The sequence below is a fragment of the Cnephaeus nilssonii genome (assembly GCF_951640355.1).
Source record: "Cnephaeus nilssonii genome assembly, chromosome: 4".
In the NCBI taxonomy this organism is placed as follows: domain Eukaryota; kingdom Metazoa; phylum Chordata; class Mammalia; order Chiroptera; family Vespertilionidae; genus Cnephaeus; species Cnephaeus nilssonii.
In genome coordinates, this window is record NC_137075.1 from 107,690,528 (window position 1) to 107,832,651 (window position 142,124).

The 142,124-nt window shown below is 52.5% G+C and overlaps 2 protein-coding genes across 3 annotated transcripts in view; both read left to right on the plus strand.

Annotated features, from left to right (window-relative positions):
* Nucleotides 1–5,172: 5,172 nt before the first annotated feature.
* Nucleotides 5,173–110,548, plus strand: RCOR1 (REST corepressor 1). Its single transcript, XM_079767885.1, is given in 13 exon segments — nt 5,173–5,492; nt 5,494–5,681; nt 5,763–5,822; nt 62,279–62,362; nt 91,984–92,036; nt 93,496–93,657; nt 94,224–94,342; nt 97,072–97,150; nt 101,236–101,430; nt 104,905–104,982; nt 105,170–105,227; nt 105,684–105,913; nt 107,908–110,548. Coding segments are annotated over 13 exon segments (1,434 nt in total). The 5' UTR covers nt 5,173–5,406; the 3' UTR covers nt 107,950–110,548.
* Nucleotides 110,549–134,198: 23,650 nt separating this feature from the next.
* TRAF3 (TNF receptor associated factor 3) overlaps nt 134,199–142,124 on the plus strand; it is a 96,349-nt gene continuing 88,423 nt past the window's right edge. For both annotated transcript variants that reach the window (XM_079768849.1, XM_079768848.1), the window contains exon 1: nt 134,199–134,413. The gene's annotated coding sequence lies outside the window, so the exon portion shown is untranslated. The remainder of the gene's footprint in view (nt 134,414–142,124) is intronic.

Sequence of the window (142,124 nt, forward strand, 5' to 3'; positions counted from 1 at the left end):
TGAGCCAGGAGGTCATGGTTCGATTCCCGGTCAGGGCACCGGCCTGGGTTGCAGGCTTGATCCCCAGTGTGGGGGGCGTGCAGGAGGCAGCCGATCCATGATTCTCTCTCATCACTGATGTTTCTCTCTCTCTCTCTCCCTCTCCCTTCCTCTCTGAAATCAGTAAAAATATATTTTTTTAAAAAAGAACTGGGGTGGCAAAAATTCCTGCCCAAAGTCTCTATTTCTGAATTGGATCTTGGGGGTTTGAAACTTCCAAGACTGGCTTCAGGGCTGGGTTCCTGGTACCCCCAGCCCAGGCCACCACTTTTGGTGTGGCTCCAGCCGTGGGGAAGTTGTTCCTTGCTTAGAAGAATTTTCTAAGAAGCCATCTACCAATACTAATACTAAAACTAAAAAATTGGCCCTGACCAGTGTTTCTAAGTGGTTAGAGCACCAGCCCTCACACCAAAGGGTCAGGGGTTCCATTCCTGGTCAAGGGCACATACCTGGGTTTCAGGTTTGATCCCTGGCTCCAGTTGGGGCATGTGCGGGAGACAACCAGTTGATGTCTCTCTCTCACATCGATGTTTCTCTCTCTCTCCTCTTCCCCCTCTCTCCCTCGGCTTCCACCCTTCCACTCTCTAAAAAGCAATGGAAAAATATCCTCCGGTGAGGATTAACAACAAAAATTCCCTGGCCAGGTAGCTCAGTTGGTTAGAGCATCGTCCCAATACACCAAGGTTGTGGGCTTGATCCCTGGTCAGGGCACATACCAAAATCAACCAATGAATGCATACACAAGTGGAGCAACAAATCGATGTTCCTCTCTCTCTCCCCCCAAAAAGGAAAATATCAATAAATAAAATAAAAAATAACACTAAAAATAACTGGAAAAAAACTGCATAATTAATCGTTATGAACACTATGTGTACAATCAGGGCATTCTGGCACATTCTCCCCGCTTGCCCTCCCAGCCTCCGGGTGTGCGGGGAGGCGCAGGGCTGCAAACTCTGTGGCTGAGACCTCCCTCTTTCCACGCCAGCTGCTTGGAGCCTCAGTTTCCTTCACTCAAGGCATGGATGCGCCGTCATAACTGTTCATCTGGTGGGATTACCCGGCGGATTACAAGAGCTGAGAGCAGGCCCAGGCCCAGTCACACCCTGAAGACAGCTATTATCGTAAGCCTTTCCCGGGAGAGACAAGATGCTGTTTCTCTGCCTGCATGTTCCTTCCTTGTTCTGCACCGGGGGAATGTCTGGTTATTTGTATCATTCTAGATTCTGAGTTGTAACAGAAACTCAAGTTGCTCACTTTAAAGGCCAGGGTTTCAGGCCTGGTTACAGGGTGGGGGCATTGGGGAGAGTTCAAAGATCCTATCAGGACTCAACCCTCCTCGCCTCAGGCTGGGGAGGCAGGTTGGGCTCCCAGGAGCAGGGCCTGCTCTCCAGGGCCCTGCACTGGCCCGGGCCTGCGCGGCACCTCCTCAGCCTGGGCACCGGCTGCCTGCCTGCCCAGGCCCTGCCCTGGAGGCTCTCACTTTCCCAGTCCTCGGGCCCAGGTTCCAGAAAGAAGCACTTCCCTGAAAGCTCCAGAAAAAGTGCCTGATGGGGCTTTTATTGGTCTGGCATGGTCACGTGCCCACACTGAGCCAATCGCTGCCGCCAGAGGGCTGGGGCGCGCTGATTGGCCAGGCCTGGGGCACGTGCTGGGGTGGGGCAGGCCGGGCCAACCACCTGGTCTTGGAGGAGGCTGTGGAGGAGGGGCAGATGCTGGGCCGGGAGGCCCCAGGCCCTCGCCCCCCATTATTTGACTTCTTGGTCAGGCCCCCTTATTCCAGGAGCCCTCCCCTCTGTGCACCCACAGCGGCCTGACATTAATTTCCTATCATTCATTTCTCCACGAATATTTAGCAGGTGCTAGGCACAGAGCAGGGGGTCCAAGAGGAACCCCAACAATCACAGGCTGGAAGGAGGGGGTGGAGGCAGCAAAGGGAGCTGAGGGGGGTGCTCTGTGCGGTGGGAGAACGAGGCCTGAGAAGCGAGGGGGTTTCTGGGAGGAATGTGGGCTCAGGTGAGACCAAGAGGTGACCGCGGGCCTGGGCAGCAGGGAGGGTGCGGTGACCTCGCAAGAGGTGCGAGCGGGGACACAGCCCTGCGGGGCGGGGTGAGGAGAGGCTGGGAAGGTAGGGAGTGGAGAAGGCAGGTATAGACGCATTTTAAAAAAAATCATTATTGTTGAAAGTATTACATGTCCCCCTTCCCCCCCATCAACCCCCTCCAGCCCACCCTGCCCCCGCCCTCACCACTCTACTGTCTGTGCCCATGGGCCATGCATGTGTGCACACACGGTCTTTGGTTGATCACCTCCCACCCACCCTCCCCCGCCTTCCCTCCAAGATTCCGCGCTCTGTTCCATGCTTCCATGTCTCTGGGTCCACTCCGTTCATCAGTTTATTTAGTTCATAAGATTCCACATATGAGTGAGACCATGGGATACTGGTCTTTCTCTGACTGACTTATTTCACTTGGCATGATACTCCCCAGGTCCCTCCATGCTGTCCCAAAAGGTAAGAGATCCTTTTTCACTGCTGCATAGTATTCCACGGTTAGACACACCTTTGGCGTTTCCTGTGGGGGAGCAGAGAAATGGGAGGAGGCAGGAGGACATGTAGGAGCAAGGGAGAATTTCCCCACTCTTTTTGAAAATACTGCCCAGGGGGACGGAGGCTGGCGGCTCAGGAGAGCATAAAGGGGAGGGCAGCAGGGGGAGGGTGCCCGAGATCAAGCTCAGGGTAGGAGAGCCCGCGGGGCAGGTGGGTGCCAGGCTGGGAGATGTGTCCGTCTCTTGACCGGAAGGTGAGAGGGATACTATGTGTTGGCTTCCGTTTTTTTCACTGAAGAGGGAGGTGAGGGCTGGCGCTGGGTGTGAGGGAGGGCAGGAGGGGCTGTGAGGGGTGGAAGGCAGGGGAGAGGGTGTGAAATCTTAGTCTCAGAGTGGGAGTGTCACTGAAAAACATGGGGAGCTGCTGACTCTCTGCCAGTTTGCAGTTTATCACACATTCCCAATCAGAAGGGTTGTGTGTACCCCACCCCCACCCACCCGAGCTATAGGCGGGGCAGGAGGGGTTGGAGGGCTCCCCGTGGTGGGAGGAAGGAGGAGCTGGGAGGGCCAGGAAGTAGGTACTGATATCTGTTTCAACGACGGGGGAGCTGAGAGGTTCAAGGTCAGTGTTGTACCCAAGTGGCCTTGGGATCAGACAAACTAGTACAGGGTCTGTTAGGTGTTCCTACGTGTTTGTTGAGAAATGTGAATGGTGGGACCGCCCGGTGATGCACCCACAGTCCCATCCGGACGCCAGGCAGCCCCCAGCCTGGAGTTGGTGGGTGGGGCTGGTGACTTCCTACCCTAAGACATGACTCAGGGTTACCTGTGCCCGGGTAGGCCGGTCTTTTCAGAGTTCAGGGGCAGAACTTCGCAGACACCCACTGAGCATCATGCTTTTCGCCCCGTCTCTCAAGCAGTGCTCACTTCCAGAGAAGTCACAGCCCTGAGGCCGGCGGCCCAGCCCTGGGGAATGCCACCTCAGGACCTCTCCCCTGGCTTTGCTGTCTACGCCCTACCCAGGCCAGCTGGCAGGGGGCATGCCAGGGGCTCACCCCGCACTGCCTGGGGCTCTCCAAGGAGAGGCTCCCCTGGAAGGCCAGTCCAGGGCCATGGGCTCTGAACTCGGCGGGGCAGGGGTCACCTGGTGGAGGGCGGGCTCCCAGCCCTTTATCTCAAAAGCCGTTTAGGCAGAAGGGAACCCGGCCACTTCAATGAAGTTAATAATAATGGTTCATGCTGCAAAAAAAAACCACACAAACAACACACACCATCGAAGCGAACAGTAGTTATTTGGGCTATAAAACCATGAAACTCCAGATTTCTCCCTGTAGCTATTTATAACCCTGAGCTGGTGTAAACTGTCCCCATATTAAGCTCAGGTTTGAAGTAACTTAAAAGAAAAATAGCCGTCGCTGCATTTAAAAAATTCAATTACAGACCTCTCGCTGGCTAATTATGGACGAACAGCCTGGGGTGGGGAGGGGGTGGGGGTGGGGCAGACACCGACCATCAGCTCTCCAGTGGCCCCGGGCCGCCGGTGGGGTGGTCGGTCTCCGGGGCGGGGATGCCGAGGGCGGGGTCGTGCTCTCCCCCTCCGGGGCCCGGGGTGGAGGGGGAGGCCAGGCCGGCAGCAGATCCGGAAAAGTGGCTCCTGCCCGGGAGGAAGCTGACCCTCCTCCCCTGGCCCGGGCTGGGGATGAAAATAGCTTCTTCCTCTTTACCCATCCGGGCCCCCAACCCGTTCCTGCCAGTGCGCCCCTCCCCCCGGGACGGGTCGGGCCCTGCGCTGGTCTCTAAGCGGCGTCGGGACCGCGGGGACCCTCCCGTCCGGCCTCGGCGGGCGCGGCGCGCCCCGCAACTCGGGCAATTACGGTGACTTCCCGCCTCCCCCACCAATTAGCTGGACGAGCCCCGCGAGCTGCCGCACCGCCGCTTTCCCTCCGGACACTGTCACCGGGGAACCCCGCCCTCGGCACCAGGGCTCCCCAGGCCCTGCTGCACCCCCGAACCCCTTGGGGAAAGTGGGGGCGCAATTAGTTTCTTTCAATTAGTTTCCTCTTTGTATGGACCCATTCAAACTGTGAGATGTACTCCTCCGCGCGAGGGGGAAAGTAGTCCCGAGCTTCCATTCAATTTCTGCTCTCGTGTCGCCCCTATTTTACTTTTTGAAGCCGGTGGGCCCCTCGGTGGGGCCCCTCGGGGGATGTGGGGGCCGAGGCCGCCGGGGGTGCGCGCAGGGGAGGGGGTGGGCACCCCGGCAGCGGGAGGGGGCGGGGAGGCGGCGAACTCCTCGCGGTGCCGGGAGAGAGGGATCATGGGGCGTAGAGAGATTGCAAACCTCAAACCACGTACAGCGGGCGATACGCGTCAACCGAACGTGACCAACGGAAGCCCGAGCCCCGCCCCTCCTCCCGCCCCGTGCCTGGGACAGACGGGTGCGCCGAGCCAACCGGGAGGCAGCTCCCCGTCCAAATCCCACGAGAGCCAATGGGGAGCGCGCGGGGGCGGAGCCGCTCCGCATCGCGTTGGGCTGCACGCGGCTTCCCCCCGCGGCCAGGCCCCGCCCCTCCCCTGCCTCCCGCCCGCTGCTCCCGGAGTAGTTGGAGCAGTGAAGTGCGGGCGGTGATGAGAGCGAAAGTTGCGCTCGGCTCGGCGCTGGGGGCTTGAAGCGGCCCCGCGCTCCGCCCGCCTGGGCCGCCCCCAGCCCCTGCCGCGCCCGCCGGGGCCCGCGCCCGCCGCGCCCCCGTCCCGTCCCGTCCCGGCGCCCCCTCCTCAGGAGCCGGGGTCCCCGTCCCTCTCGCGCGGCCCCGGCCCCCGCTGATGCCGACCATGGTGGAGAAGGGCCCCGAGGTGTCAGGGAAGCGGAGAGGGAGGAACAACGCGGCCAGCGCCGCCGCCTCGGCCGCCCCCCGCCTCGGCCGCCTCGGCCGCCGCAGTCTCCGCCGCCGCCGCCGCCTCCTCCTCGGCCGCCTCGGCCGCCGCCGCCCCCAATAATGGGCAGAATAAAAGTTTGGCGGCGGCGGCGCCCAACGGCAACAGCAGCAGCAACTCCTGGGAGGAAGGCAGCTCGGGCTCGTCCAGCGACGAGGAGCACGGTAGGTGCAGCCGCCCCGCGCCCGGCCCGCGCCGCCCCGCGCCGCCCGCGCCCGCTCACCCGGTGCTCTGCTTCCCCGCAGGTGGCGGCGGCATGCGGGTGGGACCCCAGTACCAGGCGGCCGTGCCCGACTTCGACCCCGGTGAGTAGCGCCCCGGGCCGGCCGGGAGCCCGAGGGGGCGGGGAGCCCCCGGACAACTTTCTTTTTGTGTGTGCGCCCTGCCGTCCGCGGGGAGAACAGCAGGCGCGCCGGGGAGGGGAGCACGCCCGGCGCGGGGTGCCCGGCCGCCCCCCGCGTGTCCCCGGGACCCGAGGCCGCCCGGTCGGACGCCCCTGGCCTGGGGGCCCCGGCGGTGCCCGGGCCGGACGGGCTGCGCCTCGGCCCGCGGGAGGGTGGCCGTGCCGGAGAGTTAGCATCCCGCGAGCCGGGCCCGGGCGGCCTCGGACCCGGTGCCCCGGCGAGGGCTGCCCGGGGCCTCTCCCGCGGCGGTCGCCCCGCGCCTCCGGGAGGCCCCGTGCCGCAGTCCCGGGACCTGTCTGCCGTGTGTGTCCCCCGGCCCCCCTTCTTCAAAGGGAGGGGTTATGGGAGGCCAGGACCTGCCGGGACGGAGCCTCACCTGTGATCTCCACCCCAAGAACCCTGCACCCCCGGCCGGAGCGCCGCCTCCCCTCGCGGCTGCCCCGTGTGGAAGCCAGTTTCGAGCGGTACCGGGAAAACCCAACCAGACAAAGGAATCGGTCGGGTTAATGCACGCGGTTCTCGCCGTCTTCAGAGGTTGCCGGCGTCGAACCGGTTTCCGAGGACGCGGTGTGACCGCCCCTCCCGCGCCCGGAGGGGACGCGGAGGCTCCGGGAGCCCGGAGCGGGCAGACCCCCGGCGGGAGGGTCGCTGTGTCGGTCGCCCCGCTCGTTTCTTGGAGAACGGAAGAGCCAAATAAATGCTTTTCCTGGGAAGCGAGGCCGCAGGACACCGCGGACGTGGTCCCGGAGAACGGCCTCGGCGCCGAGGCTGCTAGTCAGGTGCCAAACTCGGGGTGTCCTTTGAAGTGAAAACGCGCGGGGACCCCCCGAGCGAGCTCTTGGGTGCCCTGGCAATGAGGGACCTTTCCCACTCGCGCTTCTGGACGCGGGTCCCCGGGCGTGAACCGCTGGAATGCGGGTAGTCCAGCGCCCGGCTGCCTTCCCTTCAAACTCCGGCCGGTTGGGTGCTTCCCGCCCCCGCACCTTCCTTTTGGGTCCCTTCTCCCGGACCGAGTGACAGGACCGGCCGGGCCCGCGCCTCCGTCCCCCGCGCGGCCGCCAGGGGAAGCGCTGCTGCTTGGCCCGCTCTGCATCTTGTAGGTCAAGCCCATCTTTGTGGTAGCGCACCGAACACAAGGCTCCACTGGGAGTTTTGGGTGCACTTTGGTGATGTTAGTCTGGAAAGCTTTTCCTAAAGACGCCCGCTGTGGCTAAGGGAGAGGGCCTGTGTGGGGCACCCCAGGGGTTAGATGCCTGACCTTCTGGTGTATGTCCAGCTCTGCGTGCATTGAGCCTAACCTTAGAGTTGTTCTCTTCTTGAAACGGCAAACGTAATAGGATTGGTGTGGAGTTGTCCTTGCATGTTCGCGGGGATAGCCACCAGCCGGAATTTGCCAGAGACCTGCCACTCAGGCGGTAAGACATTGGAAGGGTTCTGCCAGGTGTTTTACTGCCAAGCGACTGGGTCTCGGTAGTCACATTTCCAGATTGCCCGTTTTGTGTTTGTGTTCATCTCGAAAGGCATCTGACGGGTATGGAATACATTCGACCCTGTTGTGCCAGTCTGAGCAGCGGGACGCGGCCCTGCGTAGTGCCGGGCGTTGTGGGGCTTACTGTTTCCTAGTGTTTCAGGTGTGTTCGCATCCAACTTAAAGGCTAAGGGAGAGATGACTTCCATTTTGGAATAGACTTAAGACCTTAAGACTATCTCCCCCCACCCCCCCAGTACAAGTGAGGAGTAGTATGGATTGAGACTGTGATTGTTACTATTTCTCCGTGCCTGTTTTTTTTTTTTTTTTAAATACGTTTTTATTCATTTTTAGAGAGAGAGGAAGGGAGAGGGAGAGACAGAAACCTGGATGAGAAACATGGATGGGCTGCCTCCTCACGCCCACACTGGGGATGGAGCCTGTAACCCAGGCCTGTGCCCTGAAGGGGAATCCAACCATGACCTATTGGTGCACTCAACCACTGAGTCACACAGGCGGGGCCCTGCCTGAGTTTTGAATGCATATCTCTTTCTTTCTCTATATTAGAATTTGAACAGGTAGGTGAATGTGAAACTCATCAGAAAGCCTTTTTCCTCCCTGTGGTAAAGATGTGTGAGTGTAAAAAAAAAAAAGATGTGTGAGTGGAAGAAGTTGATTTCAATTTTTTTGAAGTCAGATTTTATTTTCCCCCAGTCTCCCAACTTGACCCTATTTAGCTTTAAAAGCAAATGGTTGAAACCAGGACCACCTGTTATTCCCTAGTATTCCAAGGAAAATTCATTCCTCTCATCCCTCGTAAGTAGTGAATGAAGTGGCCCTGATGTGCTGATTCAGCTCTTCTGATCTAATTAAGACCTAGACTAACTCAGTGGATTATGGCATAACTTGTAAGCATCTGTTTACAACGATAGAAAAAGTTTTATCAGTTCGATTTAAAAACAAAGCAGAATGCAGTCTTATACCTTCTTTTTTTGACATTGACTTTTTAAAAAAATTCTTTATTGTTTAAAGTATTACATATGTCTCCTTTCCCCCCATTGACCTCTCCCCGGCCACCCCTCACCCCCCAGCACATGCCCTCACCCCCCCTAGTGTCTGTGTCCATTGGTAATGCTTATATTCAGGCATGTAAGTCCTCTGGTTGATCTCTTCCCCCCCACCCCCCTCCCCTGCCTTCCCTCTGAGGTTTGACGGTCTGTTTGATGCTTCTCTGTCTCTGGATCTGTTTTTGCTGTTTATGTTGTTCATTATATTCCTTTAACTGAGGCTTTCTTCTCACTGGTCTAGGCCAGCTTTCCCTTCCCAATGCCACAGCCTGTGCTGATGTGTCCTTTCCGCTAGTTTAGTGACCATGGTCAGTAAGGGAGCCATGCTTCCTTACCCCATCCGTGGCGAGTTATCTGCTGGCAAAGCTGGGTTTGTTTGGACGTGAGTAGTGTTTTCTGAACAAAAAGGTGCATGTTCCCAGTGAGCGTGCAAAGGGGAAGGAGCCTGGAGCCCGTGCATTTGGTGGATCACGTCTGGACTACTCTTTCCGTCTGTTGTCTTCTCGCTGGAGGAGCGCAGGGACAGGTTTTCGGGTTGACTCACGCTCTGTTTGCTGAAGCGTGTGTTGCTGTCGCCTTCTACCTGAGTTGGTTTTCAGTATCACCGTTCACTGATAGTAAAATTAAGACTCTTACAGAAGAGGAATGTTAATGGTACATATTTTTGTGGTAATGGGCCTTTAAACATGCAACCCATATTTGGAACATTGAACCCAATAGATTGAATCAGATTTGAAATTGTGGTTGTATTGGTTCAACTATCACTTCAGAGTTGACTGGTATTAAAAGATGTATTACACTTTACTGTGGAATAATTTTACTGAACAGGGCATCTTGATCTGCTTTTCATTTCTTTTTATTGGTGGTTCTATGTACCTCTGTGAGCACATTATTTTCTATGCTTTAGTTTCATTGTAAAAGTCAGTTTTATAGATATCCTAAAATTCATAAGTTACGGTGAATGGTTTGTGAGTCAAACATACTTTGAAGCAGTCTTCACCAAAAGAGCAGTCAGGGTGATGATGAATCCTGCGAGCGGGCACGTCATTCAGCAGTGTGGCAGGGAGACCCCAGAGCTGGTCGTCAGGAGGTGGGATGCCCGGCCTCTGTGATTAAGAAGGTGACAGCAGGTAGAGTTGGTCATTTTATTCCCAGAAGCCTGTTTCCCGGGTCATGCATGAATCAGGTTCTTTTCATCACTGAGAGTCTGTGGTTATGCCAGGTACAGTCACCTTTAATTTCATGTTTACTTCGGGAGCAGGATAGAGCAGACGGCGAGCTCGGGCCGAGAGAGTTGTGAAACCCGCTCACCTCCTCGCAGTGCTTCTTGCCACCTGTGTGCTGACCCTTGGGCAAGACGCTTCATTTTTTGTTGTTGTTAATCCTCATCCGAGAATATTTTTTCCATTGATAATTAGGGAGAGTGGAAGGGAGGCAGGGATGGGTAGAGAGAGAGACAAACATTGATGCTAGAGATAGAGATATACATCCATTGGTTGCCTCCTGCACACACCCTGACTGGGGCTGGGGATCGAACCTGCAACCTAGGTCTGTGCCCTTGACCAGGAATTAGGAATCGAACCCATGAACCTTTGGTACTCTGCCAACACTCTAACCACTGAGCCCCACCAGACAGAGCCATTTGTTGATTCTTGTATGTGCCCTGACTGGGGATCAAACTGCAGCCTTGGCATATTGGGACAATGCTCTAACCAACTGCGCTATTGGGCCAGGGCTTCTTCCTTCCCATTTTTTTTTTTTTTTTTTTGTAATTTCAGATCAAGTTTCTAGATGTACACAAGAAACCTTTTTTTTTTTTTTTTTAATATATTTATTGATTTTTCACAGAGAGGAAGGGAGAGGGATAGAGAGCCAGAAACATCGATGAGAGAGAGACATCGACCAGCTGCCTCCTGCACATCCCCCACCGGGAGATGTGCCCGCAACCAATGCACATGCCCCTGACCGGAATCGAACCTGGGACCTTCCAGTCCGCAGACCGACGCTCTATCCACTGAGCCAAACCGGTCTCGGCACACAAGAAACCTTGAATCCATCCCTGGGTCAGGGGAAGTACACATTAGGTAGGTTGTGAGCTAGGGAGTTTTTTTGCTTTATTTTTATTTTTATTTTTAAAAAAATATATTTTATTGATTTTTTTATAGGGAGGAAGGGAGAGGGATAGAGAGTTAGAAACATCAATGATAGAGAAACATCGATCAGCTGCCTCCTGCACACTCCCTACTGGGGATGTGCCCGCAACCAAGGTACATGCCCTTGACCGGAATCGAACCTGGGACCCTTTTGAGTCCACAGGCCGACGCTCTATCCACTGAGCCAAACCGGTTAGGGCAAGGGAGATTTTTGCTTTAAACTTGTCTTTGAGAGTTAATGCTTTTGAGGCACGTTCTATGGCAATCTTCTCTTCCATGGGGATGACTGTGATTAAAAGGTTAGCTGGGCCCAGCCGGTGTGGTTGAGTGGTTGGTCATGGATCTAGGAACCAAGAGGTCACCGGTTCAGTTCCCGGTTAGGGCACATGCCTGGGTTGTGGGCTCAGTTCCCAGTGTGGGGCGCACAGGAGGCAGCCGATATGTGTCTCTCTCCCTCTCCCTTCCTCTCTGAAATCAATAGAAATATCCTATATAATAAAAGGCTAATATCCAAATTGTCCATTCCACCAGGGGGCAGGGCTGGCCAGCCAACGCCCTAGGCCCCTTCCCCGGCTGTGCATGAATTCGTGCACAGGGCTTCTAGTATCTATGAAATAAAAGCCTAAGCAACTATTGCAACCGAACGGATGACCGAACAGGCTGCGTGGGGCGACCAGGCCGGCAGGGGGGTTAGTGAAGGGTGACCAAACGACCAAACAACAGGCTGCATGGGGTGACCAGGCCCGCAGGGGGGGGCAGTTGGGGCGACCAGGTCGACAGGGTGGGGGGCAGTGAAGGTCGACCAGGCTGGTGGGGGGGGCAGTTGGGGGCGACTAGGCTGGCAGGGGGGGCAGTAAGGGGTGACCAGGCGGTGGGGGGTGCAGTTGGCAGCGACCAGGCTGGTGGGGGGGGCAGTAAGGGGCGACCAGGCTGGCAGGGGGAGCAGTTGGGGGTGACCAGGCTGGCGGGGGGGCAGTAAGGGGCAACCAGGGTGGCTGGTGGGGGGGCAGTTGGAGGGGACCAGGCCGGCAGGGGGGGCATTTGGGGGTGACCAGGCCAGCAGGGGGGGCAGTTAGGGGTGATCAGGCAGGCAGGCAGGCAGGTGAGCAGTTAGGAGCCAGTGGTCCCGGATACTGAGAGGGATCCTGGATTGGAGAAGGTACAGGCTGGGCTGAGGGGACACCACCCCCCCCCCCCCGCACGAATTTCATGCACTGGGCCTCTAGTTTAATAATAAATAAATAAAAGCAATGTTAAGGGTCATTTGTACTGAAGAAATTTAGACTTACTCTTATTCATTTTCCTTGGTATTATAAAGTTCTGTGGGGCAATTTAGTTTAAAACGGTTGTTGGAGATGAAACATCAAAGTTCTACCTAAGTTACTATATTCTTCCCCAGTTTACCAAACTTTTAATATTTTCCTCTCTGCTACAGAGATTGTTTTAATTGACTTAGTTTAACCTTCACTTCCTCTGAGCCTTTCTTCAGAGGTTCCATGCATAATTTAAAAGAAATAAGGCTTCTATTTTGTTCCCTTATTCTAATGGAAAACAATGTTTGCTATGGAGTAATACGTTAGTGTTTATATTCAAACAGAGAAATCATGTCTGTTTGTCTGTTTCTATAAGCATAACCAATGGACGCAAGATACTGGGTGTGTGTGTGTGTGTGTGTGTGTGTGTGTGAGAGAGGGCGTGTGCCAGGGTGTAGGGGAGGCTGGGGGAAGGTCAATGGGGAAAAAAAGGAGACATATGTAGTACTATTTATAATACTTTAAACAATAAAATAAAATTAAAAGAAATAAAATCAATTAAAAACAAACAAACCAAAAAAACAGAGACTTTGAAATCATGTTCTGGTGAGAGCTACTCTAGCAGCACAGTGAAAGTCTGAGGAAGGTAGGGATTGTGAATCGAATGCTGACTTCATGATTGGGGCTGCGTTAATAATTCTTGCAGAGCTAATTAGCAATTGTGGAAAATACTGTGATCCTAGAAATGATAGGGAGGGGCATAATTGCAATATAACAGTTTCATTTTGTGTTCCAGAAGCTAAATCTCTGGTTGATTTTTATTCTTTCTATAATATTTTAAAGTTGGTGTAAGGTAGCAAGTGTTTTGCTAAAATGTTTGAGAGAAATAAATATTTTAAAGTAACATAAAATAACATTTAAGTTATTAAAACCCTAAAACTACTTTTTCAAATTAGTCAAATTCTTTAAATGTGTGGATCTTAATAAAAATTGCACACCAGACCCAACTCTTTGAAATTTCTCGATTCCTTCCCTCAAAGTAATGAGAGAGAAAATTATAATGTCCATATAATCCACCCTTCTTGTGCTCTAGACATGGAAAAGGAGACCTAGAGGGGTAAAGTGACTTGTATGTCTGTCTTTGGAAAGCATCGAAGTATGAGATTAGAGGCATTTCAGGGAGACTTGAGGCCATGATGAGGGCGAACCTCAAGGTCTTTCATTGCCAGACGTTCCAGAGCCTTGTTCCTGGTGCAGGAATTGGGAACAGTAATATGTGTTCATCACTTTATTTATTTATTTATTTATTTATTTATTTATTTATTTATTGGTTCATTCTTACCCGAGGATATTTTTTCCATTGATTTTTAGAGCGAGTGGGAGGGAGGGAGGAAGGCGGGGGAGAGATAGAGAGTGAAACATCGATGTGAGAGAGGCACATTGATGCAGGCAGCAGCTGATCAATGATTCTCTCACATCTTTGATATTTCTATCTCTCCCTCTCCCTTCCTCTCTCAAATCCATAAAAAATATTTAAAAAATGTTCAAATAGAACAGAAAATAGCACACACAGTTATGTGGCCGCCATTGTGATGGACACTTACTGTTTGGCCATGTTTGCTTCAGTGCAGCTGAAGCTGATGCCTTCCCTCTCCCCTTCCTCCTGTGAAGGTGATGGATGTTATTTCTGTGATCGTTCGTTTGTACCCTCTGAGAAGCAGGTGACAAAATAGAATTACTGTATTTTCCGGCGTATAAGACAACTTTTTAACCCAGGAAAATCTTCTATATGCCCAGTCGTCTTACACGCCGGAAAATACGGTATATGTACAAGAGATGCACAAGTGTAAATGCCTGTGGAGGATAGAGAGTAGAGCAGTGGTTCTCAACCTTCCTAATGCTGCAACCCTTTAATACAGTTCCTCACGTTGTGGTGACCCCCAACCATAACATTATTTTCGTTGCTACTTCAGAACTGTAATTTTGCTACTGTTATGAATCGTGATGTAAATATCTGTGTTTTCCGATGGTCTTAGGCGACCCTGCTAGCGGTTCTCAACCTGTTGCGACCCACAGGTTGAGAACCACTGCTGTAGAGCCTAAGACCATCGGAAAACATCTACCCCACTCATTGAAATCTGATAATTTTAGCCTAGAATTTTAATTTTCCAAAGGAGGATAGTATTTAAAAAATGAACTATTCTTTAAAAAGTAAATTATTTAAAAATTATTACTTCTAATTAATGTACTCTGTGAAAAGTGTAATTTAATAGAAATGTCTCACTCTTGGACTGCCTTGGACCTCTGTCTTGCTGCAATGCAGTAAAATGAGTATTTGTGTGTTTGAGTGTGTATGTATTTCCTGTTGAAGTATTTCTTATAGAAATTTCTTTTATTTTCTATTCATTTTCAGCTAGATGCCTTTTTTATTTTTGAACATCTGGCACATTTTATATGCCATATATTGATGCTCTAAACTGAATTAGAGCTTTATATACCAACTGGTGAACTATGGTTTTGAGCCTTGCTTGATGTTCTGCTTGCTTAGCAACAGGTCAGTTTCCATGGCGTTGCTGTTTTTACACACCACTGTCAGCGGAGCTGAGAGGTTAGGGGTGGGGTGCAGGCCCCTTACCCTGCTAAAGCAGCTATAAACTAGAAGAGCTGAGCTTTTATTTAGTTTTGCCTATTTACGTTTCTAGATAATTTTTAAAGTAAGAGTCTTATTGATGTAAAAATTTTTAAAATGACACTTTCTGCCTTATTAAGAGCAAGTGGCAGTGGCAAAGTGCAAGTGTTGATACCAATGAACTGTGGGTTCTACAAACTTTAATGCAGTTGGGACAAAGCTAACAATAGTTAATTCAGCATTCTAAAAGCATGCTGTTTCTACCTCTGTTGGACACATTTGTTGGTTGACTTTAATTGTGAAGAAAAAAAATAGTAACTTAAGAACTTGTATGAAATTGGAACTATCCTCTGGAAAAGTAAGACAAGATATAATTGTTTTACAGTTTTTAGCTTTTCAGGAACATAATTACCGTTAAGACATGTCTATTGCCTTGCTTTTTTAAAAAAAATTATTGATTTCAGAGAGAGGAAGGGAGAGGGAGAGAGGAACAATAACATCAATGAGGAGAGAGAAGCATTGACTGGCTGCCTCCTGCAACCCCCTCTCCCCCCAGGCACGTGCCCTCACCTGGAATCGAACCTCAGCCTCCTGGTTCATAGGTAGCCGCTCAGCCCCTGAGCCATGCCGGCCAGGCATCACATTCCAGTTTTGTATGTGTTTTGTATGTGTTTGAGGAAATGGTGGACTGTGTGTGCTGCTTGTGATCTAAGAACACGAATTTTCCTGTTACAGGATATTACACTTACATAGTTCTCCTAAACATTTAGTAAATTTGCTTTTTTGCTTAAGGAAAATTTGAACGTATAGAAAAATAGAATGTTAATGAATCCTATATGTCCAGCAACCAGATTTAATAATTGTTTGGCTTTATTTGCTTAATAAAATGCTTGTTTGGCTGCAGTTGAGTACATTTCCTTTTGAGTGGCACGTGCACATGACAGAAAAGCAGTCGTATCTCTGCTAGACTCCTGCCGGGGGTACTTATTCTTCCACAGCGGAAAGCCCGCGCCGGGGATGCGGGGCGCCGGGGGTGCGGGGCGCGGGGGTGCGGGGCGCCGGGAGAGGGTGCCTGTGCTCGGAAAGCGGGGCCAGTGGGAGGAGGGGCTGAAACTGTGAAAAGCAGAGCTTGCGTGCCATAGGGCCCTTTAGGTGGGTCTTGAAGGACAGATGAACGAAAAATACTTCAGACTGAGGGAGCCACATGCTCATTTATTTACTTTATTTTTAAAATATGTTTTTATTGATTTTGGAGAGAGAGGAAGGGGGAGAGAGAGCGAAACATCAGTGTGAGAGAGAAACATTGTTGGCTGCCTCCTGTATCTACCCTGACCAGGAACTGAACCACAACCTGGGTGTGTGCCCTGACGGGAAGCGAACCTGTGACCTTGCAGTGACCGGGACGACACTCCAACCACCTGAGTAACATTGGCCATGCACAGTGTGACTTAATAACCCTAAAGACTCACGTCTCTGATGGGCATAAAATAACAGGCCTTCCTTAATGTTTGTGTAACATTTTCGTGAAATCATACATGTCATGTTGACCATGCATTTTATTTAAAAAAATTGATTTCAGAGAGGAAGGGAGAGGGAGAGGGAGATAGCAACATCAATGATGAGAGAGAATCATTGATCGGTTGCCTCCTGCACGTCCCACACTGGGGGTTGAGTCCGCAACCAGGGAATGTGCACTGACTGGGAATCGAACCATGACCCTCTGGTTCATAGGTCGACGCTCAGTCACTGAGCCACGCCCGCCGGGCTCCACTGTGGAGAATCATTGTTCTCTGGCCAGGGACCTGGAGAATGTTGAGCCCGAGGGCTCTGAGTGCGGAAAGATGATTGCTTGTGAGGAGGGCCTGTAAGAGTGGGTTTGCAGAAGGTGGGAAGACTCATTCATTTGGAAGCTTTCACTGAGCAGCTGTGAACAAACCAGACACCCCAAACTGAGTTCTGGCGAGGGGCTGCGGTGAGAGTTGTGGTTCCGGAGGGAAAGGAGGAAGGGTTGGAAAGCTTCAGTTGTTAGATGGACAGACTTGAATGACAGGTGGGATGTGGGCACAGGAGGCCCAGTGCTCCTGGATTGCTGCTGCAGGTGACTTGGTCACTGTCGCCGGGGAGAGAGGAGTTTTGGGATGGCGTTCCCCACACATAAGCCAGGCAGCACTTCCTGAGAATGGTCAGGGACTCCTCCTGTTTCCCCTCTAAGCTGGCTCACCTTGTCTGTGTTCTTACTGTACTTGTTGCTTACCGCTATCATAGTACTTCTCCAGTTTTAAAAGATCTTTATTGTTGAAAGTATTACAGATGCCCCCAAGTTCTCGCATTGACCCCTTCTAGTCCACACTTGCCCCCCGCCCCAGGCCTTCACCACACTGTTGTCTGTGTCCATGGGTTATGTATATAACAGGTTCTTGGGTTCATCTCTTCGCACCCACACACCCACCCCAGCACTTCCCTACTTTTAAGTAATTATTAGCTTTTATGTCTTCTCCCCTGCCTGTCCTACTGAGGGTGGGAACTGCCTATGAATGTTGCATCCAAAGACCATGCATACTAGCTTGGAGAAGATAATTCCTCTGTTGCCTCCACTGCTAACCTCCTCTGTGAGCCATCATCATCTGTAACTCAGATTACTGCAGTAGCTTTTATAAGTCTGCTTCTGTGTATTAAGATATAAGTTAGTATGTTTCTCTCAAAACCTCACTGGTGGCCGGATTTTTGCTCAGGTGTAAAAGCAGAAGCCCTCACAATGGCCTTGTAAGACCTGCTAGTTTTGGTCTTGCGTTACTTTTCGCACTTTTATCTCCTTCACTTCTTTCAAGTCTTTGCTCAGATGTTACCGCCTCGATGAGGCTTATCTTGATACCTACCTATCCATTTCTAAGTATATGACTTAACAATCTAGCTACATACTGTATGATTCCAGCTATATGACATTCTGGAAAAGGCAAAACTGTGTGGGCAGCGAAAAGATCAGTGGTTGCCAGGGTTTAGGGTAGGAGGGAGGGATGTATAGGCGGAGCACAGAGGAATTTCAGGGCAATGAAAAGACTCCGTCTGGTGGATGCTGTAGTGATGGACACATGGCATTATTTATTTGTCCAAACCCCTAGCATGGACAGCACCCAAAGTGAATTCTGTGGTATGCTGTGGGCTTTGTGTGGTTCTGATGTACCAATGTAGGTTCATCATTTGTTAGAAATGTCACATTCTGGTGAGGGGTGTTGGTAATGAGTGAAACTGTCCATGTCTGGGGGCAGGGGATTTATGGGAAATCTTTCTGCCTTCCTCGATTTTGCTGTAAACCTAAAATTGCTCTAAAAAAATAAAGTCTTCTATAAAAATGAACGTTAACAAAAAATCTAACCACAAACATCACAGTTAAATAAAGTTAATATTGTGCTCGCTTTGGCAGCACGTACATTAAAATTGGAATGGTGCAGAGAAGATTAGCATGGCCCCTGGGCAAGGATGACATGCATATTCGTGAAGCGCTCCATAACATAAATAAAATAAATATTTATCCTCTAGTGTAATTAAATCTCCAGTCAACTTTTTTTAATTAAAAAATGTTTTAAATATATTTTTATTGATGTCAGAGAGAGGAAGGGAGAGGGAGAGAGAAACATCAATGAGAGAGAAGTGGATTGGCTGCATCCTGTACACCCCCTACTCAGGATTGAGCCTGCAAACCTGACATGTGCCCCGACCGGAATCGACCGTGACCCTCCCGTTTCATAGGTCGATGCTTAACCACTGAGCTATGCCGGCTAGGCTCCAGTCTGCTATTTTTAAACAGTTGGTTTGTTTAGATCAGGATTCAAACATGATTCATATGTTGCATTTAAAAAAAGCTTTGTTGCCCTAGCCGGTTTGGCTCGGTGGATAGAGCATCAACCTGCGGACTGAAGGGTCCCAGGTTCGATTCTGGTCAAGGGCACATGCCCTGGTTGCGGGCTCAATCCCCAGTGGGAGGTGTGCAGGAGGCAGTCAGTCAATGATTCTCATCATTGATGTTTCTATCTCTCTCTTCCTCTTCTTCTTCTCTGAAATCAATAAGAATATATTTTTAAAAAGCTTTGTTGAGGTATAATTGGCATTCAATGAACTGTCATATATAAAGTTTATAGTTTGACTAGAGGCCCGATGCACAAAATTCGTGCAAGAGTAGACCTTCCTTCCCCTGGCTGCCGGCACTGGCTTCCCTCTGGCACCCGGGACCCAGGCTTCCCTCCAGCCCCGGCTTCGTCCAGAAGGTCATCAGGAAGGACGTCTGGTCTAATTAGCATATTACGCTTTTCTTATTATAGTTTTGACTTACGTATACACCTGTGAAGTTATCACGATAGGGTACTGAATATATCCATCACTCCCAAAAGTTTTCTTGTGTCCTTTTGTAACTCCTCCTCCATGCTTCTCCTCTCCCAAGCATCCACTGACCTATCTGTTCCCTCGCACGATGGATTAGTTCGCATTGTCTAGAGCTTTATATAAATGGAAGCTTAAATTATGTACTACTGGTCTGGCTTCTTCATTTAGCAGTTATTTTGAGACTCCCTTCACTGTACATGTATCAATTGATTTTCCCTTTTTGCTGCAGAGCTGAGTATGACAATGTATGGGTACACCAGAATTTTTTTTATTCATTTACCTCTTGATGGACATTAGGGTTGAATATCTCTGTACAATCTTAGTGTGACCATACATTTCCTTTTCTCTTGAGTAAATACTCAGGAATGGAATCATACAGTTAGTTGTGTGCTTAACTTTTTAAGAAGCTGCAAACTTCCAAATTGTACACTCCCACTGGCAGTGTATAAGGATCCCAGGCCACTCCGGGGGGTGGTGGGGAGGACAGCTGAGGAATTCATTCGTGGGCTCCTTCCCGCTCCTGTCTCTTCATGGTCAGAGGTGCCCGCAGAGTCTTAGCTAGCCTGTGCTCTGGGGTTTGTCGCGTGGCCTCTAGGCAGCTGCTGGAGAAGCAGCTGAATTGAGCATTGGCGCTGCTGTGGCTTCTGCCATGGCGGGCACAAGGGCGGCCACCACAGCCCAGCCTTCTCCGGGGAGGGGTGGGGAGGCAGACAGCTGGTGGCCTAGGAGAGGAGGCACAGGTGGTGGGCTGGGCTTCATGGTCATGTGGGCTTGCCAGCTTTTGCTAGACCTTGGGGGGCTGCTCCAGCGAGGGCGGGGGGCAGTAGAGCAGCAGGCAAGTTGAGTGGATTTGGGGGAGGTGCATGAACTGCATCTGTGACAGCCTGTTAATCCAGCCTTTGCTAGTCTTTGCCCCTGTTGGTACACTGACCGTGGCTGGAGCAACCTGCTGACTAGTCTCACTTTAAAGTGGTGATCACCAAGTCAGGCTTGCCCTCTGCCACATCTGTTTCACCGCTGCAGTTTTTTTAAATACCTCACTTCAGACCGTCAATCCTTCCCTCCGCATCCTTTATTTCACCGGGGGAAACTTCCGCAGGCTCACCTTCCCACCCTGCGCCCAGTCCTCTGCCTTTTCTCCTGTAACTGGTGGTGCTTCCAGCTGAGGCCGCTCTGCATGCGCATTAGACCCTGTTGCCTTGTCTCCTCAAAGATATCACTCTTTCACCCTTCATTTGCCTCATCGAGTTTTTCTTCTCCGTTGTATTCTCAACAGCATATAAATAGGCTGTAATTTCTCCCTTGTTTTAAAAATCCCTCTTGGCAATTGTCTGTATCCTGCTTTCTATTTCTTTTCTCTCTTGAGCACATTCCCGCAGGCTTTGCCCCTGCTTCTCCGGAATCTTTCATAGGTCACCAGTGACCTCCATATTGCTAAACCCATGGTCAGCTGGCGGTCCTCACCTTACTTGACCCATTTACCCCAAGAGACCCAGTGAGTCACTCCTCCTGAAAACTGGCTAGACACACTGCTCCAGAGAAACAGAACTGGTAGCATACACACATAGCACACACATACGTGTACACATATTGTAAGAGGTTTGAGCAGTCCCAAGATGTGCAGTCAGTAAGCTGGAGACGCCGGAGAGGCCCGCGAACCAGGAGGTCCCCTGCTCCCGCTGATTGGATGAGGGCCACCCGCATTCTGGAGGGCGATTTATTTCACTCAGCCTCCTAGTTCACATGCTAACCTCACCCAGAAACACCCTCACAGAGGCACTCGGAATATTTGACCGATATCTGGCACACTGGCATGCTGTGTGACTTGGTCATGTTGACTCATAAAACTAACCATCACAAAGCCCTTTCTTCCTGTGACATCGCCAACAAAGTGCGTTTAGCTCCAACAAGATCTGGTCCCTGTCGCCCCTGACGCAGCTCCAGCTACCCTCCCCGTTCCCCGCCAGTCACAGGGACCTGCTGGCCGGGTCTTGACCAGTGAGATGTGCTTCTGTCCTAGCTTCTCTCCTCCTCTTCTGCCTTTTCTGTCCTAGCTTCTCTCCTCCTCTTCTGCCTTTTCTGTCCTAGCTTCTCTCCTCCTCTTCCTGCTGCCTTTTCTGTCCTAGCTTCTCTCCTCCTCTTCCTGCTGCCTTTTCTGTCCTAGCTTCTCTCCTCCTCTTCTGCTGCCTTTTCTGTCCTAGCTTCTCTCCTCCTCTTCTGCCTTTTCTGTCCTAGCTTCTCTCCTCCTCTTCCTGCTGCCTTTTCTGTCCTAGCTTCTCTCCTCCTCTTCCTGCTGCCTTTTCTGTCCTAGCTTCTCTCCTCCTCTTCTGCCTTTTCTGTCCTAGCTTCTCTCCTCCTCTTCTGCCTTTTCTGTCCTAGCTTCTCTCCTCCTCTTCCTGCTGCCTTTTCTGTCCTAGCTTCTCTCCTCCTCTTCTGCTGCCTTTTCTGTCCTAGCTTCTCTCCTCCTCTTCTGCCTTTTCTGTCCTAGCTTCTCTCCTCCTCTTCCTGCTGCCTTTTCTGTCCTAGCTTCTCTCCTCCTCTTCCTGCTGCCTTTTCTGTCCTAGCTTCTCTCCTCCTCTTCCTGCTGCCTTTTCTGTCCTAGCTTCTCTCCTCCTCTTCCTGCCTTTTCTGTCCTAGCTTCTCTCCTCCTCTTCTGCTGCCTTTTCTGTCCTAGCTTCTCTCCTCCTCTTCTGCCTTTTCTGTCCTAGCTTCTCTCCTCCTCTTCCTGCTGCCTTTTCTGTCCTAGCTTCTCTCCTCCTCTTCTGCTGCCTTTTCTGTCCTAGCTTCTCTCCTCCTCTTCTGCCTTTTCTGTCCTAGCTTCTCTCCTCCTCTTCCTGCTGCCTTTTCTGTCCTAGCTTCTCTCCTCCTCTTCCTGCTGCCTTTTCTGTCCTAGCTTCTCTCCTCCTCTTCCTGCTGCCTTTTCTGTCCTAGCTTCTCTCCTCCTCTTCTGCCTTTTCTGTCCTAGCTTCTCTCCTCCTCTTCTGCCTTTTCTGTCCTAGCTTCTCTCCTCCTCTTCCTGCTGCCTTTTCTGTCCTAGCTTCTCTCCTCCTCTTCTGCTGCCTTTTCTGTCCTAGCTTCTCTCCTCCTCTTCCTGCCTTTTCTGTCCTAGCTTCTCTCCTCCTCTTCTGCTGCCTTTTCTGTCCTAGCTTCTCTCCTCCTCTTCTGCTGCCTTTTCTGTCCTAGCTTCTCTCCTCCTCTTCCTGCCTTTTCTGTCCTAGCTTCTCTCCTCCTCTTCTGCTGCCTTTTCTGTCCTAGCTTCTCTCCTCCTCTTCCAGCTGCCTTTTCTGTCCTAGCTTCTCTCCTCCTCTTCCAGCTGCCTTTTCTGTCCTAGCTTCTCTCCTCCTCTTCTGCTGCCTTTTCTGTCCTAGCTTCTCTCCTCTTCTGCTGCCTTTTCTGTCCTAGCTTCTCTCCTCCTCTTCTGCTGCCTTTTCTGTCCTAGCTTCTCTCCTCCTCTTCCAGCTGCCTTTTCTGTCCTAGCTTCTCTCCTCCTCTTCTGCTGCCTGCGGTGCCTTTGTGGGCTCCTCCTCTCACACGGCGGCTCGTGGTCTGGCTTCTCTCGCTCTGCGGGGAAGCGCGCGTGCGCAGTGAGGGTTTTGTGGTCCGTCTATCTAAAAGTTCCAGCTGCATCCCCGGTGTTTCCTGCCCCTTCCTCACTTCATTGTTCTCTCATCCCCTCTTATCATCCTCCAGCATGCTTCCTCACTTACCTTGTTAACTTCTCTGTGAGGGAGGGCTTTTAATTTTGTTGCCTTTTGTACCCCAGTTTCCAGAGTAGTGCCTGGTGACAATGTGTCTCTCAGTAACAACTTTCTGGTTGTTTAAGAACATGGACAGGAACTCTTCCCATGGAGTTTATAAAGTACAGGTTTCTAGTCTGCAACTCTCATCAATGAGTACCTTTATTGGCTTACAGATGCCGGTTACATGTTTTTTATAGATAGGCGTTTCATAGTTCTGAAGGCGCCTTGCCAGCCGCCTCACCTCCTTTCCTCCTGGCTCCGTGCACACGTGTGTGTGTGTGTGTGTGTGTGTGTGTGTGTGTGTGTACACCAGCTCTGTACTGCAGGCTTTACAAAGATGATCTTATTTAATCCTCATAACAATCCTACAACACAAGAGGCATCCTCCCCATTGTACAGACTCTGAGACTGAGATTCAGAGAGCTTAGACAACTTGCCTGGGGTCTCAGTTGGAAAGTGGCAGAACCGAACTTGGGGTAACTTGATCTAGATCCTATATTCTTGACTATTTTTACATGACATGCCACCTAGATCTAGGAGGTCATCCTGTTTTGTGTCATGCAGGAACTGAGGAATCGTGGGCAGGCTGTTTAACCCCATGTAAGGGTGTTAAATGTTTAAAGCACCTGCCTATCATATCCTCAATACAAAGCAACCGCTCCAAGTTCGGACTCCTGTCTCAAAGCAGTGCAGGAATAACTACGCCACGAGCCTTGGTCAGCTATAGCCCCCCCCCCCCCGTGTCTTCCAGGTCAGACCTGGTGGTGCCTGCATCGGAGGTCCGTTCTTTGTCCGGAAGGTAGAGAGTGGTGGCGAGGCCCTTACAGAGGACCTGCCCTTTGTCACTCAAGTTCTCCTCCAGCCCCACCGCCTCCGGCTCTCCAGGAGGTTCCAGGAGCTCTGGGAGCAAACCACTCGGGTTTCAGGGCTTAAAGTGACAACTGTCACCCCATGTTCCTGTTCAGCTGGCAGTGTCATTGGCTGTGGTCTGGAGGTGTCATCTGGAGGCTCACTGAGGTGCTGGGGCAGCTGGGCCTGTTTCCTTCCCCTGTCGTCTCAGGGCCTCGTCTTTCCTGGTGGCGCGGTGTCCGGGGGAGTGAGATTCCTCACGCAGTGCTCAGGGCTCCCAAAGCACGCCTTCCAGGAAGGAGGAAGCAGACTCGCTAGTGCCCTCACAGTGTAGGCCCAGACTGGCACATTATCACTCTGCCATTTCCTTGGTGAACGTGAGTCACCGCCCAGCCCAGATTTGTTGCGCGTTGACTGCAGGGCGTGGGAGTGAGTTCACGGGAGGAGGCCAGTCCAGACTGCTTTTAAGAGCGAGAGGGGCCTGTGAAAAGCTGTGCCGGGTGACGGGGGTAAGCTGGACCTCTCCAGGACTAAGCTAGACAGAGGGTCATGGCCACCGTTCTCACATTGTGCCCGGAGGAAGCGAGAGAGAGGTGTTGCCTTGAGTCTCCCAGGGTGAAAACATGACTGTGTGAAGCACTGTTCTCATGTTTTAAATGGAACATGACTTCTGTACACAACCCAACAACTCTGAGTGCTCGACAGCTCGGGAAGGCGTTATTGACAGGAGGAGAGCTGGCTGTGAGCCTCCCGAGATGCACGTGTGTGTGGGTCTCCAGTGGGCACTTTTCCTGAGGTATTTTTCCAGTTGATTTTGACTCTGCGCCATGTTCACCTTGCTCGATGGTCACTCGGAGCCGAATCTCCTAAGACGCAGCTCCACTCTGCGGTTCAGAGGTGTCCTCCAGCTCGCAAGTGCCCTCCCGCCTGGGGGCAGTGGGCACAGGCCCCGCAGCCAAGCGCAGAGCTGTAACGGCTGTCACAGCCGCATGGGGTCTGGACAGGTGGGATCCAGAACACTCGATGGGGTAAAGTGTTTCACTCTATACTTTGAAGGAAAGTTAGTTTGTCATCCAAAGTGGGATTTGTTCTCAGTAGAATATTAAATCTTGAAAAGTTGCCTGTAAAGGAAAACTGTGGGGGAGGGCTAGAAGAGGCCAGTCGGGGGCAAGAGGGGCATATGTAATACTTTCAACAGCAGAAAACTCTAAAGTCAGACTCGCTGCTTTTCTGTCGAGTGAAAGAGATTTCTGAGACACGAACCTGAAGGTCCCCTAGTGATGGGAGGTGCCTCCAGAGCATCTCACACCTCCGTGTACCGCCTGTGCTCGTGCTCCACTCACACCTCCGTGTACCGCCTGTGCTCGTGCTCCACTCACACCTCCGTGTACGCCTGTGCTCGTGCTCCACTCACACCTCTGTGTACCGCCTGTGCTTGTGCTCCACTCGCACCTCCGTGTACCGCACCTGCTTGTGCTCCACTCACACCTCTGTGTACCGCCTGTGCTCGTGCTCCACTCACACCTCCGTGTACGCCTGTGCTCGTGCTCCACTCACACCTCCGTGTACCGCCTGTGCTCGTGCTCCACTCACACCTCCGTGTACCGCACCTGCTTGTGCTCCACTCACACCTCCGTGTACACCACGTGCTCGTGCTCCACTCGCACCTCTGTGTACCCCACGTGCTTGTGCTCCACTCACACCTCCGTGTACCGCCTGTGCTTGTGCTCCACTCACACCTCCGTGTACCCCACGTGCTTGTGCTCCACTCGCACCTCCGTGTACCGCCTCTGCTTGTGCTCCACTCACACCTCCGTGTACCCCACGTGCTCGTGCTCCACTCACACCTCCGTGTACCGCCTGTGCTTGTGCTCCACTCACACCTCCGTGTACCCCACGTGCTTGTGCTCCACTCGCACCTCCGTGTACCCCACGTGCTTGTGCTCCACTCGCACCTCCGTGTACCGCCTGTGGTTGTGCTCCACTCACACCTCCGTGTACCGCCTGTGCTCGTGCTCCACTCACACCTCCGTGTACCGCCTGTGCTCGTGCTCCACTCACACCTCCGTGTACCGCCTGTGCTTGTGCTCCACTCACACCTCCGTGTACCCCACGTGCTTGTGCTCCACTCACACCTCCGTGTACCCCCTGTGCTTGTGCTCCACTCACACCTCCGTGTACCGCCTCTGCTTGTGCTCCACTCACACCTCCGTGTACCCCACGTGCTCGTGCTCCACGCACACCTCCGTGTACCGCCTGTGCTTGTGCTCCACTCACACCTCCGTGTACCCCACGTGCTTGTGCTCCACTCACACCTCCGTGTACCCCACGTGCTTGTGCTCCACTCGCACCTCCGTGTACCCCACGTGCTTGTGCTCCACTCACACCTCCGTGTACCGCCTGTGGTTGTGCTCCACTCACACCTCCGTGTACCGCCTGTGCTCGTGCTCCACTCACACCTCCGTGTACCGCCTGTGCTCGTGCTCCACTCACACCTCCGTGTACCGCCTGTGCTTGTGCTCCACTCACACCTCCGTGTACCCCACGTGCTTGTGCTCCACTCACACCTCCGTGTACCGCCTGTGCTTGTGCTCCACTCACACCTCCGTGTACCGCCTGTGGTTGTGCTCCACTCACACCTCCGTGTACCGCCTGTGCTTGTGCTCCACTCGCACCTCCGTGTACCCCACGTGCTTGTGCTCCACTCACACGTCCGTGTACCCCACGTGCTTGTGCTCCACTCACACCTCCGTGTACCGCCTGTGGTTGTGCTCCACTCACACCTCCGTGTACCGCCTGTGCTCCTGCTCCACTCGCACCTCCGTGTACCCCACGTGCTTGTGCTCCACTCACACCTCCGTGTACCGCCTGTGCTCGTGCTCCACTCACACCTCCGTGTACCGCCTGTGCTTGTGCTCCACTCACACCTCCGTGTACCCCACGTGCTCGTGCTCCACTCACACCTCCGTGTACCGCCTGTGCTTGTGCTCCACTCACACCTCCGTGTACCCCACGTGCTTGTGCTCCACTCGCACCTCCGTGTACCCCACGTGCTTGTGCTCCACTTGCACCTCCGTGTACCGCCTGTGGTTGTGCTCCACTCACACCTCCGTGTACCGCCTGTGCTTGTGCTCCACTCACACTTCCGTGTACCCCACGTGCTCGTGCTCCACTCACACCTCCGTGTACCGCCTGTGCTCGTGCTCCACTCACACCTCCGTGTACCGCCTGTGCTTGTGCTCCACTCACACCTCCGTGTACCCCACGTGCTTGTGTTCCACTCGCACCTCCGTGTACCCCACGTGCTTGTGCTCCACTCGCACCTCCGTGTACCGCCTGTGCTCGTGCTCCACTCACACCTCCGTGTACCCACTGTGCTTGTGCTCCACTCACACCTCCGTGTACCCCACGTGCTCGTGCTCCACTCACACCTCCGTGTACCGCCTGTGCTTGTGCTCCACTCACACCTCCGTGTACCCCACGTGCTCGTGCTCCACTCACACCTCCGTGTACCCCCTGTGCTTGTGCTCCACTCACACCTCCGTGTACCGCCTCTGCTTGTGCTCCACTCACACCTCCGTGTACCCCACGTGCTCGTGCTCCACTCACACCTCCGTGTACCGCCTGTGCTTGTGCTCCACTCACACCTCCGTGTACCCCACGTGCTTGTGCTCCACTCGCACCTCCGTGTACCCCACGTGCTTGTGCTCCACTCGCACCTCCGTGTACCGCCTGTGGTTGTGCTCCACTCACACCTCCGTGTACCCCACGTGCTTGTGCTCCACTCACACCTCCGTGTACCGCCTGTGGTTGTGCTCCACTCACACCTCCGTGTACCCCACGTGCTCGTGCTCCACTCACACCTCCGTGTACCGCCTGTGCTTGTGCTCCACTCACACCTCCGTGTACCCCACGTGCTCGTGCTCCACTCACACCTCCGTGTACCCCCTGTGCTTGTGCTCCACTCACACCTCCGTGTACCGCCTCTGCTTGTGCTCCACTCACACCTCCGTGTACCCCACGTGCTCGTGCTCCACTCACACCTCCGTGTACCGCCTGTGCTTGTGCTCCACTCACACCTCCGTGTACCCCACGTGCTTGTGCTCCACTCACACCTCCGTGTACCGCCTCTGCTTGTGCTCCACTCACACCTCCGTGTACCCCACGTGCTCGTGCTCCACTCACACCTCCGTGTACCGCCTGTGCTTGTGCTCCACTCACACCTCCGTGTACCCCACGTGCTTGTGCTCCACTCGCACCTCCGTGTACCCCACGTGCTTGTGCTCCACTCGCACCTCCGTGTACCGCCTGTGGTTGTGCTCCACTCACACCTCCGTGTACCCCACGTGCTTGTGCTCCACTCACACCTCCGTGTACCGCCTGTGGTTGTGCTCCACTCACACCTCCGTGTACCCCACGTGCTCGTGCTCCACTCACACCTCCGTTTACCGCCTGTTCTTGTGCTCCACTCACACCTCCGTGTACCGCCTGTGCTCGTGCTCCACTCACACCTCCGTGTACCCCCTGTGCTTGTGCTCCACTCACACCTCCGTGTACCCCACGTGCTCGTGCTCCACTCACACCTCCGTGTACCGCCTGTGCTTGTGCTCCACTCACACCTCCGTGTACCCCACGTGCTCGTGCTCCACTCACACCTCCGTGTACCCCCTGTGCTTGTGCTCCACTCACACCTCCGTGTACCGCACCTGCTTGTGCTCCACTCGCACCTCCGTGTACCGCCTGTGCTTGTGCTCCACTCACACCTCCGTGTACCGCCTGTGCTTGTGCTCCACTCACACCTCCGTGTACCCCACGTGCTTGTGCTCCACTCGCACCTCCGTGTACCCCACGTGCTTGTGCTCCACTCGCACCTCTGTGTACCGCCTGTGCTCGTGCTCCACTCACACCTCCGTGTACCGCCTGTGCTTGTGCTCCACTCACACCTCCGTGTACCCCACGTGCTCGTGCTCCACTCACACCTCCGTGTACCGCCTCTGCTTGTGCTCCACTCACACCTCCGTGTACCCCACGTGCTCGTGCTCCACTCACACCTCCGTGTACCGCCTGTGCTTGTGCTCCACTCACACCTCCGTGTACCCCACGTGCTTGTGCTCCACTCGCACCTCCGTGTACCCCACGTGCTTGTGCTCCACTCGCACCTCCGTGTACCGCCTGTGGTTGTGCTCCACTCACACCTCCGTGTACCCCACGTGCTTGTGCTCCACTCGCACCTCCGTGTACCGCCTGTGGTTGTGCTCCACTCACACCTCCGTGTACCCCACGTGCTCGTGCTCCACTCACACCTCCGTGTACCGCCTGTGCTTGTGCTCCACTCACACCTCCGTGTACCCCACGTGCTTGTGCTCCACTCGCACCTCCGTGTACCCCACGTGCTTGTGCTCCACTCGCACCTCCGTGTACCGCCTGTGGTTGTGCTCCACTCACACCTCCGTGTACCCCACGTGCTTGTGCTCCACTCACACCTCCGTGTACCGCCTGTGGTTGTGCTCCACTCACACCTCCGTGTACCCCACGTGCTTGTGCTCCACTCACACCTCCGTGTACCGCCTGTGCTTGTGCTCCACTCACACCTCCGTGTACCGCCTGTGCTCGTGCTCCACTCACACCTCCGTGTACCCCCTGTGCTTGTGCTCCACTCACACCTCCGTGTACCCCACGTGCTCGTGCTCCACTCACACCTCCGTGTACCGCCTGTGCTTGTGCTCCACTCACACCTCCGTGTACCCCACGTGCTCGTGCTCCACTCACACCTCCGTGTACCCCCTGTGCTTGTGCTCCACTCACACCTCCGTGTACCGCACCTGCTTGTGCTCCACTCGCACCTCCGTGTACCGCCTGTGCTTGTGCTCCACTCACACCTCCGTGTACCGCCTGTGCTTGTGCTCCACTCACACCTTCGTGTACCGCACCTGCTTGTGCTCCACTCACACCTCCGTGTACCGCACATGCTTGTGCTTCAGGCCCCAGGACGAAGGCCCATGGGTCGCCCACAAGCTTTTCAAGGGGGTGATGCAGTGCCGTGGAGGGTCGGCCCGTGCAGAGCTCTATCTTGCCCGGTTGGTGAGGGGAGGTGTCAGTGAAAATTCTTGGCTTGAATGCAGTGTAGTCGCCTCTTGATTAATCCTGACCAGAGTGAAAATAAAACAGCTCTCTACACCAAGTGTCTGCAGATTTGAATCGCTGCGAGATCTCTTGGGCTGAACAAGTTGCTGGTGTGAGTGTGGTCTGCTGAAGTCCATGCTCTGTCACCCAGGGGCAGTGATCTCAGGGCGTATAGACCAAACATTCCGCACAGGTCTGACACTGCCACAGGTGCTTTATATTACACTGGAGGCCTGGTGCACAAATTCGTGCACCAGTTGGGTCCCTCAGCCTGGCCTGCAGGATTGGGCCAAAACCAGCTCTCTGACATCCCCCAAGGGGTCCTGGATTGTGAGAGGGTGCAGGCCAGGGTGAGGGACCCCACCGGTGCACGATCGGGGCTGGGGAGGGATGGGGGAGGCTGGCCAGACGGGGAGGGACTGCGGGAGGGCTCCAGGGTGTGCCTGGCCCGACTTTCTCAGTCCCGATCTGCCAGACCCCAGCAGCAAGCTAACCTACTGGTCGACTGTCTGCCCCCTGGTGGTCAGTGCATGTCATAGCGAGCTGTTGAGCGACCTTATTATATCATTAGCATATTACGCTTTGATTGGTTGAGCGGACAATTGGCCACTTAACATATTAGCCTTTTATTATATAGGACTAGAGGCTCAGTGCATGAAATTCATGCACGGGGGTGGGGCGGGGTGGGGGTCCCTTAGCCTGGCATGCACCCTCTCCATTTGGACATCCCTCTCACAATCTGGGACCGCTGGCTCCTAACCACTCACCTGCCTGCCGGCCTGGCCTCCCCCTAACTGCCCCCCTGCTGGCCTAGCTGCCCCTTAACTACTGCCACCTGCTGTCCTGGCCGCCCCTTAATTGCCCCCCTGTTGGCCAGGCCGTCCCCTAACTGCCCCCCTGCCGGCTTGGTCACCTCTAACCACTCTACCTGCCTGCCTGCCTGATCGCCTCTAACTGCCTCTGCTTGTCAGCCTGATCACCCCTAACTGGTCCCCTGCCAACCTGGCTGCCCCCTAACTGCTCGCCTGCCAGCCTGATCACCCCCTAACTGTTCTCCCCTGCCGGCCTGATCACCCCCTAACTGTTCTCCCCTGCTGGCCTGATCACCCCTAACTGCCTCGGCCGCCGCCATCGTGGCTTTATCTGGAAGGATGTCCGGAAGAGGTCTGGTCTAATTAGCATCTTACCCTTTTATTAGGATAGATGGCAGTCTTGTGAAGAACATTGGCATTTTACACACGAGGGAACTAAGCCTGACTTGCCCAGTATTATATGTGGTGTAGACAGTAATTGTCAAAGCTTGGATTGGACCTCAGGCTTGCTGACTTAAAACTCTCCTGGTTCTCCTCCACCCCCATTTGGGAACTTGTACAAAGGTCCTTCCCAACTGCACCACGTATTCCTTATCGTCCACTAAGTGCAAAAGTTTAACCTCCCTGGAGAAAGGGTTCCATCTGGCTGCATTGCCTTCATGTTGTTTGTCCGCCTATTTCTTAACATACTGAATGTCGGGCTTTTCAACCTAGGACTTACGAACCTTCTGAAGTTGTGTGCAAAATGTGGTATGTGAATTTTTGTAGAAAATACCAGGATCCATAGCTTTCATAAAATTCTCAATCATTTCTGACTAAAAAAAACCAACAATCTCAAGAACCACTGCTTTATGCCGTTAATAGTTTTCTAACAGTATTATTAAATGAATTAATACACGTAAGGTACTCAGAGAACAGTGCCTGACATTGTTCGGATATTTGTTCTGCATGGTCTTCAGAATTTTTAAATTGGATGATTATCCATGGAATAGATTACAGACATATCAACTCCTTACCATTAGCAAAGTTGGTTAAATTTTGTTTTTTTTCCTGCCTGGCCAGCATGGCTCAGAGGTTGAGTGTCAACCTATGAACCCGGAGGTCACAGTTTGATTCCCACTCAGGGCACATGCCTGGGTTGTGGGCTTGATCCCCAGTAGGGGGTATGCAGGAGGCAGCCAATCAATGATTCTCTCTCATCATTGATGTTTCTATTTCTCCCTTCCTCTCTAAAATCAATAAAAATATAAAAAAGTAAAATAAAAAATCCCCCCCTCATAACTAATTTGAGATGAATCTCCCTGTTTATAATACTCTCCTATATTGGGGATTATTTCCAGAGTCTCCAAAGGGAAATTACTGGGTCTTATGTATGAACATTAAAAAAAATACATTTTTTATTGATTCCAGAGAGGAAGGGAGAGAGATAGAAACATCAATGATGAGAGAATCATTGATTGGCTGCCTCCTGCACGCCCCCTACTGGGGGGATCTAGCCCACAACCCGGGCATGTGCCCTTGGCCAGAATTGAACCTGGGACCCTTTAGTCCGCAGGCCAACACTATCCACTGAGCCAAACTGGGTAGGCCATGTATGAACATTTTGAAAGCCTTTAGAACTGTTGCCAGATTGTTTTCCAGAAGGCATGTCCAGGTTATACCAGCAATTTAGTGCTATAAACTGTTTTGCTGTATGCTCTTGCTTCCACTCGACAAATAGCTAAATTTAATAAGCAAAAGATTGCCTTATTTAATGAGTATTTTTCCAGTTTCCAGAGAGGTAGAAAATTTTGTGTGTTGTGTTATGAAATGTCTTTATGTCCTTTCCCCATTGAATAGGGTTTTTATGGTTTCTTATCAGTTTGAGGTATTAACACTTGGTCATGTTACACATATGTATTCTCAAGATCGCTTGCCTTTTATTTTTTACTTATTTATTTTAAAATATATTTTTATTGATTTCAGAGAGGAAGGAAGAGGAGGGAGAGAGATGGAAACATCAATGATGAGAGAATCATTGATTAGCTGCCTCCTGCATGCCCCCCACTGGGGATGGAGCCCATAACCCAGGCATGTGCCCTTGACTGGAATCGAACCTGGGACCCTTCAGTCCACAGGCCCTGCACTCTATTCACTGAGTCAAGCCAGCTAGGGCTAGATCGCTTGCTTGCCTTTTAAATTGTTCAGTTACTTTTTTTTTTTTTGTTAATCCTCAACCAAGGATATTTTCCCATTGATTTTTAAAGAGATCGGAAGGGAGGGAGAGAAGGAGGAAGGGAGGGAGGGAGGGAGGGAGGGGGAGAGAGAGAGAGAGAGAGAGAGAAACATTGACTGGTTGCCTCCTGCATGTGCCCCAACCTAGGACAGGGTTCAGACTTGCAACCCAGGCCCCCCAGCTGGTGTTGCTCAGTGGTTGAGCATCGACCTATGAACCAGGAGGTCACAGTGCAGTTCCCCGTCAGGTCACATGCCTGGGTTTTGGGCTTGATTCCTAGTGGGGCAGGGGTGGGGGGCTGGGGGTAGTGGAGTGCAGGAGGTAGCTGATCATGATTCATTCTCTCTCTCCCTCCTCTTCCTCTCTGAAATCAATAAAAACATTGAAAACAAACAAAAACAAAACAAAAGCCTGCAGCCCAGGTAACACAGGGCAACCCCAGCCAGGACTAGTTACAACTCTTTTTAGTCAAACCTCTGGTTTCTGCATGTGCTTCTATGTTTCTGATTTCTAAGTCCTCCTTCCCTGTCCCTTTTCTTTAAATTTTTTCTCATGCAAGTTTAAAAGTTTTCTCCCATATATTATTTCTAAAGTCTCCCGATAAAGCAAAATTTTGAAGCTATTTATATTTATTAGAATGTATTATACATATGTATATAGAAATGAGTTAAAGGCAGCTAGCTATATTTCTTCATAGTGATTTCATACAGTGTTTGTATGGGTTTAACCATAATTTGACCCTACTGATGGACATTTTCTTGTTTCTGATGTTCCGTATTACTACTAATCCTGCATAATGGTTTTTCTTCATATAATCTCTGCCCACTTGGGTTAATTTTTCTGTAGAGTGGATTCCTAGCAGTGGAGGAATTGGATAAAAATTTAGATTAAAATGACCAAATTACCTCTGTAGAAGTTATTTTGCATTCTGTGTGGATTTTGAAAGTATCCTTATTTTATGAGTAATTATCAGTCCTTTTAGCTAATGAACTTAAGCATCTATTCATATATTTATGAACCATTATTCTTTCTTTCTGTATACGGCCTATTTATGACCTTTGTTTATTTTACTTATTGATTTATAACAACTCTCTGGATATTAAAGTAACTAGCCCTTTAATGCAAATTTTGTAAATGTTTTTATTTTGATGATGTATGGATTATTTGGCTCTTCAAAAGTTTTAAATTTTAAATAGACAGATTTATCATTTTATTTATGGCTTCTGAGATTGTTACTCTTTAGTTTATGCCCTTATTTTGTGCTATTAGAAGTTTTACAATTTCGGAAAAAGTTGAATAAAGGAAGAATGCCCTTAACCTTTTGCACTCGGATGTCGAGATTAAAATTACTCTTTGAATGTATCAATAATTTGAAATATAAAAAAATCCAAATAAATAAGTTTGTATGAAAAGAAACTCCAGTTTTTTATTCTACTGCCGAGCTTTGTAAAATCTGGGGTATTTAAAAAATTAAATCCCGAGTAGAATAAAGGAATCGAGAAAAAAGCAAGCGAGTGCAAAGGGTTAAAGTGCAATGAGGGGGTGTTTCTTTATTTTCTTTTGTCACAGTGTATCAAAATTTAGTGTTTTAAAAATAGTTCTTAATGTAGAAATAAATATCCACATTAAAAATAATTGTCTTTCCCACACTTTGGGTTATGTACTTCTTTTACTTCAGATGTCCGTGTTTAAAAATGTTGGTTTAAAAAGCCAATAAAATTTTTTAACTCTATCTGGATTACAGATTTAAAGTATAAAATGGGTTTCTACCTTGTATTCAAGCCAATTTGACAAATTTTCTACATCAGAAAGAACAGTGTATCAGTTTTGGAATAGCACACATACAAATAGCCCACGGTCATTATCAACTCCGACTCAGAGTTGTTGCTGAAGCCTTATTAATAGTTGTTTTTAGAAACATTGAGTGGGGATAAGTTTAAAGGCAGAGATTCTTTTTTTCTTTCTTTTTTTTTTTTTTCTCAGAAATTTTATTTTATTTATTTATTTTTTTAATTTCTTTATTGATTAAGGTGTCACATATTTGTCCTCATCCCCCCATTCCCATCCCACACCCCTCCCCTTGGATGCCCCAACCCTCTGTTGAACTTAAGCATTGGTTAGGCTCATATGCATGCACACAAGACCTTTGGTTGATCTCTCCCCCCTCCCCCCACCCTCCCCTATCCTCCCTCTGAGGCCCGATAGTCCGATCGATGCCTCCTTGTTTCTGGTTCTGTTCTTGTTCATCAGTCTATGTTGTTCATCATTTCCCCTAGATGAGCGAAATCATGTGTCACTAGAGATATAAGAATTGAATGTGCGACGAGCAATAATAGTTATGCTGACAGGCAAATGAATCAGTCTGTAGTGAGTTTCTTTCTGGACCAACAGTTCTTTTGAGACCCAATATCAATGTCCATCTTTTTTTCTTTAATTTAAAAAATGTTATTTCTTGATATGAGAGAGAGAGGGAGAGGGAGAGAGAAAGAGAAAGAGAGAAACATCAAGTTGTTCCACTTGTTTATGCAGTAATTCTTGTATGCGCCCTGACCAGGGATCGAACTCACAATCTTGGTATATCAGGATGATGCTCTAACCAACTGAGCTACCCAGCTAGGGCTAAGGGGGGAGATTCTAATGGAAGGCTATTTGGGACTTGTAGGGAGAGGTGGATTTAATAGGAAGAGTTACTACACATTGTTCCTACCTTTACAGTATGGTTTTCTATCCAAGGTGTTTTTTTTAATTTTTTAAAAATTGATTTCAGAGAGGAAGAGAGAGGGAGAGAGATGGAAACATCAGTGATGAGAGAGGATCATCGATTGGCTGCCTCCTGGGGACTGAGTCTGCAACCCAGGCATGTGCCCTGACCTGGAATTGAGCCAGTGACCTCCTGGTTCCTGGGTCGATGCTCAACCACTGAGCCATGCCCGGCTGGGTTTTATCCAAGTTTTGAATGTGATTCTCGGGATTATTTTCTTGATTTTTACAGCTTGCCACTGTACTGTTCATGACTGTATCCATGGGAACATAAGTAGGATGGCATGACTTTATAACTTGTTGCTAAGGCAGATCTAGCTCAGAATGTAAATTTTCTCATTAAAAAGTGTTTGGATGTTTTACCTTTTGTGGGGGACGGTAACAAAATAGTAGTTTGGAATTATAACTGTGAAATTGTATAAACCCTTCATGTAGTGGGAAGGACTGGTCATGTTTTTAATTCACTGGATGTTTGACACAGGAGTTAGTTGACATGACTGATTGTGTGCAGTCAGCTTGGCCTCTTGGGCTTAGAAGGTCAGTATTCAAATGTGTGTGGACCAGACGGGAACACCTGGCCCGCCGAGAGTGCCTGTCAGATTCCGCAGGGGCAACAGCATTGCAGGCAGCCCTCATGCTTCTGCGGGCGGCTCAGCCAGGGAGGCATCGCGGAGATGGAGGGACTTGTCTCTTATTTGGATTGAAATTCTAACTTTCTTAATTAAAAATGTTTCATAGGTAATGTGTCATTGGTATAAAACAACTAAATTTCAAAAACGTAGAGTGGAATGTAATTGGTCTCTTACTGTGTCCTCCAAGACACACAGTTCCCCAGAGGCTACCTTGTCAGTTTATAATTCAAAGAATTATTTGAGTAGTTATTTAATAATAACAGGTAATATTCATGCATTTCCACGTGTTAGCCACTGTGGTCAGGGCATTATCGGGCAACCTCAGGAAGCAGTGTTTATTACCTCCATTTTACTGAGAAGGAAACCGAGACATAGAGAAGTTAAGGAACTTGCACAGGGTTTAATATTTCTTGCCAACTAGACTGTATGCTCCAAAAGAAAGCATGGGCCATGTGTTATTTCTGCTTTATCGCCTGTATCTAATGCAGTTCCTATGGGTTTTGGATAGTGTATCCAGTGTAGTATGAAGGCTGGTTTTGCAGAGATGCTGTGTCCTCATTTATTAGCTTTGAACGTGTGTAGCTGTGGCTCAGACTTTTCTTGGTAGAGAAGTTACAGTATTTGAGAACTGTTGAACCTGCATTTTTGTCAGGGGAACCTTATCTTTCTGAATATCATTCGAGAGAACCTCCCTTGTGATTTGATAAGGCCCCACATTTGGGACAGGTGGCTAATACAGAGATTGATATCGTTGTGACTCCATTCCTTTTGGGTGTGTTTAGTGTTTACCCATTTTCTTCCACTCCTGCCCCCACTGTATCTTGGCCCAGTGTCCTTTCAGTGTCTTGATCTAACAGAAGGAAGAAGTAGGAATACAGGAATCAAACGAAGGGATAAACTCCTTTGTTAAGTTAAATGCAATATTAACAAGTGTTTGTGATCTTGAAAACCTATGTTTAGTATAATTTTGTATGCAGTATAATTTTGTATGAATCGTAGAAAATAAGATTTTAGAGCTGGATAGGATTATTGGGGTTATTTGGCCAGAGGAAAATGAGAGATAGTTCAGTTCCACAGATAATTGTTGAATTATTTTCTTTGTTAAGTGGGGTAATATTTCTCTCACAAGGTTGATATGAGGATTAAGAGATAATCTTTATAAAAGTCGTGGTGTGATGACTTGATGGTAATACTGGTAGTTACATTTGCCGAGCACTTAGTGTGTGCTAGCACAGTATGGCAGAACAGGATTCTGTGACATTGTAGGAGGGGTTGGGGTATGGGAGAACGGAGTCAGGAAGGCCATTTTAAAGATTTCATAGTATTCTAAACTTGATCATGAAGGCCGAACTAAGCATTAACAATGGGAGATGAGATTTGAGAGGATGTAAACTAACCATACAGGCAGGGAAGTGAAAAGATGGGGTTTTGACGTCTTGAGAAATGGGATACTATACACAGTAGAGCAGTCTGAAGATGTCACTAATGTTTTGGAAACTGAGAAAATAGGTTAAGGTGAAATAGTAATTACCATGGAGGAACTGAGAAAGCTGAAACCGGAGGATAGAGTGATGCCAGTGAGAAGCAAGCAGATTGCTGCTGCAGAGCCTCAGGAAGGCCTGGGCCGGGGAAGTCGCAGGCCTCTTCGAGGCTTGGGTGTGGGCGGAGGGCTGACCGGAGGGCTGACCAGAAGTCTGTGGGAAGTCCTTCGGTCTTCAGAGTCCGGCTTTACTTTCAACCACCTGGCAGCCGCCCCTTTCCTGTTCGGCCAGAGCATGTTTTCTCTCAGTAGGGATTGGACCAAAGGGGCACTCGGTTTGAGGGGGAAGGATGGATGGGACGAGCATGAGAGGATGGGAAGGTGCACAGGTTAAGTGTACGTTTGCATATTGAATGGTGAGAATCTCAGAACGTCCCAGAGTTCTTGCATCTGGCTTATACCCTCTAGGCCAGCAGTTGCCAACCTTTCGGACCTCACGGACCACCAGGAGTCCTCGGACCACCGGTTGGTGACGGCTATTCTAGGCAACAGATTAGAAGATTTCTTTGGGAGAAATCTGGCCCGGATGTAAAGGTCTGTTACAGCCTCTGACATTGGTCACCCTGTATTCCAGTTAATGTTGCATTACTGTTGCCGTTACTATTGCCTCAAAATAAAGGATCGCTCGCAGCTTCTGGTGGTCAGGATTTAGGAAGGGCTTAGCTGGGCAGGTCTGGCCGGCTTGGGTTTCTCTTTCATTTTATTTTTTTCTGTCTTTCCTTTTGGGGGTGGAGGGGAGCGGAGGTGTTTCTCTTTAGGTTGTGGTCACGTGGTGGCTGGAGCCAGAACAGTAGGAATGCTGAAGCAGCTTGGGCTGACCAAGCATCCTTATTCACATGGAATCGCCTTTCATGCCCCAGCCTCAGGAGTCACACAGCCTCATTTCTGCCATAGCCAAAAGTCTGTTCAGGCCCAAGGCGAGGTGAGCATAGATTCCTTCTCTCGATGGAAGTTGAATCAAAGACAGATTGTAAGGAGAACGTGTAGGATGATGTTCTGGCCATCTTTGGAGAACATGATTAAGCACAATTTACCCTTTCATTGTAATGCATTCCTACTTCAGGCAGATTATATTTATGTGCCTTCTCCCAATATGCCCACTCTCGCCCCATTATGACAGTTGCTCTAAGTTCAGGATCTTGTCATCTAAATCAGGCCCAGTTGTGACTAGATGGAGCTCCTCAGGTGTGGTTCTGGGTCTGAACACCTGAGAGAGAGAGAGAGAGAGAGAGAGAGAGAGAGAGAGAGAGAGAGAGACAGACAGACAGACAGACATGTGAGAGAGACGTATCAATTGTCTGCCTCCTGCATGGACCCAATCAGGGCTAGGGATTGAACCTGCAACCCAGGTACATGCCCTTGACTGGGAATCAATCCCGCCCCCCGCCCCCCAGGCCAGGGCCCTTCTTAACCATTCTTAAGTGTATAGTTCCATGGTATTAAATATATTTATAATGTGCAACCATCATACAAAATCTACCTTTCATCATGTAAAACTGAAACTCCGGACCCATTAAACACCATTAACACAAACCCCCCCATTCTCTCCTCCCCAGCCTCTGGTTACCACCATTCTGCTTTCTTTCTCTATGATTTCGACTATTCTAAATACCTCGTATAAATGGAATCAGACAGTATTTGTGTTTTTTTGTGGTTGGCTCGTTGTGCTTAGCATAATATCTTCAAGGGTCATCCATATTTGTAGCCCATGTCAGAATTTCCTTCCTAAAGAAACTCACTACAGACTGATTCATTTGCCTGTCAGCATAACTATTATTGCTCGTCTCACATTCGGTTCTTATATTTCTAGTAACACATGATCTCACTCATCTAGGGGAAATGATGAACATAGACTGATGAACAAGAACAGACCCAGAAACAAGGAGGCATCGATCGGACTGTCGGGCCTCAGAGGAAGGGTAGGGGAAGGTCGGGGTAGGGGGGAGAGATCAACCAAAGGACTTGTGTGCATGCATACAAGCCTAACCAATGGTTAAGGACAACAGGGGGGTGGGGGCATCCGTGGGGAGGGGTGGGGGATGGGAATGGGGGGATGAGGACAAATATGTGACACCTTAATTAATAAAGAAATTTAAAAAAAAGAATTTCCTTCCTTTTTAAGGCTGGGTACTATTCCATGGTATGGCTGTACACTATATTTTGCTTCTCTGTTCTGTGGGAGGACACTTGGGGTTACTTCCATGTTTTAACCGTTGTGAATATCGCTGCTCTGAACACAGATATACATAGGTATACAAAGGACCCTGTTCTCAGTGCTTTGGGGTACAGACCTGGAAATGCGATTGCTGGATCATAGGGTAATTCTATTTAAAAAATTTTAAGGCATTGCCATACTATTTTCCACAGTGCCTGTGCCATTTTACATTCCACCAACATTGTACAAGGGCTCCAATTTCTTCACATCCTCAACAACTTATTTCCTTCCTTCCTCTCCCCTTCGCTTCCCCCTCCCTTTCTTCCTTCCTTTTTTTAAAAATACATTTTTAAAATTATATTTTTATTGATTTTAGAGAGGAAGGGAGAGGGAGAGAGAGTTAGAAACATCAATGATGAGAGAAAATCATCGATTGGCTGCCTCCTCCACCGGGGTCAAGCCTGCAACCCGGGCATGCACCCTTGACCGGAATTGAGCCCGGGACCCTTCAGTCCACAGGCCAGTGCTCTATCCACTGAGCCAAACCGGCTTCGGCAGAAATACCCCTTTTTAACCCAGCAAGTCCTGACCCCTTTATTTTTTATTAAAAAAATTTTTTTTAATCCTTACCTGAGGATATTTTTCCATTGATTTTTATTTATTTTTTATTTAAACGTTTTTATTGATTTCAGAGAAGAAGAGAGAGGGAGAGGGAGAGATAGAAACATTAATATGAGAGAGAATCATTGATCGGCTGCCTCCTGCACGTCCCCCACTGGGGATCGATCCCGCAACCCGGCCCTGTGCCCTGACTGGGAATTGAACCGTGACCTCCTGGTTCATAGGTCGTCGCTCAGCCACTGAGCCACGCCGGCCGGGCTTTTCCATTGATTTTTAGAGAGAGAGTGGGAGAGAGAGGGAAAGACAGAGAAACATGGATGTGAGAGAAACACATCGATTGGTTGCCTCCTGCATGAGCCCTGACCAGGGTCCGGGCTGGGGAGGAGCCTGCAACCAAGGTACATGCCTTTGACCAGAATTGAACCCGAGACCGACTTTGGTCCGCAGGCCGACTCTCTATCCACTGAGCCCTTTATTTTTAACGGCCTGTGCGCCCCAGCTCTCACTGTATCCGAGGCAGGCGGTGTGAAGACACTGCTGGTGCTCAGGACCCGCCTGGAAGTCTCCTTGGAGAGGTCATGGGGTCTATTGGGCACATTTCCTGTTTTCCCTTTTACTGCAGCCGCATTTCCCACACCTCGCAACGGGGTGCCTTTTCTCCAGCCTACAGCCATCGCTTTCTCACCTCCCTGCGCTCGGCTCCTGTGGAGGCCCTTCAAGTCTTCAGAGCCTCCGCCAGGCCAGCGCCCACCTGCTGCCTGTCCCAAAGCCAGCTCACGTGGTCTAGGTTTGGTTGCAGCAGCTGCTCCCTTGCAGGTGCCCAAATCTGCCCCATTCATCTTCCTGCCGAAAAAATGACCCCACCCCCCAAATTAGGAGACTTCATATAATTCATGGTTTCCGGGGCCAGGCGGCTGGGAGAGCGTGGCTGGGTGATTCTGGCTCAGGTCACGTGTGTGTTGCAGTCAGTTGGTGGAGCTGGAAAAGTAGCAGTGGGCGCGGGGCAGGTGAGGCGGCAGCGTGCCCACCCGGGCTCCTCCCTGCGTGTGTCCGGGCCCCTCCAGGTCCCTGTGTGCGCTAGCTGCGCTGCTTCTCCAGGCGCCCGCTCAGGTGGCCTGCACGGTGCGCTCTGCCCAGATGCCAGAGTCTGTGTCCCGAGGAGTCAGGCAGCACGGTCCTCTCTTCACGACTCACTCTCCGGAGGCACAGCACACCATGTCTGCGGTGGCACAGGCTTGCTCAGGTTCCCGGGGAGGAAGCAGGGACCTCCCCTTCTGAAGGCAAGAGCTCAGCTGGTCCCGCTGTGAGGAGGTCCTGTGGGGGCCAGGTGTGTGGTCCTTTAGGAAATAGTCTCCCGGCTCTTAGCGAAACAGACCCCTGTCTGCTCCCCCCGCAGGCAGGCCTCGCTGCTTTTCTTCACACGAAACGAAAACCTGCTTTTTAGTTAGTGCTTCCTTCCAGCTGCACTGAACAGTCCAGACCATCATGATCTGAAGAAAGCCTCGAAGTCTGACACAAACAGATAAAAGGAACCGAATGAAGAAACAGGAAACGCAAGCAAGTTGCAGAAGAAAAGTTCAACTTCAAAAATGAAAGGCTTAAAGAACGAAAGAGATGTTAAAGCCATGACCCAAAACCAGGACGGCACACACAGGGATCCATTTAGAGACCGGAGGGAGGTCCGGGAAGTAGGGCGGCAGGGAGCTTTTCCATGGGAAGCCGACTGATCTCCCAGAGAGGACAGGCAAACGGACGCATGGAAAGAGGGCGGACCGTGTCTGAGCCTCGATCGGACCCTTGATTGAGAAATGCTGTTTGAGGTGGGAAGCGGAAATGTGGAAAAGTGGACGTGGACTGCATGTTAAGTGGAAGTGGATTAATGTTCATCACTACAGCAGTGCACTGTGGTCCCGTAGGAGAATGCCCTTCCTAGGAGGTCACACTGAAGGAGTTAGGTATTAGGTGTGCATTTTTCAGATGGGGTGTGTGTGTGTGTGTGTGTGTGTGTGTGGTGTGTGTGGTGTGTGGTGTGTGTGGTGTGTGTGGTGTGTGTGGTGTGTGGTGTGTGTGTGTGTGTGTGTGGTGTGTGTGTGTGTGTGGTGTGGTGTGTGTGGTGTGTGGTGTGTGGTGTGTGTGTGTGGTGTGTGTGTGTGTGTGTGTGTGTGTGTGTGTGTGTGTGTGTAGGGGGGAGAGAATTAAAGCAATTATGGCAAAATGTAATAGAAAAACAAAACAGAAAGGAATATGTCAGAGGTAATGGATCAGTTCAGGAGACCCAACATCTGCATTACTAGGTGTCCTCCAGAGAGAGAAAAAAGGAAACTGAGAGGGAACAGTGATTAAATCTCCATTTAAACATTTCCCAGAACTGAAGGTCACAAATCTCCAGATTAAACAGACCCACCACGTGCCCAGCACAGTGAATAAAAGCAAAAATAAGTCTGTACGTCCCAGTATTTCACAACAGAGAGTAGAGGGTCCCGCAGCCTTCCGGGGACAGCGGAGCCACAGCCGCGGCCAGAGGGTCCGCACGCCGGAGGGAGTGCCTCCAGTGGGGGGGGTCCGTGCCTCTTTCTATAGTGTGCACCCCTTTGGGGACCATTTGAGAATAAGTTTTTGTTCCTTCAGTGTCTGCCACAATTCTCCACTGTAGAATTATTTAAAAAGTATTTTGTATTACTGTGTAATATTTTGTGAGGAAGCAGTTTGTGGCTGCTAAATTCTGTCATTTATTTACTCCTTTATTTTTATAAGTGTGGACTCAGGGTTTCCACCTTACTCAAAGAGTTACAGCTCATAACTGTCATTATTTATTTGATGCTCAGATGATTCCGTATTTGGCCAGTGGGAGCCCCTTTGAGCCGGCTCGTGTCCTGTTGACAGATCTCCACCTTCTTCAGCACTTGCTGGCATATGAAAACATTCCAAGTCCATCTTGTATGTTTCCTGCCCTGGGTGTGAGCCAATGCTTTCCTTAAGGAGCACCGACTCTCCTGGGGGGAGGAGAGGACATAGACCAAGATCTGGGCAGTACATGTGCTCAGGGCTGCAGGCATCATTGCTTCTAGGCCTGAGAACTGGGAACCAGACCTGTGTGTAGACGTCTGCACATCTAGTATCTGTTTCTAAGCCTCTGCGGTTATACATGTCAGAAAGCATGATCATCTGTGCCCCCATTTTTGGTCCAGCTCCATAGGGTTCCTTCTGGCCTCACTCTTCTTTTTCCTAGCGCTCCTTTGACAGTGAGGAGGGTCCTGGTTCTCATTATCCTCAATGTAGTCGCCTATTTGCTCCATCTTGAAAGCTTAGCTCAGACACGGAACCCAGACCCAGGTAATGGAATTCAACAAGGAGCTAAGGAGAAGGGAATCCCTAGAGGGATGCAAAGAGAAATCTTGGGGTAGTAGCTGTGCAGGCAGCAACCAACCAGCCCCGATTGGCCAGGGGCCAGGGCTCCAGAGGGACGCTCTTGAGAAATGAACAGCTGGCAGATGAGCCTGATGTGCTGAGATTTATACTTTTAGTGGAAGATTGGGAGTAAATTACTAGTAGTGTTAGGTTTGCAGAAAACCAAGCAAGGAAAAAGGACAATTATTAGTGCCAGCAAAAACAGGGTGCACAAAATGAGCCTGTAATAATGAGCGCACTCCCCCCCCCCGCCCCCCCCCCCGTGGGAGCACACTGACCACCAGGGGGCAGCTCCTGCGCTGAGCGTCTGCCCCCTGGTGGTCAGTGCGTGTTAAGGCAACCAGTCATTCTGCTGTTCGGTTGATTTGCATATTACGCTTTTATTTTATAGGATAGGATGATTACAAGCTAAGTGCCTGGCACATAATAGATGAGCAATAAATATTTCCTTTTATCTTGTCCCTTTTCTCCCTCTCATTAGTAGTATATATAAAATAAAAAAGATAAAAAAACTGCTAACCAGATTTTAAAATTAAGCTTGTTTAAGTTGTAATGTTTCATAGCGAACCCATTCATTTGAGTAAAAATTAGTTATTTTCATTATTTGAATTCACTTTGCTCAGATATTAAAAAACATTCCTCTAGGCTTGTTTTTTCTCTTATATAATTTCACCAGGTTGACCATGTAAACCCAAACACATACCTGTGGGAAAGGGTTCTGAAGCTATTTTTACAAAATGTTCCTCATCACTGTATGGATGCTGATGTGTGCGCCGAGCGTCCACACGTAGGGTTTCCCTCCTGGGTTGTTCTCACGCAAGTCCTAGGTGACTTCATCCACTCATGCTTAAGGCATACGGCATATTGACTTTTTGTTAGGTGCCTTAAACTCAAGTATTTTACCCTAATCTAAAACCGATTTACTCCACTTGGAGCTAATTTACACTAACCTTTCTAGTGAGGCAGTTTTCACTTCAGAAGAAGATTGCTATAACACAGAGGTGCTGTGAGGATTTATTAGTTAATGGCTTTGAAGATGAAAAGAACTTCATAATTGGTATGTAATTAGACTATCATCACCCTGGAAACCTATCTGGAGTATAAACAAAACTTTCAGTCTCATCCATTCTTTTTAAAATCCTCACTCGAAGATATTTTTATTGATGTTAGAGAGAGGGGGGGAGAGAGAGAGAAAAAAAAGATTGATATGAGAGAGAAACATCAATCTGTTGCCTCCTGTATTTGCCCTATCTGGAGATTGAACCCACAACGCAACCCGAGTATGAGCCCTGACCAAGGATCAAACCCACCACCTTTTGGTGTACAGCAAGCATGTCAAACTCGCGGCCTGCGGGCCACATGTGGCCCACAAGGAATATTTTTGCGGCCCAGCCAATATAATGGTGTGTGAGAAATGTTTTAATAAAAATGTTGTAACTTAATTTTTACAATATCCTGTTATACTTAATCTATTTAATAAAAGCCTAAGCGACCAATACGGTCTAACTACCAGAATGACCAGTCACTATGATGCATTCTGACCACCAGGGGACAGACGCTAAACACAGGAGCTGCCCCCTGGTGGTCAGTGCGCTCCCACAGGGGAGCACCGCTCAGCCAGAAGCTGGGGTCACGGCTGGTGAGCGCAGGGGCGGTGGCGGGAGCCTCTCCAGCCTCCGTGGCAGCACTAAGGAGCAGCAAGCTGAGTGGTAAGGAGCAGCGAGCTGAGTGGTAAGGAGCAGCAAGCAGGCAGTGGTAAGGAGCGAGGGGTCCCGGACTGCGAGACACCCCCAAGGGCTTCTGGACTGCGAGAGGGCACAGGCCGGGCTGAGGGAACCTCCCCCTCCAGTGCACAAATTTTGTGCACTGGGCTTCCAGTTATTAATAACGAACTACAACATTCGCTAATGACCGATTACTATAATCATGTTGCAGTCATTTCCCTTATGCGCCTTACACACAGGCACACCATTTCTCTCCACTAATACCAGCAGCAAATATTTTAGCAGCGGATTGCCACGTCATTAGTCTTGTACTGACTTGTTTGGTGTGCACAACAGGAATATTTCGCTTTCGGAAAACAAGAAAAATAGGTTTATTTGCGTTACACTTATTAATTTGTGCAGTTATTCAGTGTCTGGTAAGTTAATGTTCAAGAAAAAAATATTAATTTTTATTAAAATGTTCTATTTTGTGTTAACAATTACTCATTTATTTCAGCCATTTGTATTCAGTATGTCTCTGTCGAAATAAACCAATGTTTCTATGAAAATGGAAGCTTTTGTTTGTTTTTTTAAATAAATTTTTATTGTTCAGATTATTACACTTGTTCCTCTTTTTCCCCCCCATAGCTTCCCACCCCACCCTCTGCCCTTACCCCCCCACCCCCACGGGCATCATCCATAGGTGTACGATTTTTTTGTCCAGTCTCTTCCCTCACACCCCCTTTCCCCTGAGAATTGTCAGTCCACTCCCTTTCTATGCCCCTGATTCTATTATATTCACCAGTTTATTCTGTTCATCAGATTTTTTTATCACTCGATTTTTAGATTCACTTGTTGATAGATATGTATTTGTTGTTCATAATTTTTATCTTTACCTTTTTCTTCTTCCTCTTCTTGAAGAGTACCTTTCAGCATTTCATATAATACTGGTTTGGTGTTGATGAACTTCTTTAGCTTTTTCTTATCTGTGAAGCTCTTTATCTGACCTTCAATTCTGAATGATAGCTTTGCTGGGTAGAGTAATCTTGGTTGTAGGTTCTTGCTATTCATCACTTTGAATATTTCTTGCCACTCCCATCTGGCCTGCATAGCTTCTGTTGAGAAATCAGCTGACAGTCCTATGGGTACTCCCTTGTAGGTAACTGTTTTTCTCTTGCTACTTTTAATATTCTCTCTTTGTATTTTGTTCTTGGCATTTTAATTATGATGTGTCTTGGTGTGGTCCTCTTTGGATTCCTCTTGTTTGGGGTTCTCTGTGCTTCCTGGACATGTAAGTCTATTTCTTTCACCAGGTAGGGGAAGTTTTCTGTCATTATTTCTTCAAATATGTTTTCAGTATCTTGCTCTCTCTCTTCTTCTGGCACCCCCATAATTCAGATATTGGTACGCTTGAAGTTGTCCCAGAGGCTCCTTACACTATCTTCATATTTTTGGATTCTTTTTTCTTTTCCGGTTGGGTGTTTTTTGCTTCTTTGTATTTCAAATCTTTGACTTGATTCTTAGGATCCTCTAGTCTGCTGTTGGATCTCTTTATATTATTCTTTATTTCAGTCAGTGTATGCTTAATTTCTAGTTGGTCCTTTTTCATATCCTCAAGGATCTCACTAAATTTCTTGGAGGTTTCTAGAAGATTCTTGAGTAACCTTATAACCGTGGTTTTGAACTCTATATCCAGTAGTTTGCTTTCCTCCATTTCTGTCATTTGTGACCTTTTTCTTTGTCTCCGCATTTTGGCTGCTTCCCTGTGGTGATAGAGTGGCTTTGTGTGCTAGGTGTCCTATAGGGCCCAGTGGCTCAGCCTCCCCAGTTACCTGAGGTGGACACTCTTGGTGCACCCCTTTGTGGGCTGTGTGCACAGTCTTGTTGTAGTTAAGCCTTGATTGTTGTTGGTATCACTGGGAGGAATTGACCTCCAGGCCAATTAGCTGTGAGGATCAGTTGTGCCTACTATTGGAGAATTGTGCTGGAGACACCCTCATGGGGCAAGACTTGCTTCAGTGGGGCTTTGGTGCTCACTGAGTCTGCCCCCTGAGTGTGTCCCTTATGGATCTGAGGAGTTGTAATCTGGGTGGTCCCACTCTGACCCCTGGGTACACTGGCTCTTGGATCTCTAAGGAGGTGCAAATTAACCTCTGCCTGAGGCCACCCAGCAGGAGCTACAGAGAGATCTGCAGATTCCTCTTTTTTGTTTGGGGTTTTGAGGTGCCCAGATGAGGCCCAGCTGTGAAGCAATGCAAGCTGCTCTGGGGCCTTGGGCCTTCTTCTGGAAGTTCTGGGGCTCTCTGACCCAGCTGCAGTTGGTTAGGTAATTTTAGATTGCAAAAGGCCAGGCCATTCACATACAAAAGCCTCTGCACACAGCTGGGGTGGGGTTGTAAATTGGGTGGGGCAGGGTCTCAGGGAATCAACAGGGTGGAGCCAACAGCAATGGCTGACTGTTAGCCCTGCCCTAAGAGGACCCCGGTCTCAGGGTCCCGCGGTAATTACTGCAAGCACCTCTGAGAGAAAGCCACCCTTGCGTTCCGGCCCGATGCCAGACAGTCCAGTTTCCCCCGTATGATTCTGGGTCCCCAGAGTCTCACCCGGAAGTGGAGTTCAGAGCAGTCGGGAGCTTGTATCTCCTTCCGGATTGAAAAAGACAATCTCGTCCTCAGTAGCCAGCCCTTTTTGTGCGCCCGCCTCCGTACCTCCGCACTTCACTTCCGCACCTCCTCTGAGTCTCAGTGTGCTTTTCTCTTCCCTTCTAGTTGTAGAATTTCCACTCAGCCAGCCTTCCTGTGGTTCTGGATGATGTCCGTTTTGTCTTTTAGTTGTAGTTTTGAAGTGGTTGTGCGAGGCAGCAAGTTCAGGTGTTTACCTATGCCGCCATCTTGGTTTCTCTGGAAGCTTTTGTTTTTTTGAGGCCCACGTAAACTTAAACCTTGTTTATTTTGCCATGTTAGCCTTTGAGTTTGACATGCTTGGTGTACAGGATGATGTTCCTGCTGACAGCCACACCAGCCAGGGCTATTTATTTATTTTTAAAAATTTATTTATTGACAAGTGAGAAAAAGTGGGGGCGCGGGGAGGGACACATCGATTTGCTGCTCCACTTACTTAAGTATTCACTGGTTGATTCTTGTATGTGCCCTGACTGGGGAACAAATCCACAACCTTGGGAATCGGAACAAAGCTCTAACCAACTAAGCTCCCAGCCAGGGCACATGTATTCTTTCAAATTAGTGTTTTGTGTTTCTTTGGATAAATTCCCAGAAGTGGAATCATTGTGTCATAACGCAGTTCCTTTTTTAATTTTTTGAGGAAACTTTGTACTGTTGTCCACAGTGGCTGCACCAGTCTGCATGCCCACCAACAGTGCACGAGGGTTCCCTTTTCTCCACATCCTCACCAGCACTTGTTTGTTGATTTATTTTTATTTTTAAATTTTTTTTTTTTATTAATTTCAGAGAGGAAGAGAGAGAGAGAAACATCAATGATGAGAATCATCGATCGGCCGCCTCCCGCACGCCCCCCACTTGGACAGAGCCCGCAACCCGGGCATGTGCCCTTGACTGGAATCGAACCTGGGACCCTTCAGTCCGCAGGCTGATGCTCTATCCACTGAGCCAAACCAGCTAGGGCTGTTTGTTGATTTATTGATGACAGCCATTCTCACAGGCATGAGGCTGTATCTCCTTGTGGTTTTAATGTGCATGTCTCTGATCAGTGACATTGAGCATGTTTTCATATGTCTGTTAGCCATCTGTATGTCCTTTTTGGAGAAGTGTCTGTTCATGTCCTTGGCCCATTTTTTAATTGGATTGTTTGTTGTTGTTTTTTTTTGTGTGTGTGTGTTGTGTTTTATAAGTTCTTTATAAATTTTGGATATTAACCCCTTACCAGGTGTATCACTGATGAATATGTTTTCCTATTCAGTGGGTTGTCTTCTCATGTTGATGGTTTCCTTTGCTGTGCAAAAACTCTTTAGTTTGATGTGGTCCCATTTGTTTATTTTTTCTTTTGTTGCCCTTGCCCAAGGCGCTATATGAGAAAAAATATTGCTACAAGAAATGTCTGAGATTTTACTGCCTATTTTTCTTGTAGAGTTTTTATGGTTTCAAGTCTAACATTTAAGTCTTTAATCCATTTTGAGTTTATTCTTGTGTAAGTTGTAAGTAGGTAGTCTCATTTCATTGTTTTGCATGTATCTGTCCAATTTTCCCAACATAATTTTTAGAATAGACTACCTTTACCCCATTGTATGTTTTTTGTCTCCTTTGTCAAATGTATTAACTGACCATAAAGGCATGGATTTATTTCTGGGCTCGCTATTCTTTTCTATGATTTGCATGTCTGTTTTTATGCCAGTACCATGCTGTTTTAATTACTATAGCCCTGTAATATAGTTTGATATCAGATACTGTGAGTCCTCCAACTTTGTTCTCTTTTCTCAAGCTTGCTGTGGCTATTCAGGGTTGTTTTGTAGTTCCATATAAATTTTTGGAATATTTTTTCTAGTTCTGTGAAATATGCCATTGGTATCTTTATAGGAATTGTATTGAATCTATAGGTTGTATAGCTCTATGAATTTGATGTAGAATATGATATTTATTGTGATTTGTAAGTTATTTGTAACAGATATGAAAATTTGCATAGATACTTTTGTATACGTTACTCTTTGGGCAAAAATAAGTTTCTTTTTGTATCTTGTATGAGAAAGTTAGCTTTTCAGTCTGTTCTAAATTAAGAAAATAAGAGCTGTGCCTCCTCTTTGGTGACTGGTAGTCAGAAGGTGACAGCCGCTGGCTTTCCGCCATTGTTGAAGTGTGGTATTATCAGGGCAGTGTGCTAATGAGTTTTCATCCTCAAGTATGATATTAAAGGTGGTTGTTTCCTCAATATGATAGGAGTTGTATAAAAAAGTCTTATAAATTGGTTCAGATTTGTTATTAAAATAAAGCAGCCAATACAGCTGTGTATGTGATATTGCTGTGCTCTTCTGGGCTCAAGGTTTATTTTTGTCTGGGCGCTGCTGTTTGAAATGGAATGGTGCCGGCTGCAGCTCCAGGCTGCGTGGACAATGGAAGACCATTGCCTGCAGGAATAAAGTGGCACCCCAAAGTCTGTTATTCAACTGTTTGCAGAGCATGTACATCAAGAAGAGAGGAATCCGCCGAAACCGGTGTGGCTCAGTGGATAGAGCGTCGGCCTGTGGACTGAAAGGTCCCAGGTTCGATTCCGGTCAAGGGCATGTACCTTGGTTGCAGGCACATCCCCAGTAGGGGGTGTGCAAGAGGCAGCTGATCGATGTTTCTCTCTCATCGATGTTTCTAACTCTCTGTCCCTCTCCCTTCCTCTCTGTAAAAAATCAATAAAATATATTTTAAAAAGAAGAAGAGAGGAATCCCCTAGTTCGCATTTTCAATCACAATGGAAAGTCTCCTTGTTGATCCGGTCTGTGCTCTCTGGAGCTTGGGTACAAAGTTCTTTCCATCGCTCTGGGCCCATGGGGGGCGGCACAGTGAGAAATGTCAGGCTGCTAGTAGGGCTTTTTTAGACTGTGTGGGACCAGGAGGGGCCAAACTTTCTCAGAGGGACACGCACTTGGTAAAGCGCGCTGTGGAGGTAGGAATCTGATAAAATCCTCACGCCTCTGGATTAGTTATGGGGAAGTCAGTAATAATTTCAAAAATCTGATCCTTTGTGCTATTTTTTATTCCACCAAAAGAATGAATATTCATTTATTTGTCTTTCATCAAACTATGTCAGTGGCTTTATCTTCCAGCATCCTCTAACCCAGTGATGGGCAACCTTTTGAGCTTGGTGTGTCAAACTTCACCAAAAAACTGAGCATAACTCGGGTAGTGTGTCACTTTGAGGAAAAAACATTATTTCGCAAATGTTTCATCCTCAGGAGCAGCGAATGTTTCATCCTCGGCATGTGGCCACGTGTCATCAGAAATGGCTACGCGTGTCAGTGCTGACACGCATGTCATAGGTTCGCCATCACTGCTCTAACCTCATAGACTTCAGAGGGAAGAAATAGTTTCTCATTCAGAAAAATTCAGTCACCAGCATGATCATTTATCACGTGTGAAGCTTCGGGAAAGCCGAGGGCGGCCGGGGCGCTCAGGAGGAGGGGCGCCTGCGGGCGGGGTGGCCGAGGGACGGCTGGCCGGCATTTAGGCGCGAGCGGCGGCTACATTGACGGGGAGAACTTTCACTGGACGTGAGTCGTGACGTTGGGCGGTTCTGTAATCCAGCCCTTCTTTGTAACCTGCTGTTTTACTTATGTGTCTGGAGGACCAAATGCACAACAGATGGACTCCGTGAGGGAAGCCATAGGCATGACCTGGGACCCCAGCGGGCTGTGAGGACGCCACTGGTTCACAGGGTCAGAGCTGACGTGGCTGCATGTGACCCCCACGTTGTTCCCGTCATTGGAAGGGCTCCACAGCTGCTTCTGATGTGTGCGTAGTTTCTTTCTTTTCTTTTTTTTAAATTTTCACTCAAGGATATGCTTTTACTGCTTTTAGAGACGTAAGGTGGGGAGAGAGAAAGGAACAATGATGAGAGAGAAATACCAATTGATTGCCTCCCTTGCTCTCCCTGACCAGGGATCGAACCCACAGCCTGGGTCTGTGCCCTGACTGGGAATCAAACCTGCAACCTTTGTGGGCCAACATTCCAATCAGCTGAGCCCCCGCCAGGGCAGCACCCCGCGCTGGAATGGCTCCTGTCGGACATGGGGCCTGGCCCCCGTCCTCGCCATGCCAGCAGCACGGGGTGAACAGCTTTGTGGGTGACTGCAGAGCGCCCAGTGTTGGCTTTGGGACACAGTGCGCCCTGCCTGCCTTCCGGGAGCCCGGACTGAGCCAGCCCCGGCACGGCAGCTTTCGGCCAGCTTTCCTGCAGCCCTTCCCATCGGCTTGCTCTGCCAAACCGGGGAAAGAATTCCATGTCCTCTTTTCCTAACGCACCTCTTCGAGGAAACTCGAATAACGGGGGATAGTTTTAAAGGGCTGTTCTCGGCTAGCTGCTGAGTAATGAGCTTTCCCGGGCCGCGGAGAAAGGGCTGTTACCGGAGCGGCCGGGCCTGCACCCTGTGGGCTGAGGGGCTCTTCCCGGAGGGAGCGCTGGTGAGACACCCCACAGGCGGACCTCGCTCTATTCACAGGCGGACCTCGCTCTATTGCGCTTCCAGACACTGCGCTTTTCACACGTTGAAGCCAAGACCCTCCACCAGCACCACGATGACGCCTGGCTGAAGGCGTGGAGGTTGTTGAGCATTTCCTAGCAGTCAGGTTCAGTCCGGTGTGCACATGTTTCAGACACAATGCTGCTGCACACTTAGTAGACTCCAGCATGGTGTAAACGTAGCATACGCGCTGGGAACCAAACACTCCGGTGATGTTGGCTTTGGAGGGACGGCCGGGCCCGGGCCGCCGGGCCTCGGAGGGCTGCCCGCGGGGCTCTGCCCCCTGCCTAGTGTGCTTTGGGGCAGTCCTGGTGCAATAGCGTGAAGGAAAATAGAGGGTCCAGAGTGTGAAACATCCGCTGTGAAACCGGTTGGCCTCCGAAGGGTCTTGTCCCCCTTCGCTTTGGTGTCAGCGTTGCACGTGGTGATATCGCATTGGTGTTCAGTGATGAGTCGGTTAAATTGGTAACGTGGGCGGAAAGTGTTTTCTCTAGAGAAGACTGATTCGGATCCGGTGGGTAGGGAGAAGGGAGAAAATAAGATGCTCTGAGTTAGAAGGAAACGGAGCACACAGCTCCAGTTTGTAGTGTAGACAGAGCTTACTTCGCAGCATTGGGTTAGCACCTAACTTCTTCTCAGAATTAGGAAAGGCACACAGACCAGGCCCTGGCCGGACTCAGATTACGGGACAGGGATGCCACCCGTTCTCAGGGAGGCTTCGCCGTGGCTGTCCGCGTGGACTAGAGTGAGCACGCGTGTTTGAAATGGCCTCCCTCCTGCAGGTGGTCGATGCCTGCTGAGGGCAGGGTGCTAGCTGGCAGAGGGCGGGCAGTGAGGTGAGGGCTGCGCTCTGGAGGGCAGAGCTACAGGAGTCGTCCAACCTGTTGGTTCTCACGCTTGTCCATCTGGACAGCTGCAGTGAAAGAAAGGGAATAGAACAGTGTGCTGCTCCCTTTCTAGAACTTTCTATCAATTGGGCACCTGACTTGTTACTTTGTGCATACTAATTTATTCAGCTTTGTCCGGGTGGCGTGGCTCAGTGGTTGAGCGTCGACCTCTGAACCAGGAGGTCACGGCTCAATTCCTGGTCAGGGCACAGGCCCGGTTTGTGGGCTCGATCCCCAGGGTGGAGTGTGCAGGAGGCAGCCGAACAATGATTCTCATCATTGATGTTTCTATCTCTCTTTCCCTCATAAAATGAATAAAAATACATTTTAAACAAATTCATTCAGCTTTTATGAAACACCTATAATGTGCCCGACAGTGAAGATACAGAGGTCTCAAGAAGTTCAGCCTAGCAAGGGAGACAGAAGAGAATAATTGGCGTTACTTATGGTTATTAAGTACTAGAGGCCCAGTGCATGATTGAATCATGCATGTGTAGGATCCCCTACACGCTTTCGCTTTTGATCACGGGGAGCTGGGTGCCTGTCCGCTGGTGCACCAGGCGCCGGAGGCTTCTGAAAGGCCTGGTGCCTGAGTGGACAGGCACCCAGCTCCCACACTTTCCTTTCGATCGCTGGTGCACCAGGCCTTTCAGAAGCCTCCGGCGCCGTGGCTTCTGAAAGGCCTGCTGCCTGAGCGGACAGGCACCCAGCTCCCACGCTTTCCTTTCGATCGCTGGTGCACCAGGCCTTTCAGAAGCCTCCGGCGCCGTGGCTTCTGAAAGGCCTGCTGCCTGAGCGGACAGGCACTCAGCTCTCCCGCTTTTGATGGTCCGCGAGGCGGGACGTCAGCTCGCTGCCCCAGAGGCCCCTTCTGTGCCGCAGCACAGCCATGGCGCAGACGCTGAGCTCATGCCATGCTGGCGACGCAGCTCAGCATCCCGCCGGCCCAATCAGCTACCCCGGCCACCCCGAGTCCAGCCCCCCTGCGCCTCCTGGCCAATCATGGGCATAGCGAAGGTACGGTCAATTTGCATATTTGTCTATTATTAGGTAGGATGTACCAGGCACGTAAGATGTGCCGTTTGTGATCCTCACAGAAGCCGGGTGCAGAAGGCAGGTGTTGTCCCCCTTTTCCAGCAGGGGTCGATGAAGCTGAGTTCACCGTCACTTAGTGACAGAGTGCAGAGGGGTTCAGACCAGCCTGGGTGTGGTCTCAGAGAGGAACTCAGATCCCAGGCAGTGCTGGGCTCTAGCACAAGTCACTTCACCCCTCTTTCAAACCAAGTAGAACATCCTATCTCATAGGGTTATTTTGTGTATTACAATGAGATCTTACTGATCCCAAAGCCACTAATAATAATTACAGTAGATCCCTCCTTATCCACAGGTTCACTGTGGTCCAAAAATATTAAATGAAAAAAATACCAGAAATAAACAATGAATACGTTTTAAATTGCCTGTCATTCTGAGTAGTGTGATGAAATCTTGCTCCGTCCTGCTTTGTCCTGCCCGGGTGTGAATCATACCTATGTCCCGCGTACCCACGCTATATATGCTCCCAACCGGTTAGTCACTTAGACGCCTTCTCCGTGACCAGATTGATTATCAGAGAGAGAGGGACACGCACACGCACACACACACGCACATGCACATGCACACGCACAGGGCACACATTCATGTAACTTTTAAGACAGTGTATTGCTACAATTGTTCTATTTTATTATTATTCTTGTCAATTTCTTACTGCCCCTAATTTATAAACTAAACTTTGTCATAGGTATGTAAGTATGGAAAAAACACAGTATACAGAGGTTTCGGTACCTTGTGCCGTTTCAGGCACCCACTAGGGGTCTGGGAACGAGTCCCTGTGAATGGCGGGGGGGACTCCAGTACAGTACTGAGTCTTACTTACAGTGGCCTTCTTTCCGCAACAGCAGGCGTCTCTGTGCAAACCATTAATGATGCGTCTAAGCTGTGGGAGAGGACGGTCTTCAGTGGTGTGGAGTACTGAGGAGGGAGCATTGTAACCTGGACTGTGAGAGTCAGAGCAGACTTTCCAACGATGGCGCTCTGTGGGCTGTCCTGAAAAATTAGTAGAAGTCATCCCCCCAAAAAAAGATGGGGAGGGATATTGCAGCGAGAAGAAGGTGTAAGGGGAAAGATGTGAGAAAATGAAAAGGCACAGCAGAGGAATTACCATGTGGGGGATAGGTGAATCCTGAGAATGGGACCTGGGGAAGACAGGTAGCCTGGTCAGATTGTGTAGGGCCTGGGATTCAAGGTAAACTTTTTATTTAGAACTAGTGGCCTGGTGCACGGATTCGTGCACACTTAAAGGAAAATAATTAGAATAAATCTATCTATACTAGTATATAAAACTCTGACTGAATGACAGAACAACTGAATGGCAAATAGACTGAATGGCAGAACAACCGAACAACCGGTCATTATGACGTGTGCTGACCACCAGGGTGTGTGTGTGGAACATGGTTTGTGTCAGCAGCAGGCAGCAGAGCACGGAACATGGTGGGCATCGGCCGCAGCGGGATGGTGGAGCAGGTGAGCAGGGGGCGCCAGACCAAGGCAGGGCGCCGGTCACTGTCATCGGGGCGAACCTCTGGTGGTTACTGAAAATTCTTTGCTTCTGTGCATCGCGGTCCCACCAAGCTCGCACCTGCTGCTGGCGCCGGCCCAGCTTGCACCCGCTGCCAGCACCAGAGCTGCCGCTCGCACCCACTGCCAGAACCCAGCACTGTCCCCGATTGCTCGGCGCCGTCAGCAGGTTTGAGCAGCAGCTGCCGGCCCCAATCGCCCCTTAGGGCTTCTCCACCTCCCCCTGCTCCTGAGGGACGATCGGGGCAGGCATCCGCCTCTTGCACCCGCTGCCGGCAATGGCCCCGCTCACACCCACTGCTGGCACTGGCCCAGCTCGTACCCACAGCCAGCACTGGAACTGCTGCTTGCACCCGCTGCTGGCGCCTGGCCAGTCCCAATTACTCGGCACCATCAGCGAGTGCGAGTGGCGGCTGCCGGCCCAAATCGCCCCCTGAGGGCTTCTCCACCTCCCCCTGCTCCTAAGGGGCAATCAGCCACTCGCACCTGCTGACGACGCCGGCCCCGCTTGCACCCCCTGCTGACACTGGCCCCAATTGCACCATGCCGTCAGCGGGTGCGAGCAGGGCCGGTGCCGTCAGCGCATGGGAGCAGCAGTAGCAGGAGCAGGGCTACTGGTAGACGGGACCCAGGGCCGCGGCAGGAGGTGCCGGGCGGGGCGTGGAGGATGGGCCAAGACCTGCCCCTGTGCCCACCACAGCCTCATGGCCCACAGTTCCTTTCAAGGTGCACGAATTCGTGCACTGGGCCCTAATGCACGAATATTGCTATTTGCCCTTTCTCTGTAATGGATGCTGGTTGCCGTCTGAGGGGCAATTGGGCTCCCGCCCTGCTCCCTCAGTGCCTGGGAGCTGGGCGGTAGCCCTGCCCCCCCTGTCCTGCACTGCCGTTCCTGGTTGCGGTCTGTGGGGCGATTGGCGGGGTGATCAGGCCCCGCTCGCATCTGCCTTGGCATGGCGCCGCCCGCTCACCTGCTCCACCATCCCGTCATGGTCCCGCTCTTTTCAGGGCCCATCGGGGCCAGCAGTGCCTCCACTGCCGGCTGCCAGCGCCGCGTTGCTGACGTCCGCCATGTTCCACCCCGCCCCCTGGTGGTCAGTGCACGTCATAGCAAGTGGTCAAACTTCCAGTCCAGGGGACAATTTGCATATTAGGCCTTTATTATATAGGATAATTTTAGACTTACAGAAGTTACAAAGATAGTACAGAGAATTCCCATAACCCCACACCATGTTGCCCCTATTATTAATGTCTGACATTAGTATGGTACATTTGTTACAGTTGATGAACCAATATTGGTCAGTGTTATTACCTGAAATCATACTTTATTCAGATTTCCTTAGTTTTTACTTCATGTCCTTTTTCTGTCCCAGGATCCCATCCACGATACACATTACATGTGGTTGTCATGTCTCATCAGGCACCTCTTGCCTGTGACAGTTTCTTACAACTTCCTTGTTTTTGGTGACTCTAGTGGTTTTGAGGAGTATGAGTCAGGATTTTTGTAAAATGTTCTTCACTTGGGACCTTCTGATGTTTTTCTGTTTATTAGACTGAGCGTTTGGGAGGAAGACCCCAGAGGTGAAGCGATGCCATTCTTATCACACCCCAGCGGCACATGCGAATGACGTGACCAGTCCCTGTCGTTGTGGACTGTCCTCACTGTGTTTGTCGGGTCGCCTCGCCCCACCCACTCAATCTAACACCTAAAGCTAATCTTTCAGCTTTAGAACAGTTGAGCTATGATCCTACTACCCAGAGCTACATGTTGTTAGTTTCTGTCCAGAATTTTAGTTCTGTTCTTTTTAAAAACTCCTTAAATTGGACATGTTTTTTAAAAAAAGTATTGTTATTGATTTCAGGGAGGGAGGAAAAGGGAGAGATAGAAATATCAATGATGAGAGAGAATTATTGATTGGCTGCCTCCTGCATGCCCCACACTGAGGATTGAGCAACCTGGGCAGATGCCCTGCCTGGGATTCAAATTGTGACCGCCTGGTTCATAGGTCGACACTCAACCACTGAGCCACACTGGCCGGGCTGGACATGATTTTATTTTTTTTATAGGTAGTGCTTACAAAATCTTGTTTAGTTACTTTTCTTTTTCATTTTGAATATCAGCCTTCCTTTCAGGATGTTTTTCCTGAGCATATTCTTTAGTATACTTCAAGTCTCCATAAGTGTTTATGTGAAAATGTTCCCATTTTGCCCATGTTTCTGAGAGTTTTGCAGGATACATTCTAAGATTTCCTCTCGGTACATTAAAGATAGTATTCCACTATCTCTGGCTTCTATTGCTGTTGGTTTGTCATTTATTTGGAGGTGATATTTTTCTCTCAGGCTTTAAAAATTTATACCAACCTTTACTCTAAAGGCACTTAAAAAAAAAAAAAAAATATATATATATATATATATATATATATATATATATATTTTTTTTTTTTTTTAATTGATTTTTAAGAGAGGAAGGGAGAGGGATAGAGAGTTAGAAACATCGATGAGAGAGAAACATCGACCAGCTGCCTCTTGCATGCTCTCCACTGGGGATCGAGTCCGTAACCAAAGGTACATGTCCTTGACCAGAATTGAACCCAGGACCTTTCAGTCCGCAGGCAACGCTCTGTCCACTGAGCCAAACTGGTTAGAGTTTGTTCGTTAATCTTCACCTGAGGATATTTTTTCCATTGATTTTGAGAGACAGTGAGAGAGGGAGAGAGAAAGACATTGATGTGAGAGAGACACAGCGATTGGTTGCCTCCTGCATGGGCTCTGACTTGGGATCCAACCTGCAACCTGGGTATATACACTGACCGGGAATCGACAATGCTCCAACCAGCTGAGCCACACGGGCCAGGGCTGGGGCCCTCTTCTCCATTTCCTCTCCCAGCCCTGCAGGCAGCCATTTCTCCACGGAGGCCTGTTTCTTTTCCTGTGAACCCAGATCTGGGAGCACGAGGTGCTCAGTTGTTGCTGGATTGTCATTGCATCAGGACCCTCTCAGTGGGCAGAACTGGGAAGTAAACGAGTGTGTGCACGCAGACATGTGCACACACCCACGTTTCTAATTCTATTGAAAACTATGATGTCGTACTGTTACCTCATTTCTCTGGAGCACCACAGAACTTTCTCTAGCATCCCCCTTGCTGTATTTGCAACTCATTCACTCAGAGTAATTGTTTTGAGGATCATTCATGTTATGTGCTTCAATAGTTCATTCCCTTTTTTTGCTGAGTTTTATTCCATTGAATGGATATACCACATTTTAGGAAATTGCCAGACTTTCCCCCCAAGTGATAGTATCATGTTACATTCCCACCAGCAGTGCGTGAGAGTTCCAGTTCCCCCACATGATCGCTACACCTTGGTGTCAGCCTTCATTTTAATTTGCAATCCAAATGAAAACTTTAAATAATTTTCAACTACAATTGACGTACACTATTATATTACTTTCAGGTGTATGTACAACATTTATATAATTTACAAAGTGATCACTCCAATAAGTCTAGTAACCCACCTGGCACCATCCTATATAATAAAGAGGTAATATGCAAATTGACCATCACTCCAACATACAAGATGGCCACCCCCATGTGGACACAAGATGGCCTCCACAAGATGGCCGGCAGGGGAGGGAAGTTGTGGGCGATCAGGCCAGCAGGGGAGGGCAGTTGGGAGGGACCAGGCCTGCAAGGGAGGGCAGTTGGCGGGGGACCAGGCTTGCAGGGGAGGACAGTTGGGGGACCAGGACTGCAGGGGAGGGCAGTCAGGGGTGGCCGGGCTGGCAGAGGAGGGCAGTTAGGAGTGACTGGGCCAGTAGGGGAGGGCAGTTGGGGGTGACCAGGCCTGGGGGGGGGGGGGACAGGTAGGCGTCAATTAGGCTGGCAGAGGAGTGGTTAGAGGGTGATCAGGCTGGCAGGTAGAAGTGGTTAGGGGCAATCAGGCAGGCGAGTGGTTGGGAGCCAGCAGTCCTGGATTGTGAGAGGGATATCAAATTGGACAGGGTGCAGGCTGAGCTGAGGGACACCCCCCCCCCACCCATGCATGAATTTCGTGCACCGGGCCTTTAGTAGTTATTTTAATATTATTGACTATATTCCCTATGCTGTACTTTACATCCCTGTGACTGTTTTTATAACTGGCAATTTGTACTTCTTAATCTCTTCCCAGTTTCCATATTCCCAAACCCCCTTCCATGTTGCAACCATCAAAATAGTCTCTGTATCTATGAGTTTGTTTCTTTATTTTCTTTTTTAGATTCCACATATTAGCAAGATCATATGGTATTTATCTTTGTCTGACTTATTTCACTTAGCAAACCCCGCCCCCCCAGTCCATTTCTGTTGTTACAAATGGCAAAATTTATGTGTACATCTGTGGGCCTATTGTTTTGTATCACAGATTTTTAAGAATTTGAGTGCACTTCAGAAGTTTCCTTTCAAATTAAATCTTTTTAATAAGTTATCCTATCTAATAAAAGAGTAATATGCAAACCGACTGTATCTCCGCTACACCCACAAGCCACACCCACCAGCCAATCAGGAGCGAATATGCAAATTAACCCAACCAAGATGGCTGTGGCCAAGGAGCGAACAGGAGGCTTATGTTTCCCCAGTATTGGAGGAAGCCAAGTTCTTGGCCTGCCCTGGCCTCTGCTGAAGGCTACAAAGTTTCAATTATAGAAGATAAATAAATCCCAGATACCAGGGCCTCTGCTTGGGTTGCTTGGGGGCGTGGCCGGCCTGCAAACCACCACAGGCCCCTCGCTCAGGCCTCCCCACAGCCCAAGGGAACCCCCACCCTGATCCGGGACAACCTTCAGGGCAAACCAGCCGGCCCCCACCCGTGCACCAGGCCTCTATCCTATCTAATAAAAGAGTAATATGCAAATTTACCATCACTCCAACACACAAGATGGCTGCCCCCATGTGGTCAAAGATGGCTGCCCCCATGTGGACACAAGATGGCCGCCACAAGATGGCCAGCAGGGGAGGGCAGTTGGGAGGGATCAGGCCAGCAGGGGAGGGCAGTTGAGAGGGACCAGGCCTGCAAGGGAGGGCATTTGGGAGGGACCAGGCCTGCAGGGGAGGGCAATTAGGGGTAACCAGGCCAGCAGAGGAGGGAAGTTGGGGGTGACCAGGCCTGCAGGGAAGGGCAGTTGCGGGGGGACCCAGGCCTACAGGGGAGAGCAGTTGGGGTGGGACCAGGCCTGCAGGGGAGGGCAATTAGGGGTGACCAGGCCTGCAGGGGAGGGCAGTTAGGGGCAAACAGGCTGGCAGGGGAGCAGTTAGGCATCAATCAGGCTGGCAGGGAAGTGGTTAGGGGGTGATCAGGCTGGTAGGCAGACGTGGTTAGGGGCAATCAGGAAGGCAGGCAAGTGAGCAGTTGGGAGCCAGCAGTCCTGGATTGTGAGAGAGATGTCCGACTGCCCGTTTAGGATCAGGCCTAAATGGGCAGTCGGACATCCCTCAAGGGGTCCCAGATTGGAGAGGGTGCAGGCTGGGCTGAGGGACATTCCCCCCCCGCCCCCGTGCACGAATTTTGTGCACTGGGCCTCTAGTGTAATAAAAGCCTAATATGCTAAGTGTCCTGTCATCCGGTGACTGGTCAACTGTTCAATCAATCAAAGTGTAATATGATAATGATATGCTAAGACCGCTCAACCACTCGCTATGACGAGCACTGACCACCAGGGGGCAGACCCTCCGACCGGTAGGTTAGCTTGCTGCTGGGGTCCGGCTGATCGGGACTGGGCAAGAAGGGGCCGGACTTGCCCTGGAGCCTTCCCGCACTCCCTCCCTGGCACCAATCATCCACCGGTGGGGTCCCTTGACCTGGCCTGCACCCTCTCGCAATCCGGGACCCCTCAGGGGATGTCGGAGAGTGACCTGTTTAGTATGAAGATAATAATTACACCTGCTTGTTAAATAAGAAATAACGTAGGAAAAAATTTAGAAATGTTTCCGGGGACTTCAGAGCCTGCTCCTCGCCCCTATTACCCTGTGGTGGTGGCGAGTGTGCAGGCTCTATTGGGTGGATTTCAGTCCAGGGTGGGTGATGGCATCAGGTTCTGAGGTTAAAGATCAGAGTCATGTTGTTGATCATTGCTTCACATGTCTGTTAAATTACAACAAGCATTCTCTTTATTTCTACCAAGCCAAATTAGCAAGACGCAGTCAAGAACGAGACAATCTTGGGATGCTGGTCTGGTCACCTAATCAGAATCTATCAGAAGCAAAACGTAAGTTTTAAAGCACTTTTATTTTTCACCTTCTTACTTAATGCAAAGTTTTAAATAAGTTTTGTAGCTGCAAGTCCCTACATATGACAATTTTCTTACATTTTTAAAATAATTTCAAGAGTTTGAAAGTATATTTCTTTACTGTAGCCTGTCATGATGATTGAAAGATTTCTAACCTGTGGTTTCACAATTTGCTTTTTTCAAAATGCACAGCTAATACTGAAGTAACTAAGAGGAAAGGCCTAGAGGGGAAGGAACATTATAATGCAGTGTATAACTCCATCAGCCCGGAATGTATAGGGTTGTAAAGATGAAGAGTTGAACAGATTTCTAATTTGAAAGATTACAAAGGTCAAATGTGTGATTTTGGAATGGGCATCGTAATACAAGACTTAAGCCTAGCTACAAGTAAAACGTTGGAATTGGCTGTTTCATGTGTTTAAAATCTTATTAGGATGAATATTCTGGGCTACTTTGGATTTGTATGGGGAGGGGGGCAGGTAGGGGACCTAAAGCTATTAGTAATATTAATGGTTGTATTTTCAGAGTTTGCTTTTTCAGATTTTCTGTCCCCTTTGCTCAAATGATCCATTCAAAAATAATTTTATATCTGATGTATTACCAGACCTTTGCCATTTTCAAAGTTTTTTTTCTTCATAACTTAAAAGAGAGAAGAAAAACTAAATTTCTGCCCTAGTTGGTTTGGCTCAGTGGATAGGGTCTTTGGTTCTACTCCCGGTCAGGGCACATGCCTGGGTTGTGGGCGTGATCCCCAGTAAGGGGCATGCGGAAGGCAGCCAATCAGTGATTCTCTCTCATCATTGATATTTCTATCTCTCTTTCCCTCTCCCTTCCTTTCTGAAATAAAAATATGTATTAAAAAAAAAAAGAAAAACTAAATTTCCTTTGAGAATTTTTTAGTGGGGGTCTGGATGGAATTAATGGGAACTTGGGAACTTGGAAATCACATGCAAAATTTTTGGGCACACATGCATTTTCTGGAGAAATGACATTGGATTTTCCAAAGGCTCTTTGACCAATAAAAAAGGCTAATAGTCAATTCTGTAAAATAGGAATCAGTGGTGAATGCTCATTAGAAAACGGTTAAGTTGTGAGCAGAGGCTGGACTCGTAGGCTTTGGCAAGGGTTCCCATGTTCTGTTCTGCAGCATTAAATAGTGTGAACACATTACTGCCAAGGAGTGTGACGATGCTGCATGTTAAATACCCCCCTCTTGTACTCAGCATCCGTGTTAGCATTTATGACGCAAAGAGCTCATATGGTAAAGAAACATGTTTAGTTTTGGTCAAGAAGGAACCTTTTTGGTACAATACCCTCCCTGGAACATGGGAAACTGAACTGCTCTTACTAATGCTAAATTTAGCAATAATAATCTATAATAATAAAAGTGTAATATGCTAATTAGACCAGGCAGCCAAATGACCTTCCGGACATCATTCTGGACGTCCTTCCGGACGAAGCTGCAGAGGCGGGGGCCAAGGCAGAGGTGGTTAGGGGCGATCAAGCAGGCAGGCAAGTGGTTAGGGTTGATCAGGCAGGCAGGTGAGCAGTTAGGGGCTATCAGGCAGGCAGGCGAGTGGTTAAGGGCGATCAGGCAGGCAGGTGAGTGGTTAGGAGCCAGCGGTCCTGTATTGCGAGAGGGTGCATGCCAGGCTGATGGACCACCACCCCCACCTCCCCGCACGAATGTCATGCACTGGGCTTATTAGTCTATATCTAATAAAGAGGGAATATGCAAATTGACCGTCATGCCGCAACAAGATGGCAGCGCCCACAGCGGAGGTGGGGGGTTTCTGTAACACAAGATGGCTGCACCCACAGTGGAGGCTGAGTTCCTGTAACAAGCCTTAACGAGCAATCAGCAGGGACCTGAGACTGCATGGCGCTGGGCCTGGGGCCGGGGGACCTCAGGCTGCGCCCCACCATGGTACTGGGCCAGGGAACCTGATGCTGTGCCCCCCCGCCCCAGCGCCAGGTCGGGGGACCTCAAGGTGCGCCCCCTGCCCCGGTGCTGGGTGGGGGGACCTCAGGTTGTGCCCCCCGCCTGGCAGGGCTTGATGGGGGTGGGGCCAGCCGGGTCTGGATCTAGCCCAATGGAGGTGGGGCTGGCCGGATCTGGGTCTTGCATAATTTCAAGGTGCAGGTGGGCGGGGACTTGACTCTAGGTCCCACGACGCGCCCAAGATTCTGACAGGAGGAAGATTTTCATATACATTTTACTAATTTTCTTTCATCTCTGACATTTCTATTATAGAGAAAGGGCAAATAGCAACATTAAAATATTTCCTCTAATTAATTTCCTTTTAATGTGCATGAATTTCATGCATTGGGCCACTAGTCCTATATAATAAAGAGGTAATATGCAAATTGACCATCACTCCAACACACAAGATGGCTGCCACAAGATGGCCGGCAGGGGAGGGCAGTTGGGAGGGACCAGGCCTGCAAGGGAGGGCGGTTGTGGGGGGACCAGGCCTGCAGGGGAGGGCAGTTTGGAGGAATGAGGCCTGCAGGGGAGGACAGTTGGGGGGGTCCCAGGCCTACAGGGGAGGGCAGTTGGGGGCAAACAGGCCGGCAGGGGAGGGCAGTTAGGAGTGACCGGGCCGGCAGGGGAGGGGAGTTGGGGGTAACCAGGCCTGCAGGGGAGGGCAGTTGGGGGCGACCAGGCCTGCAGGGGAGGGCAATTAGGGGCAATCGGGCCAGCATGGGAGCAGTTAGGCGTTGATCAGGCTGGCAGGGGAGTGGTTAGGGGGTGATCAGACTGGCAGGCAGAAACAGGGGCATTCAGGCAGGTAGGCAGGCAGGCAAGTGGTTGGGAGCCAGCAGTCCTGGATTGTGAGAGGGATGTCAGATTGGAGAGGGTGCAGGCTGGGCTGAGGGACACACACACCCCTGTGCACGAATTTTGTGCACCTGGCCTCTATTATACATATAAAAGCCTAGGCGACTGGTTGCTATGACACGTGCTGACCACCAGTGGGCAGACACTCAACGCAGGAACTGCCCCCAACCTGCAGGCTCCCTGATTGCCGATGGGGCCTGTGGCTAACCTCCTGGTCCCTCCCCCCGACTGACAAGTCCCAATTGCCCAATTGGGGCTGGGCCCCGGGCTGGGACAGGGAACCTGGGGTGGGTGAAGGTGGACGCGGGTGGCGAGGGAAGGAGGGTGGGGGAGACGGGGAACTGCGCAGTGGTGGCACACGGGCGGTGAGGGAAGGATGAGGCGGGAGGTGGGGAACCTGATTGGCCCTGATCACAGGTCAGGCCTAGGGACCCCACCCGTGCACGAATTTCGTTTACTGGGCCTCTAGTATCAATATAATCTGCTTGTAAGAGTGCCTTGATTTTGCCTCCGTCAGACTGCTGCTTGATGAGTTTATAGTGGAGAACAGAACAGCAGAAGGAAGTGTGTTGGCATTCCTGATGTCTTCACTGCACGGAAGACCTAAAGTACTCCCTCTCTTTTTTGAGCACTTGCAGTAACTTACAAAAGCACCCGGTTCCATTTTGAACATGTTCTTTCTACCAGAGAGCTGAAACGCTGCTGCCTGAGCGCTCTTTCCTGATCTCTGCTCACTAACCTGCTCCCTGACGTCTCTGAGATGTTGTCATCCTACCTCGTTGGCCGTCTCGCTGCAAGTTAAGGGTTATGAGATGGTTGATTTTGGGGTCTCTTTTTATCTCTGTTGCCCTCCTGGATATATTGTATTTGGTGACAATGCCCATTTTAAAAATATATATATTTATTGATTTCAGAGAGGAAGGGAGAGGGAGAAACATCAATGATGAGAGAGAATCATTGATTGGCTGCTTCCTGCATGCCCCCCACTGGGGATTGAGCCCTTAAACCGGGCATGTGCCCCTGACTGGAATGAAACCGAGACCCTTCAGTCCACAGGCTGACGCTCTATCCACTGAGCAAAGCAGCCAGGGCGACAATTCCCATCTTAAATTACGGTGCCCAGAACTGAATATTAAGAATATTGGGGCGTGTCAGGTGGGCTCCCAATCCAGTTTCAGATGGTTTTCCCACCGCCCCCCATTGTGGGTCCCAGCAGCTTGGGCAGCTGGGATGGCTGGAGAAGCAGCAGCGGCCAGTCAACCCAGGTTCTCAAAGGCTCAGCCCTCAGGCCCCCAGCTGCCTGCCACCTCCATGGTGCCCAAGAGGAGGTCAGCTCCCCTTATAGGCAGCGAAGGAGGAGCCTAGGACGAGGTCAGCAAGGCTGTTAGCCAAACCTGCTCCTGCAAAAAAAAAAAAAAAAAAAAGGAACGAAGCCAAAAAAGGTGGCAGGAAAGGATAAATCTGCAGACAAAAGTGTATACGGAAGGGAAAGGGGAGCAAAGTAAAAGCAGGCCCAAGTGGCTGACCAGGAACCTAAAGATCTACCTATGGAAAACGGAGAAACTGAAAAGGAGGAGAGGCCAGTGTCGGGTGAAGCAGGAGCGAAAGCAGCCAAGTCTGATTAATATCACACACCATGTCTTATCTGTGGTCCCTGTCTCCCTTCTTGCACAATCTAGAGGAAGATTTTTGTTGTGTAACGCTGGTGGTCTTGATCCGGCATCTAGAAGGGTTCAGGAACCTGGAGAAGGGCTGTGTGTACATTAAATAAGAGTCCAGAGACGAAATATAATTTTGAAAGACATTTGGGGCGGGGGGCGGGGAGGGGGCGGGCAGAGGAGCTTGGCTGAAGAAACCAAGTCCTCCTTGTCTCAGAACCCCTTGCTTTTTATTAACACAATTTGTCCTAAGGCAAGGTGGAGATATACACATCAAAGGGTAGGGTTAGGTCCAGAATCCATTGTCAGATTGGGGAATTGCCTTCGGCTGTTCAGGTGTTTGGCCAACAGGAGGCAATAACATGTAGATTAAGATGCCCTGAGCTGTCTGGCAGCAAGCAATCAATTTTTGTGTCCCTTTCAGGTTTGGGGAAATGCCTTTAGCCATTCCCAACAGGCGATAACATATGTGATTCAGCCCTTGTTGAGTCCCCAAGTTCCATCAACCTTTCGATGAAACTCTTATAATTATGTCATGCTGGAACTGGCTTCTGGCAGTTGTGAATCCTCACCCAAGCTTATTTTTTCATTGATTTTCAGGGAAAGTGGAAGAGAGAGGGAAGACAGCGAGAAACTTCAATGGGAGAGAAACACATCAATTGGTTGCCTCCTGCATGCCCCCAGCCAGAGCCCGGGCTGGGGAGGAGCCTGCAACCAAGGTACCTGCCCTTGACCGGAATTGAACCGCGAAACCCTTTGATCCGCAAGGTGACGCTTCATCCACTGAGCCAAACCGGCTAGGGCCAGGGGAAGATTTTTTTATCAACTATTTTGCAAATGCAAGTTTTTTTAGTAGCTCTAGAAACATTTTTAAGAAGGAGGAAATTCTACCTCATCCCAATTTATAAGAAATAATTTTCTGGTTGTTTATTTTTTGGTACAATCAGGAAATAGTGGGATGTTGAACATGTGAGGTTTTGTCTTGAGTGTCAGCTAAGCATTACGTAGATGGAGGTAGTTCTTATATCCTATCCTACAAAGCATGCTAATGGCCGTTTGGAGTCAGTCGTGCATATGTCTTGAATATTTTCAATTACTTGCATTCCATGGTTTTGGCAGAATTGTTCCTAAAGAAAACCACTCCTCCATCTTGACTCTCCCTGTCAGAACCTTGTGCGCTGACGGACGGTGGCCTGGGAGCCTGTCCAGCTTTGCTGGCTCTGCCAATTGGTTCATGTTCTGAACGCAACTCGAGACTTGGGTTCATGGGCTCCAGTCCTCTCTGCGTTGCAGCCACGACCCTGTTCTTACGGTTCCCGCGGCCAGTGCCTCCTGCTGTTGGGCTCCCTGTCGGCATCTTTGGAGCCAGAGTTTGATTCTAATGTTATCTTATCCAGAAGAAAAGAACAGAATGTGAAAAGTTAATAGATTTTAAAATAATGGTATTGGCTACAGTAAAATTTCAGCTTTAACGTAAGCCCTTCCTGTACTGGTTAAAACTTTAAAAACCAATCTAAAAGTATTATTTGTATATTTTGTTGAAAGTTCAGAAGACGCAGAAAAGAATAAAGAACCCGTTCACTCATTATTTCGTTATCCAGAGATACTTGTTAAACATCTTGGGGTGTTTTTGTAACCCTTCTCCCCGCTGTGCATATTTATATAAGTGAGGTGATGGCATTTCTGTCTATGTAGGTGCATATAGTAAGCTTTCACTTAACATCATCAATAGGTTCTTGGCAACTGTGACTTTAAGTGAAAAACAGAGTATAACAAAACCAGTTGTACCCCAGGCTAGTTGATAGAACAAGAGTTAAGTTACTGTTCCAAACTTCTAAATGAAGACCCAAAACATTCCTTTTTAAAAATATATATATTTATTTATTGATTTCAGAGAGGAAAGGAAGGGAGAAAGAGATAGAAACATCAGTGAAAAGGGAGAAGCATTGATTGGTTGCCTCCTGCACGCCCCCTGCTAGGGAGTGAGCCTGTTACCTGGGCATGTGCCCTGACCGGAACCAATTGTGACCTTCTGGTTCATAGGTCGATGCTCAACCACTGAGGCACACTAGCCGGGCAAAACATTTCTAATATTAGACATTGAAATAAATGTGAGTTATACAGACATCTAAGAATGATGAATAAAAACAAGTCAGATAACGATTTTCCAACCCACTGATTCCAGTTCAGGGTCACAGGTGGCTGGACCCTCTCTTGGCTGCTCAGGGTGCAAGGTGGGACCACCCTAGACATCCTCCCATCTCCGGTGACTTCACAACCACTAACACACTCACACTGGGACTGTGTAGACACGCCATTCACTTCCTGTGCACGGCCCTGGTCAGGAATCTGTTACTGCCTGCCCCCTGCCCCCTCCCCCCAATCAACGTTATACAAAACGATGTTATTCCAGGACCTGCTGGATGTGTGTGCCTGTGCACTGTCTTCCTGAACACACTGACTTCCGCATTTCCCTGTTGTGAATCTCTTGTACATATTTTTTAAGGAAATTGATTTCAGAGAGGAAGGAAGAGGGGGAGAGAGATAGAAATACCAATGATGAGAGAGAATCATTGATCGTTTGCCTCTTGCACACCTCCTACTGGGGATTGAGCCTGCAACCCAGGCTTGTGCCCTTGACTAGAATCGAACCCTGGACCCTTCAGTCCGCAGGCCGACACCAAACCGTCTAGGCTCTTGTACACATTTTAATAGCTGTGGACTCTTCTAACATGTGGGCATATCAGTGTACTTAACCATTCTTCTAGGGAATAGTTAGGTTGCTTCTAATTTGTTGGTTTTGTAAAAGAAGGCTGTAGCAAAAAACTGAACCATAGAGCTTTGTCCTCTTATTTTTGTTTTTTTGTTGTTGTTTTCATTGTGTTTTTAGTATTTGGTTAGGCTATATCCCTAGGAATGGAATGTGCGTTGATGGAATTTATTTATCTGCTAAAGTGTGAGTGTGGGCTTGTGAGCAGGTGCTGGTTTGTGGAGCTTTGGGAATCATACTCCTTGATTAATAGTCTAATCATAAGCCTTAAGATGTGATTATAGTGTTAATGCAAACAGCACTAATGATTTCTCTGCCATCTGTCTTTCCCCCCATTATGTAGGCAGAAAAGAAGTCTTTTTATTTTGAAATAATGTGAAAGCGTTGGTTGTCCAACGTTGGTTCTGATTCTGCTGAGAAATGGGGTAATTTTGAGCCTGCGTAGATTTCTAAATGAGGTCCCCTGTGCAAGTCCTATGTTGTTTCTTCTCAAGTAGCTGCTGAAGTTCTGCCTCTTAGGGTTACTGCAAGTTCACAGAATTACTTTGTGGCCATGAAAGTAAATGCTATTGTAGTCATTTCAAGCAATACAGAACGTGTAATGTAGACAGGTAAAGCCCTCTTATAGTTACTATTTACAATAGATACGCTTTTGCTAATATTTTAAAACTTTTTATCACAAAATATGAGCTGTTCAGCAATTTACTGTTATCAGTATATGTGGGACTTGGTTCTGTCTCAATAAATTTACCTAATTTTTAATAGGTATGGGCGTGTCATAATTTAATCTTTTATTATTTTTTTAAACAAAGTTCCCTATTAGTGGATGTTTGAAATCTTTTTGATCCTTTTTAAAACTCTTTTTAAAAAGCTGTAGTGAACATTTTTATTTCTTTAGGATAAACTGGTAGTTTTAGGACAAGGAGCAAATATATTCTTATTTTTTTTCTTTTCTTTTTAAAAATAGATTTAATTTTTAGACCAATTGAGCATAAAGTAGAGCTTTCCCACATACCCCAGCCCCCACACAGGCACAGCCTCCCCACGATGGGCGTCCCTCACCCAAATGGCACATCGCTTACAGTCAGTGACCCTACATTCCACTCACACATTGTTATCACCCAAAGGCTGCAGTGACATTAGGGTTCACTTTTTTTGTACATTCGATAAGGTTTTTTTTGTTGTTTTGAATTTTTATAAGAATTTAGGTAAGCCAAACTGACTACATGCTGGGGAGCAAGATCTCAAAGGCTGCCCTATCAGTTTTGGCAGATGTATGCCAGGTACCATCCTTGTAGCCTCCTGAGTCCTCTGTGCTCTGCCCCTGCAGGCCTCCCCACCCCCAACTCCTGGCAGCCACTGCTCTTTTACTGTCTCCATAATTTTGCCTTTTCCAGAATTCATATAGTTGGAATCATACAGTATGTGTAGCCTTTTTCAGATTGGCTGCTTTGACTCAGTAATAATGTACATTTGAGATTCTTCCACGTCTTTTCCATGGGTTTATAGCTCATTTTCTTTTAGCGCTGTACAATATTCCACTGTCTGGATGTACCACAGTTTATCTATTCAAGGGCAAATATGAATGAAGCTGCTGTAAACATCTGTGTGCAGGTTTTTATGTGGACATAAGTTTTGTGGACAGTTTTCAACTCTTTGGACAGATGCCTAGGGGCAGGAGTGCTGGGTTGTCTGGTACGAGTACATTTCATTCTGTGAGAAGCTGCCAGCTGTCCTCCGAAGGGGCTGCTCGGCGCCCTCACCAGCGGCTGGCGCTCGTGCTGGGTTTGGGCCATTCTAACAGGTGTGTGGCTTGTTTTCTTCTAGACTAGAGAAGAACGCATGCACACTAAATAAAGTAAAGTAGTGGGAAATATTCTGCGTCTCCCAAGTTAGTTGCTGTGACGTTAACTTTCTGGGTGTCTGTTAGTTTCTATGAACATATCTTGGTGTGTGTTTTATGTCACACTAGTAGCCCTGCACACAGATTTGAGTAGCTTGCTGCCGCTTGCCTCAGCTGGCCACCCGCCCGCCCACCGCCGCCGGTAGCTCTCCGCTGCTCGTAGCTCGCTGCCCCGTCCTCAGGGAGCTCTCCACCCACCCACTGCCCTCCTGTAGCTCCCCCCTCCCCACCCTCATAGCTTGCTGCCCTGCCCCCTCCTGTAGCTTGTAGTTCGCTGCCCCACCCTCCTGCAGATGCGTGATCTGGTCATTACGCGGTTGGTCGTTAGACCTCACGGCTTAATGGATAATTAGCATATTCCTCTCTTATTATATAGGATAATGTGGGTGTTTCATAGTTTTAAGCATTTCTACTAGTAAACAGCGCTGCAGAGAGCATCCTTGGAGTGGTCAAATGGGGCATGCATTTAAATTTTATGGATTTTTCCATGTTTTGTCTAAAGATGAGTGTGTCTCTTTTCCCAAACCTCCCTAACACTGTGTGTATTAATTATTTTCTCTAAAAAATATTTTGCAATTATAGTTAACTAGTAGCCTGCGCATGAATCCGTGCGCCAGTAGCTCTCTGCGGGGCCTGGCCACTCCGCACCCACTGCCCAGAGGCTCTCCGCGGCCCAGAGGCCCATCCGTGGCCGGGCGCAGAACGCTTGCCTCGTCGACAAAGCAAGCATTCCGCCAGGCCACTCACGCTGCCTGTTCTCAGCAGCCTCTTCCCTGGGACTGGGGGACTCCGGCGGGGCTGAGAGGACTGGGCGCCGCCATCTTGTGGCTGTGGGCACCACCATATTTGTGACGGAGTGGTGGTGAATTTGCATATTACCTTTTTATTAGATAGGATGGTAAAATATGCACAGCATAAAATTTTCCATCTTAACTTTTTAAGTGTACTGTTCACCGTTATTAAGTACATTCACATTGTTGTGCAACCAGTTTCCAGAACTCTATTCATCTTGCAAAACGGAAACTCGGTCCCGGAAAATAACAACTCTACGTCTCCCTCTCCCTCCACCCCTAGCAACCACCTTTCCACTGTGACTCGGTGGATTGGCTGCTCCAGGTCCGCATGTAATGGATGCATATAATACCTGTTTTGTGTGACTGGCCTAGTTCACTTAGCAAAATGTCCTCCAGGTTCATCCATGGCGACGTCGCCATTTCCTTCATTCTTACGGGTGAATAATCCCCGTTATGTGGGGAGGCCACATTGTGTCTGTCATTCGTTGACGGGCACTCGCGTGGCTTTTACTTTGGCTGCTGTGAATCATGCAGCCGTGAACGTGGGTGTGCAAACATCTCTCCAGACCCTGCTTTCCGTTCTCCTGGGTGTGCATCCAGAAGTGGGGCATCCCGGGTTTGCTGATGCTGGTTTTTTAATTTTTTGAGGAACCACCATGCTGGTTGCCACAGCGGCTGCTCCGTGTTACCCTCCTCCTGACAGTGCACAAGGGTTCCAGTTCTTCACATCCTGGTCAGCACTTCCTTCCTGTTTTGTTTTGTTCTGTTTTGCTTTACAGTAGTCATCCTGCTGGGTGTGAGATGCATCTCACTGTGGGGCATATGAATTTCTTAAAAACTTAGCTGAGCTGATCAGGAAAGGATTTTCATGAATTATTTTGGAGGTTGAGCATCTTTGTATTTTGACTTTTTAATTTTTCTGTAAATAGCAGTCAACCTAAACATTTTTTATTTTATTTGTTGTTTTTTAAAAATTATTTTTAGTTAAATTTATTAATCTTATCTGTGGCTTCTAGTGTATAGTCATGTGTCAGAGCAGGGCCCTCCCCCTCAATATTATGGACACGCATACCTGTTTCTTCTGTCCTCCCTCCTCATTCACACCATTGTTCTACCTGGAACATTGAACTTGTGCCCTTCACTTACGTTAACCTCATATGCACTTTGGTCTATGTCTGGACTCTGGATTTTGTTTCGTTGGTGTATCGGTTGATTTGGTACCATTTTATTTTTCTCAGTGTTCCTGGCTCATGTCTTTATTCTTCTAGGTGAATCTTTAGTGCATCAGGATTGAGGGTGACAGGAAGCTTATATTCTAGTGGAGAAAGAGGGAAAATGACTATGTAAACAGATTTCTTCTAGTCTCACTTTTGCTTTTCAGGTGTTGAAAACTGAGTTCAGTCTAATGCTTACGGTCCCACAGCTAGTTAGTAGCCAAGTTTCTTCTGGACTTCTGGTCTGTAGCCTGCGTTAGTACACACATCTGCCTTCCCGTCCTGCTTCGTTAAATAAACGGTAATTGAATACTGATAGCACACTAGCTGCTTTGGGCTGTGTCTAAGATGCAGCCTTTGGGGATGCCGAGAAAATGGGTCTTGTAGAGACATTTCATGTAGAGGAAATGTAAGTCATTTCAAGTAACAGAGGAGAACAACAGGGTGCAAATAGTCCAGTGAATGACTGTGGGGATGACTGAACAAGGCCGTGAGACTCGGGGCCAGTGGAGTGCAGGGAGCTGAAGCATGTGGTGGGCTCTGGAGCTGGACAGGGAGAGGAACTGCAGGTGTTCTCGATGGGAGAGTGGACAGTGGATGCTCATGTTATTTTAGCGCCAACGTCTCCTCTGTTTGGTGCTCTGATGCTCCCTTGGGACCCGGCAGGAAGAGCTCTGGTTTCCTGGGCGGCACTGAGGGAAGCGGTGGAAGCTGTTGACATTTAAGTAAAACACTGAGGCATGGATGGGTTCGCGGGCTGGGCCGGGGCACCAGTGCATTCTAGACAGCAGAGAGACTGGCATTTGCACAGACGTGTAGACGTGGGAGGAAATGCACTCTTCACTTCGGAGCCCAGCCTGGCTCTGACACGTGTTGTCCCTGGGCAATGAGAAGCCATGAAACGGGAAAGGCAGGCAGACTTACAGGGATGAGGTTTTTGAGGGGTTTTAGCTAAAAGCAAAATAATTTACATTATTTGTCAAGAAAGCTCTTGACAGCCTGTGATTGAGAGCAGAGCTGGGGCATGGGGGGTTTGGGGGGCCTGGAGGAGGGGCTGGGGTTGGGGATTGAGGGGGCGTAGGGGGGCCTGGAGGGACTGGGAAGACTGGAGGGACTGGAAGGATTGGAGGGACTGGGACTGGAGGCTTCCCTGCGAATAAGCCATCGCGCACGTCCTGGTGAGAATGTGACGCTCTTACTAGGCCAGTGCTGTTCTGGGAGGCTGTGAAGGCAGCAATGTCAGGAGTGGGTGAACTTGCTCAAAGAAGATGAGGTCATAGGAGTGTGGGGCTAGGTGCTGGGCCAGGTGGCCTTCAGCATGCCTGTAAACAGGATGCTTTTTGTCTGTTCATCAGCACTGTTAGAAATAAGGCGAGCCCCCCAAGTCAGGGGTTCTGGTAGAACACAAAACATACTCAGGAGCCAGGCAGCAAGGCAACCATCTTTACTTCTACGTAGAAGGGTGCACACACATGGTCTGGAAGCGCGTGCACACCTAGCAGATGGGCTGCTTGGGTTTATAATCCCTTACGCACGTGACCTGTCCTTTGCTCTTGATTGGAGCTCAGGTGCACAGTCTTTCGAGATTGGCTAATTCAAAGGGAGGGGTTGGCCTTTGCTCTTTCAAGATGGCAGCCCAGGGGAGCTGCAAGCCATGCGGCCAACATGGCGGCTGCCAAGTCACGCCGTCCAAAATGGCGGCTGTCTAAACTGTTCTTTGACAGAAAAGATGACTTGTTTATTCTCACAGCACTGTTCCATCATTGATCCCTCATGGGTATGAGACGCCTGCTAGGCCCTTGGTTCTGCCCCTGTCCGGCCCTGTTGTGATGCGTGCAGCTGCCCTACAGGGGTGCTCCTCTCTGCTCCTCCCCACCCCATTCCAGGCTGCCCTCCCTCGGGCCTCCCTGCTCCTCCACATGATCTGCACCCTGCTTTGGCAGTCTCCTCCCCACGGGCCGCTGCTGTGCTGGGTGCAGTACCTGTACTTCCACGCCTGCGGAGACCTACCTGAGGTTTGCACTTTGTGTAGAGAAGCAGTTGAGGGTTAACTAAACAAGGGATCTCAGAAGGTGTTTTTACTAGAGAATCTTGTCTTTGAAATGTATTTAGAGTTAGGCCAGCTCTTATTCACAGTTCATTTTACCGTTTTAAGGAGAAACAAAAAATATAAAACTGTGGCCTGAGAGAATTCTTAGCAGGGAGCTTTAGAAGAGAGAACAGGATAGGAAGGGGAATATTGAAGGTGATTTTTTATTGTTGGATTCCTTCGAAGGGAGGGTTTGAAAGAGCTGACTTGGCACTGGAGGGGAGGCCTGCGTTTCAGCCACTCTCCCTGCTGGTGGTTTCCCAAAGAAGCGCCTCCTAGACTCTGCCGCAGGTGCTGCTGGGAATCAGTGAAACGGTCGTCGTGGTTACGTGTTATGTATTTCATCGGTCGTACCTAATGGGTGCTTTTGCAGTTATTTAAGTGACTGATGGTACTGTTTTTTGTTTTTTTAAACTTCTTTATTAATTAAGGTATTACATATGTGTCCTTATTCCCCCGTTACCCCCCATGATTGTACTGTTTTTATTTGATGACAATGAGGAGAAACTGGTGAAATGGTGAGAAGCACTGGTCCTTGAAGAGGCAGGGACGGGACTCATTGGCTCTGTGTCAGGCTGGCTGGGTGGTGTTTCAAGCTGGCTGACTAGTAACTGTAGAGAAAGAAACTAACACACGCAACATGCTAGACATGCCACATTTAAAATTGTGTCAAAAACCAAAGGCAAATTCGAGACTTTAAAATAAGTCTACTTTCTTGGAGTGAGACCCGCCTGAGACCTGCAGCATACGTGGAACTCGTTCTATGTCAGCGCATGTCCTTCACACATTTCCAGGAGTATGCTGTGTGCGGAAGTTTCACAGTCACGAAGTCAATGTAAATGCCTAAACTTTCACATGAACATGTAGTGAATGTCAGGAGTCTCTATTCAGAACATTCCAGTCCGCTATAAATTCAAGCCAAAGACCTGGCCGTAGGGCATCAGGCCCTGCATCGCCCGACCCGACCCGACCTCTGCCTCCTGAACCTTCCAGCATGCTCCCCAAGCCGGGCTCCTCCCAGCCCTCCTCGCCATGCCGCAGCGGCGCTCTCCGGAGGCCTCCTTTGACCACACTAAAGTGGCCACGTGCTCGCTCCTTCCTCCCGTCGATCACCCGGCCTAGCACTACTGTGTCTCCTCTGGCGAGCACAGAGGCGGGCCCTTTGTTCAGTTCTCCATCAGCCCGCTGTTGGCATGTGGGAGCAGATGATGGGGTGGGCACTCCTGGATGGAGATGGTAAGTACAGGCTTGGGGGCTCTGTTTTACAACTCGGGCCATTTGGGGACCATTCCTTGGCTCAGTAAATATTGGAGCGGCTGAATGTGTCCGGCACTGGAGGAAGACAAGACTGAGCATGCTAGCCCCGGCCAGTGCAGCTTTGTCTAGTGGGAACTGCCAGTGTGATTGTGAGCTCACTGCCCTAGGGAGCAGGACTTCACATTCTCACCTGTTCGTTCTGTGACAGGAGGATGCAGGGGTTCGGGTGGGATAAGCTAACGCTGGCCTTGGTTTTCAGCTTGTTATGAATAAACTAGAGGCCCAGTGCACGAATTAGTGCATGGGTGGGGTCCCTCTGGGTGGCCTGCGGGGATGGGGCCGAAACCTTCAGTCCAACGCTGCCTGCAGCTCCTACCTGCTGCTCCCACTCATCCCGGCCCCGATCAGGAGAGGTTCGTGCCGCAGCAGCACTCACCAGCCGTGAGCCCTGCGTCTGGCGCCCTCCCGAGGGGAGTTGCAGAATCTGGCCGAAATCAGCTCTCTGACATCCCATGAGGGATCCCGAAGTGCGAGAGCGCGCAGGCCAGGCCAAGTGCAAGATTGGGGCCAGGGAGGGACTGCAGGAGGGCTCCAGGGCATGTCCGGCCCCATCTCACCCAGTCCCCAACAGGGTCAATCAAGGCTGGCCAGCTGGGGAGGGATCATGGGAGGGCTCCAGGGCGTTTCAGGCCCATCTCACTCAGTCCTGATCTGCTGGACCCCAGCAGCAAGCTAACCTACCGGTTGGAGCATCTGCCCCCTGGTGGTCAGTGCACGTCATAGCGAGCAGTTGAGTGGCCTTAGCATATCCTATCTAATAAAAGAGTAATATGCAAATTAACCATCATGCCGCTACACCCACAAGCCACTCCCACCAGCCAATCGGGAGCAAATTAACCCAACCAAGATGGCTATGGCCACGGAGCAAGCAGGAGGCTTGATTTTCCCTGACAATGGAGGAAGCCAAGCCTTCTGCACACCCTGGCGGGTCCAGGCCTCCACTCAAGGCTACAAAGTTTCAATTATAGAAGATAAATAAATCCCAACACAAATGGCGGCAGCCACAGAGCTGGAGAGAGCAGGAGGCTTGAGTTGCCCCTGGCGATGGAGGAAGCCAAGCTCCCGCAGCCCTGGCCTGCCTTGGCCTTCGCTACAAAGTTTCAATTATAGAAGATAAATAAATCCTAACAAAAATGGCTGCGGCCACGGAACAAGCAGGAGGTTTGGCTCTGCTCAAGGCTACAAAGTTTCAATTATAGAAGATAAATAAATCCCAGATACCAGGGCCTCCGCTTGGGTCACCGGGGGGCGTGGCCGGCCTGCAAACCACCACAGGACCCTCACCCAGGCCGCCCCCTGCCCCAAGGGAACCCCCACCCTGATCCGGGACACCCTTCAGGGCAAACCAGCTGGCCCCCACCCGTGCACCAGGCCTCTATCCTATCTAATAAAAGTGTAATATGCAAATTTACCATCACTCCAACACACAAAATGGCTGCCCCCATGTGGACACAAGATGGCTGCCACAAGATGACCAGCAGGGGAGGGCAGTTGGGAGGGACCAGGCCTGCAAGGGAGGGCAGTTGTGGGTGATTAGGCCAGCAGGGGAGGGCAGTTGGGAGGGACCAGGCCTACAAGGGAGGGCAGTTGGAGGCAATCAAGCCTGCAGGGGTGGGCTGTTGGGGGGGACCAGGCGAGCAGAGGAGGGAAGTTGGGGGCGACCGGGCCTGCAGGGAAGGGCAGTTGGGGGAGACCCAGGCCTGCAGGGGAGAGCAGTTGGGGGGACCAGGCCTGCAGGGGAGAGCAGTTAGGCATCAATCAGGCTGGCAGGGGAATGCTTCTAGTCATTAGAATATTACCTTTTGATTGGTTGAACAGCCAGACCGGTCACCAGATGACCGGACACTTAGCATAGAAGGCTTTTATTATATAGGATGGCTATTAAAGAGCTTGAAGCTTGTGATTAAAATGCTGTTTTTTAGCCTGTGAAAATTATTTGTATTATTTATTCTCTTTTTAAGTGCTCTAGAGTTAGCCAAAATGTGCAAAACTTACTAGCAAGACATAGCTAAAACTGCACACTGTAAAGGAAGCCCTCATTACAATCAAGGATTACTTTGCCCTTTAACCATATCAATGAGTCTTGTCTTCATCCTTTTAAACTTGAAATTTTGTTATCATGATTTATCCTCTCTTCTCTGCACATTTTTTCGTTTTGACTATGACAGCTGTTACTTCTGGGAATATTTCTTGACCTGTGTCTTGATATCCATCCTGAGCATAGGGGTCAGCTCTACAATGAGTGCCAGGTTGTTTCCCAAAGTGGCCGGACTGGTTTATACTCCTCCCAGTGAGATGCGGGGGATGTGTCCGTGGTGTCTTCAGTATTGAGACTGTAAGACTGCTGAGTGTTAGATGAGCCAGTTCATATAACATCGTTTCTCATGTTTGCTGCTTTTGTTAGGTATGATAATGGCATGTGGTTTTGTAAAAAAATAGGTTGGCCTTTTTAAAAATATATATAGATTTTTATTGATTTCAGGGAAGAAGGGAGAGGGAGAGAAACATCAATGATGAGAGAGAATCATTGACCGGCTGCCTCCTGCACGCCCCACACTAGGGATGGAGCCCGCAACCCAGCATATGCCCTTGACCAGAATCGAACCCAGGACTCTTCAGTCCGCAAGCCAACGCTCTATCCTCTGAGCCAAACCAGCTGGGGTTCTTGGCCTTTTTAAAAGAATGCATATTGATGAAATACCTGGACTTATTTTAAAAAAATGAATCTTTATTGTTCAAATTATTACAGTTGTTCCTCTTTTTTCCCCCCATAGCTCCCCTCCACCTGGTTCCCACCCCACCCCATGCCCTTACCCCCGCTACACTGTCCTCGTCTATAGGTGTAAGATTTTTGTTCAATCTCTTCCCGTACTCCCACACCCCATTCCCCCCAAGAATTGTCAGTCCACTCCCTTTCTATGCCCCTGATTCTATTATATTCACCAGTTTATTCTGTTCATCAGATTTTTTTTAATTCACTTGATTTTTAGATTCACTTGTTGATAGATATATATTTGTTGTCATTTTGTTGTTCATAATTTTTATCTTTACCTTTTTCTTCTTCCTCTTCTTATAGAATACCCTTCAGCTTTTCATATAATACTGGTTTGGTGGTGATGAACTCCTTTCGCTTTTTCTTGTCTGTGAAGCTCTTTATCTGACCTTCAATTCTAAGTGATAGCTTTGCTGGGTAGAGTAATCTTGGTTGTAGGTTCTTGCTATTCATCACTTTGAATGTTTCTTGCCACTCCCTCCTGGCCTGCATAGCTTCTGTTGAGAAATCAGCTGACAGTCCTATGGGTACTCCCTTGTAGGTAACTGTTTTTCTCTTGCTGCTTTTAATATTCTCTCTTTGTCTTTTGCTCTTGGCATTTTAATTATGATGTGTCTTGGTGTGGTCCTCTTTGGATTCCTCTTGTTTGGGGTTCTCTGTGCTTCCTGGACATGTAAGTCTATTTCTTTCACCAGGTAGGGGAAGTTTTCTGTCATTATTTCTTCAAATAGGTTTTCAATATTTTGCTCTCTCTCTTCTTCTGGCACCTCCATAATTCTGATGTTGGTACGTTTAAAGTTGTCCCAGAGGCTCCTTACATTATCTTCATATTTTTGGGTTCTTTTTTCTTCTTTTTACTTTTCCAGTTGGATGTATTTTGCTTCTTCATATTTAAAATCTTTGACTTGATTCTTGGGATCCTCTAGTCTGCTGTTGGATCTCTGTATATTATTCTTTATTTCAGTCAGTGTATGCTTAATTTCTGATTGGTCCTTTTTCATATCCTGGAGGGTCTCACTAAATGTCTTGGAGGTTTCTAGAAGATTCTTAAGTAACCTTATAACCGTGGTTTTGAACTCTATATCCAGTAGTTTGCTTTCCTCCATTTCTTTCATTTGTGACCTGTTTCTTTGTCTATGCATTTTGGCTGCTTCCCTGTGTTAATAGAGTGGCCTTGTGTGATATAGGGCCCAGTGGCTCAGCCTCCCCAATTACCTGAGGTGGACACTCTTGGTGCACCCCTTTGTGGGCTGTGTGCACAGTTTGGTAGTTGAGCCTTGGTTGTTGTTGGTATCACTGGGAGGAATTGACCTCCAGGCCAATTGGCTGTGAGGACCAACTGTGTCTACAATGGGAGAACTTCTGTGCTGGAGACACCTTTATGGGGCAGGACTTGCTTCATTGGGGCTTTGGTGCTCACTGAGTCTGCCTTTTGAGTGTGTAGCTTATGAATGTGTAGAGTTGTAATCGGGTATGTTCTCACACTGACCACTGGGTACACTGGCTCTTGGATCTCCAAGGAGGTGCAAAGTCAGCCACTGCCTGAGGCCACCCAGCAGGAGCTACAGAGAGATCTGCAGATTCCTCCTCTTTATATGAGGTTTGGAAGTGCCCAGAGGAGTCCCAGCTGTGAAGCAATGCAGGCTGCTGCTGCCAGGCCATGGGCCTTCTTTTGGAAGCTTTGGAGCTCTCTGACCCAGCTGCAGTTTGTTAGGTTTTAGGTTGCAAAAGGCCAGGCCATTCATATGCTGCAAAAGCCTCTGCGCACAGCTTGGGTGGGGTTGTAAATTGGGTGGGCGGGGTCTCAGGGAATCACCAGGGCAGAACAAACAGCAATGGCTGCCAGTCCACCCTGCCCCAGAGAGGTCCCGGGTTTCTGTGTCCCGTGGCCCCACACAGGAACAATAATCAATGCGAGCACCTCTGAAAGAAAGCTGCCCTCGCATTCCTGCCCAATGCCAGACAGTCCAGTTTCTCCCCGTATGAGTCTAGGTCCCCAGAGTCTCGCCCAGAACTGGAGTTCAGAGCAACCGGGAGCTTGTATCTCCCTCCCGATTGATAAAGACAACATCGCACCCAGTTGCCAGCCCATTTGACGCACCTCCGCACTTCCACACCTCCTACCAGTCTCAATGTGCTCTTTTCTTTCCTTCCAGTTCAGTGATGGCGAACCTATGACACGCGTGTCAGCACTGACACGCGTAGCCATTTCTGATGACACGCGGCCAAATGCCGAGGATGAAACATTTGCTGCTCCTGAGGATGAAACATTTGCGACTAGAGTCTTGGAGTTAGTTTTTTCCTCAAAGTGACACACTACCCGAGTTATGCTCAGTTTTTTGGCGAAGTTTGACACACCAAGCTCAAAAGGTTGCCCATCACTGTTCTAGTTGTAGAACTTCCACTCAACCAGCCTTCCCGTGGTTCTGGATGATATCTGTCCTGTCTTTTAGTTGGAGCCCTGATGTGGTTGTGAGAGGCAGCAAGTTCAAGTGTCTACCTATGCTGCCATCTTGGTTGTTCTCACTTTCAAATTCTTTAGCATAGTCCTAGCCGGTTTGGCTCCGTGGGCTTGATCCTCAGTAGGGGGCGTGCAGGAGGCGGCCGATCGATGATTCTTTCTCATCTTTTAAAAAATATATATATTTTATTGATTTTTTGCAGAGAGGAAAGGAGAGGGATAGAGAGTTAGAAACATCGATGAGAGAGAAACATCAATCAGCTGCCTCCTGCACACCCCCCACTGGGATGTGCCCCCAACCAATGTACATGCCCTTGACTGGAATCGAACCCGGGACCTTTCAGTCCGCAGGCCGACGCTCTATCCACTGAGCCAAACCGGTTTCGGCTCTTTCTCATCTTTGATGTTTCTCTCTCTCCCCCTCTCCCTTCCTCTCTGAAATCAATAAAAGTATATTATACACACACACACACACACACACACACACATACATACACATACATACACACACATTAAAAAATTCTTCAGCATATAAAGCACATTTTGGCGCAGTTGGCCAGATTGGAATACAGACAGAGTGTTACTTCAATGTTAGATGTACCGTTCTATGGTTAAGAGGATATACGTACGTACAGTTGGAAAACAAATGCTAAGCATGTAATTTGAGTAAATATATGCTGAGTATTTAAGACGAGTACAAGGCTATAACATATGAGTCTCTCAAATGGTTCAGAAAAGAAGTTACATATACACATGAGCTTGTTTTTATTATTGAAAATAGCCTAGAGTTCCTTCCCCTCACCATGTGGGTATAACACTGCTAACGTTTTGCTTTCACGCCTTGTCGCTAGGCTCGTGTGCACTCCGCTTTTACGCACGTATGGCTCATACTGTATAGAATAGTTTCCAGCTTTAATTTTCCTGATTAGAAATAAACTGAATTTTGATCTCTAATAATATTCCAGCCTGTTTAACCATGCTGATGTGAGTTCAGAGCAACCGGGAGCTTGTACCTCCCTCCCGACTAAAAAAAACACAGCGCACCCAGTCGCCAGCCTGCTTGGTTTGTTTAACCGCGTCCCCATTCTTGACCGCTGACACATTCTCACCTCCCTGCTATAAGGAACGCGCGTGAGCAGGCACTCAGTGTCCGTCCAGTGGAAACAAAAGTCCTTCCTTGGTTCTGCAGGTCGTTTCCAGCGCATTCATAGCTCTTCTTCTCTGCACGTGTGGCGATTGGAACTGATTGTTTGTGCAATTACTCTGCCAGGCGCCGAGCTCTAGAAAGCAGACTCTTTCATCATGGCTATGGAAGCAGCATGGGGCACACACAGTAGGGCTAAAAGACTTACTGAATCAGTGGAGAATAGCTAAATGTAAACACACTAGTTTATTGTAAAACCTCTTCCTCTGCAGCCCGCTTTGAAAGCTCAGGTTTCTTTACTGGCTGGGGAGCCCCATCCCCCTAAGATTGAAGCATTGAAAACAGGATTTACCAGGGGAAAAGGTGTCCCCTCCCAACAAGCATGCTCCCTCTATTCTCACTATGCCACCCCGCAGCTTAGCTGAAGAAACGGGGTCCACAGAGGGCAAGTGACTTTTGTAAAGGTTGTGGTGGGCAGAGCCTTGGGGTCGTCCCCAGGTGCTGGCCATAGCCCCGCCTCCCGTGGCTACTTGAATCTCATTAGGCCCCACTTGCTGTGCGCTCGTGTAGGATGCATCGCGTAGGATGCATCGCGTAGGATGCATCCCAGTGTCTGCCTCGGCGGGAGAGGTAGGGTCAAAAGACACATGCCCTGTGAAGCGAGGCTGGTGTACACGCTGTAAGGAGTCCTGCTCGCAGGCGTTAAAGCCTTCTGCACCACCTCCTTCCCCTGCTGGTCACCCCTCAGCAGGAGGCAGCCTTGAACGTGGTGCTTTTCAAAAGAGCCTCTTTGTTGGTCACTGAAAGGAAATTTTATTGCTTGGCTGAAACTCACAAATTAACAAATTCACAACCTCAAGCCACATTTCTTCTTGTGCTTATGGCTTTGCTGTTGTCATAGTCTTTTCAGTACCTAAACCTTAAAATACGTGGTGCTGTTGAGAAGATTTTTGTCACATTTAAATGGGGAATGTTATCAAACCCGTGCTCTTTACACATTGCTACTTGCTCTAGCTCATTGATTCTCAGAACTGCCCGTCATTATCCCTGGGAGCATTAGAACAACAGACCCGAGCCACCCACAGCGCGCTGGGCCTCCTCGAGCTGGGTGTGCGCTGAGAATTCACCAAGCTGTGCCCTCCTGTGTGCGCTGTTCTTTATCACAGCACGGCACGCTTCATAAAACTGTACATATGCGCAAAGTATATGGATACATCCTGTACGTGCACACACCAAACACGTGGATGCACACAGAGATGCATGTACACATGTATGTAACACATGCGCACCACAATATATAGATGCGTGTGCATGTACACACATATGCAGCTGTGCACACGAATACACACAGCAGGGCGGAGCCCAAGAGCGGGATTGGAAGAAGTGGAGGAGGTGGCTCAGGCCGGGGCTGGGAACTGGAGTTGGAGCAGAGTTCGGCGGCACGCCAGCCTCGGTGGGTTTCTCTTGCTAAGCGAATGCTGTGGTTCTAAACTGCACCCTCACCTGTAGCTGACGCTCCCAAGCACTTAGGAGGGAGGTCATTCTGTAACACTGCATTTGTACGTCTCCGCTCTGCTGCCTGGGCGGACTGGGCAGCGTACCTGGCCTTGCTCTGGGTCTAGGGAGAGCCGTGGCTGCAGCTGCCGGTTCCCGACGAGCCGAGGACGGACGCAGGGTCAGGGCTGTTCCCCAGGAGGCGCTCAGCTGTGTGGCTGAGGCCCAGTCGATGTTGCTGGGCTTCCCCCCCCCCCGCCCGCCCCGCAAGCCTCTCTTCATGTGGGGGAATGTTGCCTTTGGTAAAGGGAGATGCAGCCCTTGTTTGAGCATGGTTCTGTTCTTAGCCCATATTGTACAAAGCAAAACATATGAGAGCAAACAAAATTATTTTGAGTGCAGTTGCCTGCGAGGGTCTGAGTCATGAGTAAGTTGACTTGATGTGAGAGACGCAAGGACAGTGTGTCACTCGCTGACTTTACTCTTTCACGTTAAAACTCAAGAGATTACTCATACAGTGTTAGCCATGGAAGACACTTTTAAGGTCGTAAACCCTCCCCTCCCATGCGGATAAGGAAGCGGGCGCAGAGGCAGGGTGAACTTACCAGTCATGCGCTCAGATCCTGGGTGGAGGGCGGTCGGGGGTGCAGAGCAGCAGCAGGTGCTGAGCTGCCTGCGGATGTGGGAGGCTTGGCCGGGCGCTCACAGTTCTCATTTCCACCTGATCCAGTGTCTGCGGGACTGGCCTGGGTTGTGTCGTATTTACTGGGTGCAGGAGGGTGGGGCGCTTTTTCTTTCTTTCTTTTTTTAAAATACATTTTTATTGATTTCAGAGAGACGGAGAGGGAGAGATAGAAACATCAATGATGAGAGAGAATCGTTGATCGGCTGCCTCCTGCATGCCCCCTACTGGGGATTGAGCCTGCAACCCGGGCATGTGCCCTTGACCGGAATCAAACCTGGGACCCTTCAGTCCGCAGGCTGATGCTCTATCCACTTAGCCACACTGGCTGGGGTGACTTTTTCTGTAAAGTGGGGTTTTAGCAAAGCCACCGTGAGAAACAGCATTTTCATGGAGGACGCGTGTTTGGTTGCTGACCGGGGAGCACCGGCTCATTGTATCTTACTCTGGCTTGTCTTGTGGCTTGTGCTCTCCTTTCCCCTGAATTGGGGGGTGGAGGGGTCTCATTGAAATGTTAACTGTAGTGACAGTTATGCCCACCAGGTGGCATCATTGCTTTCCTTACATGATTTAAGCTCCTTTGGAGCCTGAGGTACAGTGACCGCTCGTTTTGTTTTAATAATAAAAGGAGATGCCACGATATTTATTACATTCTTGAAGAGAGAAACCGGTGCCATGCTTCCTTTTCAGCACCTAATGCTCCTGCCAAGGTTCTCATGATAAACCCTTTGAGACGCTCCCCCACCTCATGGCGCCTGCTCCTGCTCTGCATGGGACATGCACCGCACACGGTGTTCCGGCTCTGGGCCCCAGGGCAGGCCGGGGGTGAGGTAACTGGCGGTTTTCGTCGGCGCTATTCCTTACGTTTGCAGTTGAATTTGAGACTCTGACTAATGGTACTAAGGGCATGTAGCTCCCTGGATTAAACATGAATATAGAAACAAATGAAGCCTAGCACAAGGCAGCCACTTTTCACCACTGCCTTCATCAGCCGGAGTTCTGGTTCCTTAACTCCATTCACGCGGGATACACCAGGCTGAGCAGCCTTGACCTGTTCTCTGTACCGAGGAGGCGGTGCTATGTGACGTGGCCTTCTCCCTCCCTCTCCTTTACTCCAGAGAGAGGGCAGGCATGGACCAGCTCCCGAGTCAGACACTGAGTTTCCGAGTCACCTGCCTTCTCTGAGCATCAGCATCTTCGTTGGTGAGGGAGGTGATAGTTGAAGTGTTGGAGAGAATCAGAAAGAAAATCCTTAGAGCAGTGGCTGGCACAGTGAGTTACCAAGTGCCAGCTGCTGTCATCACCCAGTGTAACTGTCGAATCGGTAGGAAGCGTCCCCTGATTATCATCATCATCATCGTCATTATCATTATTTACCGATCTCTTTGCATGCCCTTGCCATCTGCATCTGTACTGTGATTTGGTATCTATACCTGGTATTCTCTTCTGTTGCCTGTGTGTTGTTTCAAGCTACTGAAGGAAGTCAGTTTATCTTCTGTAGTTTGGCCTGCTACTCAGTAGAGCCTTCTGTACATAGTAAGGGTAGCTCAATATAATCTTGATGAGGCATTTATGAATTTTCTTTTTTAAAAATGTTACTTTTTAGTTAAAGTTTACATTCACTATTGTTTTGCATTAGTTTCAGGTGTACAGTGGGTAGACAATCATACTTGACAAAGTGTCTCCTGATGTTTCCAGCATTCACCTGGCACCATATGTAGTTATTACAATACTAAAGGCCTGGTGCACGAAATTCGTGCATGGGGGGTCCCCTCAGCCCAGCCTGCACCCTCTCCAATCCAGGACCCCTCGGGGAATGTCTGACTGCAGGTTTAGGCCCAATCCCTGGTATCGGGCCTAAACTGGCAGTTGGACATCCCTCTCACAATCCTGGACCACTGGCTCCTAATCGCTCACCTACCTGCCTGCCTGATCAACCCTAACTGCACCCCCCCACCCCCGCTGACTTGATTGCCCCTCACTGCCTCTGCGTACCGGTCTGATCGCCCCTAACTGCCCCCCCCCCCGCCCCCGCTGGCCTGGTCACCCCTAACTGCCCCCTGCTGCTGGCCAGGTCACTCCCAACTGCCCCCTCCCTGCCAACCTGGTTGCTCCTAACTGGCCCCCCCCCGGGCTTGGTCACCCCTTACTTTCTCCCTTGCTGGCCTGGTCGCCTCTTACTGCCCCCCTGCTTCCAGCCTGGTTGCCCCCAACTGCCCCCCTCTGCCAGCCTGGTCACCCGTAACTGCTCCCCCCCACCCCGCCGCCAGCTTGGTCGCCCCTCACAGACCCCCCCGCTGGCCTGGTCACCCCACGCAGCCTGCTGTTCAGTTGTTTGGTTGTCCCTTGCTAACCCCCTTGCCGGCCGGGTCGCCCTATGCAGCCTGCTGTTCAGTCATTTGGTTGTCCTTCACTAACCCCCCCTGCCGGCCTGGTCGCCCCACTCAGCCTGCTTGTCCTGCTTGTTCAGTCGTTTGATCGACCCTCACTAACCCCCCTGCCAAACTGGTCGTAGGCAGCCATTTTGTGAGGGCATGAGGGTTAATTTGCATATTACCTCTTTATTGTATAGGATTATATAGGACTAGAGGCCCGGTGCACGAGATTTGTGCACTGGGTTGGGGGGCAGCCTGTGCCCTCTCGCAGTCCGGGGCTTTTGCAGGCCAGGACCCCTCGCTCCTGACCGCCCGCCTGTAGCGGAGGAGGCCAGAGAGGCTCCTGCCACCTCCACTGCACTCGCCAACCATGAGCCCGGCTGCTGGCTGAGCAGCACTGTGGGCGCGCACTAAACACCAGGGGGCAGCTCCTGCGTTGAGCGTCTGTCCCCTGGTGATCAGTGTGCGTCATAGCGACTGGTCATTCCACTGATCGGTCAATTTGCATGTTAGCCTTTTATTATATAGGATTAGATAGGAGGATTACTGACTGTATTGTAAATGTTCTTGATGAATCCACTCTACTTTTAAGTGATGTTACCCCCAGAACATAACTCAGTCACCTGTGCTTTCCATAACAGTAAGTACTTGTCAAAAAAGCAAGGGCTGCGTACACACTGTGTAATTCCTTAAATTAGCAGAGTGCTGTGTATCCTATGCATCGTCATTTAAGGTTGGACTGTTTTCCTCGGTGGTTTCCGTGGGAATTTTCAGGTTTTAGAAAGACTGCATTCTGCAGTGGCGGCTGCTTCTGAAGCAGCGGGCACTGAACTCTGACCCGTTAAGCTTCCGACAGACAAGCTGGGGTCAGCTAAGTGCACAGGCCCGTCCGCTGCTTCCCGCTCCCAGGGCTCCGGTACTGACCCCTGCGCACTGGGGAGGGAGGGCAGGGCGCCGGGTGCGAAGGTCCAGGCCCCAGGACATGTCCTGGTGGCTTAGCCACGGCGGTGGACTTTGCCCTGATCACACCTTCCGTGATGGCTCCCTGCCTCGGGCTCGCTCCCTTCCTGTTTCCTCTCACCCCTGGGGAAGCATCCAGTCATCCTTTGTTTTCTTACCAGGGCGTGTGCAGTGGGTTTTATTTTCTTAGGAAATTGCGGGAGGCTTTGAAAACACACTTCATTTTCATTATGTCTTCCCAGCAGCTACTGGCACGTTGGTGAGGACTCAGGGAGGTGGGGAGTCAGGTGCCAGAAACGGTGGTGGTCGCGTGGGGCCTGATTTTTCAAGGAGGAGCTCAGGACGGCGGGGCTAGGAAGGCAAGGCCGGTCCACAGCATTGCTTGTTGTTCATTCTGAACGAGGCCGGGGAGGCCGGGGAGCTGCTGAGGGGAGCGGCCTCCACCTGACAGGCAGTGCCCAGTGTCCACCCCGGCCCAGGCCCACGCTCTGTCAGCCAGAGCCGGGCTCCCCCTGCGCCTTCCTCCCAGGGCTAACCTGGCCCCTTGCCCCTGCCGGGAAAGGGGCCCCACACCCCACCCGGCATGCCACGGCTCCCCGCACCCACTCAGCAGGTGTTTGCTCATCTTCGTTGGACCTGGGGACAAGGAAAGGAATGAGCCCAGTGTCTTTGCCAGTGGGTGTCAGATAGATCCTCCCACAGGTCACTTCCTCCGCCTGCCGGGGCCTGGGAGCATTCCTACTGCGCATGCCTGAGTGGCGCTGGGGTGTGGGCTCTTTCTCCCTTCCCTTAGAGGTGAGGCCCGGGGACCCGGCAGGCGGGGCCTTACAGGCCACCCGCGAAGAAGGTTCCGCCCACCTCCGTGCCGCTGCCGCACCCAGCTGCGCTGCCCTGCCAGCCGGTGTTCGCGTGCAAAACACAGCAGCAGGTGAGAGCGGAGCGCCTTCGAAGAGTGCTTTTGTTTTGAGTTTTCCAGCTGATGGTTCCGCTAAGTCTGGTGGCAGCAAGGGGGGCAGACGGGCTTCCTGAGCTCTGTCCCCTAGGGGACGCCCCGCAGGTGCGGGCAGTGTGGCCACTGGGCCTGCGCGCGGCCCAGGGAGATAGTCGTGTGGCCGTCGTGGCTCGCAGAGCTGGGTGGAGGCAGACATGTGCAGTCCCTGCTGCGCTCACCAAGGCCGCACTGAGGTCATTTTGTTCAGCGTCGCCAACCCGTGGCCGTGGCCCCTGGTGGTCCGTGAGGTCCGAAAGGTTGGCGGCCGCTGGTTGAGTTCATTGACTCGGGTGCACTGGAGTTTTCCTGTTCTGAGCGCCGTGGCGGCCAGTCTGTGTGGACTTGACTGTTGAAGAAGGAAGCGGATGTTTGGTGTTGCCGTGAGCGGCAGGCTGCACTGGGGGTAGTTACGGTGTGAGCCAAGTTGACCTTTCCCTCTATCAGTGGAGAAACGTTTTCTCTAGCGTTGGCATGCACGCTAATAAAAGAGGCTGAGTTATTTTTTCAACATGGATTTCATTTCTACCGCAGAGGGACCAGGGTTGTGGCATGACTGCAGTGCAGGCCGCGCGCTCACTGCAGCTGGGCGAGCGCAGCTCTCAGAGCCTGGCCCTCCCCCGAGCCGTCCTCTCCGGGAGGCTGACCTTCTAGGACAGGGTCAGGGCCGTGGGCACTGACGGGGCCTCGGGACAGGGTCAGGGCCGTGGGCACTGACGGGGCCTCGGGACAGGGTCAGGGCCGTGGGCACTGACTGGGCCTCGGGACAGGGTCAGGGCCGTGGGCACTTCACTGTTCCATACAGTTCTATCTGGGGGTGTTTTGAGCTTGGGTCATTTTTGTGGTTTACGACCATGAGGAAGTGCTATAGAGGAGGAGTGCCTTTTTTTCTGAGAAAAGACTAGAAATATCAGGTGGAAGCAGGTTCATCTTTGGGTCAGTTTTCTCAGTGCCTGAAAGTGCGTACCAGGCACTGGTTCACATCACTCCTCTCAGGTGTTTAAGATACAGCGATAGGAGGCTTGTTCTGTAGCCTTGGCTCCTAAAGACAAACCCCAATTTAATGTTTCTGTTTATTTACAAACTAGAGGCCCGGTGCACAAAATTTGTGCTTGGGGGTGTGTGTCCCTCAGCCCAGCCTGTACCCTCTCCAATCTGGGATCCCTCTCACAATCCAGGACTGCTGGCTCCCAACTGCTCGCCTGCCTGCCTGCATGATTGCCCCTAACTGCTTCTGCCTGCCTGCCTGATCACCCCCTAAACACTCCCCTGCCAGCCTGATCGATGCCTAACTGCTCCCCTGTCAGCCCAAATGCCCCTAACTGTCCTCCCCTGCAGGCCTGGTCGTCCCCAACTGCCCTCCCCTGATGACCTGGACATCCCTAGCTGCCCTCCCTTGCCAGCCTGGTGGCCCCTAACTGCCCTCCCCTGCCAGCCTGGTCGTCACCAACTGCCCTCCCCTGCAGACCTGGTCCATCCCAACAGCCCTCCTTTGCAGGACTGGTTCCCCCAACTGCCCTCCCCTGCAGGCCTGGTCCCCCCAACTGCCCTCCCTGTAGGCCTGGTCACCCCCAACTGACCTCCCCTGCAGGCCTGGTCCCTCCCCCAACTGCCCTCCCCTGCAGGCTTGGTCCCCCCCAACTGCCCTCCTCTGCCAGCCTGGTCACCCCTAACTGCCCTCCCCTGCCAGCCTGATCACCCCCAACTGCCCTTCCTTGCAGGTCTGGTCCCTCCCAACTGCCCTCCCCTGCTGGCCATCTTGTGGTGGCCATCTTATGTCCATATGGGGGCCGCCATCTTTGACCACATGGGAGTGGCCATCTTGTTTGTGTGTTGGAATGACGGTCAATTTGCATATTACTCTTTTATTATATAGGATAATTATTTTTCAGGGTCCTAAAGAAATACTTGTTTATGGAAAATTAGTAGAACCAAGTTTAGAAAAAAGAGCCATAATTTTGCCCTCCAGAGATAGTAAGGCCTTTAATATTGAGTATATTTCAGCCGAGTCCTGCGGGGCTTCTGCATGTAGGACCCGCGGGCCTGTCCTGGGCGTGCAGGCCGAAGCCCGCATCCCGCGCCCCACGCCGGCGCTCGGGCCCTGCGGCCCTGCTCACGGCCTGTCTTGTCTTTCAGTGGACGAGTACATCGCCATCGCCAAGGAGAAGCACGGCTACAACATGGAGCAGGTAACGACGAGCTTCTGTTGTTAGGATCGGGCTTAGGAGCGGCCACTCGGTGTGGCGGGGTGGAGTGGCTGTGGGTCACCCGGGCTCCGGCCCCGCGCACCGCCTGGTGGCCTGCGTGCGAGGAGCCTCGAGGTGGGTGGCGGTGGACGGTCCGTCCCCCGGGGCCGCGGGGCAGGGAGGCCGTGGTGCGGGACGCCGGGCACGCGCTTTCTTACGTGACCGTGTGAGCTGCCCTTTTGTGGCTGTTGGTGGTGTTTCCTGACTCGGGCTGCCTCACTCGGACCTGTCGTGTTTCAATATTAATTGTTTTGAGCCACTTTCAGGTGTAAAATTTGGCTAAGGCTTCATTTAAAAATGGTTCTGATCACTGTTCTAAAAGGGAGCACGCGGAGTTGGGCTGGTGGTTCCTGGCGTCGATCTAGGTTGCACAGCCTGGAAGGCGCTAGCATTTCCACTTGCCCTAGTGACTGAGGATACCCGTAACGGAGATTATGGAGACTTGCACTCTGTTTACAGCCTTGCCCTTATTTTTAATTATTCTGTCCTGGTAGCACTGCTCACAAAGGCAGCTGTAAGAAGGTAGTTCCAGAATCTTTCCAGCAAGAACTGTCTGCTTCTCCTGTTCTAACCCTGCTCGTGAGCTGCATGAGTTGCCCAGAAAACTCATTCATGTTTTATTCAGTTTAGAGAGTGTAACCATCATTGGGTGATTGATTGCGAAATATCCTTGTGTGAATTTTCAAGGATTCTGATCTTCAAAAGTATGATTGTCTTCGCTTCAGAGGTGTAATAGGACCCTCCTCAGGGAAGTCCTAAACTCCCTCTCTCGTTTCTCCTTTATTCCTCATCCATTGTATGTTTTTTCCTTTCTGAGCTAATTTACCCCACAACATCATATTTGCAGGGGTTATTTTTTCCCCAATCCTCACCCGAGGATATGTTTTTGTTGGTTTTAGAGAGAAAGGAAGGGAGAGAGGGAGAGAGAAAAACATTGATTGGTTGCCTCCCGTATGTACTCCAACCCACAACCTGGGTATGTGTCCTAGGAATTGAACCCGCAGCCTGTTGGTGCCAGGACGGCGCCCCAGCCTCCTGAGCCCCCAGCCGGGCTGGTTGTTGGGCAGAGGAATGACAGCAGGGCGGCTCTGTGAGGCAGCTCTGCTTCCCGGTGCAGGGATGCGGTGTGACCCGCCGGCACCGGTGCCAGAGCCCCTTCCTGGCTGCGGCGTGGGCGGGGCGCTTAGTGCCGCAGGGCCTCCAAGTCCAACCTGAGAAGTGAGGGTGGTGGGCCTGCTTAGCCCGGGCTCGTGGGACGCAGAGCTCGTGGGCAGGAGGCCATGCCGCCGGGCGGTGCCGGGAGCAGCTCTGTCGGGGGAAGGTGTGCGCTCTCGCCGGCCTCGCTTCCAGTTCACGTGCGTTCACGTCTTTGGTCTGAGATCTCACTGATGCTCTTTTCTAGGCTCTTGGGATGCTCTTTTGGCATAAGCATAATATTGAGAAGTCCTTGGCTGATTTGCCCAACTTTACCCCCTTCCCAGATGAGTGGACTGTGGAAGACAAAGTCTTGTTTGAGCAAGCCTTTAGTTTTCATGGGAAAACTTTTCATAGAATCCAACAGATGGTAAGTAGATGAGACCCTCTCCCTCCCCCCAGCACACCCGGGGGCAGGGGATCTAGCACTGCAGGGAGCACTTCCTGGCACTTCCCAGCCTGAGGGCCGTGACCCCCCCCCCCCCCCCAACACACACACCCGTTATTCAGACGCCCCAGAAGGTTAGGGAAGGCTCGGGAAAGGCTCTCGGTATGAGGAGGTGGCGCCGTGGCCCGTCCGCCTGGGAAGGGCTGCTGATTTCTCCCACTCCAGGCTGCTGCCTGGTGGGCTCCTCCCCGCTCCTGGGACATTGGGGCTCAGGGAACTTCTTTAAAGTAACCCAGAAGTTCTGTTGGAATATGTTAGCCTTTAGGCGTGTGAAAACGGGTTCATCTTGAACTGCTGAGTTTCACTTACAGTCACACTTAGGCGTTTGGAAATGGATGAAGAAGCCTTTCATGATTTTTCCCTTGTTGTGGAGGGCTGTGACTTCTGACATGTCTGAGGACGTGAGCGTGACCCTAACAAGTGTGTCTGAGCACATGTGCTTCTGAGAGGTTCGTTTTGAACCTAAGCCAGCTCTTCCTTATCTTCAGCTTCCTGACAAGTCGATAGCCAGTCTGGTGAAGTTCTACTACTCGTGGAAGAAGACGAGGACCAAGACCAGCGTGATGGATCGCCACGCTCGCAAGCAGAAGCGAGAGCGGGAGGAAAGGTGAGTGGCGCCTGGGGTGCGCCTCCGCACTGGGGACCTTCGGGGTCACAGAACGCTGTGAGCTGGGGACACAGGCGAGATCGCGGCCGCGTTTCCCCAGGGCCTTCTGCTGGAACCAGACTCACCACATGCTTCCCTCCCTGCGCTGCGTGCGAGCCCCGGGCGCGTTTCCCCAGGGCCTTCTGCTGGAACCAGACTCACCACATGCTTCCCTCCCTGCGCTGCGTGCGAGCCCCGGGCATTTCCTTCGGCACGTGCCTCACTCTCCTCGGGAAGCTCCCCCACACCTTCTTTCATGCCCTTAGGGCGACTTTAAAGAAAAATGGGTTTAAGAAAGAGGGTGGGAATACAGTTTGTTGTCCCCTTGTTTACACACTCCTTGGGGGACTCCGGATGTGCCCTGGCCAGGGATCGGACCACAGTCCTGTGCACCAGGACGACGATCTCCAGCCCCTGAGCACGGGCTGAGCCAGGCGTCTCTAATAGCAGGCTCTGTGCTTTCCTGGCGTCGCTTTCCATCACTTTTTCTGTTAATCCTCACTCGAGGATACTTTCCTATTGATCTTTTAGAGAGAGTGGAAGGGAGAGGGGCTGAGAGAAACATCGATGTTGGTTGCCTCCTGCATGCGCCCCGACCAGGGCCCAGGCCTGGGAGGAGCCTGCCACCCAGGTACGTGTCCTTGACCAGAATCGAACCCGGACCCTTCAGTCCGCGGGCCGACGCTGTGTCCACTGAGCCCCATGGCCAGGGCTCTGCGTGGAGCCACCGGATGTGCTTGCGCAGATGCATCGGCGTGTGCTCGTGCTTGGGGTGGGGGTGCTCGGGCTTGGTGTGGGGGTGCTCGGGCTTGGGGTGGGGGTGCTCGTGCTTGGGGTGGGGGTGCTCGTGCTTGGGGTGGGGGTGCTCGTGCTTGGGGTGGGGGTGCTCGTGCTTGGGGTGGGGGTGCTCGTGCTTGGGGTGGGGGTGCTCGTGCTTGGGGTGGGGGTGCTCGTGCTTGGGGTGGCAGATGCCAGTGCAGTTTGGGTTTCCTTCTTCCCTCTTTGACCGTCTGTTTTGTACACGTGAGAGAGGGAGAAGCGTTTCATGTTTTCTTAGTAAACGCGAGTTTTGCAGCGAGTTTAGTGAAAGGATGCATCTTGGTCATCAGGCCCTCGGCCTCTGTCGGCACAGCGCAGGGGGAGTGGCTGTGCGGGAGCAGGCCCCAGGCCTTCAGTTCAGACCCGGCCCCAGCCCCTCGGCTGCAAAGGAAGGCGCTTCAGGGCCAGGCGCCAGCACCCAGCACAGTGGTCTGTGGGTTAGGTTGGTGGTAATATAGGCAGCTTTTTAAAATGACATTTTCCACTTTTTGCGTAATATACCATTTTTATAAACCAGTAATAATCTGGCCCATCTCAGAAGAGCATTTATGATTTCACATTAGAGAGAACAACACGTGGGACAAGTTGAGAGTGGAGCATCCCTCCGGGCGTTCAGCCTCTCGGCCCCTGAGCGATGCTGAGGCCTCGCCTCGCTATCCCACTCTGAGCCGTGTGTGCTGACCCCGGGGCGGCTGCCGGAGGCTTGGTCTTCAGCCACACCCGGGGCTCCTCAGGCCAGAGAAATGTGGCAGGCCTGCTTAGGAGTGTCCTCGGCGTGGCGGCAGCTTTGCAGTGACATGGCTGTGCCCGCTACCGGGCAGGTCTCGTTGCTGAGTGTAAGTTAGGCTGTTCCTGCCGGCAGATGCGGTCTGCTCACCGAGTCAGCATTCAACACCCAGGCAGGTCTGGCTGTGCTGAGTATGAGGGGACGCCCCAGCTGGTGTGTTGCTCCCTCCTCCCGCGGGCACGACAACCCCCCAAGATGCAGACAGGAGGCGCCCGCGGGGCAGGGGCACCGGCTTGTCTCTGCTGGGACCTGCCGTGGTGCCATGGCAGGGACGGGGGCAGAGCGCCCTCAGCCCCGGCTCTTACTTCCCTTCACACTTCCCTCAGCCAGAACTTGTACCACCTTGGGCCGTGGAGGGTGGGGTGGGGGGAGAGTGGGGTGCAGGGGGCGTGGTCATCTGGATGCAAGGGGGATGTGGCTGTTGGAAAACCCGAGCCCTCTGGCCGCGATCTTGGCGTCAGTGCTGGGCCAGCCGGCAGCCTGCCGGGGCCTTGTTCCCTCATTTCCTAGGGATGCTCCCCACCGAGCTCTCATCCTCTTTGAATACAGGCTGCGTGGAGCATAAGCTAGAGCCCTGGGGGCATGAGGGGCCTTTTGAGATGGACTCATTTTAAAACGCCCTTGTTCCCGCCCCCAGGCCCGGCCAGCGCGCAGCCTGGGGCCGTGGGCGGCGGGCGGCCTGACCGCAGTTGTTTGTTGGTCAGTTTGCTCCCTGCGCAGAGGGACTGCATTCATGAACATTTCTCAGTTGTAGCTAATGGCCGTGTCCCAGTTTGCCACCAGGTAATTATGAGGAAGTAAAGTAAATGTCTTAAATTTTACCTTTTCAGCTGAGAGAAAACACTTTATATAAAGCAACAGGGTTCTAGGCCAGTTTGGGAGTTAAAAACCGTTTTAATAGTTTATTTTAATCATTTAGACTAAAAGAACTGTGGAATTGGTATTTTATTTAAATTGTAAAAAGGTTTGTATCTCAGAGTCTGAAAACATTCTAATTTTATATCAAATCAGTGTATTGCTTCTATTTGTATATTAAGTACATTAATACAAAATAACCTTTCAGTAACTTTTTCTTGTCTTTCAGTGAGGATGAACTGGAAGAAGCAAACGGAAACAATCCCATTGACCTTGAGATTGATCAGAATAAGGAGAGCAAAAAGGAGGTATTTTTTCCCGTTAGGCAAATAGGTGTTTTGCTACTTCATAAGCAAAGCATTCCTTCCTCTCACGCATTCTACTGAAGGTATGAATTGCTCTGTGGCACAGGGCATCATGATATGCATTTTGAGCAATGATGACCTGGCTTTAGAGAACTTAGCCACGCGTTCGCCAGGAAGCGAGAGTAAAGGAAGTCTTGAAGGGAGATGGCAGTGACGAGTGACAGCCTGTCTAGCGAGTCCTCGCTGCCACCTTTCCGGCGCTGGCTCAGCGAGCCTTAGAGAGGGGTGCTCCTGAGGCCAGGCGAGGGCGGGCTCCCCCGCGCTGTCACGCCCGGGCTCCGCACGCGCCTCTCCTTACTCACAGAGGTGAGCCTCACCCGGTGAAGTTTAATCGCTCACATCTTGAAAGGCATATGCGGGGGTTTTTAAGTGTGGATTCAGGGGCCTGCCTCATAAAAACCCATTAATTGTGGATGACTTTTGTAACCTGTCCACTGAGAATAGGGGGGTGTCGGGATGTTAGCCTTTTGAAATGGGAGTCGCAGACTGGCATTATTTTGTCCATTCATAGCATTGGATAAAGCATCTGTGGGCCCTCCGAGGAAACCCTGGCTCCGGGGCTCTGGGGGAACCCCACAATCCAGCACTGCCTGCGGCAGGCCCGGGGCCACGGGGCCCTGGAGGGCAGGCCCGGCTCCTCAGGCTGCGGTGTGGCCCCACTGTGGACAGGACGCTCAGTGGGGGTCACGTGAGTTGTTCTGAAGGCAGAGCCTGCAGTTGAGTCAACTCGAGAGTTCTCTGTCTCAGAGGCACTAAGGCGGTCCTCAAACTTTTTAAACGGGGCCAGTTCACTGTCCCTCAGACCGTTGGAGGGCCGGACTATAGGTTAAAAAAAACTATGAATAAATTCCTATGCACACTGCACATATCTTATTTTGAAGTAAAAAAACAAAACGGCAAAAACACCCGCATGTGGCCCGCGGGCTGTAGTTTGAGGACGCCTGCTCTAAGGTCTGAGAAAGCTGTTTCAGGCAGGAAACCAGAAGGGCTAGACATACCTAACCTTGACCTGACATCAGTGCCATGTCCTTTTTATGGACAAAGTACGAATACAGCTCATCGAAAAGGGGAAAAGGACACCGCTTACACACACAATCACCATTAACATGTTCCTCTGTAAGAAGTGTGTGGGTGCTGGGTAGCTGTGGCTAGAGTGTTGTCCCTATACACCAAGGCTGCAAATTCGATCCCTGCTTGGAGCACATAAAAAAATCAACCAATGGGTGTATAAATAAGTGGAAAAATAAATGGATCTCTTCCCCTCTTTTTCTCTCCCTCCCTCCTCCCTCTCCCTTTCTCTCGTTCCCTAAAATAAAATTTTTAAAAATGTTTTTAAGTAGCCCTAACTGGTTTGGCTCAGTGGATAGAGCGTCGGCCTGCGGACTGAAGTGTCCCGGGTTCAAGTCCGGTCAAGGGCACAGGCCCAGGTTGCGGGCTTGGTCCCAGTAGGGGACGTGCAGGAGGCAGCCGATCAATGATTCTCTCTCATCATTGATGTTTCTACCTTTCTCTCCCTCTCCCTTCCTCTCTGAAATCAATAAAAATATATTTTTTAAAAAATGTCTTTAAGTATATACCTATATACTTAATTCTGAGTAAATATTTATTTTAAAATACATAAAGGAGATCTTAATCTATATATAAATTTTATAACCTTTCAAATTTACTCTGTTTGAACATATTTTTATGTCCAATACATTTGTATACACAACTGTGCCGGGGCTGGCCGGCAGCCTGAGCGACGATGAAGGGCTGCTCTCACCCGTTCTGTGGGAGGGGAGAAGGCACCCTGCTCGCCGGCCTCCTTGGGCTTTTGTTGCCACAGCAGCTGGAACAGAAATGAACCTCTGGACACAGTCAGCAGGCAGCATCCCTGAGAACGCACCTGCTTCTCCAAGCACCGGCTTCCCCAAGGTCGGGTCTTAAAGACGAAACAGAGGTTCTAGCAAAACCCCCGGGGGATCGGACTTGCTTGGAAAGGTCAAGGCAGGGGCTGCCGCCTTCGGCAAGGTCCCCCCAGGGGCCCCCGGCTTTCGGACAATCCTCCTCACAGACATGCCAGCCAAGCCCCGTGCTTCCCGCACAGCTGGGTGTTTCCGTCTCACACCTCTCTCACGCTCGAGTAAATGAATCCTCGTGGGTTTTTACAGTTCTGCCCCTGCTTTTTGCAGTTATAAACAATGCCGAACTGCTGATCTCATTACTAAGTATTTGTGCACTTAATTTTTTCCATTACAGTTAATTTTTAACAAATATATTTTATTGATTTTTTACAGAGAGGGAGAGGGATAGAGAGTTAGAAACATCGATGAGAGAGAAACATCGATCAGCTGCCTCCTGCACACCCCCCACTGGGGATGTGCCCACAACCAAGGTACATGTCCTTGACCGGAATCGAACCTGGGACCTCCCAGTCCGCAGGCCGACACTCTATCCACTGAGCCAAACCGGTTAGGGCTACAGTTAATTTCTGGATGTGGACTGTGGGTCAAAGTGTTCTAGAAGTTTTTAAGGCTTCTTTGGTCTGGTTATATCACCAAATGGGGAACTAGTCATTCTTGACCCATGGCACTCTGCCAGCAATTCACATGAGTCCAAATAACAAGACTGCTTGAAGGGTTAGAGCAGTTAAGACTGTCTGAGAAATCAAATTGGACTTGGGATGTTTAGTAAGCTTTGTTTTGTTACACTATTAGGTTCTTCAATGGAACATTTTAAATGGAAAAGGTTGATTTTTATATTAATTTCTGTAATTCTTATTTATATAGCTCAATTTCTCAATCAGAAAGAAAAATGCTTAAATCGTAGTTTGTTTGCACACTAAAGTGTTATTAAAACAGACACGCTGTCCATCGGCGGTCTTTGCTGGACAGCATAGCCCTGTGGCGGCATCATGGGCCTCTGCTAGCGCTGGGGGGCTCACTGCCGTGTCCGTGGCCTCTGCTAGCGCTGGGGACTCAGTGCCGTGGCCGTGGCCTCTGCTAGCGCTGGGGACTCAGTGCCGTGGCCGTGGCCGTGGCCTCTGCTAGCGCTGGGAGCTCACTGCCGTGGCCAGTCTGAATGGCCTTCAGCTCAGTCTCACAACGTGATGGTATTTAAGTTTATCAGCAAAGCACACGCACTTCTTGCTCTTAAAAGGGTGAGCAGGGAGACGCCACGGCTCCACTGCCTTCCGGTTCTGCAGGTTTTGGATTCAGAGAGAAAGAGCTTAAAAATTAGCAGCAGCGTGCATTTCCATGACAGCTTACAGGGCTTGAAGGAGGCTTTTAGGGCACAGTTGCCCTAAAAGCTAAGTGTCATTCCCAAAAAAATGTGTAAAAAGTCACAGTTTCATATTGAAATTTGTATACTTTTAAACTTGTATAAAGATTTAAAGAATTTAAATGGATCTTTATACATGTGCTGAACCAGCCGCCCGCCCTCCCTCCCTCCCTCCCTCCCTCCCTCCCTCCCTCCCTCCCTTTCTCCCTCCCTTCCTTTCTTCCCTCCCTCCCTTCCCTTCCTTTCTCCCTCCCTTTCCTCCCTTCTTCCCTCCCTCTCTTTCTCCCTTCCTTCCCTTCCTCCCTCCCTCCCTCCCTCCCTCCCTCCCTCCCTCCCTCCCTCCCTCTCTCTCTCTCTCTCCCTCCCTCCCTCCATCCCTCCCCTCCTTCCTCCCTTCTGTCCGTGTCCAGTGTCCCTGTGCACGGTGGGGCCTGTGAAGACAAGCAGCTCCTACCCTCTGTGTGCAGCCAGCGCAGGGCGCAGGTGCCCTCCCGTCAGTGCAGGGAGCTGAGGCGCTGCCGTCAGAGCCTCCGAGTGAGAGTGAGGGTGCAGCTGTGGGCAGGAAGTGGGGTCCTCTGCCAGGCGTCCAGGCAGAGCCCAGCAGCCGGCGGCTCTGCCTGCCTCCCTGTTAGGGCGGGAGGTGCGGTGACGTTGCAGCCTGTGTTTGTCATAGACTGTTTGGAGCCGTGGTGAGGCAACACGCGTTTACGGTCCACTTGGCATTTTAATTTTTAGTGTCACATTCATCAAATCTGTGTATTGTGCAGGCGCCCCCTACCGAGACCGTCCCTCAGATCAGGAAAGAAAAGCACAGCACTCAAGCTAAGAACCGAGCCAAAAGGAAACCTCCGAAAGGGATGTTTCTCTCCCAAGAAGACGTGGAGGCCGTGTCTGCGAACGCCACCGCGGCCACCACGGTGCTGCGCCAGCTGGACATGGAGCTGGTCTCCATCAAGCGCCAGGTACCCGCCCGGACGGGGGGCTGACTAGGCCTTAGGGGTTCACTGTTCACACACGCGGATGGTCTCCTCCCCCACATCTCCAAAGGGCACTGTCCCTCAGGAACTGGGCAGAAGGTCTTCGTCCTGGCTCACCGCCTTTTCTTAAATTCACTTTGAAGTCGATGTTAAGTGTGTGCATATAAATGCTTGTGTGTGTGTGCTCGCCGTTTCCACACGGTGCACACGCCCAACTAACCTCTGTCTGAGCCTAGAAATGGCCGTTGGCTCCGAAGCCCCACTCGCGTCCCTTCCGGTCACTGTCACCCCAAGCACAGCGTCGCCCCGCTCCACTCGTGCCTCTTGCTCACCCCGCCTTCTCCAGGGCGTGGCTACTATTCTGACTTTAAAACCACCAATGATTGCGATGCATTTTTGGATTTTATAGAAAAACGAGAGGCCCGGTGCACGAAAGTCGTGCACAGGTAGGGTCCCTGGGCCTGTCTGGCTATCAGGGCCGATCGGGGCCTTCCTTCTTTCCGCACCACCTCTGGTGGGCAGCGCACGTCATAGCGAGCCATCGCACTCCCAAGGGGACTGTTTGCATATTAAGCTTTTATATACATAGCTATATAGATGACATGATGTGGTTTCTTGCATGTCTGGTTTTCATGTAACACGTGAGAGCATCCGTGTGTGTAGAGCCGTGGTTCTCGTTCTTCCTCACTGCTGGGAACTGTACGGTAGACGTGTGGGCATTGCAGATGACACAGGTGAACATTCTTTTATGTGGCCCTGGCGCCGTGTGTCCTGTGGGGAGCGTGCATGTGTCCAGCCTCAGAGCGGTGAGTGTGGGGCCGTGCGCAGGTTCCGAACCACCACTGCTGAGGCGTGCTGGGCACTTGTTCTCTGTGGGGCGCTGTCTCGTGCCTGAGAGAGTGCCGGCAGCATCCCTGGCCTTCACCCCCCGATGCCGGCAGTGCGCCACCCGCGTGACCACAGAACTGGCCCACAGCGTTGCCAACTGCCCGGGAAGAGGGGCGCAGAGTGCCCGTTTCTGTTTCAGGCTTGGCTTTCCCTCTCCTCGTGGTATCTTTTGAGTCACAGAAGTTCTTAATTTACGTCGCCCAGTTTCCCATTCTTGTCTTCTCTGGTCAGTGCTCTTTGAGTGCTGTTGCCAACCTTCCTTAGGTAAGGAGGATGTTCCGGCACGTGGTCCTAGCGTTGTTTTCCTTTTACATTGAAAAATTGTTCATTTTATGTTATTTTTTTCAAAACATCACCATTTATTCCCTCTATGCCTCATCCCCCTCCACTCATCCCTTCCACCCCCCCATCATCACTGCTGTCCATGTCCATGAGTTCTCGCTCTCTCCTTTTTTGCCCCGTCTCCCTCCCCAACCATACACCTCCCCCCCCCCCCCAGCTGTCAGCCTGCTCTCTCTCTGAATCTGTCTGTTTTACTTGTTAGTTCAGTTTGCACATTAAATTCCACATATGAGTGAAATCATATGGTCCTTGTCTTTCTCTGATTGGCTTATTTCGCTTAGCATAATGTTCTCCAGGGCCATCCATGCTGTCGCAAAGGGTAAAAAATTTTCTTTAAAAAAAAAAAAAATTCTTTTTACAGCAGAGTAGTATTCCATTGTTTAAATGTACCACAGCTCTTTTTCTTTCTTTCTTTTTTTTTCTGTTTTAAGTCTTACGGAATTTTTTACTTTATTTTATTTTTTTGGTACCACAGCTTTTTAGCCACTGGTCTACTGATGGACACTTGGGTTGCTTCCAGATCTTGGCTGTTGTAAATGACGCTGCAGTGAACATAGAGATACACATATTCTTTTGAATTAGTGTTTTGGGTTTCTTTGGATAAATTCCCAGAAGAGGAATCACTGGGTCATAAGGCAGTTGCATTTTTCAAAGTTCTTATAAAGTTTGGGTATTAACTCATCAGATACATCGTTGGCAGATACGCTCTCCATGGAGCGGGCTGTCTTTTTATTTTGTTGATGGTTTCCTTTGCTGTGCAAAAACTCTTTAGTTTGATGTGGTCCCATTTGTTTATTTTTTCTTTTGTTGCCCTTGCCCAAGGAGATATATCAGAACAAATATTGCTACGAGAAATGCCCGAGATTTTACTGCCTGTTTTCTTCTAGAATGTTTATGGTTTCATGTCTGCCTTTAAGTCTGTGACCCAGGCTGAGTTCACGCCCGCGGTGGAAGGTGGTCTGGTGGCCTTTGTCTGCGTGTATGTGTCCACGCCTCTCACCGCGTGGCCCTCAGTCCGCCCGGGGGTCCTGTGTGTGCTCTGCGGGCCGTGTGCTGCGCGGCTTCTGGTGAAACTCTGCTGTGTGCGGAGAAGCTTGCCCTTCCCCGCCGCAGGGCAGGCCTTGGTTTTCCGTGCAGCCCCGCCGTCGGTGCGGGTTTCCTGTCCGCTCGTGGTCCGTCTGTCCGTCTTCACGGCATGTGCTGCCGGAGGGAGAGTGGAAGTCGGGTCTGGTGGTCCAAGTCCTCCAGGGTTGTCTTGGCAATTCATGGCCCTTCGTATTTCCATTTAAATCTAGAATCATCGTCTCAACTTCCAGAAAAATAATTCTGCTAGAACCTTGATTGCGGTTGTACTGAATCTAGAGGTCAAAGTAGAGAATTAACACCCTCTGACCCATGAAGCACCCACACTTACAGGGCCTTCAGCTTCTCTGCATTCTGTTGTTTTCAGTGCATAGGTCTTACCTAGCCTTGCTAGTTGTTCCGAGGTATTTGGTACTTTCTTGATGTTCTTGTAAAGGACATTGTTTCTTAAGTTAACCCTTTTCTGCCCTGCCCCCTCACTCTTTCTTCCTCTCTCAAATCAATAGAAAGAGAAAAAAAGTAACCCTTTTCTGTGTATTTATGCTAGCGTGAGAAATAGCGTGTGGTTTGGGCCTAATTTTGCCTGAAATGCACCTGCGTAGCCTCCTATCGCCCTTTTCTGTGCTTCCCCTCTCTGCCTGCCCGCCCTTCCCCCCCCCTCCCTCTGTCCTGAGGGTTTACTTTAGTTTTTGCTGCTGTGACTTGCTTGAAGGTCCAATAGGAGGCCAGCGCTCACTTTGGGGATGAGAAGCGTGGGGCCAAGGCCGGGCCTTGTGGTGCAGGAGGGAGCGGAGCCCAGGACGCAGGCCCGGCCGAGGCTGGGCTCCTGGCGTGGCGGCCGGCACAGCTGCACTCTAATCGCGGGGGAACCGCTCAGCTTCCGGCCTCTTTTCAAAGAGGAGGTCAGTCCTCGCTGCCCGCCCTCCAGGGTGCCGAGGGCCACGAGCCCTGGAGCCACCCGCACCGTCCAGGCTCTTCAGTGTCGCTGGCCCCGCCTCGGATCCTCACCTGCTGTCAATCACTTTCCTGCCACTTCCTCCTGCGGCGCAGAGCCCGGAGCCCCACCCTGCCCGCTGCCCGCGGACCAGCCCGCGTGCCCTACCTCAGAGCTGTTTTATTTTAAAATAACAGTCTTTTCTCTCTTAGATTCAGAACATTAAACAGACCAACAGTGCTCTCAAGGAAAAACTCGACGGGGGGATTGAGCCGTACCGACTCCCCGAGGTAGGCCTGTCAGCGTCATCACAGAGGCCCTGCCCGGGGTTTCCCGTTGGAGGGTCCCAGTCGCACCTCTCGCCCTCTTGGGGAAGGTGCGGACGGCCTCGGAGCCGAGCCGGTGTGCGGCCCTGGCCTGAGAGGGTGGCTGCTCCTAAGGAGGGTGGCTGCTAACAGGACTCGTTTGGGTGTCCAGGTCACTCAGAAGTTCAACGCGCGCTGGACCACAGAGGAGCAGCTGCTCGCCGTGCAAGGTATGGCGTCCTTGTCGTGGAGAGCTTTCGGGAGAGACTGGTGAGATCCCCCCGCCCCCGCACCCCCGTGCCCCGGTGCCCAGTGCACTGCTCACGGGGCAGCAGACTCCGGGGTCAGGTCTTGCCGTGGGAGTCCTTGTTAGCCGCAGCACCCCCCGCGGGCCTCAGATTAGAGCTGGTGTGGGGTCAGTGTTACGGGCTGAGAGGTTCACTCAGCAGACTGCGTGTCGGGGTGTTGTGGTCCTGGGACCTGAGAGGTCGGGTGCAGAGTGCCCACGCCCGTAGTCATTGCTGGGCGGCGTGTTCACGGGGCGCGGCTGGCAGGGCCCCTGACCTCTGGTGACCGTCTGTGGGTGTGGCCAGACCGCCCCTCGGCCTGTAGGTCCCCTTATCTCATACAGGAAGGCCTCCGCGGGGGTCATCCTTTCTCTGTGCTGAAACCACTGTTCTCTTCAGCCATCAGGAAATATGGCCGGGACTTCCAGGCCATCTCGGATGTGATTGGGAACAAATCAGTGGTACAAGTGAAAAACTTTTTTGTAAATTATCGACGCCGCTTCAACATAGACGAAGTTTTACAAGAATGGGAGGCGGAGCACGGGAAAGAAGAGGCCAACGGGCCCAGCGGCCAGAAGCCCGCCAGGTCCCCGGATGGCGCCATCAAGGTCCCCGAGGAGGAGGAGGAGGTGAGCCCGCAGCACGCTCTTCTCCGCCGGCCTGCCCCTTCCCGCCCGTCCCGCTGCTGACGTCCGCACGCCCGCGGGCAGGTTCCCGGTCTCAGCGGTCAGTAACTTGGCTTTAGCCTGTAAAGGCCATGATCTGTGTGCGGAGTTCATTCAGGTGTTTGTCCCTGGGTGTTCCTTACATTTGACTTCCTGGACACATCCCTCATGTCACCCTGGTTCCCCCAGCCACAGGCTGGCGCACACTCCCACCATCTCTGAAGCTCGGAAAGCGCCCTGCGGGGAGCGGAGAGCTGCCAGTGCCCGCGTGCCCGCGGAGCGCAGCCCATACGCGGTGCCGCCGCCTCACTGCCGGCTCACGGACTGCTGTGCGTTCTGCCCGGCTGCGGAGCGGGCTCACTGCTTCCCCGGGGGCAGTTCTGGAGCGGTTGGCGGGACGGTCAGGGTGGTGGTCAGGCAGGTGGACAGGCTTGTTCTGTTTCCCACCCGTGGCCTGGCCTGGCCTGGCCTGCCTGGCGGCACAGGGCCCGGTCATCGCAGGTTGCTCACTGAGCTGGTCGCTTCCCGGTTAGCGTGGCTTCACAAGGAAAGTCCCTCTCCTCAGGCCTCCCGCAGCCTGGGGATGCCCAGGCACCCGTTCCCTGCCGCTGTGCTGTCCTCCGAGAGCCGGGAGCAGCCCGAGGCCCTCCCGCCCTGAGCGGGGGAGGGTGCGGGCCTGTGGGCAGCGCGTGCTGACCCGGACCGCTGGTCAGAGTGAGACCAGCCCCTGCTGAGAAGCCCTGTAGGAAGTGTGGCCGATGCGAGGGTCCCGGCCAGTGGCGCGGGGCCTGCCTGCAGCCCTGGCTCGCAGCAGCATCTGAGCAGCACGAAGGCATCTTCGTCTTTGGCCGTGACTTTGTCCCGTGCCAGTTGCCCTTTAGCAACACAGCGAGGTCCTGAAGTCCTGGCCTCCACTCAGAGGCGTTGAGGGTTGAGGCCTCCCGGGGGCAGGACATTCGAGATTGCAGAGAGAAGGCTCTCCTCCGTGCGCGTGCCCTTCAGACTGAGAAGGTCAGGAAGCCCCGGGTCTGGGCTGCTGAGATCCAGGGTTCGCTGAGGAGCCAGCGGTGGGCCCGGGGCTGGGAGTGTCAGAAAGGGCAGAGCGAGCGCTGGGACGGAGGTGGGGAAGGAGGAGCTCCTCGAAGTGAGTGGACGGCTCTGTGTCGCTCGGAGACGGCTTGCGATGGACGCCCAGCCCCCCGGAACCTGAGCGCCCTGCAGGGTGCGTGTGCAGCTTCTGGATGCGGGGCCGTTGTTTCCTGGCAACAAGACGCCACGAGGGGAGCGGGGCCTACAAGGGACCTTTATGCTGGAGGTTGGGGGTGGGAGTCCGGCTTGAAGACGGGGCGGAGAGTGGAGGAATGCCGTGGCAGCTGTGACAGGGTCCTGCCATCTTCGAGGTCTTAGGTGTCCTGTGTCCCCGCAGGAGCCCGGTGGCCTCCAGCCGCGCTGCCCTCGCCGAGCACGCGCTCACTGCCCTGGCCGGGTTCTGTTTGTCCTGGGTGCTGGGCGCCGTGACTGTGGATTCTGCAAGGAGGCGGCTGGAACGGGCAGAGCCAGGCTCTGAGCCGGGCATCTGGCTGCAGGGCCACGCTGTGCAGCCGCCGCCTGGGCCGCCTCAGGAGCTCTGCTGTGCCCGCCGTGTGCAGGGCAGGCAGCCGGCCCACCCCTCGCCGTGCAGGACGCCAGAACAAGCCATTTGCATCGTTTCCTGCCCTTCTTTTATAAAATTTTTTTTTTTATTTCAGAGCAAGGGAGGGGGAGAGAGGGATAGAAACATCAATGATGAGAGAGAATCATCGATTAGCTGCCTCCAGCAAGCCCTCCATTGGGGATAGAGCCCGCAACCCAGGCATGTGCCCTGATTAGGAATTGAACCGTGACCTCCTGGTTCAAAGGTCAACACTCAGCCACTGAGCCACGCCGGCCGGGCTGATTCTTTGTTCTCTTTTCCTCAGGCTGCTTCTGTTCTTGACGTCAGATATGCATCTGCCTCCTGAGAAACTCAGGCAGCTTCCCACACTTGGTATGGGCGTCTGTGTTACCCAGATATCAGGTATGACAAGGCATCACCTAGCCATCTGCTCACATCTGTGGACAAGCAGCTATTACCAAAAATGGCAACACTTCCGGTCCCGTGCTACATCTGCCTTAATTCTTTGCTCGTTCCTCCATGTCGGCGCCACTAGCTGGAGAGCTCGTGCATCTCACGCGCGGTCTACGCGCTGGGATCTCGCGGCTGCACGGCGCCCTGGCCCGGGGCTGCCTCCCCAGGCGGAGCTCCGGGCCCCATGGCAGCTCTCCCCAGCCGTCCGCCGCTTCAGAGCAGGTGGCCGCCTGGCAGGCACGCCTCTTCCTGCATGGCCCGGATCGCTCCTTTGTGCATCATGTCATTCTCAGCAACTGGACCTGCTGGCTTCTAGAGGGTTCTCTGGTCCGGTTCGGAGGCCCCACCTAAGAGATCATGTTTCTGGACATCACCGTGCGTGCAGACTGCATTGTAACCTTCATCGTGCCAAACGTCCCGATTCGGTCCTGCTTCCCAGGAGCGGGCAGTGGTGGCTGATATGCCCGTCCGCTGGCCCGCTCCCTCTGCCTGCCCGGCTGGCCCACAGCTGGCTCGCAGCAGCTCTCGTTGGACCCGTAACTTAAAAGGAACGTGGACTCCACCCTCGGCCTTCAGCTCTCAGCATGGCAACCCAGGATGGGTGCCGCCCTCTTTTCCCGCTTCCCCCCCCAACCAACTCCAAGAGACTGGGTCCGTACACTGCGCTGGTGCTGTACACTTGGACTTGGTGCCTTCTCCTGGGGCAGCCGCGTTCTCAGTCCTGTTTCTGCTTCAGTGTCGTAGCTCCTTCGCGTCCATTGCTTGCCAAAGATGACATCCCCGAGCGTAAGAGAGCCCGCCGCTGCGCCCGACGGAGCAGACTTAGGTGTCAGGCAGTCCACACGGGAACAGAGTAGCCGGGAGGGTTTCTAAAAGTGCACGTTGTGCCCCTCCTCCTGGGCAGCCTGGCTTCTGCCTTCGCTCCACACCCCTTGGTCCTCAGGCCCGATGAGGCCACAGGGCCCCGCCCTCTCCCACAGCGTAGCACAGAGCGAGGCGTGAGCAGGTGGCTGGTGCTGGTGAGCCCGCGGTGAGAGCAAACAGCCCGCAGGGGTGTGCACTGCCTGGTTGGACTGGGAGCAAGTGAAACTTTCTAAGAAACGTCCCGGGACGTCCAGAGTCGCTTCTGCTCTCAGCCGACCCGGAGCGGCTGCGGGCTGTGGTGAGCCTGCCCCCTCCCCCAGCTCCGCCAGCACTAGACATGCTGCAGGAGCGTCTGTGGCCGTTTTCCCGTCATTTAAACACTTTCCTGCTTTCAATACCAAAAAAGAAAGAAGTGCGAGGCTTTAAGGCGCATAAGCAAGTCTTAAGAATTTAAAATATGCAATTAAAATCGGATGTGTTTTGACTCTCAAGCACCTTGCCTTTTTTAAGTCAGCTGATTTTAGGAAGAGGGTCAGCTAGAATCATAGCTTGTTTGGAATTGGACCTTTGGTTTAAAGGAATCGACAAAGGTCATTCAGAAGGGGCAGTAAGGTAGGACTGTCTGAGCTCGCGTCCTCTCCCTGCACTGGGAGTCCGCGCAGGTGAGGGCAGTCGGGAGGCAGAGGGCCGTCCAGCCACGGTCCTGCCCGGGCAGGGAGCGAGATAACACTAGGAACCACCCACACTTGGCCTCCTCTGCATCGCAAGCCGGCTGTGTGATTGCAAGTGCAGGGGACCATGGGAGCGCTCATACGTTTGCACATCGCCGTGGGGGACACGGCCTGGGCAGGGGCTTTAGGCTCCTTGCTTCTTCTCGCGGCCTCCCTCCCCCCCGCCTCCCTCCCGGCCTCCCTCCTCCCCGGTCAGCAGGGCCTCCTGCAGGGGCTCTCACTGCCTGCAGGTTGTCCTCCCCTCGGCCCAGGCTGTGTTCCTTGGGAACTGGTCCCCCTGGCCGTGGGGAGCTTGGTGCCCGTCCTGCGGCGAGGCAGGGCCAGGCGTCGGCCTGCTTGGCACCACGTGCTCTTTGGTCTTCACCTGCTTCGGCGCCACCGCGCTGGTCTTCCCGCCGGCACAGCAGCTGACGTGGGCTCTGTCTCCCAGGAAAAGGGGCCTGCGGTTTCCATCCGCCAGAAGGAAGAGATGGCGTCTTGGCCTGGCTGCTGGCTGCTGGCTGCTTCCTGCTTCCGCCGGTTTCACACCTAAGACAGCACTGTGTCCGCAGCTGTTCTCACTGTCTTTGCAATGATGTAAATGCAAGAAACCACTTTGCTGAAAGCGAGTGACTGGTCTCACCGATGTGAAGACCCTTTTAAACATATCAAGACTTCGGTGCATCACAGGCGTGCGTAGGGTGGGAGGTCAGGGACCATGTTCCCTCAGCTTTGTCTTCTTAAAGAGTATCAATGTGAATGTCATAATTATATCTATTTTTGTGCAAGATCTCTCCTAAGTATAAGTTATTGTGCAAAATATAGTACCATTGAAACAAATGATAGTTTTAGTTTAGAAATCCTAAAAGATATAAATTGTATTGCATATGCATTAAAAGTTTGTTTTATTTAACTTTATGTAGCTGTGTGAAGTGTTAGGTAGTTTTTCTCGCTTCTCCATGGAAACACCTTGTTACTTGAATGCCGTGCAGGCTGGCATGAAACGGTGATCAGTTCTGTAATGCAGCTCTTACCCAGGGAGCCGCCGCCTCCCGGACTGGCCAGGAGCCGAGGTCGGGCGGCACCGCTGGGCGGGCTCGCTGTGGGTGTCACCCAGACGCCAGTCCCGGGAAGTGCTTTGATCGTTTTTAACCTGTAAGACCCTTTGATGCTCACAAACCTCTAATCAGAAAATTCGTATGAAGATATAGTTGGTTTACAACCTGACTGCGGGACAAAGCAAGCAGTTTCCTGTGTGTGTAAAGTTTCCTCAGATGTCACACGCCTGTAAGTGTGCTCGTTGTCACTTTAAATTCCACCTACCCCCTATTTTTGTCTTTCTGAATATCACATGTACTGTCGGTATAACCGTGCACCAAAAAGAAGCCACCAGTGCGTACACTGGCCAGACCTGCCTGAGCGCGGGAGCCGAGCCGCCTTCCTCTCCAGCCCCTTGCCGAACCCTAGGACCCAGGATTCAAGCTTTTGTTCTGTTTTTAATGCATTACTTTATTTATATTCATACCTGAGTCCCAAATTTATAAAACAGCTCTAAACCTGTATGCAACAAGTAAAAATGACACATTCTTAAGTCATTGCCATCACACCACCGACGCCTTCGTTTCCGAGCCGCTGAACCTCTGCTCTGCGGGTGACGGCGTCGCCACCAGCCGTGTTCTTAATGGTTCGGGCCCGTGGGCCTAAATGGCATATAGGTTTGTTCCCGGTTCACCGTATGCGGGGAGAGCAGCGGGTGACAGTAGTGGCTCCACCGTCCTCCTCGTGAGCCTTGACGGCTTCTGGTCATTCTACCGGCTCGCTTTGGAGCAGAGCACCCCTCGGCCCCAGCACAGCGGCCCCCCGAGGGAAAGCCCATCGCTGCTTCACGAGCCTTCCCACCCCGCCAGCAGGCCCGTCCCGCCGGGCTTGGCTCCGTTCGCGGCCTCTCTTTCCCGGAATGCGAAGGGCGCGCCCGCATCCCGGCGCCAGCTGCGTGTCCGCGGGGCGCCCTCCGGGTGGAGGAGCCTCCTGGGACCACAGGCGCTCCGTGCACCCTTCACTCGCGGACTCAGGTTTTCTCGTCATGAGCCGAAAGGTTGGTCTTTGGAACACCGAATAGTTCCCTTATCTTACCCAAAAATTTCAAAGTATGAAACCTTAATGTGAATACCAGTTTTTCATCCCTGGAACAAATGGAATGACAGATGCCTTGCACTATTCTTGGACTAATCCCCACGCCTCTGGACCATGAGGCGTTCCCTCCCTGTGTGTCTTCCCGGAGGATGTCTGTCCACACGCAGACACGGGCCCCTCGGTCCCCGCAAGGACACGGTTCACCGCCCTCCGCGCCCTCTGCGCACGCTCCAGACGCGTTGGACTGGAAGGCACGTGGCTGGCCGTGGTCCGGCCCCATCAGGACCACGTCTCCTGACACTCATGGGGGTTGGGGTGCGCTCAGTCCTGGAGGAAGCCCGTGGTGGCAGCCGGCCTAGGGCCTGGAGGCTGAGTCCATCCGCACTGGCTCCCCCGCACCGGCCTGGGCAGACTGCGGGCCCGGGGGTTCTGGAGGTTGGGAAGGTGGTCCCCTCCTTCTCCACCCCACTGCCTGCTTGCCGGCTGCCCCATCCCCCACCCCCAGTCACGCCTGAAGCCCAGACTCCAGCTTTTAATCATGTGCAGCTTTGCCTCAAGCCCACCCCAGGCAGCTCGCTCCTCCGAGCCAGGCCTGGACGCCCAGCAGCGGGCACCCCTGCGCCCGGCCCCCCCTTTCCCATCCGACAAAGCACAACCCCGCGGCGCGGCCCGTCTCTGCGCGCCCTCCCGGGGCGGAGTGCTTTGTGGTTGCTAAAAACTTAGGGATTTTGAAAGATATGTAAGGTTAAGTTTGACACGATAATGGAGATGCTGTATATCTTTTCAAGTGATGAAGTCCACCTGGGGATTTCAAAGAAAAGTTGTAATATGCTGTGTGAGTAATATTTTACTGTCTCTGCCGGTTCCCCATGTCAGCACTCATCATGTGACTGTTCATAGCATGACCATTGCTTAGCCATTGGAGGATAACATTTGTTAGTGGAGATCGGAGAAATTTATTTGTGAGATTCTGCAGAGTTCATTTTTCTATTCCCAATATTTGCTGAAGTTAAATAAAAATTTTCAAGCCATTGATGTAATAAAATATGAAACAACAATTTTCTGCACCCCCTCTCCATCAGAGCGGTACCCCACCCCCTTGCCTGGGCCCTGAGGTTCTGAGTGTGGACACAGCCCTGTGGGGTGGGGAGGCCTCTGTCTCCCTGAACCACCTCCTTTCCGCACGGTGGCCTCACGGCTGGGATCGCACTGAGGTGCCGAGCCCAACAGCTGGCGAGGACCGAGGGCTGCGCCGAAGGGACCCCAGGGCAGGGCCGGTCCTCTGCTGGGACAGCCCCTTCGCGCGCAGCTCTGCAGGGCTCACCTGGCCACAGCCGAGGCCACCTCAAACATGCAGGGTCTAGCCACTGAGCCCAGGGTCCTGGTCCCCGCTCCTGCGCCCTGGGGTCACTTCAGAACCAAATTACTCCAAACCCTCCGTCCCCCAGGCTGCGCTCGGCTAGGCCCTTGGCCAGGGCAGCACATGTGAGTGGTCCTCCTCCCACCAGCCTGTCAGGGCCGTGGGGACACAGAGAGGGCGTGACCACGCCCACGTGGGACTCGATTGTTCGTGGCTTCCTGCCTCCATCCGTCCAGTGAGTGCATGTGCTAAAAAGAGCCAGCCTGCCCAGACCGTGAGGCTCAGTGGTTGAGCGTTGAGCATTGACCTATGAACCAGGAGGTCATGGTTCGATTCCTGGTCAGGGCACATGCCGGGGTTGCGGGCTTAAACCAGTAGGGGGTGTGCAGGAGGCAGGCGATCAATGTTTCTCTCTCATTGATGTTTCTATCTCTCTTCTCCCTCTCCCTCTAAAAATCAATAAAAACATCTTTTTGAAAAAAGGACCCAAAAAAGTTATATGTGGAGTTTCAACTGCATGAGGGGTGGGTGCCCCTTACTCCCGTGTTTACGGGTCCACTCTACCCTGGCGCTGGCAGAGGGGATGGGAACTGAAAGGGAGTCTGAGAAGCCAGGGGCCCACAGAGGGAATAACCTAACTGCAAACTGACTGAAACCCGCCCCGCCGGCCTGGCTCAGGGGTGGAGCTTTGACCTATGAACCACGAGGTCATAGTTCAATTCCTGGTCAGGGCACATGACTGGGTTGCAGGCTCGATCCCCAGTGTGGGGCATGCAGGAGGCAGCCCATCAATGATTCTCTCTCATCATTGATTTTTTTTTTTAATCCTCACCAGAGGATATCTTTCCATGATTTTTAGAGAGGGAAAGACAGAAATATCGATGTGAGAGAAACACATTGATTGGTTGCCTCCTGCATGCGCCCAACCAGGGCCAGGGCCAAGGAGGAGCCTGAAACCAAGGTACCTGCCTGGGTACGAGGAATCGACCCCGGGACCCTTCAGTCTGCAGGTCGATGCTCTATCCACTGAGCCAAATTGGCTAGGGCCATCATTGATGTTTCTATCTCTCTCTCCCTTCCTCTCTGAAATCTGTAAAAATGTTTAAAAAAAACAAACTTGACTGAAATCCTTGAATGAGTGCCCAACTCTACAGGCAGAGGGGCGTGCACCCCGCCCCAGGGAAGCTGGTAACAAAAGCTGCTGCTGGAAGCTGAAGGGACTGAGCAAATTCAGCTGCTGCAACTGTGGGGTAAGACGGAATTTGTAGTTTGAATACAGGCCAGTTACCTGTGCTCCAAAACAACAACAAAGTAATCATTACGAGAACACAGCAGAATCCAGAATCACTACAATGTCTTATTTTCAACCAAACCATGCAAAGAAGCAGAAAAATGTAGGATCAGGAAAAGCATAGAAATTGTCGCCAAGTGGACCATGGTGCTGAACTTAGCAATCACTTCAAATCATATTATAAATATGTATCAATAATCAAGGGATAATTATTTTAATGAGTGAGCGGATAAGGAAGCTCAAGAGATTTTTTTTAAAGTTAAATGGAATTTCTAGAGCTGAACAGTATGAAAACTAAAATGAAAAATGTGTGTTTTTAGATGTTTTTTTTTTCTGTTCATCAGATTTTTTATTCACTTGATTTTTAGATTCACTTGTTGATAGATAGGTATTTGTTGTTCATAATTTTTATCTTTACCATTTTATTATTCCTCCTCTTAAAGAATACCCTTCAGCATTTCGTATAATACAGGTTTGGCAGTGATGAACTCCTTTAGCTTTTTCTTATCTGTGAAGCTCTTTATCTGACCTCCAATTCTAAATGAGACATTTGGATGTTCTGTGTCTCTCTGACACAGAACATTTTTTAATTCCACACCTCCTCCGAATCTAACCCAGTAATCTTGGTTGTAGGTTCTTGCTATTCATCACTTTGAATGTTTCTTGCCACTCCCTTCTGGCCTGCATAGTTTCTGTTGAGAAATCAGCTGACAATCGTATGGGTGCTCCCTTGTAGGTAACTAACTGTTTTTCTCTTGCTGCTTTTAATATTCTCTCTTTGTCTTTTGCTCTTGGCATTTTAATTATGATGTGTCTTGGTGTGGTCCTCTTTGGATTCCTTTCGTTTGGGGTTCTCTGCGCTTCTTGGATTTGTAAGTCTATTTCTTTCACCAGGTAGGGGAAGTTTTCTGTCATTATTTCTTCAAATAGGTTTTCAATATCTTGCTCTCTCTCTTCTTCTGGCACCCCCATAATTCGGATGTTGGTACGCTTGAAGTTGTCCCAGAGGCTCCTTACACTTTCTTCATATTTTTGGATTCTTTTTTCTTTTCCGGTTGGGTGTTTTTTGCTTCTTTGTATTTCAAATCTTTGACTTTATTCTTGGGATCCTCTGGTCTGCCTTTGGATCTCTGTATATTATTCTTTATTTCAGTCAGTGTATGCTTAATTTCTAGTTGGTCCTTTTTCATATCCTTGAGGGACTCACTAAATTTATCAACAGTTTCTAGAAAATTCTTGAAAAAAACTTATAACCGTGGTTTTGAACTCTATACCCAGTAGTTTGCTTTCCTCCATTTCTGTCATTTGTGACCTGTTTCTTTGGCTCCGCATTTTGGCTGCTTCCCTGTGTTGATAGAGTGGCTTTGTGTGCTAGGTGTCCTATAGGGCCCAGTGGCTCAGCCTCCCCAGTTACCTGAGGTGGACACTCTTGGTGCACCCCTTTGTGGGCTGTGTGCAGTCTTGTTGTAGTTAAGCCTTGATTGTTGTTGGTATCACTGGGAGGAACTGACCTCCAGGCCAATTGGCTGTGAGGATCAGTTGTATCTACGGTGGGGAATTGTGCTGGAGACAACCTTATGGGGCAAGACTTGCTTCAGTGGGTCTTTGGTGCTCACTGTGTCTGCCCCCTGAGTGTGTCCCTTATGGATCTGAGGAGTTGTAATCTGGATGGTCCCACTCTGACCCCTGGGTACACTGGCTCTTGGAACTCCAAGGAGGTGCAAATTTAGCTCTGCCTGAGGCCACCCAGCAGGAGCTACAGAGAGATCTGCAGATTCTTCCTCTTTGTTTGGGGTTTTGAGGTGCCCAGATGAGGCCCAGCTGTGAAGCAATGCAAGCTGCTTGGGGCCTTGGGCCTTCTTTTGGATGTTCTGTGTCTCTCTGACTCAGCTGCAGTTTGTTAGGTAATTTTAGATTGCAAAGGGCCAGGCCATTCATATGCAAAAGCCTCTGCGCACAGCTTGGGTGGGGTGGTAAATCGGGTGGGGTGGGACCTCAGGGAATCAACGGCGGAGCAAACAGCAATGGCTGACTGTTAGCCCTGCCCTAAGAGGCCCCGGGTCTCAGTGTCCTGCAGTAATCGCTGCAAGTACCTCTGAGAAAAAGCCGCCCTCATGTTCCAGCCCCATGCCAGACAGTCCAGTTTCTCCCCGTATGAGTCTGGGTCCCCAGAGTCTCTCCCAGAATTAGAGTTCAGAGCAGTCGGGAGCTTGTGTCTCCCTCCTGATTGAAAAAGACAACCTCGTCCTCAGTAGCCAGCCCTTTCTGCGCGTGCGCCTCCGTACCTCCACACTTCACTTCTGCACCTCCTCTGAGTCTCAGTGTGCTTTTCTCTTCCCTTCTAGTTGTAGAATTTCCACTCAGCCAGCCTTCCTGTGGTTCTGGGTGATGTCCGTTTTGTCTTTTAGTTGTAGTTTTGAAGTGGTTGTGCGAGGCAGCAAGTTCAGGTATTTACCTATGCCTCCATCTTGGTTTCTCTCTCTTTGTTTTTAGATGGTTTGAATAGCACATTAGAGGTGGCAGATGAATTGGTGAACTTCAAGATAGAGCAGTAGAAATTAACCCAAAAAATGGAGAGAACAAAGAGGAAGAATGAACAGGGCCTCAGAGCTATGTGAGACCATATGAAGCAGCCAACACACATGTAATTGTCTCAGAACGAGAGGTAATGGAGAAAGGGACAGGACACACATCTGAAGATATAATGGCAGAAACCACCCAAATTTGTGAGCCATGTTAATGCTAGATCCAAGAGTCTCAGTGAGCCTGAAGCAGAATGAAAACATGGAAACCAGTCCTAGGATCACCATAGCTGACCCCTGAACACCAATGGGAATGAGAAAATCTTGGAAAATCTTGGAAGTGAGAGAAAAACAGGTTACACAGAGGGACAATGACACGATTAACTGACTTCGCAGCAGAAACAATAGAGGATAGAAAACTTTGGAACATCAAAATGCTGAAATTAAAAACTGCCACATAAGAACTCTATATCCAGCAAAATCTTCAAAATGAAGGCCAAGTAAAGACATTTTCTATAAACAAAAATTGAGAGAATTTTTCCTATGCAGATCTTCATCCTGAGAAACGTGAAAGCGAGTTGGTGATGTTGAAGGGGTGGCTCTAGCTGGCATCGAAGACGTACGGCTGGATGGACGGCAATGCAAGTGGTAAGAGTGTGGGTCAAAGACTAGCTGTGTCTCCACACCTAGTCAGGACAGAAACCACTCATGTCAACGAAGAAGGTTTTTTCTTTTCTTTTTAATTATTTTTTTGACATTCCATCTCCCTCTATATAAAAGCCTAAGCGACCATCTGACCGTTTAACCATCTGACCGGTAGCTATGACATATAATGACTTAACAGGGGGCAGATGCTCAACGCAGGAGCTGCCAAGCTGCGGTGACTTTGCAGCTGCTGTTCTCGGGTCATGCACCCGAAACCAGAGAGGAGGGAGCCCGATTCCAGGGTGCAAACCCGAGAACCACCCTCTCGCAATCTAGGACCCCTCGGGGAATGTCAGAGAGCCGGTTTTGGCCTGATCCCGCAGGCCAGGCTGAGGGACCCCACTGGTGCACGACTTTGTGCACCGGGCCTCTAGTTACAATATAATTGACTATGCTGTACTTTACATCCCATGACTATTTTGCAACCACCAATTTGTACTTCTTAATCCCTTCACCTTTTCACCCAGTCCTCCAACACGCCTGCCATCTGGCAACCATCAGTTTATTCTTTGTATCTGTGAGTCTGTTTGTTTGTTTTGCGCTTTAGATCCCACACATAAGTGAAATCATATGGTATTTGTCTTTGTATGACTTATTTCACTTAGCACAGTACTCTCCTGGTCCATCCCAGCTGTCACAAATCGGAAGATTTTGTTCTGTTTTGTGGCTAATGTTCCATTGTGTGTGCGTATTTTGTCCACTTGCCTAGTGTTGAGCACTTGGGTTGCTCCCATAGCTTGATTTTTGTAAATAACACCACAGTGAACATGGGGGAGTACATATGTCTTTTCAAATTAGTGTGTTGGGTTTTGGGTTTTTTTCAGATAAGTACCCAGAAGTGGAATCACCAGGTCATAAGGCAGTTCCATTTTTAATTTTTTAGAGAGAGAGAAACATCGATTTGTTGCCCCACTTGTGTATGCATTCATTGGTGGATTCTTGTATGTGCCCTGGCCCGGGATCAAACCCACAACCTTGGTGCATCAGGACGATGCTCTAACCAACTGAGCTACCTGGATGGGGCATTTTTAACTCTTTGAGGAACCTCCATACTGCTGTCCACCATGGCTACACCAATCTGTATTCCCACCAACAGTGCACGGGGGTTCCCTTTTCTCCACATCCTCACCCACGCTTGTTGATTATTGATGGTAGCTATGCTAACAGGTGTGAGGTGATACCTCACTGTGGTTTTAATTTGCATTTCTCTGAGCAATAGTGACCTTGAGCTTCACCTCACATGTCTGTGTCTGGGTGGGGGCAGCTCTGGGGCCCCTCCCTGTTGGCCCAGGAAGCCCTGGGGCAGGTCAGGGCCCCTCTGCCAAGCATGGTTTTGCCCGGAGATGCCCGTCCCACCCCATTCCCAGGGCTGACTCTCAGATGCCCCAGGGGAGGTGAAGTGAGGCACACCGAGCCCGGGCCCCGGGGGATGCCTGGCTGGGGGTGAGCCCATGGAGACGCTGTGTTTAAAAAACAACAAGCGCGGGTGAGGATGGGAGAAACTGCCGGAAGCAGCTGTGGAGGTGTCGAGGGCCCATGTGCACGTGGGGGTGTGGGGAGGGGAGTCCGTGACGTCTAGGCCCTCTCTGTGCCCAGGACCTTCTGGCAGCTTGGGGTGCAAAGTCCCCAAGAAGCCATTTTAGGGAGATCCGGGGCTTGGCCGGGGAAGGGGCCCTCTGTGCTCTCCAGCTCGGCCCCGGAGGAGTCTGGGAGCAAAGCCCTGTCCTGGGCCTCCGTCCACTCCCACAGGACCTCGCCGCCCGGAGGTCCCGGACAGTGAGGAGAAGGGCCCCGGGGGCTCAGCTGCTCCTCCCGCCCTGCCCCCCCCTCCCCCAGCTGCTCCTCCCGCCCTGCCCCCCCCACTCCCCCAGCTGCCCCTGCCTCCAGCGCTTCCTGCAACCTTCCCGTGGGCTTCTCTCCTTCCCCTGGGCCTCCCCTTCCCCTGGGCCTCCCCTTCCCCTGGGCCTCTCCAGGGAACAGGTGAGCCTGAGAGCCCAAGGTTACACCTGCCCTGGGTTACACCTGCCCCAGGTTACACCTGCCCTGGGTACACCTGCCCCGGGTTACACCTGCCCCGGGTTACACCTGCCCTGGGTTACACCTGCCCCAGGTTACACCTGCACAAGGTTATACCTGCCCTGGGGTTACACCTGCCCTGGGTTACACCTGCACAAGGTTACACCTGCCCTGGGTACACCTGCCCTGGGTACACCTGCCCCGGGTTACACCTGCCCTGGGTTACACCTGCCCTGGGGTTACACCTGCCCTGGGTACACCTGCCCCGGGTTACACCTGCCCTGGGTTACACCTGCCCCGGGTTACACCTGCACAAGGTTATACCTGCCCTGGGGTTACACCTGCCCTGGGTTACACCTGCCCTGGGGTTACACCTGCCCTGGGTACACCTGCCCCGGGTTACACCTGCCCTGGGTTACACCTGCCCCGGGTTACACCTGCACAAGGTTACACCTGCCCTGGGTACACCTGCCCCGGGTTACACCTGCCCTGGGGTTACACCTGCCCTGGGTACACCTGCCCTGGGGTTACACCTGCCCCGGGTTACACCTGCCCTGGGTTACACCTGCCCCGGGTTACACCTGCACAAGGTTACACCTGCCCTGGGTACACCTGCCCCGGGTTACACCTGCCCTGGGGTTACACCTGCCCTGGGTACACCTGCCCTGGGGTTACACCTGCCCTGGGTACACCTGCCCCGGGTTACACCTGCCCCGGGTTACACCTGCCCTGCGAGTCCTGAGGATGGGTCGAGGCTGCTCGGGGGAGCACGGGGTCCCTCAGAAGGCCTTGGGCAGAGCCGCCAAGGTGCAGAGGGTTGTTTGTGGGCAGAGGCGTGGGCTGTGGGGACAACAGTCTCCCTGGACCAAGGGTGCCCGCTGGCACCAGCCCGGCCGGCTGTCAGGATGCCAGAGCGAGGGGAGCTCATGAGTTCAAAACATCACCCCTGTGATGATGCCGGCCCGGCCAGAGCGAGGGGAGCGGGTGCAGGGGGGTCCTGGGGCTGTGCGTGCGCCTCTCCCCCACGTCCTCTCCCTCCTCCACTGGCCAGCCTGTCTCCGTCCCGCACCCAGGGGCGTTCTGCGCCGTCCGGGGGCGCCCACGCTGCTGGCTGAGCGAGGGGCCGGCTGAGCGGGGGCCTGGCGCCTGCGGTCAGCGGGCTGTGTGCCCCGTGCAGGCCCCAGTGGTGCCCGGGGATGTGGACACGGGAGCAGACGGCCGCCTTGGCACAGGCTGGGCTGTGCTCACACTCTCAACCCCACGTCAGCTCCGCAGTTTTGCGCCCCCAAGTCTGCGCCCCCAGTGACTGCCTGGCTCAGCCACAGCCCAGCTGCCAGCAGCGCCCAGTCCCAGGTACGGGGGCTGCGATGCTCGGACCCGGGCCCAGGAGCCTGCCGCTCCACGGCTCATAGAAAGGAGTGGGAGGCACACCCGTGGCCTCACGGGGTGTGGTATTTTGAACTCATGATATCGACGCCCAGGAGCGCGCCCAGCCCCCGCCCCGCCGCCGGCGCCACCGCGGTATTTTGGTGACCAGACCTTTTTAGCCGCGGACCGTGTCACTTCCCAGGCTCACCCCACCCCCCCGCCCACTCACGTGGCCTGGCTCCCGCCACCTTCCCCGCTCCCGCCCCTGCCCCGGAGCTACCGGCCGCAGGGACAGGCCCTCTGTGGACCCCCGGAGCCCGTGCCAGGCCCAGCGGCACCCCGTCCCATCGCCCTGCGGGGTCAGACTCACGGTGCCCAGAGCGTGGCCAGGAGGCTGCACCTGGAGCGGCCGCACAGCCCACGCAGAGACCGAGACGGCTCCCGCCAAGCCCGGGGCGCTGCCTGCTGCCCCCGCCCCGCCCCCTCGGTGCCCGGCCCGGCGCTTCCTCACTGCCCTGCAGATCGGGCTGGCCCGCCCTCCGCTGTCCGGCTCATCCCCACGGGTGGAGGCCCTGCGCTGGGGTCGCGGCCTATTCCTGTCTCACACCTGCCGGGCGGCCAGGTGCAGTGGGTTCAGGGGGCAAGGCCCCAGCTATTTTTAGCAGCTTCAGCTCCAAGGCCTCCCTGGCGCATCGGGACCGTGTGCCTGCGAGGCCTGGGAGCCTGGAGGAGAGGTTTCCTGCCGAGTCTCCTCCTGCGGCAGAAACCGCCCCTGCTCCCCCCCATCGCCCCCCCCCGCCCCCCCCCCCCCCGCGCCAGCGGATTCTCACATAGCTGGCATCCGGCCCTTGGGGCTGCCCGGGCGACAGCCGTGACCCCAGAATCAGTGCAACAAAGAGGCCACGTGTGTCCCCGCTCTGCCACCACCAGCCGCTCCACGCGGGGCCCAGCTGCCAGCAGACGGGAGGAGCCTTTCCCCGTGTATTTGTATTGATTCAGGGAGGAAGGGAGAGGGAGGGAGAGACACATCAGTGATGTGAGAGAAGCATTGGCCGGCTGCCTCCTGCACACCCCCCACTGGGGATGGAGCCCACAACCCGGGCGTGTGCCCTGACCGGGAATCAAACTGTGACCTCCTGGTTCCTAGGTTCACGCTCAGCCACTGAGCCCCGCTGTCTGGGCAGGGACAACTCTCGATGTCACCCGTGTCGCACGTTACTTAACGAGTTCATGCCCCGGCGTCTCACCATGTATTGAGACGACGCAGCAACATCTTGAAGGCGCTGCTCCCAGGGGAGGAGCCCCCAGCCTGTCCCACGTCTCAGGGGCGCCTGCGTGCTGAACCCCGCCGCTGGCTCGGGCTCCCTCGGCGCTGCTTCCCGGCCGCCCGGCTCTTCCCGCTGCTGGTTCTGTGTGTTTTCAGAGCAGGTGGGCCTGTCCCTCGTCCCGTGGCCGCGAGGCACTGGCAGAACATTCTGGGCTTTGCTTGAATTCGCCAGAAGCAGCAGGAGCGAGGCGGGCGCCGTGAGGATCTGTGCTGTGCCAGCCCAGGACCCACAAGCGAGCAGCCAACCAGCCACAGTGCCGCCGGCAGCCACCAGGAGCAGGCGCGGGAGCCACGGCGGGAGCCATCGGCCTTTCGCATCTCTCGCCCGCGTGTCCCTCCCGCAGCGTTCGCGGTCACGGCCAGGCTCTGCGGTCACGGCCAGGCTCTGCGGTCACGGCCAGGCTCTGTGGTCACGGCCAGCCTCTGTGGTCACGGCCAGGCTCTGCGGTCACGGCCAGGCTCTGCGGTGGTCCTCAAACCGCCCGGCACACCTGCGCCTGTCTTCTGTCCCCCTTTCCCGGGGTGCACAGAGGTCACGGCCGGCCAAGTGCCCGGAAGCAGAGGGTGAGCAAGGAGCCGGGTGCGCGCCGTTCACCTGGCGATCAGGCCGGCGGCCAGCAGTGAGGGCGCTGGGCGTTCAGTCCTGGGTGGGGGCGGGGGACCTGGGAATCGCCTGGCCTGCACCTCAGGACAGCCCATCAGGAGGGGCTGCTCATCCAGAGTCCCGCTCCCGCTGGTTGAGGGCTGCCCCTGGGGTGATGACACCCCGCTCCTTCCGCGGGTGCCGGCTGCGGCCTTCCCGCTTCAGAGGAACCCGTGAGCCTGGGCCTGACGCAGCACGGTCCACCATGGCTGGGCAGAAGTCGGGGTGCAGGGCAGGGACACCCAGAGAAGGTGATGATGGTGACAAGGTTTGTTCCTACAAAACGCCCCCCAGAGGTAAAGGTCAACAAAATCCTTCACGTTTCAGCCACAGCAAATGTGCTGCAGGAGCCACGGACGGGCCCCAGGGCGCCGCCTGCCGGCTCAGGGAGCCGAGACCCGGTCTCTGACACCGGGACCAGGCAGTGGCCACAGCGCAGGAGCGAGGACGCACCTCCGCTGGCCCGAGGGCGGGGAGAGTTGGCGCCTTGGGTCAGTGAGAGACGCCACCCAACGCCAGGCCCACCTGGTGCCCTGCCCGGCACCCAGTAGGACAGCAGCTGGGCAGTGTCCAGGCTGAGCATCTCCCCAGGCAGAGTGCAAATGAGCTCCTGCGAGGGCGGTGCGGGGCCAGCCGGAGAGTGAGCGGGCAGGAGGCACACCTGGCCCAGATCTCGGGGGAAGGACACTGAATCGGTCCGTTTGCTCAGCCTGCCCTCCGTCCTGTTGTCCATCACGGCAGCCTCACCCCACAGGACATCTCCGCTCTCGTCACGAGGGAGCAATGGCCATGGAGGGACCCACTTGGAGGGCCCAGTGTCCAGAGGGCTGAGCCCTGCCCCAAGTCCTGGCTTTGGGAGGTGCTGAGCTCACCGGCGCCCGGCGTGCGGCATCCCACAGCCTAAGTATAGACGAGATGGCGTTCTCGGGACACAGATAAAGCCTTGTTTGGGACTGGCCAACTGGAGTCACATCTGACGTCGCATGATTTTTCTGGCCTGTGTGTCTTCAGGACAGCGGTATATTGGGAAGGTCTGGGACGTGGCCAGTGTCCCTGTGCACAACAGCGGCCTGAGAGGAGAAGAAACGGACTTTGAAAGCTCGGGACCTGCAGGCCAGTGCCTCCGGGGACGGCCCGGGGGAGCGTGTGGCCCCGAGAAGTCACTCGAGGACACGACAGAGCCAAACACGCCTTCTCGGTGGCATTTAGTGTTTTTTTTTAAAAATATATTTTATTGATTTTTTACAGAGAGGAAGGGAGAGGGATAGAGAGTCAGAAACATCGATGAGAGAGAAACATCGACCAGCTGCCTCCTGCACCCCCCCACTGGGGATGTGCCCGCAACCAAGGCACACGCCCCCGACCGGAATCGAACCCGGGACCCCTCAGTCCGCAGGCCGACGCTCCATCCACTGAGCCAAACTGGTCAGGGCTAGTTTTAATTATTTAAGAGAAAACTTCGTGAGACATTTTCAGAGAAATGAGATCTTAATAAACGGAGCGCTCGTGACAGCCCTCAGCGATTCAACCCTACAAAGCCCCGTGGGGAGCTGGCTGAGGGGCGGGTGTGGGGGACCAGGAACTTGGGGCCTGAGTGAGCGAAAACGAGGCCTCATTTTCCCATCTGGGGCCTCAAGCTCACGGGCCAGGGCTGCCCCCTGGGTGAGACTGTGGGAGAAAGCAGTTCTGATAGTGACTATTGATAATGGGGAAACTGAGGCAGAGGTGGAACCAACTGCCAGAACCAGTGAGGCCACCTGCACCTCACTCTTGCTGAAGTTGACCCCACTGGGAAATTGGGGGCTTTCGGCCCCTCAGGGGAGAGGTTGAGTTGTTTTGATTACCCCAAAGTAAGCGATGCCTGGCCTGGCTGTACATGCCCCGAGGCCTTATTTCCGCTCCCCTGATGGAAATTGGGGGGGAGCTCAGGGTCGGAGGACGGGTCTCTGGCCACAGCCCTGCTTCCTGCTGGGAAGGAGCACCTGGCGAGGCCCGTGGGCTCCCTGTCCTCACCTCAATGGCCCCCACCCCTGAGCTCCACCTCCTGCACCCCCACATCGTTCCTGGGTCTCCCCACGGCCCAGGTCCAAGCTCAGCACAGTCCTTTCTCCCCAGGGGAGCGTGATGGCTGCTGGGAGTCTGGGTGTCACGGGCACAGCCCCCACCGTCAGCCCAGGGAGGCCGTCTTTGGCCCTGGTCCTGGTCTCCCTGAGAAACTCCCCCGGAATCCCCGTGGCCAGCCGCGCACACCGCATTGGCTAGGCCTGGGCGCATGCGCAGGGCTAAGCCAATCATGGGCTAGGGGAACCATGGCTTAGCCAATCAGCGTTTGCCCCTGAAGCGTGCAGGGCAGGGCTTGGGTCCTGGGAAACTGGACGGGCGACCGCCATCCGTGGCCCCAAGGTGTCCTAAAAGCCACTTCTTATTTTAATTTAATTTAATTTAATTTAATTTAATTTAATTTAATTTAATTTAATTTATTATTTTATTTTATTTTTTAGATCATTCTTTTTCCAACTTGTGGCCAAACCCTCAGATGTCGCTGTGCTCTGCCTGTGGGAGGGGAAGGCTTTCTAGAACTTTCTAGGAGCTGGAAGACGGCGTTTCCACCCACTCTGTCCACTGAGTGTTGCCCAAGGCCGCCACCCACCCGGGTCAGAGCGGGCAGCGAGGGTGGAGCGGGCGGGCGGGCCCACCTGCCTGCCGCCCGGATGGAGGCCGGGCCGCGCCCCAAACCGCGCGGACCAGGCGGGGGCTCTGAGGCGCCAGGGCGGCTCCTCGGGCGGCTCCGAGTCCGCACCGCTGCTCCGGAGGCCGAGGTGAGCCCCGCAGCCGGAGGGGGGCTGGGCGTCCCGCCGGAGCTTAGGCGTCGCCGGCACCTCCCGGGAACGTCCTTTGGGAGACCCAGTCCGTCCGCAGTCCGCCACCCAGGGGGTTGGTGTAGTCACAGTTGCGCAACCATCACCACAACCCGATTTAGAACAAGGTCATTACCCCCAAAGAAACCGCACGCCCCTTCGTGGTCGCCCCGTCCCCGCCCTCCGCCCAGCAACCGCGCATCCTCGCTGGGTTTGCAGCTCTGAGCCTCTCACAGCGGGGCCTGCGGGGTGGGCCGTGCGTGGGCTTCCACGCAGCTGGTGATTTCAGGGTTCGCCACGCGGTGGCAGGGCCAGGGCTTGGTTCACTTTCTGCCAAAGGTATTCGTTGTAGGAGAGCCCTCGTCGCCGTTCTCCGCTCAGCAGATGAAGGAAAGCTGGCTGGTTCCCGCCTTGCGGCTTCATGACGAAGGCAGCCGTGAACACGCGTGTACACGTGTTCGCGGGCACAGGTGTTTTCGTTCCTCTAGGGGAGATACCGGGAGCAGAATCTGGGGCCAGGTCCTTTTTACCGGGGAAAGCACCCGTGGAAGGGGTCGGCGGTGGGGTAGTGACCCAGGCCCTGAGCAGGAGCAGGAGGGTGAGGGCCCGCTGTGCTGTCCGGTGACTGTAGGACTTTGGCCGAAGGTCTTCTCTGGGCGGGTCTCAGCCCCGAGAGGCACCCGCCTGCTCACTGCCTTCCCGGGGAGGGAGCCCACCGTGTCTGCCTGTGCTGGGAGAGGTGATGGTGCCCACATGCACAGGCATGGAAGGCACAGACATGGGCATGTGCCCCAGTGTTGGCTCCCGGACCAGGCCCTTGGCTCCTCACAGACAGGAAGTCGCTGCCCGCCTGCTATAATCAGCACCCGTTCTTCATTTGCACTTTATTTTTTAAAAATATGTTTTTATTGATTTCAGAGAGGAAGGGAGAGGGAGAGAGAGAGAAACATCAATGAGGAGAGAGAATCATTGATCGGTCACCTCCCCACTAGGGACTGAGCCCACAATCCGGGCATGTGCCCTCACCGGGAATCAAACCATGACCTCCAGGCTCACAGGTCAGTGCTCAACCACTGAGCCATGCCGGCCGGGCTCATTTGCACTTTAATGTCTACACCACTATACTCTATGGTACCCACTTAGACTTGAAAGTGGGCCTTAGCTAATTCTAATGAAATAGTCATGCAAAGCTCAGCCAGAAATTTAATTGTATTTACCAAATAGCTAATAAATATTTACAATGAACCCATGGCTCCATAAAATTGAAGCCTGCACCTCGACATGCTTTCCTGGCCACGAGGCAGGGCCGGGGGAGAGAGACAGAGGCGGGCTAGGAAGGAGGGAAGCCCGGTCCGGCCCGTCTCCTCCCAGAGCATAACCCTGGGCCTTCGTTTGGGTCTCTGTGATGAGATCGGGTCCCCCAGCAATGCCTTTGATCTGAGCTTGATCGTTTTATTCAGAAAGCAAGCTCTTACAAGGGTTCATTTTAGTTGATTATGCATGGAAAGCTTACAGAATTTTCCACGGAGATGTTTTTTTTTTAACCAATTGAAGACGTAACAGCTTCATGTTTGCATGGGAGACTTTCACCCCCGTCTTAGTCTCACAAGCCCATCGCTGGGCTGGGTCTTTTTAAATCTGAAACCTGCCATAGGCCGAGTCCTCGAATAAAGATCTGTACCCTTGACATTTAAAAAAAATTAATGGAAAATCACTAAATCCCTTCAAATGCTACACTGAAATGTAGTTACAGCTCTTTCCTCATGCCCAGCGAGAATTTAATCATCGCAAAATCGTAATGTTTAATATTGAAATCTTTATCCAAGAGACCCCAAAAGTGCTTTGCAAGGGGCAGCTCGGCATTGCCAAGCCTGCCGACATAGCTCCTTGGCTCTGAGGACGTGCAACTGGAAAGATGACCCCGTGACCCTGACTTTTACCCCCACCCCAAAGGCTCTGCTCTGGGAGTCCCTCAGGGCTGGTTCCCTTTGGCCTCCAGGACCCCCGGGGGCCCCAGCTCCTCATTGAGCCCCAGGGCTCCGTGTGGGTGGGACGCTGGCTGTGCAGGGAGCATCTTGGTTGATGGCTCCGAGGTCTGTGAGGAGCACGCCAGAGGGCCAGAGGGCCAGGGTCAGACCTCTGAGGGGGTCCCTCTCCCCCAGCCAGGCAGGCACAGCGGGTCAGCAGCCCATCCGCTAGCCCTTCCCCGGCCCCGGCCCCCGGAAACCTGGAGGGATGAGGAGCTGACGCCTGTCTGAGCCAGCGCTCGGTATGGCCGCCTTCGTGGTGCAGTCCTAGAGACGGCATGCTGATGTTAGACAGTGTCTGCCTCCCTGTTATCACGAGGAACACAGACAAGGGGGGCTTCCTGAGGACTCGGAGCACAGTCCACACAGGGGGCCTCCGTGCCACCCCGACACTCCGTCACTGTGTGTGTGTGCGTGTCTGCTCACCCCATTAGCCCCAGTTCTCTCTCCACCCCGAGCCGCTGGCGTGTCTGGCGCACAGCGGCCTCCATGAAGGTTGGGGAGAGCGCCTGCGCACCAGGAGCTCCTGTGCTCAGCCAGACCCTGATCCTGGTCGTCCAGCCGGCCCTTCGGCCCCCAACCTCCCTCCCACCGCCGAGTCCAGGAGGGGACTCCAGGACGGGGGGGGGGGGGGGCTGGGGGGTGAGGGGGTGCCTCCGTGGTTCCCCTGCACAGGATGGGGGTCTGTCTTCTCGGCTGGAAACTCTGGAACCGAAATGTGTGCGGCTTCCTCCGAGACCGTGAGCGTGGGAGCGGGTCCCCGTCCTGGAGCGGCTGCCAGAGGAGCTGGGGTTTCTCAGGGGCCGGAGAGCGGGGCGGCCAGGAAGCAGCTGGTCCCTGGGTCTGAGCTCTGGGGTCAGATGCAGGTGGAGGTGCTGGCGTCCATCCCTGGCCCCCCGGGCTGCCCACTCTGCAGCCTTGGCCTAACAGCTGGGCCTGGGGCCGAGCAGTGGTGGGAGAGTGACACGCTTCATGTGGGGGGAGGGGGGAGAATGGGTGGCAGAGGAAAGATGGGGGGGAATGAGGTGCGTGGCAGGGAATGGCAGGCATGTGGGGGACAGGAAGGGGGTTGTAGGGAGAACAAGGGGATGGTAGGGGGACAGTGAGGCCATGGGTGTCAGGAAAGATGGGGGCGCTGCTGGGCAGAGTGGTGAGGAGCAATGGCAGGTGCTAGTAAGGCCTGGGGGGAGAGGCGGGTAGCAAGGAATGGCTTAGGGAAAATTCCAGCATTTTGAAAGGATCTTAACTTGAATGCATGTCGCTAAATGATGCTACTGGATTTTGCCTAACTGCAAAAGGTATTCAGAGGGGTACGTTTCGGCTGTCTTGTTTTTCTGGGCAAATGTCAGAGCTTTTATTGCATTACTAGAGGCCTGATGCACGAAATTCATGCAAGAGTAGGCCTTCCTTCGCCCGGCTGCTGGCACCGGCTTCCCTCTGGCACCTGGGACCCGGGCTTCCCTTCCGGCCCCGGCTTCGTCCAGAAGGATGGTAGGTCTAATTAGCATATTATGCTTTTATTATTATAGATTAGCGTTTCAGGTCTTTTGACAACCAGGTGGCAGCCGGACCCTTGCTCTGGGCAAAACCCTCACAACACAATTCTGAAGACACCTTCAGCGCATGCGTGGTGCCTGTCTTCACAGGCCTTCCAGGGAGTTACACAGCGCAGGCGGAGTGACGTGGGGGAGGAAGGCATGGGGGGACACCTTCAAGGGCATTAATTCTCAGGGCCCCCAGGGGGGGCAGCTTTGGGGATTTACAAGCAGAATAGGCTCAGAGTAGATCGGATTTCTCAACTGCCTAGTGGACATTGTGGCTGTATGAATGAATGCATGAACGAATGGATGACTATTTCAAACATCCATAAGTGGATGTTATGTTTTTCTGATCCAGGGGTAAAATCAATCTTATTTTTCCTTAAAAATGGAGGAAAAGTGGAATCAAAGCTCTGGAAAAAATGGGGAACTTTTCCTTCATCCTTTTCTACCTTTTAAAAAAGAAATATATATTTTTATTGATTTCAGAGAAGAAGGGAGAGGGAGAGAGAGAGAAAAGCATCCATGATGAGGAAGAATCATGGATTGGCTGCCTCCTGCACGCCCCACATTGGGGATCAAGCCTGCAACCCGGGCCTGTGCCCTGACCGTGCCCTCCTGGTTCATAGGTCGATGCTCACCCACTGAGCCACGCCGGCCGGGCATACCTTTTGCTTTCTTTTGGAAACAAGATGTCACATCTACTTGAGTCAGGGCAGGAGGGACCATCCCAGTCCCATTTCCGAGTTACCCAGACAACTGCAGACAGGCCCACGCCTATTCGAATTGTTTCCTCCGAGGGAGCTCCCCATGGCCTTTCGGGGGGTGACCTGGAAGTGGCTGCCCAGGCGGGCTTTGTTCGGGGCCTGTCGGGCAGTTTCTGCATTCGGAGTTGCAGAATGAAGTGCCCCGCCTGGAGGGCAAAATCCCCACACCAGAGTCAGTGTCCGATTTTGGTTCCTTAACCAGCTGCGGGGAATTTTTTGGTTTGCCTCAGACTCAGAAAGAAACAGCAAGGGAGGAAAGGCCATTTCCTGTGGCGGGGCCACCGGGGCAGTCACCTGCTTCAGGTGCCCCCCGGCCGCCTCGCTCCACGGGGCCTCACAGGAGCCCTGCCTGTTGCACCCAGAAGAGGGGAAGCACAGCACCTCAGCTCAGAGGTACAGGAACATGCCCAAGAGGCCTGGGCCCCGGCAGGGGTCCACAGAGCCCAGCGGGAGGTCCCCTGCAGCCCTGGCCCTTCAATCACGGCCCAGGCGCCTTCGTCCAGACTTGAGGAAGTACAGGACAGCTGGTGCTTAGCAAACTCTTTTTTCTCCGTTTCAATATATTCTTCTTGGTTTCAGAGAGAGGAAGGGAGAAGAGAGAGATAGAAACATCAATGATGAGAGAGAAGCATTGATCGGCGGCTTCCTACACGGCCCCCACTGGGGATTGAAGCTGCAAACTGGGCATGGGCCCTGACCAGGAATCACACCGGGACCTCTTGTCCTGACTAGACAGAAAGCTCTGATTAGACTGGTGGAGGGTTGCTGAGGTAGCTCGCTCATTAGCCACTGAAGCAGCCCTAAAGGCTGTCCCATTAGCGTCAGCACGTAGCACTGAGAGCCCCTGTGACATGAGCTCACTATTTGCATTTATGTTGAGAAATAGTAGAGGGAAATTCAAACTTGGTTAGTTGTGAAACATCCCCTACTTGCAAATCACTCACAGCGATGACTGAGAGCAATGGGCGAGCGGGAGGTGTGGGGACAACCTGAATTTGTGAATCTGATCGTTTTTTTATCCTCGATACCCAGGCTGGAGAGCAGAGGAGGTCTGACAATTACAGGCCTACTCAGACCCCTTTCGGTCCCCAGACTGGAAACTCCCATCCTCCCCCCCAAAAAAAGAAAAAAACACAAAAAAAAACAAACTCCCATCCCATCTGCTGTCCCTGCGAACTGCTCACAGACCCAGCTCACCACCACCGGCCTCAGCTTTCTCCAAAGGCCTGTTTGGGGACTCTGGTTGTAGTTGACTTTCTCAGTCATAGCTCATTCACAAGCTTCACGTGAATAACAGGGCACGAGCACAAGAGGCCCCCAACACAGCCTGGCAGAAAGGACGGAGCAGAGCTGGTGGTCACAGCCACCCCTAGGATGCAGCGTGCGGAACCCTCTTGTCTGAACAATTAGTCACTGTTTGCCACGTGTCGAGGTCCCTCCTGATGCACATGTAACATGTCTTAGTGGGAGAAGTTGCCAGCACGTTTCAGCCTAAGTTGGACCCCTGGGGCGATGGTCTTTGGGGGGAGGTGTCACTGAGGGCCTGATCCTCGTGACGCCCCTCCACTGGCCTGAAGCCCCCTAACACTATGCAGCGGATGTTTCTTCTTTCTGAGCTGTGACATGGATGTGAGTCCCTCTAATTTCTGTGTGCACTTCTCCCAGACATGCAGCAAACATGTAATGCTACATACATTCCTGGGAGACAGGTCTTTGTCCAGAAATGGTGTCAGCTTGTTGTTCCACGTTGCCATAGGGAACAGAGAGTTCCGCCTTTGATATGCATCAAGGAGAGAGCTGTGATTGGTTCTCCTTGCTGTCCATCACTGCTGCTCAGCAGCTATAACTGCAGAGGGCGGAAGGCTGGCCTCCAAAGCAGTTGCGGGGTTTGGGGCAAACGTCTTTGTGCCGCTCACCTCCAGTCCCCCATAGCAGGGGTCCATAGCTGCTCAGACCGTTGGGGTGGGGGTGGGGGTGGGGGACTCGACCACGGTTGCATCTGCATCTCTGCATTCGGATGTTGCTTGGTAATTGCTTTGGTAGAGGCTAGGAGGAGCCGCAGAAAACCCCTCTGGCAGGTCTTTGAAATGTCTCCCTAGTTGCTTATTTTACAAGAATCGTACGTAGTTCAGCCTGGGAAATTTTTGGCACAGTCTGATCTTGGCCAAGTCTTAAATAGGTCCCCGGTGATACGGAGTGAGGCAGTAGGTGGGAATGGGCACCTGGCAGACAGTGTCCGAGGCCTGGGACCTGGGAGGAGCCTAGGGGAGGGGATGCAGTCCGGCCCGTGATCCTTTGAGGTCAGTGTCATTGCAACTTCTGACAGGCAGGAAGGGGTTCCCCAAAGCTCTAGAGGGGAACCCACCACGAGGGAGGGGGAACCAGTCTGGTGACTCGGGTTCAACTCAGAGCTCGGGCCTGTGAGCAAGGACGGGCCGGTCACTGACATGTTGCTTTGTGAACGGCAGCCACCTCTGCCCCTCTGGTCTGAATTCAAAGCGCTGTGCCCTGTTCGTGGCCTGAGCGGGGGCGCCGCTGGGGCCTGGCTGAGTCTGGGGGCAAGGCCCACTGCTGTGGCTGCACCTGTTGGCATGAAGAGCCCATCAGCCTGGTCAGCCTGGTCGGAGTTCTGGGACAGGCGCTGACTTCCTGCCCCTCGTCCCATGAGTCACTGAGAGATACCAGGAGGACTGGCTTGCGCTGGTCACACTCCAGGAATCTTTTTTATTTTTTATAGAATTTATTGGGGTGACATGGGCTCATTAAATTATACAGGTTTCAGGTGTACAGCTCTATAATACATCACCTGTATTATGTTGTGTGTTGGGTCCAGGAATCTTTGTACAAAGTCTTGTTGAGAAGAGAAAAGTGACATCCATTCTGCCTCCTCAGCGTTGCGTGGAAGTGGCCTCGCTCGCTCCAGGTTGGCCTGGAGCTTCCCAGAGACGGGCCTCCATTGCTCAGGGCTGGCCAGGCCCTGCGGACGGGGTAACCCTGGAGGACGTTGAGGAACCCTCGATGGCTTAGGGGACAGAGGGCTGAGGCCTCTGGAGAAAAGGGTGGCCCTGGCCCTGGAGGCTCCCAGGCCCCAGAAGGCCTGGGGTCAAAGAAGGAGGGGCGTCCAGGCCAGCTGAGAACTCCGGGAGCTGATGGCACACTGGCCACCCTGCTCACACTTGACCAGGACCAACTTCCTGGGTGTGGAGGGGCCGGGGAGGAAGGAAGGAAACTCCAGCCGAACCAAGGCCCAATGCGGAGACCTCTCAGACTAAAGAGTGCCCCGGCCCAGATGGTGTGCGGCCCCTCGGCCCCACCTCCTGCTGGTGTGCATGAGGCTGTGGGTGCAGCAGGTGTGTCTGTATGGGTGTGTGCGCGTGTTGGAGAGCATGCAAGTGTGAGCAGGAATGCGAGAACACGTGAGCGTGTCCGTACCTGTGCGTCTGAGTGTGTGACTGTGAACAAGTGTGTCAGTGTGTCAGTGTGTAAATGTTGGATATGTGTATGTGAGCGTTTGTCTGAGTGTGTGTGTGTGTGAGACCGAGAATACATGTTGAAGGCGCGGGTCTGTGGGTGTGGGTGCCCGTGAGTGTGCCGGTGTGTGGTGTGAGTGTGAGTGATTGTGAGTGTGAGGGCTGCCCTGGTGAACCGGGTGACACCATCCCTCCCGACCGCGAGGAAACCTGCACCTTTCGGGCCCCACGCGGCCTGCGTGGCTTTTTGACCCGGAAAGGGGGACGCCGGCGCGGGGCCAGGGGGCGGGGCGCAGGCGGGAGGGACGAGGGGGGGAGGGGGCCTCCGCTGCCGCGGCGCCGTTGCTAAGGCCGGCGGGGGGGGGGCCTTGGCAACCGGGCGCGAGCGTGCGCGCGTGCGCGTGGGGCGGCCGCGCCGGCGGGTCCTGCGGCTCCCACGGGCGCGGGCGCGGGCGCGGGCGCGGGCGCGGGCGCGGCGGGGGCGGGGCGGGCGCGCTCCGGCGGGCGCCGGCGGGGATTTCCAGCGCGAGAGGAAGTGCTGCGAGCGGGAGCGCGAGGGCGCGAGGAGCGCGGGGCGGCGCGGCCGCCGCGTGCGCGAGCCGGTTGCAGCCCAGCAGGGACTTTCCAGCCGGCGGCGGCGGCGGCCGCCGGCCCTTCCCCGCCCCCCGACATGGGGCTGCCCGGGGAGCAGGACGCTGCGGACCGCGGCGGAGGACGCGCCCGGCGCCCCTGAGCCACGAGCGGCGGCGGACCGCGGGGTAAGGGGCGGCGGCGGGCGGGCGGGCGGCGGCGGGCGGCCCGGCGGCTCCATCCCGGGCTCCATCCCGCGCCCTCGGCGGCGGCGCGGGGCCGGAGCGGCGCAGGCCCGGCGCCCGGCGGCGAGTGCCCGGTGCGGCGCCGCCTCGCCCGGTCCCCGCCGGGCCGCCCGCCGCCCGGACGCCTCAACTTCGGGAAACTTTGCGCCCGAGGCCGGGCCGGGGCCGCGGGGCCGGGGCTCCGCAGCTTTTCAGGAAACGGGCGACCAGGCCTCCCGCGAACGTGACCCCCGCGGCGGCGAGAGCAGCATCTGCCGCGCGGCGGTGCCGGGCCGGGGCCGCGGTGCTGTCCGCGCGGGCGAGCGGTCGCCGGGCCATTATTTAAAAGTTTATACTGAGTCATTCCTCCGCAGAGGAGCGCCGCCCGGTTCACGCCGGGCTGCGGGCGGGCGGCGGGCGGGCGGCCCGGTTGGGGCCGATCACGCATTCCCCCTCCGGCCGCGGAAGGTCAGCGCGGCGCCCCGAGCGCGGGGCCGGCCCGGCCGCATTCCCGCTGCGGGCGCCGGCCGCCGGCCACGTTTCCCCTGCGGCCCGTCCGGGGACGCCTCCCCCTGAGCCCGCAGCGGGGCTCCGTGCGGGAAGCCCGTCCCTTCCCGCAGACAGCGGCGCGAAGGGAGGGACGTGTGCGGACGTGCCTGGAAATCCAAGGAGCCTTCGCACCACGGACCCCTGAAGGGGACCATCTGACTTCACCTTCTGCGTGTGAAGCGGTGGCCGGTTTCCATGACACGGGTGTGTGTGTGTGTGTGTGTGTGTGTGTGTGTGTGTGTGAGTGTTTATTCATTTGTTTTTGCGGAGCCACAGAGGCTGCGTTGAGTGGCGTTGCTGCCGCTTCTTAATTTACATTCACAGCACACAGCTGGGGAGCCCCCCCCCCCCCCCCGCATTTGCTGGGAACACACACTGGGGAGCTTTGGGGAATGTTGATTTCTGTCCCTTCCTATGCTGTACGCCCTCCTCTACGGAAGCCACCCGGTGGCCAGGGCATCGGCTGCGGGAGGCCCGCATCCCGGCAGGAGTCTGGCCGGCGGGGGGCTGCCATCCGCGCCTCCGGGGACCGCGCTGTGACAAGGTGCCCGTTAGGAATGAGTCGGAAGACGAAAACAGGTTGGGCCCAGACAAAATAAGCCTCGCCGGTCTGATCCGTGACCGTGTCACCCGAGCCTGGGAGCCCTCCCGTGAGTGAGGAGGTGCTGGGGACAGGCCGGCCGCAGGCAGCATCCCTGGCGAGCACCAGGCCTTGCGGGGCCAGGCGGGAGGTGTGCGGAGTCTCGCCCAGACGCCATCTGTCCCAGCTGTCACAATGCAGAAGCCAGGGAAGCGGGAGCTGGCGGGGAGAATGCCAGACTTTTTTTTTTTTTTTTAAGACGTTCCTGTGAATTTTTCGATGCGGGGAAAGGGGACCCATTATTTTCCTTGGACACTACCTTTTGGAGAGGGAGGGCGAGAGCAGTGGCCAGTTTCTGTGAGGAAGGATTCCCACTTGAAGGCCCTTCACGCACCTGAGACCTCTGTTTGCTTCCGCTGTTTCCCGTAAACACCGCTGGCAGGTCCCTTCCATTTTTCACTCTGCAAACAGAGGGCTTTCTGGGGTGTTGTCAGGATAGGTATGCTAATGAGCTGAAGGGTGAGAGTCCTTTTTAAAAACGTGAAAGCTGTACTTGAAGGAAGAAAACTGTCGCTGTGGTGTTGCAAGCCTGAGCTCGCTCAAGCACACAAAGGAAATTGCGTTCAATTTGCCCATCTCAGTGTTCTCATCTTCTTAGAGCGAGACTGCCAAGCAGCGGGGGATCTAACCTGTCAAATATTACGCAACCGCTGAGTTTACTTGCAGTGGTCACTTTAAGAACTACTCACTTAGCCCGGGAGACATCCTATGACCAAGGCCCTCTGCATGGGTCCAGGGAATCATGCATGACCCCTAGGGGGCTTCACAAGTGTTCCCAGAGGAAGGTAAATTATCTGGGGGGTGGAGGTAGGAGAGTGATGATATTGACTTAAGACACAGAGAGAAACGGGGAAGAAGGAGGCGAGGCCAGTGGATCTGGAAGGCGACCAGAGAGGCAGCCGAGGCCTCAGTGTGGAGATGTTGCTTAGACTTGTGCTGAGCAGGAGGCATGGAGCCATCGAGAGAAGGCCGGAGCCTGCAGGCAGGAGGGGCAGAGAGGTGGGGGCGGGGGGGGGGGGTGCAGCTTGCAGTTAGCAGGCTTTGGGTCCAAAGGAGCTCATGGAAACAGAAGAAAATGCGGTTGTAAAAGAGATAAGGAAAAGATGTGCTTGTGCAATATCTATTATTCATAATTAACTAAAAAATACAAAATGGCTCTCTCATTTTAGTCTTTCCTGTGCTCTGCACAGCACCATCCTAGACGTGGTGGGTGGTGGGGCACTGACCAGCCCAGGAAAGAGGAGGTGAGGCTCTTATCAGTCAGCATTAGAACCTGTTTTGGGGGCCAAAAATTTTGTCTCCCTGTGCAGGTACCTTGGGGTGAGGCTGGCAGGTGGTGAGATGTCACAGGGCAGGTGACTCCTGGTTTCTGTCAACTGCAGAAATCGGGTTGGAATCTTCTGTTGAATTCTGTATTCCTCGAGATAAGTGGATCATTAGCTGGGACTTGGGAGTCTTTTGCTCATTTAATTTAATGTTCAATTAATGTGCCTCGAGTTCCCATAATGTTCTAGTTACAGTGCCAGGCTGAGGGAGAGACCGCACCTGCCTTTAAAGGCAGGGTCTGCGGAGTCTGGGGCATCCCGGCCCTTGTGCCCAGTGAGGGGAGGGCCAGAATCCAGTGAGGGGAGGAGCCAGAATCAAGTGAGGGAGGAGCCAGAATCCAGTGAGGGGAGGAGCCAGAATCAAGTGAGGGAGGAGCCAGAATCCAGTGAGGGGAGGAGCCAGAATCCAGTGAGGGGATGAGCCAGAATCAAGTGAGGGATGAGCCAGAATCCAGTGAGGGGAGGAGCCAGAATCCAGTGAGGGGAGGGGCCGGAACCCAGTGAGGGGAGGGGCCGGAACCCAGTGAGGGGAGGAGCCGGAATCCAGTGAGGGGAGGAACCGGAACCCAGTGAGGGGAGGGGCCTGAACCCAGTGAGGGGAGGAGCCTGAACCCAGTGAGGGGAGGAGCCGGAACCCAGTGAGGGGAGGAGCCGGAACCCAGTGAGGGGAGGAGCCGGAACCCAGTGAGGGGAGGGGCCGGAACCCAGTGAGGGGAGGAGCCGGAACCCAGTGAGGGGAGGAGCCGGAACCCAGTGAGGGGAGGGGCCGGAACCCAGTGAGGGGAGGGACCGGAACCCAGTGAGGGGAGGGCCAGAACCCAGTGAGGGGAGGAGCCGGAACCCAGTGATTCCTCATGATGCCATTCTACCAAGAAAGATGCCACAGTTGTGATTTTGATACCTTGATTTCCTTTCCAATTTGAACGCCTGATCCTATGGCAAAACCTAAACACACATTTGTAGGAGACTCGGTTTGTGTGAGCGGGGAGAAAGCGGACCGGGTGAACCGAGTGCCCGGCAGGCTTGGGCAGTGGCGGCACCAGAGGGTGCAGGGGGAGTCTCGGCGCCACGCTGACGGTGCTGAAGGTTTGGAGACCGACTCCACGCGGGAAGGTTAGCGCCAGGAGGCCTCTCCCCTCCCCAGGCTGGACCCTCCGTGTTTGTGTCCAGAACCCGCAGGCCTGGGAGAGGAGGGGCGGGACGGGCCACACGGTGGTCCCGTGGTTTGGCTCTGCAGTGGGGCGAGCCCGCAGCTGCCACCTTGCCCGCGCGCCCCACGCGCCCCTTCCGAAAGCAGAGAGCGCCTGGTCCGTTGCAGGAGGGGCTCGGGGACGGAGACCACGTGGCAGGCAAGGCCGCCTTCGTGGGGGCTCCAGGGACTGGGGAAAGAAGAACAGGGAGTCGCTCTCCAGCCCTCCCTTGCTCAGTCGTGCCCAGGAGGCACAGCTTTATTCTGGAAATTAAATCCCGGCCCTTTCGGATTAATAACGGCCGGGCGTTTGGAACGTGATTACGGGCAAATGAAGTGTTCTGCTTTCAGGGCTTTCCCGGGGGAGCGGCTTGGCGTGGCGCACGCGCAGGACGGCGCCGGCTGACTTATTTTCACGTTTACTGCGGATGCTGCGTTGCACTCCGTGATGTCTGATGTTCTAACGTAAACACTCTTGGCCCCTGACTTTGGGGTATGGCAGGCTCTCCGTGAGATCGTGTTTGTGCTTGGCTTCCCTAGGCTCCCCGAGGGGTCCCCTGGCGTCCCCCGGGGCCGTCCACCCCAGCTTCAGCGGCAGGGGCATGGTGGGAGGCACAGCGGCGGCATCTGAACCGCGGGCTGCCCTCTCTCTCAGCAGCAGCAGCAGCAGCAGCGAGGGCGACCTCTGCCCTCTGAGTCGGCTTCCCGGACCCCCGGGCGGATGGCACCCCACCACCCAGCCCTGCTCTCCAGGGGCAGCAGTGAACCGTCCCGTGCTCGCTCCCTTCCGTGCGGGGCTGGACCTGGAGAGTCAGAGTGTGGACCAGGGGTCAGTCTCAGGGCCCTCACGGCTTTCTCACGGAGGTCCCTCAGTTCACACGGGAGGCAGCTGAGGCTCAGCGTGGGGGTAGGAGCTGATGACAGAGCAGGGGCTGGGCACCCGGGCGGAGTGTCCCCTGCACGCTTCGTTCCCCACGATCTGCCCCGGAGGCTGCCTGGCCTCCGCTGCCGGCCCAGGACAGGGAGGGTATTGAATCGGCACAGTGTTGAGCATTTGCTCCGGAGCAGTGCTGCTTGCTGAAGCTGGGAAGTCGAGTAGGATGCTCTGATCACTCCCAGGGAGCTTCTGTGCCAGGATGCGCCCGAGAGGCCGGTGTGCGGCCCAGGGGCAGGTGCCGGGCGGGGGGGGGGGCGCTGGCCCAGGGGCAGGTGCCGGGCGGGGGGGGGGCGCTGGGGGAGGCAGTGCCCGTTGCCTGGGACCAGGGCTTGGGCGGTGGTTTCCGGGAGGACGAGCATGAGCAAGCCGGCTGTGGGGTGAGCGGGCTCACGGTGAGGCCCGGGGGTGCCGGTGGCCCTGGGTGCCAGCCTGCCTGGAGAGAAGGCTGTCCCGTTTCCCAGATGGGAAAACGAGGAGCACCAGGCCCGTGCGGCCCCAGAGCTCAGGCTCTCAGCCCTGCGCAGCGGGCAGTGGGCGCTGAATGGAGTCGCTTCTGGGTCTGTTCAGGGTCCAGACGGTCAGTGTTGCTCTCTGTTCCGGCCGGTCTCGCTCTCCCCTGAGCGGCGCTCTCCGAGGAGCGGGTGGGTCCAGCGGGCGCTTTTCGGCAGCCTGTCTTCCCCCAACTGACTTTCCCGGCCGGCACCCCGTCCCTTCTCTCTGTGGGGCGTTGTTTTCCTGTGGCGGCAGCATTTCACCCAGCTCCCTGTACCGTCCGCTCAGATGTCCTCCGACGCTGCTGCGCCTCACCCCTGCACGGTGTGCGGGCTGACCCGCCCCTCCCGCTTCCCACGGAGCTCGCAGGCGGGATCGGGCTCAGTTACTGTCTTTCCAGGGCTTCCTGAGCACTAGCGCGGTGGTCACTGCACAGAGCAGACGGGCCCCGGCACTCAGATCCCCACCGCTCCCCTGGGGGAGGGTTACAGCTGCGCATCGCCGGGAGCATCACCGAGGGCATCGCCGGGGCCGGGAGTTAGCGGCAGAGGCCTTCTCCGCAGTGGGCCGGACGGGCGTTCGTGGCTGTTTGGGAGAAGAGGGTGTGTGCTCATCCGCGGGAACCACTAGAGTGTTCCGCCCGAAGGGTGCGCGGTGTACCTGCCAGGAAGGGCTGAGCGAGATGGGCCCGCGGGCCCTGAGCTGGGGTCAGCTTCCCGGAGGGCAGAGGGCACATTTCTCTCTTACACAGTTGGCGCTGCTGGGTGGAGGCGGCTGCATGGAGCCTTGTGATTCTGGAGCCTACTCCCCCCCCCCCCCCCCCCCCGGCTTGAGGGGTGTCAGGGCGTCTTGGAAGGGGTCAGTGACAAGCTTCTTAAGGACAGGGCCACTTCGTCGTGTGCTTGGTAACAGTGAGACTTACCTGCACGGACGGCCTCGGGTTTGAGTCCACCTGACCGGAGAGTAAGGTACGTGTCCTCCCTGCACCTCACGTTCTCGCCTACGGAAAGGCGACGGGGGTTACAGGGAGACCGGAGAACCTGGCCCACCCCACGCGGGGATTCCCCCCTCCTTCCTCTCCTGAGAGCTCCCCGAAGGGAAGACGAGCCGGGAGTGACCGGCCTTCCGGAGGATGGCGGCCCGGAGGCCGGCCTGCGGCGGGCAGAAGCAGCACGCCATTGGACTTAAGGCAGTGATTTGTAACCAAGAGTGAAAGGTCCAGAAACGAACAACCACCAGGAATGTCTGCAGTTAGAGAGCCCCCATTTTTTGCATGTGATGGCTTGTGGTAGGTTTGTATTTTAGTGCATTATTTAGCGGAACAGTATTCTTCCATCCATTCCGGTATCTGTGTAGCCGGCACTTCTAGGGGGTCTTCCCTGAACAGCCTAAATCAAAGAGCCCCGGTGGTCTCTGTCCGCCCTTGCCTGGCCTTTTCAGTTCGGAGCAGAAAATTGTCCATCGCCTTAACCTGTGCACCTGGAGAGTGCCTGGCGTGTGGTGGGAAGCTGAGAGTTTGTATGAATGAACCAATAAGCTGTAGTCTGACCACATTTTCTTTTATGGAGGCAAAACTCACATGTCATACAATTAGCTATTTTAAAATAGTTAATGGTATTAACTGTGCCGTGGTATTTAGTGCGTTCACAACACTGCAAACACCAGTTCTTTCTAGTTTCAAAATGCTTTTGTCTCCCCATTAAAAACCCCGTACTCACTGCGTGATCATTCCTGTTCCTCCTCCTCTAACCTGCTCTCTGTCCCTGGATTCTCGGACATGCCACGGAACAGGAGCCAGACACACGGCTGGCCGTGGCGTCTCGCTCCTTCCACGTAGCACAGGATTGTTGAGGTGCGTCCAGGCTGTTGCCTGCACGAGTGCTTTGTTCCTTTTTCAGTGGCTGAAGAGTATTCCAGTGTGTGTGTGGGTCACAGTTTTGTTTATCCGCTCACTCACTTTTCTGGGGTGGTCTTCACCTTTCGGCTCTGATGAGTCGTGTGCACAAGTCTATGTGGAGACGTGTTTTCATTTCTCTTGGACCACATGGCGATCTGTGTTTAACTATTCCCACCAGCAAGGTGCCAGGGTTCCACTTTCTGCACATCTTTGCCAGCATTTATTTTGTCTTTTTTTTAAAAAAATATATTTTATTGATTTTTTACAGAGAGGAAGGGAGAGGATTAGAGAGCCAGAAACATCGATGGGAGAGAAACATGGATCAGCTGCCTCCTGCACGCCCCCCACTGGGGATGTGCCCGCAAGCAAGGCACATGCCCTTGACCGGAACCGAACCTGGGACCCTTGAGTCCGCAGGCCGACGCTCTATCCACTGAGCCAAACCGGCCAGGGCTATTTTGTCTTTCTGATGGAAACTGTCCCGTGGACGTAAAGTGGCCTCTCCGGTAGCTTTGTATTTCCGTAATGACCAGTGGCACCGAGCATCTTCTATCTCCCAGCGAACATAGTGGAACCGTGTCATCAAGCATTGCCCATGGTTCAGTTGGGTGGTTTGTCTTTTTGTTGTTGACCTGTAAGAGTTCCT